At 36.4% G+C, this 144,179-nt stretch overlaps 1 long non-coding RNA gene across 1 annotated transcript; it reads right to left on the minus strand.

Moving 5' to 3' along the window:
• Positions 1-7,873: 7,873 nt before the first annotated feature.
• LOC311435560 lies at positions 7,874-74,675 on the minus strand. The gene is made up of 4 exons (XR_014692213.1): positions 74,564-74,675; positions 58,499-58,567; positions 11,311-11,516; positions 7,874-8,281 (listed from the first exon to the last, which is right to left on the minus strand). It is a non-coding gene; the product is annotated as an uncharacterized lncRNA (long non-coding RNA).
• Positions 74,676-144,179: the final 69,504 nt, after the last annotated feature.

Consider the following 144,179-nt stretch of genomic DNA (forward strand, 5'->3'; position numbering starts at 1 on the left):
CTAGTCGGTTGAGGGAAGTGATTGTCCTGCGCTGTTGCGGCCTCACCTCGAGTTCTGTGTGCAGTTTTGAATGCCTCAGTATAAAAAAAGACATAAAAATGTTAAAGAGTATCAAAAGGAGGGCTATGAAGATGGTGAAGGGTCTGGAGGGGAAGACATATGAGAAGCACCTGAGGTCACTTGGTTTGCTTAGCCTGGAGAAGATTGAGCAGAGACTTCATCATGGTCTACAACTTCTTCATGAGGGGAGAGGAGGGGAAAGCACTGATCTCTGCTCTCTGGTGACCAGAGACAGGACCCAAGGAAATGGTCTGAAGCTGCAGCAGGGGCTGGATAAGGTTTTTCACCAAGAGGATGGTCAGACACTGGAACAGGCTCCCTAGGGCAGTGGTCATGGCACCGAGCCTGCTGGAATTCAAGAAGTGTTTGGACAATGCTCTCAGACACATGGTCTTATTTTTTGGGTGTTTCTTTTGGGACCCAGGGGTTGGACTTGATGATCCTTGAGAGTCTCTTCCAACTCAGGATATTCCATGATTCTATGACACTATGTATAGATGTCCTTTTCCAAATGAAGGTATGTCACTACAGTTCATTTTTCTCTATCAGAGTTATCTGCAAAATTTATATCTCCCAGGTACTAAAATTTTAGATAATTTTAGGTTATCTTCATGAAATGCTAATAAACAAAAAAATTATATCATCTTAATAAAATTTTGTATGTATGTTGACATTAAATTAGGAAAACCACAGTTGCACAACTATACTGAAATAACATATTTTGAAGGTTAGATTAGGCTGAAAAAATAGCCTATATTTGGGTCAGATTTTTTTAATCTCCAGAGTTAGAATAAATCGACAAAATGTCCTATCAAACTAAGACACTTTAAAAATGTTCACAGAACTTAGATAATTATTTTCGCTATAGTTTAACACATATAATTGTAGAAAAAAATACAGCTTGAGTAATTGAAATTCTCTTCCTGAGACTCAGCATCCAGTAATATAATCGCAGCAAATCAAAATATTTATTAAATGTAATATTTTTGTCTTCCTTTGGACATCTCTGTGAACCTTAGATTCTTGTATTCCTAACACAGCTGACTTTCTGACAAAAAAAAAGGGTTTGTTTGTTTGCTTGCTCTTAATGGGAAGATTACAGATAAGAAGTCCTTTTCATATGTATTTTAAAATGTAGACTTGGGGAACTCATCTCAAGAAGATAAAGATATTCAAGTGGTGGTACCACAAAGTGTATGCCTCATTGACAGTACTTTTGGCTAGCCCTTCTCCATCAGTTTTCCCTTTTTCCTGTTCTAATCTTTTCTTTGTGAACAGAAAGAGAAAGAAATAGCTGATCAATTTTTTTTGTTGTTGTTTTGTTTTGATTTTTTTTTTTTTTCTCTGTGTTCATTGTCCTTAGTACTTAATTTGGAGAATGTTTAGGAAATAAGGTATATGCTGAACTGACATTACCTAGATGTCAAAAGCTAGAATATTTCATTGGATATGGAAAATATTTGCAGCAGACGCATAAGCCAACAATTTGCTGATGGAGCATATAGAATACTTTTAGCAGTTTTGAGACCATAAGCAGCTGGTAAGGATTTAAGGGTGATGACTATATTAGTACTGCATTCACTGATGACTTTGGATTTCACTGTTGTCGTGATTCATTTTATTCAATTTCTCAGAGTGAATAATATCATTAACACTGAATTTCTTCCAAAGGGAACAACACAAACATATTAACTAAATTCATTTTGAATCCATTTCCCTTCCCTCTTTCAGCCGGCACTCTTGGTCAGACACTTTGGAAGATTATTTCCTGGACAGAAAAAGAATGAGAACTGCTATTCTGACTAAAATTATGTTGCATATAATATTTCTGGAGGATTATAAAAGTCGTGTTCACAATAGTGGCTGATTGCTCCCTGTATTTTCATTACTTTTCCCTATTTTGATCTATTCATGGTGGCATTGGAAGGACAATCAAGAATTTCATTGCTGTGTGTCTCTGGGTAAGATAACTTACTTTTTCAGCTTGTCGAAAACTGTTTCCTCATTCTGTAGTCTTCATAAATTGGAAATATCAATTCACACACAACTGTTTTGCCCATGGAAAAAAAAATTTGAGCAAGACTCGTGAGATTAAAGGTTTCACAGCACAGTCATGTGTCACTTTCTAGCTGTAGCTGAATTAGGTGAAGAAGTTACTACTTTATCCCCAGCTGCTTTTACTGTCACAAGAATAAGCATTTAATCTCTTCCAGTTTTCCAGCATAACAATTTCTGTGAAGTCTCCCTAGGCATGTTCAATCCACATAATCATGAAGATATATATGCTTTCAATACAGAAGTTTTCTAATTTGTCTTTCATCTAACCAGTGTACAGAGTTACTACTTGTGTAACTCACACATGTGATGCTGGCACATCTTAAGGGTCAAATCTTTGGAGAAAGAAGGAGAAGAGGTTGATGAGTCATATGAAGCAAGACATATCTGTGATCAGAGCCTCCATTTAAAACAGCAAAACATGACAGCTTGGTATAAGGCATTCCAGTTTCTCCCATAAGAGAAAATATAAGCAACAGAGGTGGAAAAATGTGCTGAAAAAAGTGCTGAAAGATGAGCCACAAGAAAATACTAAGAGTTCTGTATATGAGTTTGGTAGATGGAAGATAATGAATACCTACTCCTGTCAGGTTCAAAGCCTCCCTTTGTGGGTGGCAGATACCTTTTCCTTTTGTTGTTCCATCAGATAACTTAAGACGATTCATTAATTTTCAAGGAAAATGATGATGAAATTCTTCTGCAGAAGACAGAATGAGTTTTTAAGCATCCAGAGGTCATTCAAACCTGTTGTATTCTAAAGAAAGAACAGGCTACAGGAAGACTTTCTCTTGCTGCTATGCTGTTATACAGGAAACAATATGACAGTTTCAAAGCAGCTTCAGGAAGGTTTTGGATCTTGGGAAAGAAGGAGGGGCAGAAAGAAAAGGCACATCACACAGCATATGAGCAGAGAGGGTACACATTAGGAAGTGAAGAAAAGGAAAGCAAGAAGCAAATTCTGTTCCTATTATCACTTGTACTTTTTTTTTTTTTTTTTTTTTTTTTTTTTTTTCTTAAATAGACTTTAAAGAATAGACTTAGAAAAACAACTAGCAGAAGTCAGGACTTACTCTGTATCACTCTGATAATATTTTAGTTTGTGAACTAGAGATTAATGGCCTCTGTTACACACAGATTAACCTTGCGTTTCTTTTCACACGATGATGTTTAATACCAAGCAGGTTATAGCTTTCCTCAACTTAACTTCCTAGGTGAGTGTCTCAGTACTGGGACTATCATATGAAGGAGTTGTTAAATTATAAATTGTTTTTCATGCTACCATTCACGAAGTATATCTGTAATTACATTTTAATAACATTTGTTAAATGAAGATGAAAGCAAATATTTTAACTACTTTTCTATTTTTTATTAAATTAATGTTATGTAAGGAGCAAGTTTATATGTCTTCATCTCAAGGGGGAAAATAAAGTTGAAGTACATGTTACATTTAGAGATATAACAATGGGACACCATTATATACGCAGTTCTATGAAAATTATATGAAAAAGAAAATAAAAAGGGATTAGTGTGGAACCCTTTAATTAGTTTGTAGGGGGGTTAAGGACTTAAATATAGGTTTAAACAGTTGCTGCATTCGATTGCTCACAGAATTTTTGAACACCTGGGTAACACATTGCTCTCCATAGGACTGTATACAACTCCAGTCCAAAGAGAAGCAAAGGGGTTGGAGGAGTCTAAAGACCCATAGGATTAGCTTCTAAACCTATGCCTACATTTCCGTTGGCTTTGCAGATGTAGCTCTAGGTGTCTCTGAAGGATTTTCTGGAAGCTTGTACTGATCTTTGTCTTGTAAAGTTTTGAGCTATTAGATAAAAGTAAATAGTATCTTTGACTGTCATAGGAAAAGACATTAGCTAGCTTGTACTAAATTTTGTTTCTGAAAAGCAGATCCTTATATTTGTACATATAAGTAGTCTCACCATAGTTAGCACTTTTCAAAGGCACACATAGAGAACAAAATTGGGATGTGTGGTGTAAGTGATTAAACGGAAAAGAAGTGATGAGAATTCATAACATGAATACATTTTCCCTTTGATATTTACCAATTCAATTTTAACTTTGGATTTGCTATATTTTCTGGGAAAAGCAGGTTATAAAACAGTTGCTTTTCCTAACAGCCATTCTCTGTATTCATTTTTCTAGGTGAATTATTTGTAGACTGTTTTTGGTGACTGCAGAATATTCACAACATCTACTGAAGAAAAGTAAGAAATGCAGATGGTCAAAAACTATGAAAAATAGCATGAGTGATCTTCAGCATTTGAATTAATTACACAGGTATCTTCAGTTACATCTCCCCAGGACTCCTGATTTTTGGCACTACAAACCTGTTATTTGTAAAACATCTTTATTTATTTTATTTTATTTTATTTTATTTTATTTTATTTTATTTTATTTTATTTTATTTTATTTTATTTTATTTTATTTTTCCAACACCAAACAATATTAACAAGTTAAAAATACTGCTTCAAAACAGATTTGGACTTTTCCAGATGTGAATTTGATGGTGCAGTTGTTAATATAAACATTGATACAGATGTTCTCTCCACTGTGAGAGCCAATACTCATGCAGTCATATTAGTGTCTACTTATTGTATTGTGAGTGGATGTATGCATACTGGTTTTCTGAGCAACTAAAACTATGTGAGCAGATGGGTAAAACACCAAGCTTAGGTTAAGGAGCTTGGTGTCTTACATACTCAGCATTCATCCATACATGCATAGCATACATACTCAGAGGAAATACATGTGTAAGCCACATTTCAGACTCAATATAACTCAAAAATCCACACAACTTTTTGACTGAGGTCACCTCTAGTCTCAACATTTTGGAGCGCTAACAAAATCAGATCACATCTTTCTACCATTGCAATTGTGGACAAAGTCATTGCAAGTGCAGGTACACTCTTCCAATACGAGGGTGAAGCCTAGAAGTAAACATAACAGTATGCTTCATCAGTGTATTATAGCACTTTCGTACTTATAAGACTGTTTGAGAAAAAATGATCATTGATGAAAGATCTTTATTTACTTGTTTATTTATTGATTTTCTGTGTAATATATCATCAAGGCATGGTGTATCTACCAAATCATTTTTTAATTGGTTTAGAAAATCAGCTAAGACATTTTCATTGTCAGGTGTTTATTTTCAGTATATTCTTTGTGTGTGTGTATGTTACAGACAACACATCAAGTAAAGAGATGCAATGAAACCTAAGCTACAAAGAAACAAGACAGGCCTTCAGAGACACTACTTGATATTTAGACAGTGGAGAGAGATCTGTAGTCTATAGAAGGACAAATTGCTAGTTTTTCCTACGTACTGTATACTACCCTGAAATTGTTTCAGTGTTTGCTGTAGAAAATTAAATAATATTTTCTCATTATTAGATTCTGAAATATAGTCCATTAAAAATGAATTCACTTGTCTATAGCTAAGAAATCTAGTTATGGCATTGCACTGAATAAAGATTCTACCAATAGCTAATTAAGTAACAGTGAAACAACTTTCTCCAGTTACTGCTAAAAATTGATAAGCATTTAAGGATGACCACATGGAAAAGTCACGAATGCACCATTTCTTCTTTCAAGAAAAAACTGGTATGAATTTGTACAAATTTTTTAGTGTGTTAAGTCTAAACTGTCATGCTCTGGTTAGAAAATTAAAATAAAATGATCTCCTTTTGTTAGGTCAGAACATCAAATCAGGTGCTTTTCAGATTTAGAAGCAGTATTAAAGAAAGGTATTCTTTATTTTCTATCTATATTTATGAATACTCTTTTAAATGGAACTGGAATATTCTGTGGATTTATTGATGATCTTATAGAAGAATTCACAGAAATATTTTGAACTTATAGCTCTACACAATGACCACAAATTGAAGGCTGTATTTTCAATATTCTATAATCTACTATGATTTATTCATTGATCATTTTTCTGTAGCCAAAATATATCTGTTATTAGATATATGCATATTACTATAAGTTTAAGCAATTTTCCTTTACAAATGTAATTCGTTCCTCTTTGCTGTTGCTGTTTTTGTTTATTTGTTTGTTTTCAGTTGTTTCAGCTTTATTGTTCAAAAATAAAACTTTATGGATTAAAGGACGGCTTCCAGTGATCGATGCATATGTATTTATTTGGAATAGAGTATCCACCTGCTGCTCTTTTGGAATAGCATTCAGGTAAACTAAACATTAAATGATGACAATTAAGTAGTTAGCAGTTTATGCAGGACTGCAATGAAAGTGGTAGCCACTTTCCACAAGAAAAAGTAGAGATTTCAAGATGACAGATTTTCTTAAACTGGCTTGCAAATTTACAAGAATAGGTAATCAAATCCTCTATGACTTTCTGGAAAGTCATTAAGTTAATGGGTGACAGTGGCAAAAAATAGTCTGTCTCTTCTAGAATGAAGCAATCATTAGGCTATAACCTCAAAATGTAAGCAAAAGTCACTGCAAAAGTAAAACACAGGTGAGAATGCTCTGAGTGTAAAACTGGGCACATGAAATGGTGAAGAGTTGCCTCGTTCAGGAACTAGTAGTAGGTATCTGATATGTCAAAGACTAAGATTGCTTTCAAGCCATGAAAATTCAAAAAACTTTCAGACAGGAGTTAAAACTTGATTCTAGCTTGCAATCCAAAACTAATAATAATATAGAAATTAGAACAAGTGTAATAAGAAAAAGAGAAAAAAATTTTGGTCAAAGTTTATTCCAAAATATATAGTTATGTATTTCTTACCTTTGCAAAATGCAATTTTTCGGTAACTACAGAAGTATATTAACAGAAAGTGCCATCACACATGGCACCTCCTACTTGGTAGGAGAGGTGGGTTTCTGACAGACTATAAGCAACATCAGCAGAGAAGCACAATATGCTCTGCAGATGCTATCAGGTTGATAAAGGTATGAAAAATTATGACAGTGATAGAAAATCAGCATCATCAGATCATAGGAGACTGATGATTTTAAATCTCTCAGATCAGTCAGTCACTCCTATTTCATGAGGTTTTGGAAAGTTATCATTTCTTTCAATCTGTACGAATCATAGGTTAAAACAAATTTTGGAATCCAAGTTTCTGTATTAGTACTGTAAAAACATGACACGTCATCCAGATGTCAAAGTGATCTCTTGAAATGAGACTTAGTACTCTATTATCTTAATAACAATTTTAGAAAATTACATCTTCATACTTTTTTCATACTTTTTTTTTTCTCATAAGTAATTTCTGTGATAATATAAAGGATTCAATTGCAGCCTATCAAAATTCCATTTTTATGCTGTTAAACTGAGAATGTGCACTGTGTACCTTGGGATGGAAAGAGGGCATGCAGCATATTTGCTTAAGTGAGTGGGATAATGTTAGACTGCCTAGATCATAAGTAGTCGCACTTAGTGCAGTCTTAACCCTGATGGTTCTTGGGAGGAATAATCTTCAGAACTGCCTACACAATTTGTTCTGTTTTATGCTGCAAGGAAAGAGTTAAATTTTATGTCATATAAATGATGAAAACACCAGTATCCACCTCTCATAAATTCTTAACCTGGTGGTGTAACCATATTTCTTTATAGAGACCAGGCCTTCCACACGTACCTTAGTTTGCAGAAGATATTATTATCCTAAAGAAAATAACTCGAAACTCTTGCTTAATAAGGTTAGATGAGCAAAACTACCACATTGAAGTGAAAAGGAATTGTCATAATGAAGGCCATCAGGGACAGAATCCTATTTTTACATTTAATGTCAAGTGTCTTTCTCAAATTCTTTTCCCTTGAGTGGGGACACTCTGTCTCTAGGACAGACCCATTTCACAATTATTTTCAAAGCCACTTTTTTTTTTCTTCTTCTTTTTATAGGCTTAGAAAACAACAACCTGCTTCAGTCTCTTCAGTCTCATTGTTTTTACAGTTATTACTGGACAATCATAAAGCAAATATTAATCATATTAATGACAGCGTACATCACTGAAATGTTAACCTTCAAACAAATAACTCCAATTCTATGGATCATTTCAGTACAGACTTCTGAATTTGAAATGACCTTTCCCTGTCTGAAAAAAATTGATGCTGTCCCATTTAAGTCACAGTTGTCAGCCCCGGTGGTCATACACAATCAGTCGATGCAATTTGGACTGGCATCTGTGAAGGAAAAAAACAATGTCCCACATGAGCTCAAACAAAGCACAAAATGTAATCAGAGTCATGTGTGGGAAAACATAACATCTTAAAGAGAATCATACAGCTGAAATGAAGATAACCTACACAAACAGCCAGAATTTTGTTGATGAAACTTTTAATTTTTTTTAATGTCATAAAGATAAAAAAATATAAATAAAATAAAATAAAATTACTCCCATCTTCACTAGGACCTAGTTCACGAGTATGGAGATAATGAGGCTGGACATATGCTAAGCAATCTTTGAATACTATTTTTCCCCTAAACCAAGAAAGAGGAACAAAACAGAAGGAAGCTTATGCCATTTTGTATTGTCTGTTTTTTGTTTTCTTTTTCACTTTTATTTGTCACTTCTTCTAACAACTTTGGATTTGGGAATCGGGGATGGAGAGTGCACGGCATTCCTGAGATCCTAACAATGTCAGTGATAAACTTGTTTCTGAGAAGCCACAAGAGAAATGTATGTTTGAATATCACTGGAAGCATATAACAAACCAAATTTTTACTTTGATAACTTGTGATCTTCCTAGCATCCAGGACATTAGCTGTATTACTAAGAAGTTTAAAATTGTTGGTTTGGACTTGGATTTTGGGGTATACTCTTGCAGAGACTTTCATTGTTTGTGACAGAGAACAACAAAAACTCAGGAAGAATATTTTTTGTACAGTTACCATATCCTTGGCCTTGCAGATATCTTGTGACTCACTGATGAAGAAAAGCAGTCATTTTTTCAGATTACATACTTAGCAAGAACTGTCTGAGCAACAAACCTTGAATAATCAAAAACAAACTAACAAACAAAACAAAACAAAACAAAAAAAAAAAAAAAAAAAAAAAAAAAAACAGAAGAAAACAGTTTTACAGTAAAATTTACAAGGAAAAGGAGACAGCTCAGATGAATTTTTATTTCTTATTGCAAGAAAAAAAAAGAAAAAAAAAGAATAAAATCATGACTTTATAGTCGTAAATGCAATTCATTATCTCTGTTTTCACCATTGGACCAGTTGAACTATTTTGATCTGAACTGTACAAAAGCAAAAATTTCTGAGGTGGATTCTGAAAAACTTCAATCAAGTCTTAAGGCAATTTCCTGCATTTCGTATATGAATTTCAGATATGGGTGCATATGTGATTATCATTTGAAAAAAGAGAAGACAGTGATATAGACTGTCTCCCTGTCATATAGACAAACTATGTATCGGATCAGGAGGTGATAGAATGAGACTACAATCCTCTAAGACACTTTTTCATCCCTGGGAAATTATGGATGCTGTGGCCAGACTTAACACCCTTTTTCAATTGCAGCTCTAATTCACTTCAAATAAGCTTTTCGTCCTGATCTGGCTTAAAGTATCAGGTAGAGATACAAGTTCATCTTAAATTCTGTTGTTTGGTTTTATAGATTGCATTTTAGCACGAATAATTTTATTATCATTTAAACAAAAGATATAATACTTTTCATTTATACAAACATCTGTTCTGACTTTTGAAAGGAAAAAAAAAAAAAAAAGGAGAGGATGTAACCATTTGCAATATTAGTATAGCATGTTGGTTCCACACCTGATGTTTTTTAAGCACTGCATCTTTCTGGCACTGTTATGTTAATGGTATTATAGTGTTGGTGATAGTTTCATTTACGACTTTGTTTGCCAATTGTTCCTGGTGACCCTAGGAGATCAGGTTGAACACCTCAGCCAGACTCTATCAGACCCTTATTTCTGTGAAAGGAAAATTATCTACCAAGATGTATTTATTTCAAACCTAGCAGCAATCCAAGTGTTCACTTCAGAGTCTGCTGTACTATAAAACGCAAATAATTCCATTACATGTTACGGTTCAAATGAAACTTTTTTCTCTTGTGCCTCTTCTCAGAAGTTCAGCGATAAACAAGGGACTAGTTTTGTTGTTGTTGTTGTTTGTTTGTTTGTTTTGTTCTGAGACAATTATTTTCTGTAAAAAAAAAAAATAAGAATAGAAACTTGCTCAAAAAATGTCTTGGGATATCAATTTATCAATTGCTTTCATTAGGCTAGTAAAAGAAGAGAAAAAAAATGTTAAAAGGGAAAAAAGAAACCCTTCCCAATTTGTAATCCCTATTTTCTACTAGCATTACACTGGAAAAAATGATTGTAGTATACTGTTTCTTATGGTGTTAGCTCTACTTTTGGTGTAAAGAAAAGAACCTGAAACTTCTTTGGGAAAGCTAGTGCCTTCTTCTGTTGCTCATTTTACCCAAAGAAATAGTCAATTTGAAAGGAAAAAAGACTCAACCAACAAGCTAGTTCTGCATCTCTGTTGTCTGTGTTTTTCTTAAGATTTGCAAATATTATCTACTTCATGTGCATTCCATATAACCACCCATAGGGGTTGTAGCAAGGTGAAGGTGAGGAGAAAATTACATATCTTACTATAGTTAAAGTCAATGATTTCTTCTCAAAGCCAATAAAAGCAAAGCAAAGGAAGATGTAGAGCTATGAGTCTATGAAAGTGCAAAGTTCACATAAAGAAAAAGACCTTGCGCTAAACAACTCTCTACACTCCTAAAGCACATTTAAACTAAATGATGAACTGGTTTCAGGGAGGAAAACTGACAATAGATAACATGTTCTATTAAATGTGGCAGAATGCCAACAACCTTCAAATAATTTCCTAAAGAAAAGGGAGGATTAGATTATAGTTTACATTAACTTAGATCACAGGGGTTACTCTTCATTTATGATCTAATAAGATAGAGAAGTCTCAGGCTTTTTTTTTTTTTTTTTTTTTTTTTTTTTTATATATATATATATATATAAAACTTTCATTAGATCAAAGGAAAAAAAAATTAATTTATCATTTTACACAGAAATATAATTTGCTATAATAGTTTTGACCTTTGAATCCCAATACATTTTTTCCTGTGTTATGTTCTCAGTTGTTCTGCAGAAATCAGTAAGAAAACAAGGATGTAATCAAAATTTTTGCTGTTGTGATATATAATACAAGTTCTACCTTTAAATTTTGGAGCCAAAATATGAAGCTGTCAGATTCCAAATTCAATCCAGCATTTGAGCTTAATCTATTTTATAATCACTTGCAGAAAAAAAGCAGTTCCTCTGAGAATTCTGATCTTCTAAGGTCCAAAATTTGGGGATGATCAGTTTTGTGTTAGAACACTCTCACCTTCATTTGGAAGATTGCATGGGGTTCCTTTGATCCTGTAAATTTAAAGAGAGAGAGAGAGAAAAAAAAAAAAAAAAGTAAAAAAGTAAAAACAACCAATCATACAACCATTAATAATACGTTTTCTCTACATTCTGATGGGAAAAAAAAATCTCTTTAAACAGTTTGTGTTTGTTTGTTTTTCTACAACATTGCAAACACAATTCATAAACAATCTAACAACCCACTGAGATACCATTGTCTCAACGGAGGCTATGATCACCCTAATTGCTAAAAACATGGAAGATGTATGTAAGGAAGTACTTTTCCTGGAAGTGAAATAAGCCAGGAAGTTCACTTCTTTTGGCTAGGTTTTAGAAGGTATTTATTTAAATCAATCTGTGATTATTTTATATCTGTCACTTTTTAGATCTTTCACACAAGGTATAGTTCTTGTGCTGTGATCTCAAACAGCTTCCATGAAGGGGCAGAAAAATGCACATAATTATTGCTTAGAGGAATTTATTTTAGTTAACCTGTATTACTTGTGAATCTTGACTCCTTCCACAACCAATTGAGACAAAAATATATATGGAGAAAGCAAGTCATCTCTTCTTAAAAAAAAAAAATAAAATAATAATAATTAAAAAAATAATAATAAAAATTTTATGTAATTCAATATATTCCAATAAACTCTCGGAAAACTAATTTATTTATCATGAGTACAATAATAACCTCCAAAAATGATGATGCTGATTCTGCTGTTTGTTTATTTTTCTGAGCAGTCCAGGACTATTACTCTGGCAACCAGTGTTTGTCAGCTATCCATTTCACTGCATCATCTACAGCATCAGAAATGCAAGTCTGCTCAGGTTCTCTTTGAACTCAATGGTCAAACCCTTTCTTGGTTACCCTGTCTGGCCCACATTCTCTTATATGAACTAGGAATATAAAAGTTGCATTATACTATTTAAGGTGAAAGGACAGATGCTCATTAAAAAAAAAGGAAATGTAATCCACTGGTCATATGCTGCAGTGGAGAGCAATTTACTACAATCAACAAACAAATGTGACACAGTCTTCATCTGAGAAACAAATGGCTGATATGACACTGTTCGGGCCATTTACAAACATCACACAATACCCAAGAAGAGTTTTTCTTTTCCTGGGAGCATAATAAGTGAGAGCTTGTGGGAGTCAATCTCCTCAACACTTATGCTGTGATAGTGCCCTTTATCTATTCCAAAAAAAATATTCTAAGAGACATCTTGTCAGCATGGATTGTGAAGAGCAATCCTCAAACCACAGCAAATGGTGGTGCACAAAACCAATGAGGCATTTAAGATATAAAAATCTGACCTTGAGGTCTTAGTAGCTGAAAAGTTTCCAGTGCTGATCTGCTTGTTTTTTCCACTATGAAAGTCATCTTTTTGTCTGACCTCATTAGGACTGAGCCATGATTATAAGCCTCAAAGCAAGGGGACAATCTTTCAGTTGTCCTAAGATATTATCTAAGTCCTTAAATATTATGATCAGTACAACAATCCCTAAAACATAGATATAGAACTGTTTAATGGAGTTTTCAGGACCACAAACTCCCTATAGTCGATGATTTGTATAATACAGAGACTGGGAACTTGAAAATGCATAATGTACTTAAATATTTCAGATGAACAGAAGTTAATGAAATGTTCTCACGACCAAAGAAGCTTCTCCACTGACCATACTATCAATTATTCTAGTTTTCTCATCTGCTGAGGCTATGCACCAAGAAATGAAAAACTGGAAAAAAATAAAAATTAAAAAAAAAATAATAAAAAAATAAAAAACACGTTAAAAGGGAGTCAACCACAAATAGAAGTGCAAAAAGGAACTTTACTTAAAACATGAGTCTCCACTCCTGTTCACTCAGCTTTTAAAACAGTTTATATTAATTTAGTCATTAGCTAAAAAACAGAAGCAATCTAAGAACCAGAATTCCAGTCCCCTCACCTGCAACTAATTGCTGGCATTGCCACATTTGAAACCAGCTCCCTCTTGTGTGTTGTTCTTCTAAATTCTTTAGTCTGAACACCAGGCTATGCAGTGACTGTTCCTATTTACTCCTTTACTCCGACTTAGCAGGAGGAATGTGGAGTGTTCCCATGAAGATTAGCTTCTCAATTTTGGATTAAGGTGCTTTGGATTCATATTGCATGAGAAGGGCAAGATCCAGACATCCTAGCCTTAGAGCCAATGTTCCAGTCACTAGTTTCTTATGAAAGGGACTCCCAGAAGCAGTTTTTTAAACTCATATTTACTGCAAGTGAATTAGGCATGGTCTATATCTTTCTAGCAAATTAGGCTTGCTTGGGATACTTAGGCAAACAGAAATGCGTCTTTTTTCACCACTAACAGAAATTACAAGGGAAAAATATACATATGTATCCAGTTTAGTAAGAGTGGCAATTTAGGAAATCCAAGAAATTTCACCCAAAAATAGAAGTGTTAACAGTGTCTTAGATGTTAGCTTAAACGTCAATAGTGAAAATAGTAGTTAGCCAGATTTTTTCTGAATCATTCTTTCAGGTACACAAGTGCTTTGCTTGATGTACAGCGGACCATTCAGATAAGAAGCCACCATTTGCTACCAGATGGTTCTCATGACTCACAGACTTTTCAGGCAGACACAGTGATAAAGAAGGTGAAAAGAGAATGTTCATTCTCTAGCTTTTATATAAGCTCTTCACAAATCAAGACATACACAAAGATGCTTCCACACTTTTCCAGAGATGGGAGGCAGAAAAGTGCATCCATCACCTAGAGAAGTTCCACAGGAGGCATGAGTCTTCTTGGTTTACAAGCAGACTAACACTGAATTTGTACAGGATGTTGTCTACAAACCCAGGAGTATGTTTATAAGTTTAGGCATGGTAAGTCAGGCTGTTTATTCAGGTAGATAAAGCAGCAATGACCAATGACTTTCAGACTGTGAATTACATTGTAAAAAGGATACATGGTAGAAGGCATCTTAGAGATATCTATTGCCTCACTGCAATAGAAAGATCACTTATGCATAATCATAAGGAGGATATGTAAACCAAATGCTTTGTTAACTTGCAATAAATTCTGTGTTTGTTATTAAGCAAGAAATACTTAAATTCCACTTCATTACAAACATCCTGGCAACTCCTAAGAGCTTTCAGAAACAGAATTTAGATATTTACATACTCTGAGTCCAGACCTTTAAAAATAGTGAATTACTTCATTTCCTTTGAAACATAAATAACTTGGAACAAGGTGGCATTGAGTATCCAGTCCTGAGGTCTTGATTTCATGTGATATCTCCTTCCTTGCAGGTTCTCAAAACTTGTCTAGACAAAATTCTAAAAACCTGATGTTCACATATGTATACTAATATATATATGTTAATATATAAATACATATAAAATTTCAAGTACATTTTGAAACTTCCCAACATCATAGATACCTGCTACAAGGGATATGACACTAGCCTTAGAAGGGAATGACACTACAAATTTTTATTAGATGGATCAGAAATATTTTCATGCTGTGGGCAGTGACAGTTTATAAGAAGTACAGATTACTATCTACTATAACAAGGAGCATTAACTATGGATAATGACTTAACTTTGAAAGTCACACCAACTGGTCGACTAACCTTTTATCATTTAAGACAATTTTATAGAAACTCTTAAATATTTAAATAGCTAAGCTGCCTACTGAAGCTGGTGATGTCTGAATGTTTGGCAATTGCTTTTTAGTCTTAAATTAAAATAAATAAATTTCATTACATTATGGGAACAGAAACATAATTTGATTGTTAATATAATTATATATGGGGAAAACTGTTTCAGTAAAAAGAGTTGTGGTGTTATTAACTGTATTCGACCTGATATGTAACTGAGGAAATGTTGGTTTGTTCACCTTTTTAACCTTTTTACTGATGAAAAGGAGAGCGTCACAGTGTATATTTAATAAATGAATAAATGAATAAATAAATAAATAAATATTGACCTTGTGATTAAGGCATAATCCAAAGATCAAGCCAACATGGAAGGAACTGCACTACTCATAAATGCTGCCAAAGTTGTTATCCTACCAGCACATGCTAAAATATCAGGTTTCTTACTAACCAGGACCATAAGGTTAGCTGAGCTTGTGTAGCTTGATTTCAAAATGGACTGATAAGAGAGGGTCAATCGTGTGTTTGATTTGGGGTTTATAATGCCATTTTCAAAAGTGCCTTTTGACACTTAGATGTAGCTCCTGAAAACATTCCAACAGTTACTCTCCCTGAGAAATCTGAAGTAAATAGCCATTGTGTTAAACAGTCATTGGTTTATAGTACTTTGCATTAAACTGTCTCTGGATAAAATACATGAGCAGTTCCCATAATGGTGGTTAGAACATAGTTATCCTTACCTGAATTGTAGACATCCAAACAGGTAAATCACAGATTCCTCTCACATGCAATATTCTTATAGCAAGATGGGACAAATAATCCAAATATACTGTACATTCAGTGACGGTTTTAATGTTATAATTATTATATATGAATACATATATAAATTAAATAGAGAAGGACAGGTACAAATATGGAAGCTAATTCTTTTAGCCATTATAGAAGAAGGAGATACTTCTGTAAATATGTACTACTCAAGTTGAAATAATTTGGGTTAAGTCCTCCAGGGTATCCAATGAAATCTGATCCATGTTCTATTCTGACAGTGCATCAAATGTTTTGTGAGCTCATCTACTATGTACTTCCTTATCTGTTGTCCAGAAATCCTAAAATCGGTGGGCTAAATTTGCTGACATGAGGTGATTGTCATGCATTTTAAGCTCTTGGTGAACTCTACTTGGTTCTGCATTTTAGGTCCAGACAGATAATCATAAACGTGCATCTTATTAGAGACTTTAAAAAAAAAAAAAAATCATGGTTTGTCTTCTATGTACAGTGTGCTATGAAGGTGCACAGAAACCATTATATTATCCAATTAAGGTAGGTTCTGAGTAATACCTAGCTAAACTGTGGACCCTAAATTGCTTGCACTTATGTGTTGGCTCACACAGTCAAATCATTGCCTTCAATCTCACTGTAAGAAAATAATTAATTAAATCATTACAGCATGGCCCACAGGGTCATACAAGCATACAAAACAGTAGGGTTTATTCTTTATCTCTGAAAATGTACTGGAGTTTTACTGGGTGCTATTAAACTGCTGCTGCTCGTCACCATCAGGAAGGCAGACTTTTTTTGATCAATCCAGGCAACACAGCGGATGTTTTTACAGTCAAGGATTTGGCCTATATCATAATTTTAATAAGCAAAATGTTTCCTTGCATCTTTCTTGTAAATGTGAGTGACTGTAGTTACCAGTTTACAGTTCCTTACATCCATTTTGTCAACTTAGTCAGTTCCTGCTGAAGTGCCTAGTCTGGGGAACTCTTGTTCAGCCATTCTATTTTGCAAATGGGAGTTAAACAGAAGAAAGACTATCAAGTACCTTTGACATTATACATTCATCAAAGGAGCAGAAAAACAAGGGTGGCCACAATTGGAAATGTGCATATCCCTATGTTTTATTTCCTCAAACTTTTATTTAGTTTTTAAATGAAAACCAACAAATGATAGCAAAATGCAATCCACTATATGACTTATATTGTCAATAAAAGCCTATGGGATTTACATTGCCATGCGAGGCAGGCCATTTACATGTTAAGAAGCCATTTATGATACCAATAAAAGTCTACGGGATTTACTTTACAATGTGTAGAAAGCCATTTATGATGTTAAGAGTCAATTTACAATGTCAACAATTGTGTTAGCAGTAAAAATGCAAAATGGGTATATCATGTTGATTTTTTTTCCCCTTTTATTGTTGATATTTCCTTGGCAGTAATCCATTCTTCAACCACATAGATTTCCTGGTTTATGTTTAAATGAAAGAGGGAGATGTATAAATTGTTGTTTTCCCTGAGTTTTTCTCAGATAAAAGCTATTTATACAGATGTATATTGGATACCTCACAGTGTAACAAGGCAAAGATTTCTGACTGTGCTAGTCTGTCTATATAATTTGGATACGGCATGAACAATTTTTCCAGTCTTACCATTTCCATTTACTTTTGGACATTCTTGATTCAACAGCTATCCTTGAGCATTTGTTCTAATCTTATTTCTAGTTTTTCCTCTTTCTTGGGGAAGATGAAATACTGAAGAGTTATAGGCCACATTCTTTTGCTGCCACCTTTACTGGTATACTGTCTCCAGATGAAGAAAAATGTAATTTCTTAAATTAACCTAAAATGGTCCAAGTCAACATTTCCCCCCACTTGTTTTTTTCAGAAAACATTTTAATCAAAACTTTTCCTCACATACATAACCCTATACATAACCCCATAACTATATTAACTCACTGCCTAAGTTTACGTAATTGAGATGCCAGCTATTGGTGCTTACCATGAGGCCCATCGCAACTGTCTACTCTTGGATTCATCTGATCAAATGTGGGATAAGGATTCAGTTGCCTAAACTGAATGTTTCAGGCTGGTTTAGATGCCCTGGGTATTCTGCAATGTCTGTATAGGACTTACAGAGATGACACACCACTTGAGACCTATGTTCTTCTGAAACACCTGGCTGGGGCTAGGCAGGTTGTCCCCAGGGCATGGCACATGGCTTTTGACATCTGTGTATGAGCAAATGAATCACTTTGGAGGAAAAAAAAAAAAAAAGTAATTTATTCTAATCTCAAGAGTAGACTTCTAGATGAAAACAGCTGAAGACAGTAGTATTAAGATGCCTTCAAATGGAAATTGAATCCTAACTTGCATGTTTTATTTTTCTTTAAAAAGCTGAATTTAGTGTTTTTCACTCTAACTCATTTCATACACTGATACCCATTTTAAGGGTTTAGGAAGTTATTTTCTTCTAACTTTCAAGAAAACAGAGTATATTTCTTGCAGTGTTGAACTCAGTTGAAATTTGTCTTTGATTTGAGCTAATGAAAAACCAAACATTACATTTATAACACTATAATTTTCTTAGTTTTCTATTTTACTGATTTTAATAGAATCCTAGAGTCTCCTAGATTGCATAAGCACTCTAAATGCTGGGTTATTAGAGAAAAAGAAAGAATAGTAATACAGGTTGGGTATTCATTAAGAGAAAAAGTCAAGTAATAATAATAATAGAGTTAAACTTATACGCTTAGTTTTTTTATTATTATTATTATTTTATTTTTTTATTTTTTTATTTTTTATTTAGAAGAGAAAATTCTTCTCTTGGAGTTTTTCTCAGCCGTCTATTGTTCCACTGGGTCTGATGACTGATGTTTCCAATCTGGTTTGGGTGGTGGAGTGACTGGGTGTTCCACTCAGTCAGCATATCTGGAATCTCTTGGTGGCACACATGATGGTCTTCCTGATGTTCTTCCTGAACATCACTTGGGGTCATTCTTATAAGCTTGGGGTCATTCTTATAAGCTTGCTAACATGCATGTACACCTCTTTCTTTCGTCATTGATCTGAAGCTCCAGTCTGCAAACAACTTTAAAATATTCAGGGTTTTTATTACATGTCAGGCACTATATCTTTTGTACCTTTTGTTGCCACTAAAACTACTTTTGTCTAAATCCAGGTATACATTTCTTTAACTGATAAACAACTGATAATAGTTGCTTATAGCCACGGAATCTCCAGTGTGTCTGTGCCCCATCTTTTATCATCCTATGTCTGAAATCCTCTACACCACATTCTGTGTCTCCACTACTCAAAGTCTACTGTCATCACAGGCCTCATCTCTTTGTCATTAAATATCTCATCCTTAAATATCTAATCTTACCTAGGACACCTGTAAAACCCAGACAGAGACATAGCATATCAATTATAGCATATTAGTTCTGTATTACAGAGCTACACAATTACAAGCATAATTATTATTAAACACTTTAACCCAAGAAAAATAATATTACTAAAATGTGTCCATTGCTAGAACTGCTAAAATTGATCCTCCTTTTATTAGATCATTAGAAACTTGTTTGAGCTTTTTATAAATTTTCAGAAAATATTACATTTTTTTTTTTTTTTGGTCTTCATAGTTGGAAACAGAGTAGCAGTGTTTATAATTTTGATTCTTTTTTTCATTTAAAATTAACTATTTCAAACAAAAGCATGTCAATAATTTTCTAATTTCTGACATAATGATTAAATCTGAAAATTTAAAAACACGTAGATGTGAAAATAGATATATGTGCTCATGCTTACTCTGAAATATGTCTTGAGATTTTTGTCTTGCTTAAGTGTTCTTTATGCCCCTCCTCTTAACCAACTTTCCAAGCTTTGTGAAGGAGAAAGAAAAACAATTTCTTTTATGACCATGTTTAAAGATTATAAGATTTAATTAAGATTTTAAAAGTCCATCATGAAGCCTGGAAGACATTTTTTTAAAAATCAAAGTTGTTTGGATTTATTTGAAATAGAATCCCAACTGTGGTGAGACTCAATAGGTAGCTTATGATATTGAATTGCATATTTAAATATTTAAAATTTTAAAAACATAGATTTTCCTGCCATAAAAACATCATGAATTTCAATTTTTCTGATTATACTGGAAGTATACTACATATCTATGAATTTAAAATGTTTCCAGGACCAACTCATAAATTAAGTGAGATGTGGAAATGGGAACTAAAGTTTCTGAAATACACATACGAATGGAAGAGCTGTATTTTTGTATCCCACATTAAGTTGTGAAAACTAAATGTTATGAAATACTTTGAAATATATTGTCAAAAAATAAAAATAAATAAATACATAGGTAGTTGAACTTATCTGGTGGGTTTTCACGGTTAGGTAGGGAAAAACTGTCAAGTCCATTCAGAGTCAACTAATCAACACTCTTTCCTTGTGTTCCCATTAAGAAACAGAAGCAGAAACAAAAACAAAATAATATATATATATATCAAAACCAAAACCAACCAAACAAACAATGACAGCAAAACAACATAGTGACAGAAGTGCTTCCAGAAAAAACAACAGTCCAGTTCAGATGATAGAGATTCTGAAATGTGTTGGCAAAATAAACCTAGAAGTTATGGATTTGTATTTTTTTTGTAATTAATTTTAACAGAATAATAACAATGGTATTGACATTTAAACTTCTACTAGCTTCTTCAGATAAACAGCAAATTTTCTGGCAACTTGAGTTTATGGTCCAAAATGACAAATCATGTTAGTATATTTAGTATATACCAATAAATTTCACAGAATCACAGAGTGTTAGGTATTGGAAGGGACCTTGAAAGATCATCTAGTCCAGTACCCTACCAGAGCAGGAACACCTAGATCAGGTCACATAGGAACATGTCCGGATGTGTTTTTAATGTCTCCAGAGAAGGAGACTCTACACCCCGCCTGGGTGTTCTGTCACCATGAAAAGTTTTCATCTCTTATTTAAGTGGAACCTCCTATGTTCCATCTTGCACCCATTACCCCTTGTCCTACCATTAGATGTCACCAAGGAGAGCCTGGCTCTGACCTCCTGACACTCACCCTTTACATATTTATAAACATTAATAAGGTTTATATTCAGATTCCTCTTCTCCAAGTTAGAGACCAAGCTCCCTCAGCCTTTCCTCATAAGGGAGATATACTCCACCCCCTTAATCATCCTCGTGGTTCTAATTTACTTGTAGAGAGTGCCAAGGGCACTGTGTTAAAAAACAATCAGAAGCTGAGTAAATATGTAATATTCCTTCTACTGCAATTCTTCTGCTTGCACCTGAACTCTCTCATTCTCAGATCAAGAATACTCACTGTTACCTACCTTGCTCAGAAATCTAGAGACATCTGCATGTCATAACTGTTTTATGTGTTCATATCCCACAGAATACAACAAAAAAAGGTTACAAAAAAGTACATATTAGTATTGTCTTTATCTCAAAAATGAAACATTTCTTCATATACCAATTAAATCAGTAATTCTTTTAAAACTGTGTTAATTTTTCCTCTAATCTGATAATGTAATTATTCTTTTTCATTTCTTGATCCTATGGGTTTCATCCTGATTCTGATTATACATGTTACACTTGAACTGTCAAAGGGAATTAAAAGTTCCAGAGAGAAATATCCACTTTCTTTATAAGAAGGAAATGTAACATAATCAATCATGTCTTTCAAAGCTATTTTCTGAATCTGTGGTAAGCATCAAACTCCAACAATGTTAGTAAGGTCATGTTGTCAGCACTATAAATTAATGAAGTTTCACTGAAGAGCTGTACCAGCCTACATTGCTGTAGGTTTGCCTACACTCAAACTTTATTGTGATGGAAGCTATATATGAAAGTTAAGGGAAGATAAAGGGGAAACAAAGATTAATTCAAATTTATATGCTGCTGTTCTATTTTAAATTTTCCTCTGCTGCATTTTGGTAAATCAAATTTAATTGCATTTATATCCTCAGTCTCAGATGCTCCCGGAAAATCTTCATAACAATCCATTGGAGAAATTTGCAGCTATGTAATACTTCGTATCTTTTTATTTTTCTTTTCTCTAGATTGCAAATTTGTGCTCACAAGTGTTTCTACAGAAACGTGAGACTCATTCCTGAACATCTCATCTATTCCTACTTCTTCTCCCTCACCTGAAGTCATAATTCTCTCCACTGCCACTCTTATAAGTGAGATGTCACAAACCCAAATGTTAATCCAGATGATGGAGAAGCAGCAGAAATATGGAGCTCCTAAGACAAAAGCTTCTACTTTAAACCATCAAGTACTAGGAGAGGTGGTAATGTGTCTGTAGGATACTGTATGTGCATCTGCATACAAAGAAAAACATCAAAATAATCATAAAAGCTTTAAAATGCTTTTCATGGGAAGAACTCTTTTAACAATATTTTTTCTCATATTAAATTTGATTATTTGATTTTAATTTGATAATTTGATTATGTTTCAAAAGCTGACAATAAGAACACTTCCACATATTTTTAAACTTAGTTGTGCAGGTTACCCACCATGATGACTCTTTCCCTGCATACCCCTGGATTCTTTCTGAAAATACAGAAGTGTAGTGTTAAGTAAGAACAGAAATCCATGGCCTTGAGATTTCCCAAATAACAATAAATCTTTTTTAGTTTTAGTCCTTTTCATTTTTATTTTTTTTCATTGTCTTAATCTCATCTTGCCTCATGTGAACTTTTTCCCACAGCAAGTCCCAAGTCAGTGCCTGAATCCTATTCCACAGGGATATTTGTTTACTTAGCCTTCAACTCTCACTGTAAAGCATTGTGAAAAAATGCATGAGCAGCAACTCTGTTAAGTGCAGTAATACAATGTGATACATTAGGCACTGCAGAAACATTAAGCTATTCTCCATACAGTCTCAAAATTGTCACTTATGAAGTTACATCAAAGACAAACGAAGCATTACAATTACAATTGCCAAGTAATGAAGTTGCAGTGGAGTGAGATTCTAGTGGACCATATCATGTTCAAGACAATCTGTTGCATATTAGCACAAGGAGTGAAATAATTAAGGAAGAAGTCAGACAATAATGAAAAGGAGACAAAAGTATGTTTAAACCATCATCCTGTCTGCTCATACTCGTTCTTTCCGAAACAAAGAATGGGTGACCAGTGTGGTGGTTTTACAGCTAAAGCAGTAGATTGAATTTGAAGAGCATGAGTTCACTTTTTGGCTTCATCCCAGACTCTCTGTGTGACCCTGGGAAAGTCTCTGAATCTATTACAGACTCTATTCTCAGACTATTGGAGCTGTGAGAGTACTTCCCTCTCTTACAGGGAAAAAATCTATTAGTGACTGCAAAGTGTTTGGCTATTATATTTAAGGAGAATATAAGCAATGGGCACAAAGACAAAGGATTTTGAAGCAGATGTCTGAATATATTTAGGTGTTTAAAAATGCAGAACAATTAAAATGGAAGTTAGGCACCGGAGAGCTTTTGAAAGTCCCAGCATATAAAAAGCCTTAATTCTGCCTTTTCACTTGAGAAAACACAAACAAAGAATCATGCAGGTGATCCTGGAATTTACTATGATAGGATTTGTGGGAGTCTATACCATATTAGGTGATTTATGGGTAGTAATCTACCTTTCTTCGAGCTATTGTTTTTTAATTGATTTTAAATTCTCTCTCACATGCTTATGTATGGCAGTGAAAATTTTTGATGTCACACTTCTTTTGGAAAATAAGATTCAAGGTTTAAGGTTCAGTTGCATTAGCAGACCTATTCATTGCAAGACTAGCCACCCCAACCAAATTGTTGTTAACAGACTCTGGCCTGTTCCTTACAAATTCAATCTATTTCCCAAGTGAGGGGCACCAACTATATATATATTTTTTTTATTTGATTTATAACACAAAGTCTACATTAACTTATTTAAAGAAACAAAATATAAAACTAGGGAAAAGCATATATTTTGATTTATGTGCAGAAGAGGCAATGAGAATCTTAAAGTCATTGGAGAATGAGCACAGAAAATGACAAATTATACTGACCAAAATAATCACAGCCTTAGATTTATTGTTGCTGCTTTATTATAATGTACGATACAATGTACTTCTAGAGTATACATGCTTGGTTGAAATAAGTATATTTTATTCTGTGAATGGAAGTATAATGGGATATTTGGATTCTCATCAATTCATTTATTCATCCGTCCATTTCTATGACATTAAAGTAGATCCAATGGCTAAAGGAAAAAAAAAATATTTTGTTGTAAGTTAAAGGCATAAATTTGTAAGAACATTTTCTAACAACATTCTGATTCAAAACTGCTTACACCTTACACTGTTTTTAGTAGCTTTTTTTTTTTTTTTATATTTAATCAGTAAATTATTTTGTGTCTTTTTTAATAAAACAGTTATGTCATCGTGGTAGACCATACAACATCCACACACATACTAAACTATTATTTTACTGTGGTATTTTAAACTTTGGTACTTACAGATCTTGAACAGTGAGAAAACAATCAAACTCTTCACCTTTAAAAGTATTAGCTCATTTTCCAGATCTTGACTGGTGTTTTGTATCTCTGCATTAGCTCATATAATAGAAAATTTAGTATATAGGGAAGTCCAAACCTTTTTATTTAATTCAGATATACATTGGTGAAATGAAGAACCTAATTTAATCCTAAATTGAATTAGAAGAAAAGCAATGAATTAGATAAAATTATGCTGCTTACTATAAACTGGAAAAATCACATCTAATCTTCTTATATAATTGTTCCTTTCCCCGGGAATCATTCTTCAAACTGCTGAAGGTCTTGTTCAATCTTTTGGCATAGGAAATTTCATTTAGTTTTTGTCTACAAAGTATTTAATTTCTACCTTGACTTTTTAGTTTTCACATGAAAACTTCCTCTTACTAACTTTTGTGGTTTTACTCCAGCAGGAAGCTGAGCACCACACAGACTCTCACGCATTCTCTCCAGGTGGGATGGGGGAGAGAATCAGAAAGGTGGAAATGTGAGAATTCATGGGTTGAGAAAAAGACAGTTCACTAGGTAAAGCAAAATCCTTGCTTATGAGCAAAACAAAACAAGGAAGTCATTTGCTACTTTTCATCAGCTGGAAGGTGTTCAGCCACTTTCAGGAAAACAGGGTTCATTTCATGCAATGGTTTCTTGGGAAGGCATACACCAAAACGCCAACTATCCCCTCCTCTTTCTCCTTCCTTTCACCATTCTTTATTGCTGAGCATGTTATGGGTCAGCCTTTGGTTAGTCTGGGTCAGCTGTCCTGGCTCTGTCCCCTGCCAACTCCATGTACACCCCCAGCCTCCTCACAGGCAGGGCAGAACAAGAAACTGAAAAGTCCTTGGCTCTCTGTGCACTTTGTCTGCAACAACTTAAAAAATAACACTGTGTTATCACCACTATTTTAATCAAAAATCCAAAACATAGCATCGTGTAAGTTTATACAAAGAAAAGTAACTATCACAGCCCAAACCTTGCCAACTTGTTTTAAAAATGCAAACTAAGAACATAATTTTGATATAATTAAATTTGGAAGAAAATAATTTGGAAGATATTTTCAGGTCTTAATTAGCATGCATGTTTTCTCACAACAGACAACAATGAAAAAGGAAGGGAAGGGAAGGGAAGGGAAGGGAAGGGAAGGGAAGGGAAGGGAAGGGAAGGGAAGGGAAGGGAAGGGAAGGGAAGGGAAGGGAAGGGAAGGGAAGGGAAGGGAAGGGAAGGGAAGGGAAGGGAAGGGAAGGGAAGGGAAGGGAAGGGAAGGGAAGATTTGAAATTATTTAAAATATCCCTCACCTTTATTTATTTACTTTTTTTTTTTTTCCATAGAAAACATACTGTGTTCAGTCTTTCTGTGTCCTCTGTTCAGTTCCATCCCTGAACACCATTTATCAGTGAACTACTCCTATGCCCACTGTATGACCTAAGTGAGGATACACAAGCACAAAAGGGACAAAAAAAAAATCTAAAAATGAAAAAAAGAAAATTAAAAACTTTTTGAAAAAAAAAAAGGAAGAAAAAAAAAAGAAATATTTATTTTCATTTGTAAATCTCATTCATCTTATATTCTTCATATTCTTAAATATGCTGATAAATAAGTAATTAACAAATCATCTTCCATTGAATGGAATATTTTGTCACACATCACACACACATTTAGGTTTTTCACTTTCATGCAATCTGTCTATTTCAGACTGTTTGGCTACATAGTTCAATTATTCATGCAGTCTAACTATGAACATTTCATAGTGTAGAAGTAATTAACAGCTGGGAAGGACTGCCAGCGGAAGTGATCACATGCAGTCTCTACTGCAGTGATCCATGGTCCTTCATGAAATCCTGCAGCAAAATGGTTTAAATTTCTGAGAAAAATCTGTGATTCCTGAAAAAAATAAAAATAAAATAAAAAAAGAGTGGAAAATATTACCCACTGTTTATTTGTAAAGTTAGCTTCAAAAATTAGATTATTTTAATGTGAAGTTGCAAAGATAATCTCATTATTTTGGGCCTTTTTAAACAGCTTTAATTCCGCTTCCTTTCACCATCCTAGAAAAAAATATAAAGATCTTAAAAAGTGTAAGTGCCCCAAATTCTCCAAGTCATTAGAATCTAGGGCATTTTAAAAGTTTCCTTATTTATTCTGCTTTTCTACAAATATTCTCAGTGGGACTACCCACAGAGAGTACAGCAAGATCTTCACATGTACTGCTAATGCCTACAGCTCATTATTAATGCAACATATCTCCTTTGAGATTTGCTGAACTAATCAAAAGTAATGTTAATAATTGGCAAACTGGGATCACCTCTAGACAAAGAACATTGCATACAAATTAGCATTTATTTAACTTTTGAGGCCATCAGATAAGGAGTTTTTTGCTTTGTATTGTTTTGTTTTTGGTTTGTTTGTTTTGAGATCTTCATGCAAAAGCATAGTGATACTTAGCAAACCAATGCACAAAGCTAGATTATGAGATACTTTCAGAAACTCTAATGCTGCTAAAATACAACTGCTGGCCATTTAATGATGAATAGTTTGTGTTGTTAGGTGATACCTGCCTCCCTCAGTGGAAGAGTGAGATGGCCTCATTCAGATTATATCGAGATACAAGAAGCTGAGATTTTACCTCACATAATCTTTTAGTTTGTGACGGGGCAGGCAGACAGAGCCAGTAGTTGGGTCCACTAGCCAGTCTATGCATACATAGCCATACCTTCAGTTCGTATGAATACAGTAATACCTCTAGTAATTATAATGTATACCGTGTATTATGTATTATGCATCCAACTTGTACGAGTCTCCCGATGCTTTTTATTCAAAAAAAAATAGTGCCAGAAAAGTTTATGAATAGTAACAGTCATGGAGTGTCATTTCTTTTTCCTTTGTGTCTTGGAAATAAATGTAAATTTCTGGATTTCATAAAAGTGAATAGTCCATAAAATCTGAAAAGCAAAAATTTTTAATGTGATGCTTTTCATTTAATGCACTGGTATTTCATTCTCTTAAGTGCCTGCTATCTAGAAGCATTCTTGCCATACATTAAAAAGCTGGCCTGGGATTCAGGAAACCTGATTTGTGTTCATAGCTTTTCCGTTGCTTTGTGGAGTGACCTTGAACACACTATTTTCTTTATTTCTTGGATTCACTATCCATTTAAAAAGCCACAGAGATAATAATAGTGACATTTATATAAAATGCTGTAAACTATAACATTGCTAAGTACAATGTGATATTATTGATACTGTCATCATCATCATCATTTTCATAAAATTGTTATAATTTTCCATCATTATTGTTATTACATATATTTTATATTGATATGTCACCTGGAAATGAACTGAAACTAAGATGCAAGACTAGGAAGATTGCCAGTTATGTCAAAACAGCAAATCAGTAATTATTTCAGTATTCTCTTTTCCCACCATCCTCTTCTGTAGTGTTTTATCTGAGTACTTCAGACTGATGGAGTGAGAAAGAGTGTGAGCAGACAGGATAGGCATTTTCGGCTGCAAGGAGAGCTTTATATACTGCAAAATGCAACCAGAGGAAAAAAAAAATAATAATAAATAAAAAAAAAAAAAAGTCAAATCCAGTGAATCCTCTTCCAATCTCTCAAGCTCTTACTGATAACAACAACAACAATAACAACAACAAAAAAGAGACGTAATCACTGCCTCAGTATTACTAGTCTTAAAAGCAAATTGACTAAGTGTCAATTTGTGTCAGCCTAGGATCTCTCTTCTGTTTCCCACTCCTAACCCTAAGGTTGAGTGAGTAAGCAAGTAGTGGAAGAAAGATATTTTGAATCTAAACTGAGAAATAACTGTAAAGCAAGCCATAGTTATACATTTTTAAAACAACAGCTTAAATGATTCCCAAAAAAGCATTTGAGTGATTACAAGCAGCTATAAATATTTCAGAGCTGCAAGACTAGAAAGCTTTAAAACTCTAGGAGAAATGCATACAATTTATGAACAAACACCGTTTCTCTAGAGAGGTATCCAATGAGCTACTGTAAAGACCCTACAGAAATGAATAGGACTAATTGTGTTCATGGTTGATAAAACACTGTGGTAAGAATATACCCACTTAAACAGTTGAGAAATTGCTCTAACATTAACATTTAACAAAGTGATAGTATTTATCTTCCATAAATTCAGACACTGAATTTCCTAACTAAGATGACCAGTCACCCTAGGTTCCTTCTTCATTAATGCATTCCCAAAGAATCACTCAGTTTTTGTCTGATTAGATCACCAACCATAACTGGTGGTGGTGGTATTTCTCCACTGAGTATGAAGGGAGATTATAGGGTTATGGAGTCTTTCATGTTGTATGGTTGATGCACATCCATGTTCCTGAATTGTTTTGGACTTTCTCTTTTCCAGATCAGTATGCTGATCCAAATGCTCTGCAGGCCCTCCTTGTCCTCATAAAACAGAAGTCAAACTCTGGGACAGGTGAGATGAATTAATTCAGGGGTGCATCAGGGTGCACCCTGGCCTGAGAAAACTAACACATGGAAAACATCATGTTAACATGACTCTGGGCCTGAGGTACCTACTGGGACATGACTGTCAGCAAATAACCATCAAGCAGAAATAATACCTCAATCTTCACTGACTAGATTTGTGGAGAGGTAGAAGAATTGGGAATGAAGTTGAGACTGGGAAGAAGTGGTAGTAAGGGGGCGGGGGTGAAGGGGAGAAGCTGTTAGTTTTATCTTTTTTTTCTCTCTATTCTACTATATTTTTCAAATTGGCAGTAAATTAAATTAATCTCCCCCAAATTGAGTGTCTTGCCCATGACAGTAGTTGGTAAATGATCTCCTTATCTCTACTTTGACCCGTGAGTTTTTCATCTTACTTTGTCTTCCTGTCCTGTTGAGGAGGAAGAGTGAGAGAACAGCTTGATGGGCAACTGGCAACCAGTCAAGGTTAACCCACCATAGATATTAATATTTCTATTGCACAATGGGAGAAATGCAGAAGTTTAGGTGTACTAATTCAGTCATGAGACAGTCAAAAAATTCAGGTATCTAGATGCCAATAACATTAACATTTCCAGGAAGGTTAACCAACCACCCAAGGAGGTCAAAGCCTTTATCAAATCACAGATCACAGAATTTCTAGGTTGGAAGAGACCTCAAGATCATTGAGTCCAACCTCTGACCTAACGCTAACAGTCCCCACTAAACCATATCCCTAAGCTCTACATCTAAACATCTTTTAAAGACCTCCAGGGATGGTGACTCCACCACTTCCCTGGGCAGCCTGTTCCAGTGTCTAACAACCCTTTCAGTAAAGAAGTTCTTCCTAACATCCAACCTAAAACTCCCCTGGCGCAACTTAAGCCCATTCCCCCTCGTCCTGTCACCAGGCACATGGGAGAACAGACCAACCCCCAACTTGCTACAGCCTCCTTTAAGGTACCTGTAGAGAGTAATAAGGTCGCCCCTGAGCCTCCTTTTCTCCAGGCTGAACAAGCCCAGCTCCCTCAGCCGCTCCTCGTAGGACTTGTTCTCCAATGGATATCAAAAGTTTAAATGAAATGGGAGACTTCTTAACAGCACAAATCTTTCAGCTGATATTTTAGGGAAATCTGATGTAGATGCTGTTTAAAATATTATATTCCTATAATCAGTGCTTCCCAGTTGTAACAAGAGTACATTAAAAAAAAAAAATCCATTTAGTTACAGTAGTAACACATGAAGCTAAGTTCATATGCACACCCCCAGTGCAGTAGTATAATACTGCAGTAGCATCACTAAGATCACTGTATTCACACTGAGTTTACAAGGGAATAGATGAAAGGAGGATTTACCACATATAGGTCAATGTAACCTAGTTTAACTTTTGCATAATTCTATGGACTTCAGCAGAGTTGATCTGTCTTAGCTCAGGCAGGAGCACACTGCTCTCATCTTGACATAAAACTGCTTTGGGAAAAGAGATGTCTTCTGATGACAGGCCGCATTTGTGTCTAGCAGCAGTGATTGATATGGTACTGGCCAGTATGTAACATCAGTAAGCTGCAAATGTCACATCTTTTAAACTCACTAATCACCTGAGGTAAGGCCACACAGATGGATGCATCAGAAATATGAAATACCTCGGCTGGTAATAGCAGTTGGAGTCAGGAGCACCTGCTCTCACTTTTTATCTCTCTCTCTTTTTTTTTTTTTTTCTTTTAAATCTACAGCGGATAAACTTCACTACTAAAAGCATCACTTGCAATGGAGAGTTCTGAATTTTAGCTGCAAAGAATGCCGAGTGTCATGAAAATAAGACAATATTGTATGACTGAAGGCAAGAAAAATCATTTTCCGTTAATTCTGTTTTATGATTAAATATTTTCACTTCCTTTCCTGAAACTTGTGGATTACTCAAGTTACTGACAAGAGAAGAGATCATCTATGTACACTTAATTAGCCCAAGAAAGCTAGATATAGAATCATAGAATCACATAGGTTGGAAAAGACCTTGAAAATCAGTAATAGGCTTAGTGTTGAAAAACTGTAGGTGACTAGCTTGGAGAAATAAAACCAAATAAACTCAGCTAACCTTCCTGTGCACTGACCAGGGGGTTGCTAGTGATGTAAAATTGTGAAGCCTGAAGTGGTCACAAAGATAGAGCCATCTCAGTCTAAAGAATCTGTAAAGTGAAAGCTCTGAATATTCTCTGCTTTTGCACGCCTCCTTTGAATACTCTTTCCAAGATCTTCTTATTCTTTGTGCTTTTTTGAATGGGAAATGCATCGGTCTCTTTGGTTACTGGTGACGTGTACAAGGCTGGAAGATAATTTCCAGACTCTGGACTCTGAACTTCTCTTCACCTGAACTAAGCATAAACACTAATCCTAGGGACAGATGAAATTTGTTATGGCTGAAACATTACAGACCCATTCAGAGAGAGATTTCAAGAGGGGAAAAAAATAATTGTTACAGACATGGACACTCAGTTCTTGGGAGAAAAGTGTGAATGTGTGCATTGTTGGACTATACAAATTCCCAAAGCTTCCCACCCCATGGCTTGCAAGGTCCCTCTTGGCTACCACAGGTCTACAGTTATGTAGGGGCTATCCACTGACTGAAGACCATGAAGCATACAATGGCCCCTGTCTTATTTTTATCTGTCATTTGTATTTATTAAGCCCATACAGATCATCCTTTGTGTATTACATAAGGAGTTTGGAAGGATCAATACATTGTGTCTGAATGAAATCACAGTGAAGTCCAGGAGACCCTTCTCACTCCTTGGTGTCATGTCCAGAAGGCCAACAGGAATGGTAGGTCCTGTAGACCTACTGTTTCGATGTGCAAGTTTCCATGTGCATGTATCTGGAGGGGGTAGGGATGGACTGCTTGGTTTGCTTTTCCTTATTTTTTACCCTACAGCAGATGTGAAGGATAAGTGTGTTAGAAAAGACATCAGGAATTTTGGCTCAGAGCTAGTCCAGATGTCTGAATCTTTATTTACTTTGCTTCTAATTGCATCTTTAAAATGAAGAAACAATGCCCCATCTACTCTGGGGACACTTTAGATGTGAGAAAAGAAAAAAGAAAAAAGAAAAAAGTAAAAAGAAAAAAAAAAAAAAGAGAGAGAGAAAACAAACTATTTGCTAGCACAGAGTGATTCTAGCATCAAGCCAAATGTTTTTTAAAAGCCTCTGAGACCATGAGTTCTATTTTGCTGTGCAGCTCCAAATCCAATATAGTTATCATTGGAATCACATTTTTGAAGGCAATTGTCTCAGGATGACTGGATAGACATTTTGCCTTTCAAGCATATGTCTCTGAAATTGTGGTTGCCACCTGGCAGACTGTTAAGTTTCAGCAAGGGAAAGGAGAATTATGATTATTTTTCTTGGATCAGAAATGGGGAAGCCATATTTCACACTTAACATGATTTTACTGTTAGTATGCAGATTTCCTATCAGTTGAGGAGGTCCTGGATCAGAGTTCTTAAGTATGAAATAAAAATCAGACCAAAGGAGACTCTTGAATGATAAACTATGTGGATAGCATCAGAGAGACATACAATGGATGTCCTAAACACCTGAATTAATTATTAAATTGGCTTTCATGACACTTAGCTACTGTAAGATTACGAGCTGCTACCAAATGGTGTGGTTGAAGATGATTTTGGTATCATATAGTTTCTTTCAGTCAAATGCATGAGAATCAGATCTTTGAAAACTAAAAAGGCTTAACTTCTGGATGTTCAGCATAAAGTCAGTAGAAGACAGCCTGTTTGGCTTTTCTCCCATATTCTGTCATTTCTAGAGTTCAAGTGCTACCTGACAGTTATAGTCACTTAAAGTAAAATATTGCTAGGTATCAACACCAGGCTTTCCAGCAAAGACAACTGTAACATCTATGAGGAGGTCACGTAAACCTAAACCGTCAAAACAAACTGTACTTTGACTGAATGTACTGGGTCTGGCTGGAATGTTAACTTTCCCGGCAGCAGCCCATATAGTGCTGTACTCTGTACTTGTAGCTGGAACAGCAGTGTTATCACACCAGTGTTGTGTCTACTGCTGAGCAGCAGTGGCACAGCATTGGGTCTTTCTCTAACCCTCCTAGGGGGTGGGCAAAAAGTGAGAAGAGAAACATCACTAGGGCAGCTGACCTAAACCAATCAAAGGGATATTCCATACCATGTGATGTCACACTCAGCAATAAAAGGTGGAAACAGGAAGAAGAGGGGAGGGGTGGGCTCTCGTTGGGAAAACGTCGGTCCTCCTGTCGAACACCGGCTGCGTGCGTTGAGGCCTTGCTTCAAGGACGTGGTCAATCATCGCTCATTTGTGGGGAGTAGAGAGTAATTTCTTTCCTCTGCACTTCCATATAGCCTTCATTTATTTTGTTTGTTTGTTTTCCTCCCTTCTTTTTATTTTTCCTTTTCCCCTCCCTTTTCCCCTTTCCCTTTTTATTTCCCCTTAGTTAAATTGTTTAGTTCATGGTAGACTTTATTTAATTATTATTATTATTTCCCTTTAATTAAATTATCCTTATCTCAACCTGTGAGTTGTTCTTTGCTTTACTTCTCCCCCTCCTCATCTAAAGGAGGGGGAATGAGAGAGCGGTTGTGGGGTTTAGCTGCCCAGCATGGTAAAACCACCACACTGAAGTACAGTATCAGCTACCTGGCTTGAGTAGATTTGAATGCAGGCTTATCACAAATAGGCCCAAATGCTGAAACTGTAACATAACATTCTTTGGAAAAAAAGTGTTTGCAGTAAGGTGCCGAATCTGATTTTGACAAATTTCAGATTAGTGCCATACTTCTTCACTGTTTCCAGTGATAACTTCTTCCAGCTCTTTTTAGGATCAAACTGGATCATAATGGACCAAACTGTCATAGACATTGCTTACTTAAAATTTAATGTTTCCATTAGCTTTGATTGAACTTTTTCACTAACATATTATTCTTTTCTTGTCTGTAAAAGAGGCCATCAATGTCACTTGGAATTTCCCGAGTTCTTATAACTCAAATATTTGCAATAGTTTTTAATACATACATTTCATATTAAAACAGAGAAAATGTGAAAATGAAAGTCATTACCATGTCATTATACATAAAGTTTGTCTTCATAGTTTTCATTGCTTCAAATACGGGGGAATGAATTTTAGAAGATGATGTATTATTATTTTTTTCTTTATTATGATTATGACAATTGTTCTCATTTGAATTCCAAAGACTCAATAAAATTTGTCATTACCCTTTTGTATTAGAAGCTCTAGTCAATTTGATGGAAATAGCAATCAGGTTGACCACATCTAAAAGAGCAATGCTGTAAATAATCTCACTGTGTGTTGTTAACAGTTGAGATATAGAGTCAAACAAAGTTCATAAAGTCAATTGAAAGATACAGAGCAGAAGGATACAGAAGCATTATACATATACATACATTATATATATATACACATTATACATATACATACAGATACATGAGATACAGAAGTTGTGCTAGACTATTTCAGGTTGTGGTAAATCATATGGTAGAATGTAGATATCCTCATTTCATGAGATGAATCCCATTCCTTTTTTCAATCTATAAATAAATAAGATATTTGGACAGGTCATTCAGCCTCCTTATGTTAAACATCTTTTGGGGATGAGATGACTTGCTCTCTGAAAATACCTCTCTGTTACCACTAATTGTAGCAGGAAAATTAATTGCTCCATTGGTCTATTTCTGCTGTGATAATACTCTGGTTTCAACTGAAATAGAGTTAATTTTCTCCCTAGTAGCTGGCATGATGCTGTGTTTTGGATTTAGGATGAGAATAATGCTCATAACACACTGATGTTTTAGTTACTGCTAAGCAGTGTTTACACTTAGTCAGGGACTTTTCAGCTTCTCACGTTACCCTGCCAGTGAAAAGGCTGGGGTTGCCCAAGGAGCTGGTAGGGGACAACCAGGACAGCTGAGCCAGACTGGCCAAGGGGATATCCCATACCATGTGGCATCATCTGGAACAATAAGACTGGTGGGAGTTGGCCAGGGTGGGGCTGCCACTGCTTGGGGACAGGCTGGGCATCAGCCAATGGATGGTGAGCAATTGCATTGTGCATCACTTGTTTTGTATATTCTATTACTACTACTACTACTACTACTGTTACTACTATCATCTATTCATTTTCTGTCCTACTAATCTGTCTTTATCTCAATCCAGGAGTATTTTACCCTTTTTGTCAACTCTCTCCCCGATCCCACTTGGGGAAGAGGGGAGGGGAAAGGCAGGTGGAGTAACCCAATGGCATGTGGTTCTTAGCTGACTGCTGGATTAAACCACAACAATTCCCTCCCCAGATTTGCTCTGAATATCATAGTTTTCACCAAGCCTGTATATTTTTAGAAAAACAAATTGAACTAAGAAGAGTGCTTGGTTAACAGCTTGGCATGTTTATCATATTGCTGTTTCTCATATTTGAAATTATGCTTTTTCTTTACCTGAAGTAACAACAACCTTATTATTTCCTCCCCATCAATTGCTTCCTTTGAAAAGAGTATCAAAACTATTAAAAAAATGAAATATCTTGCTGACAATGTATGTCAGCAAGACACAAAGTGATTGATCAAACACCTTCAAAATGAAAAAATCATTTAAAATATACTTTATTTGTATGATATCTTCCAAAGGTTAGGTTATTTATCACCTTTTATTCAAAGACATTTTATGGAACCAATCAATTCTAATCTAGTTAAGCAGCAGATCTTCCACTTCTGTTTCCACCTTCAAGGTTAACTAGCATAGTTAAAGATTGGTTGCTAAGCAAAATGCTGATTACTTCTTTCATGGGTGGAAAGCTCCATCTGGACACTTCATAACTTTTATGCATTTTATGCAACAGATTTATTTACCTTTAAATAATATAAATTTGTCTGAGGAATTCAGTCAAACCAATTTCTATGGTGGATTTTTTAATGTATTATATATATATTAAAAAAAAAAAAGGGGTTGGAAGAAAGTGAACCACAAGGTCCATGCTATGAAAGAAAACAAAGTCAGCTATGAAAGAAAACAAAGTCAGTTATAAAATTTAGAGAAAGAATCGTGTAGGAATATCAAGTCAATGTTAGGATTTTTACTGCTGGACTAAATGGAGAATTTCAGTTAATAAAAATCATCTCACTCCAAGGATTCTAGTTTTGGGTACTTCTCCTATTTTTGGCTGGGATAATTTTCTTCCTATTAGTTGGCGCGATGCTGTGTTTTGGATTTAGGACAAGAATAATGCTGATAACATGCTGATGTTTTAGTTATTTCTGAGCTGTGCTTACACTGAGTCAAGGACTTTTCAGCTTCTTGTGCTGCCCTGCCAGCGAGGAAACTGGGGGTGCAGAAGAAGCTGGGAGAGGACAGAACCAGGACATCTGACCCAGACTGGCCTAAGGATATTCCATACCATATAGTGTCATGCAGAGTAATAACACTGAGTTGGAGTCAGGGTGGTGAGCAGCCACTAGTTTGTTTGGCGGGTGGTGAGCAATTATGTTGTACATCACTTGCTTTGTATATTCTTTTATCATTATTATTGTTATTATTATCCTTTCATTTTCTGCCATATTGAATTGTCTTTATCTCAAGCTGTGAGTTTTTACCCCTTTTTTTTTTGTTGTTGTTTTTTGTTTTGTTTTGTTTGTTTGTTTGTTTGTTTTTTGTTCAATTCTCCCCCCCCATCCCACTGCAGGAGTAAGTAGAGGGAGGGAGGGAGCAAATGGTTGTGTGGTGCTTAGCTGCCTTTTGTAAGAATGAAAAGTTCTTGTACTACTGAAATAAATGGAAGTCTTGATATTAGCTTACAGGTAGCATAAGGACTGAAAATAAATTGTTATTGGGCAATGACATTTTGGCTTTTTACTCTTATTTTGGGGAACAATGAGATAGGAAATAAAATTTCCTAGATGATGGGAATCCCTTTTTCAGGCACTTCTTTCTACAATACAATGCATTGATTTAAAGTACTTGTAAGACATTTTAAACTAGAAATGAAGACAGATTCTCATGTTTGCAGTAAGCTCGTTATCTTGATCTGAGTTAAGACAAAACAAATAGCGTTTACCAGGTGGAATGAGTGACAACATTTTGCCCCTACTCTTAATGATAAAACAACAGTTTCATTAACAATAAGAATAATCATGCATCTATTTGCAATGCTGTAGTATCCTTGGAGTCACAGTGCACTACCAGCTGGACAAACAAAAAATTATTTACCCAAAAATTCTTGTAACTTGCAACTTCGCTGTTGCAATATTGTCTCTAATTACAATGCCAGTCTATGAAAGATTAAGTTTTAAGTCTATGTTCTAACCCAGCCCTTGACAAATATATCACAATAAAAATTCAGCAAGCACATTCCTCTTGTCCTGAACTCTTCCATCATTCTATTAAAATCCTCCTGGGCAGTGTGTTTTAACATGTCATACAATAAATTACAAAAAAAAAAAAAAAAAAAAAGTATCAATAATTCATCTCTTCCCATTATGTATATATATTAAAAATAGAAATAATATAAAATATATAAATGTAAAAGCTAAATATGAAGTCTTGCACCCAGGATGGTACAACCTTGTTAGTCAGTACAGGCTGGGAAATGACAGAGCAGGTGACACAGTCCCCTAGAAAACCACCTGGGGTCAGGGAGGAAAGTCGTACCTGAGCTAGCACTGTGCCCTCAGGACAACAAAGGCAGGCTCTTCTCAGATACGTATGGTGAAAAGAGAAGACAGTTACAAGCTGCTATAAGGAATATTCTGCTTGTTAAAAGAAAAAATTATTTACAGTGCTACTTATGAAACACAGGTCCAGAGACGTGGGCCCATCTCCCTCCTTGATGGTTTTAAGAACTCCACTGAATAATTTCCTCATAAACAGGCCTTAGCTTTGATCTTAGTCCTAATTAGAAATGAAGGTTGAACTAGAGACAGTGATAAAATACCTTTTAATCCCTATGTTTTTAAAAAGTGTAATCATAAACAGTAAACTTACATAAGGTAAGAGAGGGTGTCTTTCTCCTCACATCACAAACTTTCATCACAACCTCACAACATCCATGTTGCCCAGTTATATCTGGTTGCCTTGCACATGACTTCTGCAGATAAAACCAAATTTCTTTTCCTCATATTTAATGTGTCTGGTTCTCCTTGCCAGCCAAAGGCTACCAAAAAATTCGAAGCCAAGACTTTACTGTTTCCTTATAGAACAGTTTTGTTAACTTCCTTGGGTTTACTCCTAATCCATAATCACTTATGGATGAAAGATTACATTTTCTATACAAAGCCTGTTGGCAATACAGTCACCTGGTGGAATTGTATTCTCATGGGCACAGGGAAAATCCCTAAAGGGTGACTCCTTCCTACAGACATGCATTCATGGAGGCATTGCTAGTTGGTTGAGGGAGGTGATTGTCCCATTCTACTCCCCACTGGTGTGGCCTCACCTCGAGTACTGTGTGCAGTTCTGGGCACCACAGTATAAAAAGGACATTAAACTGTTGGAGAGTGTCCAGAGGAGGGTGATGAAGATGGTGAAGGGCATAGAGAGGAAGACGTATGAGGAGCAGCTGAGGTAACTGGACCTGTTCAGCCTGGAGAAGAGGAGGCTGAGAGGGAACCTCATCGCAGTCTTCATATTGCTCGTGAGGGGGAATGGAGAGGCAGGTGACCTATTCTCTGTAAACACCAGTGATAGGCCCCACAGGAATGGTGTTAAGCTGAGGCAGGGGAAGTTTAGGCTTGACATCAGGAAGAGGTTCTTCACCGAGAGGGTGGTTGCACACCGGAACAGGCTCCCCAGCGAAGTAGTCACTGCACCAAACCTGTCTGAATTTAAAAAGTGATTGGACTGTGCACTTAGTCACATGGTCTAAACTTTTCGGTAGACCTGTGTGGTGCCAGGAGTTGGACTTGATGATCCTTATGGGTCCCTCCCAACTCGGGATATTCTATGATTCTATGATTCATCCGTGTGCCTTAAAGCACAAATAACTCATGCATCATCAGGGCTCAGATATATGGTTGCCTTCATGCTAATAATAGAAAACAATTGAGCTTATGAATAAAAGGGAATAACAGGTACCACAGGTACCATCTCAGCTCTCCCTCCTCTCTCTTCCCCCCCCCCCCCCTTTCTTTTTTTTAGTTTATATTTGCGTTTTTTGTTTGTAATGCTGAGTTACCTTTTTTTTCTTGGCCAGCATTTCCATACTACCTTGTTACATATGTGGAAGACTAATTAACAGTTAGGAATAATGTATTTTACTGCAGTCTTCCTGCGTTGCATCAAGTTATCATGATGACAAATTTCTCACTCCCATCATTGTTCTTACAGGTCTATTACCAAATCTACTGTCACTCTTCAAACAAAAGCAAGATACATCTATGTTTCATAGGACAAATGAAATGAGAAGGAAAATGAGAGTATTTTAAACCAATGTTTTTTTATATGTTTAATTAGAATTTATTTTTCCCAAGGAAGATCTGATGATTGTTTAACTGGAAGCAGATTCCAGGAAACATATCCATCCTTAGGAACACATAAATATGGTAATGTAAAACAAGTTTTATAGAGAGATTTTACAAAGCCAATAATGGGAATTAGGCATTAAATTGCCATTGAATGTCAATGGGAATGTGTGCTAGATTGTCCTCTTGTTCTTTAAAATACCTCCATTAGTGATCTGAGTAGACTTGAACAGACATCTTGTCTCCTGCTTTAGGAGAAACATGAAGGTGAATCCCCAGATGACATAAATCAACACAGCTCTGACAGATCTCTTTTGATTTATATCAGCTGAGAAGTTGGGCCTCTACAAAGACATCTATCTTTCAGCTGTTGAATGATTAATATTCACATCCTTATTTAGTTTTCTACCTTTATCTTGTTGATATTTCACATCCAACAGATGATTACTGAAAAGGTAGCTTGTACTAATTTATTTCCCCTATGTGCAGATTGTATAAAAATGCAGTGATTGTTTCCTGAGACTGATAGAGCTGAAAAGGTTTAGAAAACAAACAAAAATATTTTATATTCTGAGCTTTTTTTCTTCAGTTAGTGCAGACTATACATATTCATTGGAAGCAGGGGAATATATTGCCTGCCAACAGAGAAGGAAAACATTTATTGCTAATAGAACCTTAATGTGTCCATATTACTATATTTCTCTAATTTATATTAAAGGGACCATATTTACATTCATTACAGGGAAAATTGTCTCTTGTATGTGATGAGCTACATGAAAAAGGATGGTGTAATTATTAGCTTATTGTCATAGAACTCTAAAAATGGGGACAGGATGAAACTGGAGGAGGAATAGAGTAATTGAGAAATTTTGTAATAAAGAAGAGCATGAGTCAGAACCTTGTAATAAACTTTTACCACAAATATGTTTCTTATCCATACACCTGTATATAAAGGACTTAGATGTGTTTCGTAAGGCATTGTCAACATAATTATCTTGTCTTCTGTTGCCTACAAAAATTAAATTTTCCTTAATCTGTTAGTCTTGAAGTCTGCCAAGACTTTTGAATCAATAGTATGTTTTAAATATTGACCTTCATCTCAGATCTATCTTCATTTGTTTGTAGAGTAGTTTTGCAACTGCAAGACACAGATGTTGTTCCCTTGCTGTGTATTTGACTGTATTTATTTATTTATTTATTTATTTGTTATCTTAACCAAGTGTTTGCATCTGTTGTACAGGAAATTGTCAGCATTGGACTGAGATGCTACAAGAGTAGTACATTATTAAGGGAGTATGAGGAGTGATTCAATTAGAAATTACAAACTCTCTAATATGTAATAAATAAATAAAAGATAGAGCTGGTGGCATTCAGAGATGTTCCTAAACAGGAAAGCCGGAAAAAAAGTGGTGATGACATGGTACCAAAACCATAGGCCCAACCTGGCACATGGGGAAGCTGACATGCACCATCAAAGACTATAAAAGATTAATAATTAGTTAAGTTCCTTTTGGGAAGGAGCTTCAATAAAATGTCTGCCTGTGTGGTCCCAGGGGGAATTTGCATCCCACAATTTCATATAGATCTACTTACTTAAATATAAATTAGATCAAATATTGTACGTATTTCTACTAAAATCAAATGCAAGGTACTGATTACTTTCTTGGTTTCTTGCTTCATTTTCTTCAGCTTCCCTCCAATGAGTGATTTATAAAGGAAAGTCTCTGAAAAGCAACAGTAATTCCTTTGGGCATAAATACAACATCTGTAGACCAACCTGATTGATAGCATGGTGGTAGAGATTTAATGTTTATTTATGTCCATGTGATATTCAATTTAATATTGGCTAGATTTTTTGTCACTGTTTGCTTGCATACTGAAACGTAGGTAATTTCAGAACATGCATAAATTCTTCTAAATGAACTAAAGGAGAGATCTGATATCTTTCATTGCATGTATTTTTGCTGGGATGATTAAACTTTTTTCTTTCTTTTCCTTTTTTTTTTTTTTTATGCCTTCCATTACAATTTTTCTTAGATTTTGTTGACTCAAAGACAACCAATAAACAAAAAGCTTGCATAAATTGAAACTTACTCCTTTGCTCATGCTTATTCACTCTCACAAGGGCCTTATTTCAGAATTCTTTATTAGTGTTCAGGTATCATTTTGGTCCTTTTTTGGGGGGAAATTTCAGAAAACCTTGAAACCCATTTTAGCCATTACCACTTTCATTCCTGTACAAGTGAGGTGTAGAACCATGTAAAAATAGCAGTACATATACAAGGTCTCCTTCAAGAAACCTGGGAGAAACCTGGGTATGGCTTCCTTTTGCCTCTTAAATATCTGCACACAAGTATTCCTTTGCCACCGTGTAATCAACAAGTCCAGCTGTTATGACTGATACGATCAAGTTGCTTCCCTTATCAGGAAGGTAAACATGATCTCAGTAGAACAGAGCAAACTCAGACTATGAGCACGTGTTTTTGCTGTTTAATAATCTGGCTCTTAAAATGTAGATAAATATCTGATGCAATATTATATAATTCATCATGTTTGATCACCTGGTAGAAGGAAAACATGCTGAAAGATATCTTCAGAGTACTTCTAAGCAGATCATCAGTAAAAAGATGGTTGATGGAAAGCTATATCAAGCAAACTTCGCCAGCTGCTCATTCAGATTTGCAATTTAAATTGAATTGTGCTCTTAGTCATATGGGCTGAATTTTTGGTTAGACCTGTGTGGTGCACACCACAATGAGTTGGACTTGATGATCCTTATGGGTCCCTTCCAACTCAAGATATTCTATGATTCTCTGAGAGAAGTGTTGCAAAGAGGGGAATACAAGAGCTGTTGTTATTAAGATAAAAACAAACAAACAAAAAAACTTGTAATGGGGTACCCTCTCACTTTTCAGGACAAAAGGATCACCCATGCAAAGCATTTGAAGATTGATACTGTACTGAAAAACCTAAGAGCTGGAATGATTCAAGGACCACCAGCAATGAGGGAATATTGAGTGAAAGCATGTTAACTGACTTCAAGTTTGGGCTGTGCAAACAAAGTCAGAATTTGGCTGAAAGCTATGTGATTTCTGCCAGAAAAAAAAAAAAAAAAACCAACATTTGAAGCTATCGCTTCTAACAAAATAGTTGGGGAAAGGATGAAAGAAAAGGAAGAGGATGAAAAAATATATTATTGAAATCTTTATTACTCAACAACAGTGAATTACTGAACAACTGCGGATTATTTTGAAAATTTTCAGCATAGTCACACATTCTAACGTATTATATAAGATTATTTCTGTTTCTGTCCTGTACTGCCTTTTTACTGCCTTTTTAGTATCTATAAAAGACAAAGCTGAAAAGTGTTTCTCGTGTTACTCTAGTCCTCACTAGGATATTTGATAACTTACATAGCAGCTTGAAGAGTCTGTAGTTAGTCTGTTGTTCAAACACAGCAGTCTGATTTTTATGTTCTCTGAAGGTGGAGGGAAAAAAAAAAAAAAAAGAAAAAAAAAAAAAAAGATCTTCCCATTTATTTCAAATGACATTTTTGCTATCTTCAGTATTCTCTCAAATTTTCAAAATGTTTTCCTGTTAGAAGGTTGCAAAGTTTGCTGGTCTCTGCAAGTTGTTAATAAGGACTACATTAAACCAATCCATCAGCCCTGGCACTCAATCACAGTAAGTGAAATAGATATTCTACCTGCAATGTCTCCCTAGAAACAACTGCAAAGAAGCATATTTTCTTTAACTTTTAGCACTTCCATGCTTATCTGTTCTCCCTTGTGTCTTTTTTTGTACTTCTTGATTACTGATTAGCCACAATATATTTGGAAAACTAAAAGCTTCTAAATTAACCATTAGGAAAAGAGCAAGCTGTCCATCTAAAATACTGACATATTCAGAAAGAACCAGAGCTTTTGATGCCTCCCTTTAGGCCACACCTATAATTTAAAAGTCCTAATCGTGTGGGTTTTTGTTGCTGTTGTTGTTGTTTGTTTGTTTTAAGTGATTTTCTATTTCAGAAATAAGGGTCTTTCAGAAATGACGGCATGTATAAATGTTAATCCAGTAATAAGAAAGATTTTTTAAAGCCCACTGATTAAGTTTCTAATTAATGGTACCATAAACAAACAATATTTCTTGGTTTTGGTTTTGTGCATGCCTAACCACATCTGATATTGACTCATTCCATGATCCCAGCCCTGCAAAACACAATTATCTCTTGGTGCAGTCCTGAAACAAATTTTTAATCGTTGAAAGATGGGGATGATGACAGAAATATCTTAATTCAAGAAGTAACCCCTAATTCTGTCCACATCACTGGTAACTTTAAAATAAATACATAAATAATAAAACAAACAAACAAATAAACTTCACAGACCCAACACCTCCTTCATTAACATCTTATATCTTTAAACATAGCTGCTGGCAAAAAAACTTTGAAGCTTTCTGAGGTCTTTATATATTTTTTTTTTTTTTGCCTTAGTTTTAGTCAAAAAAATAGGTATATTTACATAATGAAGACAATTTCCTGGACTTTAAATAGTTGTGAGATTGATTTCCACAGAATCAAGGAATAGTTGAAGCTGAAGGAACTGCTGGAAATCATCCGCTCCAACTAAAAGCCCGCCCTGCTCAAAGAAGGGTCAACAAGAACAGTTTGCTGAGGACTTTGTCCTGTCTTTTTCTTTTGAACTGGCACTGAAATAGCCAGATCAGGTGGGCTGCAAGTATATGCAGTGCTAAATACGAGCTGCTTAAAAGTTAGGGAGATCACTTTTAACATTGTTTCTCATCACTATTTGGAAATGTCAGTGAATACTTATATCTTTCCAACTGACTGACATTATTAGCTCCAAGTAATGTATACTTTCATTGGATAATTTGGCTTTCTTGTCACATCAGTACAGCACTATAATGTTGATTGTGGACTAAAAATCTGATACAGCTTGATTTTCTGACGAAAACAAAATATTTTTGAGCCCAGTCTTAGGCTACACAGATCACCAAAAAAAAAAAAAAAAAAAAAAGGCAAAATAAAATTTCCTGGGGGAAAATAGTGCATCTTCAAGAAAATAGTAATGTTTCATAGCAAATTATTGTACTAGAATTCCCCCAAAATCTGAAATTGGGATTTCAACCCATAATTAGACTTTTCTGCAGCAAACTGTCTACTGTAGGTTTCAAGGCACTTTGTAAAATTGTTGTCTCCCTATCAAAGAATCATAGAACACTTTGGGTTGGAAGGGACGTTAAAAATTAGTTCCAATCCCCTAACATGGGCAGAAACACCTCCCACTAGATCAGGTTACCCAGGGCCCCATCCAACCTGGTCTTGAATACCTCCAGGGATGGAGCATCCACAGCTTCTCCAGGCAGCCTGTTCCAATGCCTCACCACCCTTGGAGTAAAGATTTCTGTATAACTAGTCTAAATCTTCTAGTTTAAAGCCATTACTCCTTCTCCTGTTAACTACACACCCTGACAAAGAGTCCTTCCCCAGTTTTCCTGTAGACCCCCTTCAGGTACTGTAAGGGCACTGTAAGGTCTCCCTGGAGCCTTCTCTTCTCCAGCCTGAACAACTCCAACTCCCTCAGCATTTCTTCATGGGAGAGGTGCTTCAGCCCTCTGATAATCCTTATGGCCCTCCTCTGGCCTCTCTAACAGGTCTATGTTCTTCTGATGAGGGCCAGCTCTGAACAGAACTATGTTACAATTGTGGAAAGATCAACTAAAAGAAACGGGTGATTCTGGCTCGGAACTCAGGTAGAAGTTTTAGTTGCTCAGTAAAAATGGCTGGACTTGCAGAAAGACTGAGAAACCTGAAGAAGGTTTGTTGTAGGCAGTACAGCTTCCAACTCCTGTCTAGGCAAAAGTGATGCAGATCTTAGCCTAAATTTCACTGCCACAGATAACAGTCTGGGTCTATACCAGGGAATAAGAGAGAAATTTGTTAGAGATGATATGGCTAATAGAAAAATGGTAACTATGCTTTTAAATGATAAAAATGTTTTTGGGGAGGGCTATAGCTGCAATCATACCTGCCATTAGCTCATTCACAGTGGCAAGAGTCTTTTTTTTTTTTTTTTTACTAGGCACTCCCAACAGCAAGTTAGGCTTAGACTTATTAGATTAGCCTTATGGTTTTCTTGCTTCCAACTGCCTACTGTAGCACACAGTTGTCTATTTTGCTTGCCTCAGGAGTTAACCCTCTCAGAAGTCAATGAAAGAAAAGAACACCTGTCAGTCAGGCCTGTCTTCTGCAAAGTGGACCACTCTGCTATCCATCTACTATACCCACTCTTTTCCAGGTCTTGGAGATCAAACCTGGTGTAGAGTAAATCAAATAGATCCAGTTTATGCCAATTAGGCCAATAGGGCCCATTCCATCTGTCTAAAAATTGAAAACCATAAACAATTACAAACACTTAAAGACTTGAGTGTCCTACCTTTTAACAAGCTCTAAAGTTTGTCTGGGTTGATAACCATTATAATATCCTGTGGTGGTTTTACCGTGCTGGGCAGCTAAACCCCACAACCACTCTCTCACTCCCCCTCCTTTAGATGAGGAGGGGGAGAAGTAAAGCAAAGAACAACTCACAGGTTGAGATAAGGATAATTTAATTAAAGGGAAATAATTATAATAATTAAATAAAGACTACCATGAACTAAACAACTTAACTAAGGGGAAATAAAAGGGAAAGGGGAAAAAGGGAGGAAAACAAACAAACAAAATAAATGAAAGCTATATGGAAGTGCAGAGGAAAGAAATTACTCTCTACCTCCCACAAATGAGCGATGATTGACCACATCCTTGAAGCAAGGCCTCAACGCACGCAGCCGGTGTTCGAGAGGAGGACCGACGTCTTCTCAACGAGAGCCCACCCCTCCCCTCTTCTTCCTGTTTCCACCTTTTATTGCTGAGTGTGACATCACATGGTATGGAATATCCCTTTGATTGGTTTAGGTCAGCTGCCCTAGTGATGTTTCTCTCCTCACTTTTTGCCCACCCCCTAGGAGGGTTAGAGAAAGGCCCAATGCTGTGCCACTGCTGCTCAGCAGTAGACACAACACTGGTGTGATAACGCTGCTGTTCCAGCTACAAGTACAGAGTACAGCACTGTATGGGCTGCTGCCGGGAAAGTTAACATTCCAGCCAGACCCAGTACGTACCCTCCCTCCCCTGGCTTTGCTTGGTTGACCTACTTTTCCAACACTTTCCCTAAAGGTAACACAAAACCTTTCTGAGTTGCTCATACAACGTTTTGATCATGTTTAATAACTAAGACCTCTTTTTGAAGGCTGTGTATAGCTAGTCACACTGTGCAAAATCCCAATAGCCCTTCGTCATCCAAGGAATTATTTGCATACTAGGTCAAGCAACAAATTTCAGTAGTTCTCTCTCTTTCAGTTAAATATACAGAACTTAGACAAAAAGATGCTGTTTTTGTGTGATGCTATTTTTCCATCATCAATAATAGTCAGTCCTATAAACTCAGGGAACTATGGATAACTAATACTCTACGGGGTATCTAATAAATGCTAAAAGGGCTGACAGATATGACAGGGTCTAAGGAAGATTCACGTACTTTTGGAATACATCTGGAGACCAGAAAGTTAATTTATGACATCTGTGACAGTAATACACACTTGTGTTTAGGCAGCTGAACCATACACTCTGATTTTCAATCCTTTTTTTTTTTTCTTTTTTTTTTTTTTTTTTTTCTGGAAAAGGCAAAAAATCATTCCTGTTTAAAAACACAGATGCCAACCCATTTTTTCTCCACTGTGTTTCCAGTGACCTTACATTTCTTAATCCCAATTTGTTGCTGCAGAACAAAGTAAACTGCTGTTTCTTGTATTAAGATAAAAGACCCTGCTTCCAACTCTACAGCACAGAAACTGTGTTGAGCAGCAGAAACATCAAAGGAGACAAAAGCAAGATGGGGGAGTCTAAGAGTGTTTTCCTGAGGAACGTCATATATATGACACCGTATACATTAACTTGCTTTCAGATTTTATTACAAACATAAAACAGACTATCTTCACTGACAGATATGCAAATTTACATTCATATACTTTTACAGAAAGCCCAGGTTTTCTTTACTATATGCCAGATTTGAAAACAAGTCAGCTGAGCTAAGTCATGCTCTGTTACTGATGATATAAAAACATTAAAATTTTGCACTAAGAAATCTAACAGCAAATATGTTAAGTAGTGTGATTTGTACATTTTTGGTAAGGTTCTGCTGCATTTAAAACATAAAGAAAAAATGTAAAGTCATGTAGATGTTCACTATGTTAAAAATGATCACAAAATCACAGAATTATTTAGGTTAGAAGGGATCTCTGGAAGTCATGTTGTGTAAACTGCCTGCTCAAACATGGTCACATAGAGCAGGTTGCCCAGGACCACACACTCCTCACCCCCAATATTCTTCCCCCTCATCCATCAGGCTAAAGTTCGCTATAGAAGCTTATCAGGTTGGTCATTTGCCTTGGTGAATCCATGCCGATTATTCCTGACAATTTTCTTCTCATTCATGTGCCTGGAAATGGTTTCCAGGGTTTGCTGCTTCTTCACCATCCCAGGGGACAAGGTGTGGTTGACCAGCCTGTATTTCCTCAGGGTCTCCTTCTTGCCTCTCTTGAAGATCAGAGTAATATTTCATTTCCTCCATTCTTCAGACACTTCTTCCATTTGCCACGATCAAGCAAAGATTGTAGAGTGCTCTCTCAGTCACATTTGCCAGCTCTCTCAACACTCATGGGAGATCCAATGGCCCATGAGCACTCATTGGCCCATCCCATCTGGGCTAAAGGACTTAGAAATGTCCAGTTTTCCCTGACCTGTTCCTTTTCCACCAAAGTGGAAATCACTCCCAAGTTTGGAGAAGGTGATCATTTAATATTAACCAATTTAAATGATGCTAACAGTTTTCCTTATGTTTCCCTTCCCAACTTTAATACTGAATATATGAAATTACTTTTTTTTTTTAGCATGCCACTTTTCTAATATCCCATTAAATATACAAAAAAATGCTATTCCTTTAAAACGATGTAACATTGACATTTTGGTTGGAATTCATCTCACTTAATATTAGGTATTTCAGAGTGAAATGTCTAGATATTCTCTGTTCATCCTACAGTCAATGGAGAAAAGTATGATCTATCTTAGCATTATAAACTGCCCTCTGAAGTTATTTGTTCCCTTCCATTACCTGTAGGGGGAGCATAAAATTGACTAGTTCAGATAAATTAAATATTTCTATTTTAGAAATTTAAACTGGAGCTGTCTTTGTGTCACAAAATGATTTTGAATCCCAATTTGTGTAATTATGTGACTGATCATTAATATGTAAGAAATGTTGATAATGTACTGTTATATTTTTATATATGTAAATGTTATGACTTTGTCCTGACAACTCACTGCTATATTAAAGTTATGAATTGGTGACTGATATGGAAAAACAAAGCAAAAAGTCGGCAAACTGTATTAGGAAATGTAACTTAGAAAGAAACCAAAGGAGGGCAAGGAAAGATTGTGTTTAAAAAGATTTTAATGAGTGCAGATGTTGTCACCTGTTGTGAATAAAAATTAAATTTATTAACTTTGTTAATGTAGTTTGTATCTACAAAGTTATTACCTGAAGACAGTGCATTTTTCTGGAGAGAATTTAAACATTGAGTTTCACCTGGAACAAGGCCAGGAGTTGTTTGTTTGTTTGTTTGTTTTTAATTAGTTTGTTTTTCTTAAATGAAGTAAAGTGCAATAAATACTGGAAGTTGGAGTTTTTGTTAGGTTTTGGTTGCATTCAACAAAAGGAATATAGGTACTGTATTTTGAAAGGAATCAGCAATTCCATTAGCCCACTGACTTTCAGGTTTAGCAGTAGAAGACAATTCATAACATAAATTCATGGCACTGCCCCCAGAACTTGTGGATGCCCCATCCTTGGAAGTGCTTAAGGCCTGGTTGGATGGGGTTTTGAATAACCTGGTCTAGTGAAAGGTGTCCCAGCCCATGGCAGGGTAGTTGGCATTGGATCTTTAAGGTCCCTTCCAACCCAAAGCATTCTACGATTCTATAAAAACATTGTCTTCATTTGAACTGAGGGTTAATAACAGATGAAGTTTTTGCCATCCAGATTCTTTCAATGCACTGAATGATGCACAGAATTGGTTTAATGCATCCAGCAAAAATAAATGGACATTTTGCAATGCCTGAATTAATTGCAGGATGTATTTTTGTTCCCTTCTCCTGAGGGAAACTTCAGTGGCTCTCATTAAATGGATGATTGATGGTGCAGCAATCAAACATAGGCAATACATTTTCCATTGTTCCTAAGCGTATTTCTCTAATAAGAATCAGAAATATAGTAATAATAATCAAACTTGGTAAACCCATCCTTATTTGCCATTCAGGGTGAAATTCATCCCTGTGAATATGCATAGCAAACTCCCTTCCGCCTTTCTCCTTCCTCCTCACAAAGAAAACACTTGTATTCATTAACAAGTTTTTGACATTTGCAATCAGGACAGATTTTCAAAAGTGTTTACTTTTAGAACTGAAAAATAAGTAATCACATTTTCCAAAGAGCTTGTTCATGTTGGTCATTCATAGCAAATGCCAACCTCTTCTGAAAAACTAGCCCAGCTGCCCACTCATGCTAAGAGTAACTTCCTGGAATCAACAATAGGAGGAAATAAAAGAATAATTTCATTATCCTCCTTCAAACCCTTCCTTAAAATCAGAGATGTAAAAATGAGTAGATAAAAATAGTGGATAAATTTGTCTGCTTGATAACCAGAAAAAGGCTAAGTCTGTGTACGTTGTGTCCTAATAAGGTTCAGTAGTGGCAAGCAGGAGCAATTCATATAGAACATACCAACAGTAAGTCAAGGCTGTTTACTTGTATTCACCACTGAGTGCAGCACTGTTTGAGAAGTTCTTTACCATTTAGTGAAAACAGAAGAAAACTTCTAGAAAGGGGAGGTAATTGATAGGTTGGGAGTATACTGTCATCATGGTTAGTATGTATTGTCTCATAGTCTGATTCCTTGTTGGTCTATATACCCATCTTTTACCTTACACCTGAAGGGTTATTTTCACAAACCAAAACCCATTTCTGATCTTGTTTGTGCACTGCAATGAGTCAGAGGAGTCACAATTGATTAATTAATTCTCTTCAGCCTAATTATGGCATCAATAAATCTGTTACTGACTAGATTTTGCATCCTGGGACATCTTCAAGTGCTCAGACCAGGGTTCAGTTGAAAATTTTGTAATGGGAAGCTGCTGAAACTGCCATTTTGACTTCAAATAGGCTTCTCTTAACAAAAGCCTTACTTCCTCCCAACAGTTCCCCCCTTCTCCTTTATAATCAGCTGCTATCATGCTTCTCTAAGGACACAGAGTGTATACAGTCCCAGAAAAGGTCTTCAACCTGCCTGAATGTTTTACATTTATGGCCTTTAAAAAAAAACAGTAGATATTCTGTATTTCTATCTCTGGGCTAGTAGTCTTGATTTACTTAATTTAAATTTTTCTTTTTAATTCTTTTGTATTATCCAAGTCAAATCCTGTAATTGGTCATGTGATCTTCTGTCATTCAGAAGAAATACAGCTATGTGAGAGAGTACAAATAGAATTGTTTTGACCCTGTTCACTCTAAATTATGCATACATTGTTTTATTCACATTTTAAATACAGATTTCCAGAGCATAACACATAGATGTAGCATCAGCTCAGGTCATGATTCTGTTTTAGTACAGCAGTGTAAACAAGAAATAACTCTACTTCATCAGACTGTTATAAACCTAATGTTTATAACATTAGGAGTAGCAACATAACAAACAATTATTTTTTCAGAAGTTAGACCTAAAAAGCTTCAACCCCAATATACTAGGCTGCTTAGTCATTTATGCATTGAATTGAATAGCCAAAACATTTCTTTTGAATGTCATTTATGCTTAAATTAGTTAATTCTATTTCATCCCTTTCTGAACTGATCCTGAATATCTTTAAACACATGGGTGGTTTATAAAAATCCATTGAATAATTTGGATATTTAACAAGCTTATATATTTTTCAGCTGTTGCATTGGGATTTTTAAGATGTTTTCTTTTGCTTTTCATTTACATTTTCTAAGGCTGTTTTCACTTCATACTATGTTTCTTTTTGATGACCAACAAAAAATTGTTTTTTCTTTTTTTTTTTTTTTTTTTTTTTTTGAGACTAAATATTATCATGGAAATCCTTTTGAACATAGTCATCTTGAACACAGATTTAATCAAGTGCTGGTTGTACTTAAAAATCTGTGAAACATTCAGTATAGATGAACACACCTCCTGACTTTCAATAACCACCATGCCCAGACTAATTACTACAAAACAAACTCAGCATCAGATTTCCCCAACTGCCAAATAACAACATGTGTTTTACAGTTCAACTGTCTGTGTTTGGATGCAAACACAGTGATAATAAGGTATTATAGTTCCTTTTCTGTCATGTAACAGGACAGGAGGAGGAGTACAGCCCTGTGGCCCTGTCTGGTAAATCTGTGACTATCGTTGCTGAGAGAAAACAAAAGCCAAGTTTTAACTGCACCTGCCTGGGACAGCTAAGTGTGGACTCTAGTGCCAGGAATTAATTGGATCCTAAACATAAGGGCATCAGCTTGTGTCTTCATATAAGTGCAGCCATATGAAGGGTTTATTTGTGTTTCAGCTACTCCCACATGCAATATGAGCAGGTGACTGAAGCTGAAATCTGTGCTATATCTGCACAAAAATAGAACATGTTTGACACGTGGTTGTGGTAGCTCATCTGGCCACACCAGAAATCCTGTTATCTGCCATTATTTCCCATATTATTATGCAACCAGATAAAATACAATCAGCTTTATTTTAAAATATAACCAAAACCTTATTTTAACTAAAAGACAATAACATTTCTTGTAGATTAAGAAGGCAACCAGTCATCTGAAATACAAAAGCTGTGGAGAAAAAAGAAAAAAAAAGTCTGTGTATGAGAGTTACACTTGGGAAGTTGAAGGCAGAGAGAAATCAGTAGTTTTAAAACATCAATCTAGAGACCCACCCACATCCTACACCTCAGACTTTGTCTTTTGCACTCTCTGCTCTATCAAATACCAGCGGTGCATTTTCCATTTCTAGTTAACAGATAACTTTCTTGACAACAGAAAGGAACAATATTATCTTTAGTTCAGAAATGCCAATCTTTAAAACTAAAAGAATACTTGTTCCACAGAGGTGCTGTACAAATCATGCTTTTTAAAGTCATTAAAGGCTGGTCACTGTAGAGAAAGACTCTGATTTGAGTCAGGCTGAATCATGCCCAGGTGCTGCCTGTTTTTCTCCATATCATGAGCATTGAGTAGACAGTTTAGGTAGACAACTCATCAAAATTAGGTAAATATAAATAGGAGAAAGCTGTTGGGACTTTTGTTTGTTTGTTGTTTTTTAAAGTGAACAAAGAAAAACAATTACAACAATGCAACTATGCTTAATTTCTGGGCTTGCTTTGGAAAGATACAGGAAAAAGAAACAAACAGCTACAACAGGCTAGAAAGGAGCCTTTTTTTCAACTTAGTTCTACTTCTGACAAAAACAACATTAGTGTGTGAAAAGGCTGAAGTAGATATTGACTTGATCCACTAAGGTTTGTTTACAAAAAACATCCTCCAGTGATCAATGACTGTGCCCTCTAGAAGTGCATTGTCAATTTTGACCTTGAATCATGGATCAAACTGCCTTGGTTTTTATCAGGAAATAAAGAAAGGAATGAATTCATGACAGCTGGTAGCATTTTTCTCATTGACATGTAAACATAACACATTGCTAATGCAGGGATTGGTAGTTGCAGTATTTTATCATCTTTTATTTGGAAAATATTACAAGAGAAAGAAAAGTGGGCCTAGGACGTAGAAATGCCAAATATCTCCATTGTAATTTGTATATACAGTCTCTCTATTTATTTACTGCCTTTAGCACTCTCAAAGAACAAAAATTCTTCACACCTCTTACCACCTCCACTCCTTCAACTATTTAGTTCCAACTCATGTTCTTTTTTTCAGCCATTGATTACCTGAGCCTACTATTCACACTGCAGTACTGTGTTTGAATGGAGAATGGTCTATGTGCTGCATACCTAATATATGGTCATCAAGCATATTCAAAACCATTCCTGACACACCCATGTCCCTCCTTCAGTTCCTTTTTAATGCTAACAATGGGAATTAGTGTGTGATCATATCAGCTGGTTTTCTAAGACCATATCTAAGTTATATTATACACGGCAATAATATAGTTGCAATATGGAATTGCAACAAATATATGCTAGCTAGTTTTGCACTGTTGAGCAAGATTTTGTTAATGTTTGTATTAAACAATATATTAGTGATGAAGAGGGCATTTTTTTACTGAAATAATCGGCCAACCATAGAAACATCTGCATGAAAATTTCAAGTTCCTACAAAACTTCATGTCGACTTCTAATACGAATCTGTATCTCTCTAATACTGGAAACAAATGCATTATTAACCAGCTTCATGTGGAGACATGAAGAAATTAACTGCAAGGCCCTTGATAATTATTCAGAATTTATCATAAATGCACCTGTGAATCTGGTATTTGGTAATTTACCTTTTGTATGATTCAGTGCTTGCCTTACTTCTTATCTCGTGTCAAGGCAGAACCTGGTCTTTGCATGCGATGGGCACAAAACCAACCCACATCCACTAAGGGACGGAAGGTGAAACGTTAAAAAAGGAAAACACAGAACAGGCCATGATGTTAGGAGATAAATGCTGTGGGAAAAAATAGACAAAAACAGAGTTGTGATAGGTAAAGAAGAAGCAGAAGCTTAATTTTGGCAGGTCAAAAATCTCCCTAGATTTATCTAGTTTGAACCAGTAGGACATACACATCACGCTAGAGAATATATCCTGTGGAAGACTCAGTGCTACTAAGTTTACAACAAGGAGTGAGTAAACAAAGATTCAATCTCTATCACTGTAAACCTGAATAGAATTTCTGATAACCAAAAAAAAAATAATCATCTCTGAATATATTTCATTGCTATATATATTATTTCCACGCCCCAGCAAAACATTGCTATTTTACCTCCTGTGGGATATATAAGAGGTGCATTGCTAGATTCAACCAGTGAATTAGCTGCAGATCTTACATATCTTCCCTTTTGGTCCCACCTTGACTCTTGTATGCCTGATTGCTCCTCTGCAGGGAAGTCTGATGATCCTGTTTCCTTGAAGAACATTAATGCATGGAGTGCTACTGAGTATACCTACCCTGCAGAGTGCACTGCTGCGTAAAGGCATTCCCACTGGTTATAAACTAGGTAGCATGTATGCCACTGCTTAGTGTTCAGCCTGGTACACAGCATGGTCTGAGATACGGTAAATCTTCCTGTGCTGAGCTACGTGTTCAAGCACAGGAATCAAGAGGAACAATGGAGCATCATCTCTCCAAATGACCTCTTGCCTCTAACTGACCTGAATATGTGTGTCCCCTTTCCTGAAGTGTCCTAAGGCATTCACATGTATACTTAGGTGTCTCACTGTATTTTCAGGTATATTTTAGGTACCTGGTAGCTGTGAAAGCACATTTTCTGCTTTTTTTTTTTTTTTTTTTTTTTCCTACAGTTTCCAGGGTGCTATTTTCTCTGCTTGCTTGAGTTTAGTTGGGATTTGTTTCCCATCAGAGCTGTAAGTCATCTCAGCAAATTTATGTGCCTAAAAGTTGAACATTTTGTTCAAGTTATTTTCTGGATTCCCTCTGCATTTAATATAGAGAGCTAATCAGGACATGATTTATCACACCTATCTTGGATATTATGTTAGGGTTAGGATAAATCAATCTCTACAGGTTTTTGTCTCAATTAACTACTGTTTGGCATACTCTAAACATTCAGCCTGTAGATAGCAAAAGTTCATATGTGTGTAACAAACAATCAGAATATTTCTGACATTTATCTCCATGAAACCATGCTCATGTCAACAGAATTTGCAAGTTCAAAGGAGAACAGTAGCTTACGTTTTTCTGAGTTATCACTTTGCTAAGGGGTTTCTGTCTTGCCTCCTTCTCCTGTCAACAACCCTTGATTGATTTGAACACTTTAAAAAAAAAAAAAAAAAAAAAGCTTCAACATAATTTAACTGGACATAGGTAGACAAACACAGATGTATCCCTGCGTATAATTAGCCATTTTCCCTGGCTGATATGCATAAATAGAAAGTCATTGTGTTCAGTCCAAAAGATGTGTGTAAATTGCTGTACTGAACTCATACAGACTGGCACAATCCTAGAGATATGTGTGGAAAATTTCCTTGTCAGTTAAGGATCCTTTCTATACAGTATTTTTATTTCTAAATGGTCTTCAGTCCAGTAACTCAGTTGGTACAAATCTCTGAAGAGATACAGAACTACTTAACTCCATCACTTTGTATTAGCTAACATATTAGCCAATGAGTTGTGTTCTTAAACAAACTGAAAATGCCTATGGAAATTGTTGCAATGCTACTTTCTACAACTACATTCAGCATTTCTCAGTATTTGAGTTACAAAAAAAAAAAAAAAAAAAAAAAAACACAACAAAACAAAACAAAAACAAAAAAAAAAAACACCAGACATAACTTTTCCAGTATCTTATTATTATATATATAATATATATTTATATTTATATATATTATTTATATATATATAATTTTTTCTGCTGTGATAATTTCTCTTGGTTAGATGTCCAGTTCAAAATACATGTCTTCTAAAAAGGTATGATTGCAAATGCATTTGCTGTTCATCTAAGACAATGTTCTATAATGTTCATGTAAAATGGATTTCAAACACTAACAAACAAGAAAGTGAAAAGCTCTCCCCCCCCCCCTTTTTTTTTTTCTAAGATATCACATGTTACTATCTGATATCTTTGGGAATTACATAGAAAATTTTTGCTAATCATTTTGTTTACAAAATTCATGTATTTTGTTAGCAGAATACAATTTGTTATCACTAGGATAGTATTTAGTTTGGGAACTGATAGATAATGTTTTCAGAAACATTATGCTTTTGCAAAGGAGAGACCATTATTTATTTTTTTTTTATTTCAAATGACAATGATAAATACCAGATTTTTATCTTTATAAACCATATTGACAATTGGCTCTTGCAAGCAAATGTGTATGTATGAATTAACTCTGTTTAGCGGTCACTGGGCATTAGATATATTATCCAATGTTTCAAACTTTGAAGGCATACATAGACATCATAAGCCTGCACATTGAAAATTTAATTGGTAAAGTCGCTTCACTTTATGGTAAACTGGTTTCCATAGCAACTTAAATTCACATTATCATTTGATCAGCTCCTGGTAAGAAAGCAATAAACTATTTTTTTAATATTTTAGTCCAGAAAATAAAATAAATAAATAAATAAGGTTTTGAATAACCAGTAAAATCTATGGCATCTTTGGTAACACAGCCATCAAAACTAGAAAAAACAGTCATGCCACTGTAGATTTGAAATAGGTAAGAGGGAAGAAAAAGTGGGATAAGAACTGGAAAATTGGCTTTTATAAAAAATAGCAAGATGAACTGAGGAGTCAGGACCAACTGTAAGAGAGACAGATACAGCTGCATCCCCAGGTGCTATTAAAGAAAACATGAGATTAAGATAAGAGTGGGAGGGATAATATGGAAGATCAGACATGCACTGTTCCAGAAATAGCTTCTGTTTCCAGTTTTCAGCTGAGCTAATTGTCCCTTTTTTGAACTGAAAGCTTTTGGATCAGGTCTATTAAAAATAAGGCAGTATATTTACATGTCTCTTGTATACTAAGGAAATGGACTTCTTTTATATGTAAATTTAAAATTAAACCAATGAAGATAAAGTTAAAACACATTATAAAATTATATTTTCTTCTCTTATTGCCTACTCATTTTTGATCATCTCTCGAGAGTCAGCTTTATTTGATACAAAGTACAATTTCAGAAAAATCTTTTCCCTTGGAAAGCCTTACTCTGAGTGAGGTCCTGTAAATATTCCTTCCAAGTGAGACTGCTGAGCAAACTTTGTAGTAAAAAGTACAATTTAAATTCAGAAAGCAGTTTCAACAGAAATTAGATAATTGCACAGGACACCTTGTTAACATGTTTCTACTTTCCAAACCTTCACTTGAAATACAGCAGCCCCAGAACTCTAAAGTATTTCAGCCAGGACAATCTGGACAGAGTGCAAAATCTTTATCTTCAAAACAGTCCAGACAATGAAACTGATTTTATGGCACCAGAAATTATCATTATGCTAGGTCATAATTTTATCTATATTTTTCTACCGTCTGTCAATGAAGGAAAATTCCCAGAAAATCACTACTGCTCTCTCTCTCTCCCTCTTTGCCCATCTCTTTTTCTCCTAAATGCTGACAAGGCCTAATTCATGAAACAGATAATTGTTGAAGCTCTGCTAAATGCATGACAGTTGTAATGGTTATTTACAACATTTTACTTTTGAATTCAGATGAGTAGTTCTAGAGCTAATCTCTGATTCTTTTTATATTCATCATGAACTGCTGTTTCCTAAGTATTCACTTGTGGTGTGATCTACATACAGACTGATTTTCTATAAATGTTGAACTTCTGTGAGTGTCACTGGAATCCTTTCTCTGAAATTGAGAATAGGCAAAACATACTTAAAAAGAGTGATTCAAAATCTAAAATCAACAGCAGCCATTAAATATAATCAATTTTTCCATATTCAGAGAATATCTATAAATATACTCATTTTGGCTTGATTGTGCTTTTAGACAGAGTATTGAGGAAGGGGTTCTTGTCTATCTACTGAACAAATATCAGTCATTCAAATACTTATTTTCTTCCAAGACTGGCCAGTTAAACTTCTTTCTCTTTTTTTTTTTTTTTTTCAGAATACAGATTCTATATGTATATATTTATATGCACTTATATATACACACACCTGGCTCATTTCACTTGCAAGACAGCCTCAAAATACATATTACCTCTTGTAGACCATAGAGATGGACAAAGCCATGTGTAGGGCTTCTCTCTTTCATCTCCCATTGACTGATCTTGGGATTGAGCCCAGGGGGACAATATGGCCTCAAGCCAAATTTATTTCCATCTTTTCCTTCCCCATCTCCTTCCCACTCTGCTTTGCAGGAGTATGGCTTTATTCACTTGCCACTGAAAGCATTAACCCTAGACATGAAAGGAATAAGACAATACCATACTATATAAAAATTCGGCTAATTTTAGTACACTTACAGTCCATCTTTCACAGCAATTCTTTCTTCCTTTAGATCACAAAAAAGACAGACCTGAGTACCAGACCAAAGCACATTTTGTTCCTCTACCCTTTCTCTCAGCTTCTTTCAAACGTCTTGAAACTCAGCTAATGCCACAGAAGAAGTCCTTAGCTCTTACCTTGGCCATTTCTTTACAAAACTGATGAAACGTGTTAATCAAACCAATATCTAGCCTACTGTTAATGCATCCAATTACCAAGCTGACCTTTTAATCAGTGTTTAAGTAATGAAAAACCTCAGCATCTACACACAGCCACAAGGCCTCTTCATGTGCTGAGTAAACAAAACTGATAACAATCATATTGTCTTCAGCATTATTGAGAGATAACGCATCACTCAGACTTTAATAAATGGGTTAAAGCAACCCTTTTTGCCAGTTTATAGAAGCTGAAGCTATTAAGAATAAATTACTTTTTTAATTAAAGATTTTTTTATTACCTAATGAAGGAATTTAAAATGTAAACTGCTGATTGAAAGAGGAAAATGGACTTCAGCCAAGACAGTGAAGAATTCCAGCATATAAGAAAAAAATAATGAGATCCAGCCACACATTGCATCAACCTACTACAATTCGAACAGGTAGTTAGCATGTATAAAGAGAACAGTACATTAACATAATCTGAATTATCATTATTAAAATGCTGCTCCAGGTGTAATTAGTATTTTATTATCATTAGTGTTATGGCTTAATTTCATCCTGGACAGATTTCAACTAGTGTTGCTTCTCTCCTGCCTCTGTGAAATTCAAGTTCTGTGGTAAATAACAGAGACAGTCTTCACAGTTTCCTCATAAATTAATAACCCTTAAAGTCAGAGGGAGCATTCCTAATACTATGCTTTTTGGCTGCCCTGCTCTGTGGTCCTGAGCAGACCCATGTCAACAGCTTCCACAGCAGTTACAATCATCTCTAGCCAGCCGTACTCAAGTAACTCAAATACTCACATCCTTGGAAACACAGAAAGCAACAGATAAAATATCAGTCATAAGATTCCACCTTCCTGCACCCCACAGTCTTCACTGACTAATGATTTGCCTTATAAACAATAAATCTGGTTTTATGGCTTGGTTTTGTTCATCATTTGGTTTCCATCAAGTACCCCGTAGCTGGTTGTACTTTTTAATTACACGTTTGTCATGCTATCTTGATTCAAGTATTATACTTGGAAGACTCCTAAGGACATAGATACACATATCAAAATCGTGTAAATGGGTCAGCCTTATGCCCATCATGTGTTATATCACTCATAGCCAGCCAACGTTTGATACCATGAATCTCTTCTCTTTTACTTTTACTGATAATCAAAGCCATTACTTTCTTGGGGATTTATTTTCATTTTTGTTTACCTGTCAACCCTTCTCAAATCTTTAATAATAACCAGCAGTCATATTACTGTCTAACTTCAGCTTAGCCTTGGTTTATAAGCACTGAGCTGCCTGATGAGCTAAGGGTGAGATGCCCCAGGAGGCATCAGTGAATGCCCGCTTTAACCTCTTGTTTGCCTCACCTAGAAAAATAAATAAATAAATAATAAAATAAAATAATAAAATAAAAAATAATCACACTTATTTAGAAAACCATCCTTTTCTCATTTAAAAATTTTACCATGTGTCAAGGCAAACTATTTCCATGATTAATTTTCTTCTCCATTTAACTTTTGCCCCTTAGTTCTAAGATAAAACTGTTTAGCTTTTGCTTCCAACCACTGAATGCTCTGACTGGATTATTCTATGTGCTGGGTGCTTTTGTTAGATTAAAAATCTTTCTTTCTGTTGGAGTCACTGGTAGACTGTGACTTTATCATTTCTTTATCTTCTCATAAATGGTATATAAGTTGAGTTTAATAAACTAAAAGGGAAAAAACAAACAAAAAAAAAAAAAAAAACATAGACTCTCAGTTCTTGGTGATATTTCAAATTCTGCCTTTCTTTCTTGAACCTTTTCCATTTATTATCTTCTCTTTTGTGTTATCTTACTGATAGAATTTACGAAGAATGGCACTTCCTTATGTACCTGGCACATCTTTATTTGCTTATAGTTTCCTAAGGCATTTTGAACAAGGCATTACTTGAACCTGTTCCCTGAGCTCTAGAGAATGTGTTCAAACCACTGAGGTTATAGCTTGTGATGCGCAGTCATTAAAAAAACATAGTTTTCTATAATAATCTCTAGGTTAGGATCTTTCGGAAACTTTCCATTTTTTTTCCCATGTTTAATCTCAGCTGTTTAATCTTTGTTTTTCTCCATATAATTTTTGAGCAAACAAAATTATTTCTCTCTCCTTGATCAAAAGCAACTAAGAGAGAGAATTCTTTCCTGCCTAAAAAATGTCATTAGAATTTGTTTTGAAGACCTATATCTGCAAAATTGTTGGTGTTTAAATAAATAAATAAATAAATCATAAAGAAATTTTAAAAGCTTCGTTCTTCCAGAATAGGCTCACTGCTGTTTCTTATCCTAGAACTTATAAAGCTGAAGTGAAAGTTTTGCATTACCTTTTTTGACTTTTTCCCTTCTTTTGATTCATTTCTGTCTGTGAGCACTTTTACATCAATCTGAAGTTCCTGTAAAAATCAAACTAATAAATTGCATAGAAAAGCACCATGGAAGTACTTGAGATGCTGACTTTTAAAAGTCAGCTGTCATCTTGAGTACCTGAGTGCATTAAAAAGCCAGAATTTAGAAATCAAGACTGTGTGATCTACTTGGTTTTGTGGTGAGAACTGATGGATGTAACAGTCCCATCAGCATTCAATATATAAGGAAAGATTCACAAACATTTCTTTATGGAGTCTTACTTCCCCATGGCTTTTGGTGCCGAGGCTCCAAAAACTCCTGTAAAGGGCAATTCACAGACTTGCTCTAGACTCCATGCCAGAAGGGCTCCTCTCTCTGCCTCATCTCCAGAGGAAGCATGGGAAGAGATGGGAAACAGGAAAAGGCAGGCTGGATCAGAACAAGGTCTGTCCACCAAAAAAAAATAAAAATAAAAAATGCAGGTACAGAAGTACTTCTGCAAAACACACTCTTAACCTTTGTCTGCCTTCCTTTTAGGGACATCCTAGGTAACTGGTGTTCTTTATCTAATTATAAAACTAATTATAAAAAAATATCTTCAGTAATTTTCTTCCATTACATTGTCCAATCATTTCTAGATACAATTATAGACTTTCGTGACAGAGATTTCTACAGTTTTTTTACCACATGAAGAATCAATCAGCTGCTCTATGCTTCCAGGGGCCTTTGCTTACCTTCCTCTTTCCTTTGACATTCAGCCCATGTTCCTAGCTTTCTGCCCACATGTAGCACCACACATATAGTTGCTTACGAATTGACTGCAGAAACCTGTGTTAACAACCTGTGACTTTCAGGCCACAGCAGTCATAGTTTATGTCTTTCTGTCAAGAAGCCAGGATTTTAGTTTTAGCAGCAACCCAACCAAACACTTGATTGATGAGGCCTGCACTCATGCCAGGAACCGGTGGTGTAAGTCGGAAATTCAGAGATGTCTTTGGACCTGCTCAGTGTCCCTGTACCTCAGTGCCATAGTTTTACTCAACAACACTAGGTAAACCTTTGCCCCTGCATTGAAAAGACATTTCATTAAATTCCCATACTATTAAAATTTGATTTATTCTCATGATCCAGTGCAACCTCAGTTTTGTAGTATTCAGAGCATCTTGCAGAATAGCTCATCTATTTCTGCATAACTGTGGGAGATACTGACCATCCTAATTGTTTTACATAGTGAGACACAGTGATCAAACTTTCTTTTAATTTTGGGTGCTTTTTGTTGTTTTTTTTTTTGTTGTTGTTGTTGTTGTTTGTTTTGTTTTTTCCTGGGAGGAGCAAGAACTTGCCTATTTCTATGTGAATCTATTTTTAATTTACAACAAAATCTTATAGAGCTCAGGAGATGTACTTTCTTATATAAGTATTATAAATCAAAGCAATAATAGATAAATATTGCATATACCAAGGAGGCAGCAAGTCTGCAAATCACTTTTGTAAGTGCACCATAAACCTTACCTTGGCAAGGTTGCACAGGTGAAGTGCCACAAAGATTTGCAGGAAAAAAAGTATGCTGGTGTACACAGAATTTTAGATTTAAATTTCTATGTTACAGAGGTCTCATCATTCAGTGTTGCAGTGCACTCTCATTGTGAATAAGGCAAACTGTTCCCTGTTCTACATTATGAGGAGTAGGACCTTCAGATCAGGGGTAGTGTTTCTCTCTACTGGTGCTGTTGAAGCCGTACTTGACATAACAGGTCCATTTTGGGGTTCCTAGATTTAAGAGAGGTGTAAAGGGAGAAGTTCAAACAGATGGTGAGGGGTCTTGGGCATTTCACCTACCTAGAGAGGCTGGGAGAGCTGAGGTCATGTAGTCTGGCAAAGAGACACTGAAGGCATATTCTTATATCACACTGAACTACTTAGAAAAGCAGTTACTAAGACAAAAATAAATAAATAAATAAATGTCCATGATGTCTTAGCTGGGTCAGTTATGTTGGCATGCATGTACAGTGCATTTAGTATGGAGCTGCTACTTCTGCATAGTATTTTGTTGTATTATGCATGAAAGCAGAGGATTGTGAAAAACCAGTACAAATGTATTTTTATCACACTTCGCTTTAGTGGAAATATAAAGTGAAAAATCATACTTTTTCTGTCTTCAGATTCAGATGATTCCTGAGAACCACTAGACGGATCTGCCTCTCAGTTCTTTGGAAATTGCCTTACATAGGACGTAGACACTTCTGCAAACAAATAATATGCAGCACTCTCCTTTGGGGAATATAACAGTTATTGCTAATATTTACCTTATAAACAGTTGAGTGAAGAGCCACATAAAATGCATGCAATTTATCAGGGAAAATAAATAGAATTTGCAGGTGTAGTTTAATTTACTGACGGTAAGTAAAACATTACAATCAAATAATTCATTTCATAGAAAGAAAATGAAAGTTAAAAAGTGTGAGACAAGGTTACATTGCCATTTGGCTATTTCTCTTCATATCTCTTCAGCTTGGAGCAGGGGGGATGCATTTTTGTTTTTGCTGTTAGAATTGATTGCCTAAAGAGCAGGAGATAGGCATAGAATCATAGAATCATAGAATGGTTTGGGTTGTAAGGGACCTTAAAAATCATCTTATTCCACACCTCTTCCATGGGCAGGGACACTGCTCAACAGCCCAGGCTGCCCAAAGCCCCATCCAGCCTGGCCTTAAACACTTCCTGGGATGGGGCAAGCTTCTCTTGGCAGCATGATCTCTTTTGATGAGACAGTGGAGAACTAATGACTTGATTCTACAGAAACTAATGGTATAAGAGGAAAGCCTGGGGGAAAAAAAAAAAAAAAAAAAAAAAAAAGATACAAAAAGATACAGCATACTCTGGAAGCTTTTTAATTTTTCCTGATTATCGGCAAAACACAAGTTGGCAGTGTCATTGACAACCCCCTACTTTAAACCATGATAAAGTAGTGTTCACGGAAATGCCCCCTTAATGACTTGCCTTGTGCTTCTTCCAGACTTGTCTATCAAACATCAGTGTTTAGAAAGCCTCTATGGGGCACTATTTCAAACATTAATAAATTAATCAGTGAGGAACCTCTGGATATTGCAGCTGGTATTTTCTTTTCAAGCCAGGGGACTTGTATAATCAGTCCACAAATTCCTCTGGCCAGACAAGCTGAACTGACTAACGCCAGATGATACAAGGTTGCCTAAGTTATTATAAAAACTAAGATGTCCCATTTGCATCTTTTTATTCTCCTATTATAAAGAACTTTTTATTCTCCTATTATAAAGAACTACCAGTACATCCATTCATCTTTGTAATATACTCTTAGGGCTATGAAACAGAGAATGTATCTGAACTAAATAAACCAGAGTGAGAACACTTGATTTTATTAAACAAAAATTTCTGTGAGGCTCTTTTTCTATATCTCTTCTATTTTTTGTTTGTTTTTGTTTGTTTGTTTCTTCTTTAAGAAGACACCTTCAAGATCCATGCCAGTTGAATATTCTTAAACTCTTACAGACAAATTGCTGGAATAGAAGAAGTGCACACGTCAGTAAATTCAAGTCAGTATTTGCTAACAGACAGAAAACTACCTAGGCCTTATTAAATTAGTTTGAACTTTAAGTTACTGCAATACCCAACAATTCTGACTGAAACAAACATCAACAAAAAAATCAGCCAATGTCTCTGCATATCGGTACAGTGATCTGTATAAATGTACATGAGATTAAAACATTGTTTATTAATCTATATACATATTTTTTCCAATGCTCAATTTCCATCTCGTTTTAATCTGAAAGGTACAAATAAAATACTATAATGCCCAACAAGTGGACTATATAACCACTGAACTTGTAGTGATAAAGGGAGTTTTTTTCTCCTCATGAAGGTAACATGCAAAAAACCATACAATGATGTTAACAATAAAGCCAGGATGATTTTCCAATTTTTCAACAATTAGACTAGTATGTAATCACAAGATAACAAGGCATGCTGCAAATTTGAAATAGTCTTTAGACATAACTGAATTTAAGGTGCTTAGTCCATGAGATGTCCATGAGAAGGATGCTTAGTGCCTGTGGTCCAAGGCATCTAATCCAGAGAAGCAGGGGAGGTTAATCATAGAATCATAGAATCATAGAATATCCCAAGTTGTAAGGGACCCATAAGGATCATCAAGTCCAACTCCTGGCATCGCACAGGTCTGCCCAAAAGTTTAGACCATGTGACTAAGTGCATAGTCCAATCACTTTTTAAATCTTAATTTAATCTTTTTATTTTTTTTAATCTATTTTTTACTCTTAATTTATTACATAGATGTGCTGTATAGATATTTGTAGCTGACCATGTTGCCTAAATTCCTAATATGGTATAATTTCAGGTTGATGTTAAAAAGGAGTCCTTGAGTCTCCCTCCTAATTGTCTCAGTTGTCTCCCTTGAAGTGACCCTAAGGGTCATACAGCCTCAGTTCAGCAAATCAGTTCACTAGAGCCAGAGCTGATCCATGAGTGATGTTGGTTGGGCCTCTGGGAGAGAGAAAAAAAAAAAAAAAAAAAGAAAAGAAAAAAAAAAAAAGAGAGAGAAAAAACTTCTGCACAACAGTAGTGGGAAGAGAGGAGTGAGAAAATGCAGAAACAAGCCATGAGCCTTTTTATTTTCTCCCCCTCTTCCTTTCAGGAGGAGGAGTAAGAAAGCAGTGAGATAGAATGTAGTTGGCCTTCAGTGTGAAACCACTACAACATACATCCATGTATGTTCTTTGACTTCACTGGAACAGATATGGCTGGCTATATCTGCAAACTTTGATATCACTATGTCAAAGAAAGGTTTCAAAAGACCAGGGAGCAGTTTAAGGGAATTAAGATTTGACTAGCATCATGAGTCTCATGTTTTGCTCTTCCAGATCAGTCAGGCTATTCACTTCATTAGTCATTCAGCCAAGAGAATGGAAGGGCATGTGCTACACTGACATGTTCTCACGTTTGGTGTTTCAGCCATCTAATCATCCCTTTCCTATATCTAGTAATGAAAGACAGAAAAGGTATTATCCTTTTATGATAAGTGGTCATGTCACTCTTCTGATGTCTCTTGCCAGAATGGAGATTGTCTTCTCTGAAACAGATGGGCTTTTTTGTTGTGGCCTGACTTTAATATACAGTGGCTCTTCACTCCACCCCTCCTGAATGTAAGAAGACCTCACTTTGCTTTACCAGAAACCAATAATTGAGAATTTCAGGCAGACTGGAGATGAACAGTAAGTAGAAAAGCATGACCCTGAACAAGTAATTTTCAAGGGCACAAATTCTTTCCTTCTGGCTCATTGGACATTACCTATGATTTCTCTCTTTTAAACAGAATTGCTGTTTCAGAACAGACCAATGGTCCATCCAATGCATCCTCATAATCCCAATACTAACCAACACTGAATGCTTCAAGAGGGCATAAAAAAAATAAAATAAAAAAAAATATAATTGGACAATAACACACCATGGGGCATGGGAGGAAGTTACTAACTGACTTCAGCCGCTGTTCAGGTAATTATCTTAAATACAACAATTGACAACCCTTATAATTTTTCATTGCAGTTAGTGTTACTGCAGCTGCTCTTCTTAGTCATGGAAATATCTGTTATTGCTTTCAGTGGGACAAAGTATGTTTCCTCTTCTGCATTCATGCTTTAAAAATAACTATCTAACATGGCATTAAGTTTCTTTTTAGGTCCCTTCCAACCCAAGCTATTCTATGATTCTGTGATTCTGTGATTCTGTGATTCTATGATTCTATGATTCCCATTATGCCTGATTCTGTGATTCTATGATTTCCATTCCTATTATGCTGTTTCCTGTTGTGTTCCATGATCATCTGAAATGCAGGGTTAAAGATTTGTGCTGATGATAGTCTAAGCAGTGTGTTACCTTCAGAATTGTCCCAAGTAAGAAAAAAATTCTTTCTTCATGACAAAGAAAAGAGACAGTAAAAGCAAAAGAAACAGATAAATGAAAAAGAAAAAAAAAAAAAAGTCTTAAAGAAATGCAAAATTTTTCACACATAATTCTAAAGGAAAACATTCAATAAAACACTTGTACATTGCTCACAACAAAGTGTAGAAATATAGACTCATTTCAGTTGGAGTCAGGTTTGCATGTCATCTGCTCCGTCCTACGCATTAGATTGGAACTGATGTCACCATCTTTTTCACCATGCTAACAGATGCCTGTCTAATCTGAATTTGACTGCTTCCACTTTCAATTTCATAAACTCTATGGGGAACCTCTCAGTCCCTAAACATTTCTTCAACTAAAGGCATAACATAACCACAAACCAATGCATTTTCCTTGATTTAGAAGGTTTTCAATCAGACTCAAGACTAAATTTTTGCAAACAGCTACCTCAGAGACAAGAGACATCAGTGATGCTACTGTATCAAGAAGGAATTCATACATTCTGTATATGCATAGTTTCCTTCTGGAACATCAGCTCATCCCCACCTTGAGTCCAACAGTTATGAAAATAAACATAAGATTTCATAAAATGTTTTTCACTTTCAATGGATTCTTTCACAAATATTGTTTGAACCTTCCAGTGCTACGAAAACTGTGCTTATGGAAAGCAAAATAGAAATAGTTAAAGAGTATAGTATCATAGAATCATAGAATCATTTAAGATTGAAAAGACCTATAAGACCATCAAGTCCAGTCATTACCGAATATTACCAAGTCTACCACTGTACCATGTTCCTAAGCCACATCCACACATCCCTTAACATCTCCAGGGATCGTAAATTCACTACTTCCCTGTGCAATGCCCAGCCACCATTTCTGTGAAGAAATTCTTCCTAGCATCTAGTCTAACACACTCCTGACATAACTGGAGAACTTTTCCTTACATCCTATTACTTTTTACATGAGAAAAGAGACCAACATCCTCCATGTTTCAACCTCCATTCAGGTAGAGAGCAATAACATCTCCCCTGACCCTCCTCTTCTCTAGACTAAACAACCCCAGTTCCCTCAGCTGCTCCCCATTTCTTGTTTCCTAGTCCCTTCACCAGCTTCATTGTTCTTTGCACAGGTTCCAGCAACTCAATATTCTTTTTGTAGTGAGGGGCCCAAAACAGAACATAGTATTCAAGGTGTGGTGCAATGTTGTTATTTTCTGTCAACACCAAACCCCCAGGAATGAGCATCACTTACACCCTTTAATCTTTGCAAGATTCCCTGTGTACACAGCTACATCAGACAGGAGCTATATCAGTAATTGGATGACCCCAGTGAGCGACAAAGAATCAGGGTACACATTTCAGTGTCTGGTCATGCAAGTGTGTCATTTCTGAGGTGTGAGAGCTGGAGGAGACAATACCAAAAATCTGGTCTAACATTATAGAGAAAATCACACATCCCCCTCTATTTGGCCATTGTTGTTGTAAGCAAGTTTTGCTTGAGCTAGAACAGAAAGCTAGAAATTGCTTCTTTTAAAAGTCATGGCCAAAATGCTTTAAACACAGTAGCATCCTAAATTTAACAGGAAACATTTTCAGATTTGTATATTCAAGTATTCGTTTGCATATTTTTCTTCACAGTAATAATCTTGCTCAAGAAGGATTGGAAATAATCTAGGTATGAAAGTATCTGCTCCCTCATTGGAGCTCACAGAGACTCATGGGATTTGATGAATTCAGCACTCCACAGATTCCTTAATTCTAAGTGATTTTTAAATAAATGATCTCTTTTGGAATTACGGAACCATTCCCATTGCAACAGCACAGGAAAGCACTCAAAAGGCTGCCATGTCTCAAAGAAATTTATGTTGTGAAAAGGATTACTCGGTGGGAATAGCTGGGCTAATAAAGATGTTGATTAATTCTTTTCTCTAAAATATCATTTTACATATTTTTTCCGCTATTTGTATTTATTAAAAAAAAAATAGCAATAAAAGCAACAAAAACTACATTTTCACTTTGCAGGACTGGCTGCAGAGTGACTTTACAAACCAGTCTAAGTATGATAATGGTGTGATTAAAGCCAATGCCACTACAAAATAGTAATAAAACTTGAAAACTTAGCTCATATGCAGAATTTCACAGTTAAAAAAAAATAAAATAATAATCCTCAAAGATATAGAGGTGCCATGTCTGAAGCCTTTCAATACTTAAAGGAAGTTTATAAAAAAGACGGAAAGCAACTTTTTCTATAGGCAGATAATTATAGGACAAATGGGAATGGTTTTAAACTAGAAGATGGGGAGATTTAGATTAGATGTCAGGAGGAAATTCTTCACTCGTGAGACACTAGAACAGGTTGCTCAGGGAAGCTGTGAGTGCCCCATCCCAAGAGGTGTCCAAGAACAGGTTGGATGGGGCTTTGAGTAACATGGTTTGGTGGGAGATGTCCCTGCCCATGGCAGAAGGGTTGGAACTAGATGATCTTTAAGGTTCCTTCCAACCCAAGCTGTTCTATGATTTTATGTCCCTTTGATTTCAGTGATGTTAATTGTCAAAATAATTCTGGGCACTGAACCTGAGTAACCCAGGAGGTTCCATTGCTACTAGTAGAATTTGTTCCCTTCAGTTAGGTATTTTCTTAAAGTAATTCTGTCTCACATCATCCAGAAACATACCATGTGACCTACTTTGATACTGATATGCATATGCATATTTCAATTTATAAAGTACCAAATTTGACACACCACTTTCAGCAGGACTGTGCTCTTGCCTAGCAGATAATCCACTGCTCACCCTACTGATGCTGCCCTCAGTTTATCCAAAAGGCCATTTCTAATAAGTGACCATTTATCACTAGATAGTGGAGACAATTTTAGTCTACAACATACTAATTTAATTCTGGTTGCTTTCACTCCCACTATAAGCTGTTTCCAAAACAATAGAAAAACTTTTAAAGTAACTGTTGAAATACAGACTCTTTCTATGTCTTTACAGTTTCTTTATGAATTTTAGTATATCCTAGAAGTCAATACTCAAACACTTAAAAATAAATACATAAATAAATAAACAAACAACTCTTTGGATCACCTAGCTAATCTTTAACACCATCATTAATCGTTCTGGATAAAACAGATGTTTTTCTGAAGATCTTAAAGCAGTTTCTTATGTACCTCACAGCTTCCTGTTGTACTATGTCTCTGAAAAAAAACGTCCAACTTCACAGTGGTTCTTACTTAATATGTTGGTTTAGATTGTCCTGGATTCAGCTGGGATAGAGTTAATTTTCTTGATACTAGCTGATATGGTGCTGTGTTTTGGATTTAGGATGAGAATAATGTTGAGAATAAAACACCCCATGTTTTAGTTGTTGCAGAGAAGTGCTTACATGGAGCCAAGCACGTTTCAACTTCTCACACTGCCCTGCCAGCAAAGAGGCTGGGGGTGTCCAAGGAACTGAGAGGGGACAGAACCAGGACAGCTGACCCAAACTGGCCACAGGGGTGTCCCATACCATGTGGTGTCATGCAGAACAATAAATCTGTGTAGAGTTGGCCAGGGTGGAGCTGCCACTGCTCAGGGACAGGCTGGGAATCAGCCAGTGGGTGGTGAGCAGCCAGTGGGTGGTGAGCAATTGCATTGTGCATCACTTGCTATGTTTCTTCTTTTAGTTGTTATTGTTCTTCTCCTACTTATTTATTTATTTATTTATTTATTTATTTATTTATTTATTTATTTATTTTCTTATTAAACTGTCCTTATCTCAACCCAAAAGTTCTTGCTTTTTTCTTTTCAATTCTCTCCCCCCATCCCCCTGTGGGGGTGAGGTGAGTGAGTGAACTGCTGTGTAGTTTTAGCTGCCTGCTGGGTTAAACCACAACAAGATGAATTCTCTTTCATTTTTCCTTAGACTCCTACCCACCACTTTAACTGTAAAGTTCCCATTTTATAGACAAGGATATGAGCCACAGAAAAATCTAAGTTTATTTTGAAGGACTGTGACAAGACAGGGAATTGAGCTCCCTTCTTCTGAGATTTAAACTATGGGGATGAATTAATTTCAGAAGAAGAAGAGGGCAGCTGAGAAGCAGACCTATCCACTAAGAGATAAGACAAAATATCTCTGACTGAAGGGGAGGTACAAGAGGTTTTGTTTGGCTTGAAATCAAAGATTCTCAGGAAGCCATTAATCTTCTGCAGAGCTCATTAAAGGATGTACCACCCCACATTAGCAACTGCAGATGGTTTTTAAAATACATTCCTGAAGAACAGAAGTGAAAGAAGGGATGCATAGACTTCATTTCAGTTAGTACCATTTTCATTAGCTTTATAACTCTTAAAGGTGGATGGTAGAATGGTGAATACTGATTTGTTTGACTGAGAAAGTGTCTGGCAATGGCAAAAAAAAAAAAAAAAAAAAAAAAAAACCATGAAGAAAGAACACAAAATGTACCTATTGTCTGGAAATATTTGCTTACAATCATTTTGTAGAATAAAGTCACTTTGACCATTAAAATAATCATACCAATCTCTATTTATTGTATATGCTATGCAATAGAGCCAAATAACAAGGCCATATTTCTCTATGTAAAAAATATTGAGACTTGATGTTGTCATTCAAATTTCAAGTTGATGCTTCTAAAAGTTGTCACTATTAATATCTAATTATCAGCATTCTTTCACAGAACTAAAATTAGCCTGAAATACTGTTATTGTTATAACAATGTTTCAGTGTTATTTTTATTTCTGAACATCCTTATAACTCAGTAAGTACATGCTAATTAATTGCAGAGATTTACTTTGATACTTGTATGCAAATTTACTGTGCTTATATTCAGTGCTGCCCTCCTGTTTTGGTAGACCTATTGCAGATGTTTACATTACAGATCTTTGACTATCTTATTTTGAATGAAGCTTGTATTGGATTTGACAAAAAAAAATAAAATATTCTGTATCCAGTTTTAATGAGCTATTTGTTAATGTTTCATCTGAAAGATTCAACAAAAAAAATGACAGAAAATGCCTGGTCAGCTTTTCTTGACATTTTCTATTACTGGGTGAGGCAGGTTAACATGGCGGCTTTGTAGGGTTCATAGTATCTTAGTTTAATTATTGGATCTCTGGCTTTTGATACTCATTGTAATTTCACAAAAATGGGTACACTTCCACACCATACCATTTCTGTATGCAGCAAAGAAGAGTGTACAGCTCACTAGAGGCAGCATGAAATTCATTGCAAAACAAGAATTAAGAAATCAACACAAGTATTATTTAGTAATTAAAATATATTAATATATTCATAGAAATGTATGAAAAGAACACCATAGATTTATATTAGCAATAGGAAATGTACATCTCTTCGTGGAATTTATCTTTCCTTAAGGGACTGTGTCTAGCTTAACTCAGTCCCAAGTTGGTTGGCTTAATATTGTACACAGACTTTTAGATTTAAAGCAGAGCCACGAGAAGTAGAACAGTTTTCACTTGAATTCTTTAGAAGTGAGTCTGCGCTTTCTTTATCTAAATGCTTTGTTTCATGTGTGAAAAAGATAGGCATATCAGATCTGCAAAGAGTAGAAGAAACTAATGTGGCATCTATGTGAAAACTTATTTACATATAACTGAATCCAATTCATGGTATCTTGAGGTGAAGAGAATAAAAGTGACATCTGAAAGAACCATGTCCATGGGCAGACACCCATCCACCTGCGGAACCTGTGTAGTTGCCAAAAAAGAGGGCAGCCAGTTTTATGCCAACAAAACTGTATATCAATCAAGGGCCAGATATTGCTGAGTGTGAAATCTCTTTCTGACACGGGACTGGTTTACATGAAATGACATGGCCAGGTTGATAGTTATAGCTGGCAGCCTCATGTCAGAGAGAGTAAATTTCACATGTAGCAAACGTGAATACTCCTTCTGGTGTCCTTTTTACCTTTCTGCCTGGTTCATGCTGGTTCTGCCATGCAACTAATCTTAAAACAAGAACGGTCATTATTCATTTCTTCTTGCACCTTCACATTCTTACACAGATGGTTTCTTTCATAAGCCACGACTTCACCTGGGAGGAAGACTTTTATGAGCTAACTGAGACTACAGACATAAAACAGCCATCAGTGAATCACTGATATTGCATGTGATTGTTGGAGATGACCCAATACAGTTTTAATATACAACATAATAAAGACTGGAGCCTTGATTTATCTTTGAGTGATTTGTGTGGTATTGCTGGTACTGAGTCCTATATGAGATTGAAGACAGTATGAGGTGCTCTGCATACAGTCAAAACCAAGAATATTGCAACACCTTCTGATGTTATGTCATGAGAAAATTTCTTTCATTGTCACCACTTTTGTAAGAGATTGGTACAAATAATTTTACATTAATAAGGTGCAAGCAATTCAGTAAATCAAAATTTTATACATTTCCAAATAGAAGCTAGTCATTCTTTTTCTGTATGTCTGTTCATAAACTCTTGAGTTTTATGCAAATACACGTGAACATACACATGCATACATAAATGTGCTTATACATGTATTATGGAATTTATATGCATAAATTTATATGCATATTTAAATGTATATTTATATATATACAACATATTTTGATATGTATGCCATAAAACATGCTATATGAACTGTGCAATTATTCATTAGCATAGAAAACACCCCAAAATTTTGACAGCTTAATTGCTAGTATAATAAATAATTTGGACATGAAACAGTTAATAAATTTTCCAGAAACATCCTTGCTAAAGTCAAAATCAAAAACTACTTCTGCAAATGCTGATTAAAAAAAAAAAAAAAAAGAGAGAGATGGGGAGGGAATGGGGGGGGGGGGCAAGAAAATGACTTCTGGAATGGCTGCTTAAGTTTAAAATACTTAAATAAAGGTTAGAGTATTTGAACTTATTTGAACTTGAATGTTCACACTCACAACAAAAAATAAACGTCTATCTCAAAAGTAACCTGGCTTAACAGAGAAGCTAGATCTCCACCTCTAAAACGTCTCCAGGATGACTTATGACAAAGTCAAAAAAAGGCAGGAAAAGTATGAGCCTAGGGAGGAGAAATTCTCAAACTCTCATCAATTCAATGCTGGTGCAAAAGCACAGCATGTCGTAGAAAAAATAAAAAAAAAAAAATAAAAAAAAATAAAATAAAATAAAATAAGATAAAATAAAATACTGGAAGAAGCAGGGCCTTTCTCAGTGTAAGCCTGCATTTGCTCAGGAGCTGCATGCCATGAATGTATTGAGCTATCATAATGGCGAAGCCTGCTGATCTCAGACCCACCTGAATATGCAAGAATTGTGTTGTTACACTCTCCAGGGAAAGGGCTTATAGCACCTTCTGCTTTCCATGGTACTTCAGCTTCATAGCCCTCAGCATAGTTCATCCTCTCCACTCCAGCAAGCAAGCGGCAGATAGCAAAGAAGAGGAGTAAAGGCCAAAAGATGCTAGAAACAATATTAATAAGAAATGGCTATTAGTTCTGTGTTCATTCAGCACTCAATATGACAGCACCACTGAGACCAGCTCAGTGTGATCTCAACAGAGAGGATGTTATAAAGCACACACACAAAAAAAAAAACAAAAACAAACAAACAAAAAAAAAAAAAACAAACAAAAAAAGGATTAAATTATTATTTTTATTGTTTTCACTAGGATATTAAAATCCTTTTGTAATTTGAGACATTAAGAGCTTCTCCTATTAAACATGGTATTAATGAGACCAAGAATTTCTCATGAGAATACCAAAGTAAATGGTGAGATATACTGGGATTTAAATTAGATTTCTAATTCCTCCTATTCATTGATTTTCATGTTTCAAGAGAAATACGTTTAAGTAAATGTTGCCTAGGTTTTCATAGTACTTAGAGCACAATTTCATAAGCAACAGTGCTTTATCAGGTTATAGCAGACAATGAGAGCCGCAGAAGCTACCCATACCTTGTCCATTCTTAGCCCTTCACACATAAGGTGGTGGGACTGATTTCAGTTTGGGGGTAAGCTAAGTCCAGTTATCTCACATTTGCAGTAGCTGAAAGCATGGAGTGAGAGGTTATCACTGCCCCTCTGATAATGCACTGCTGTGACAGGAAGACCAAGCCTTTATTCATCAATTTCTTCCATTTTCTCACTTACAAAACGATTATCCAAGATTAATCAAGTAGCATTCACAAACACTCAAATGTAGTTATAATGCTTATTTACAAACTCTTTTAATTTCCTAGTGTGTGACAGAACTGGATTCATGCCTGGACTGGAGTCAGGATACAGCAGGGCCAGCGGTTCTCTGGGGGCTGGGAGTGATGGGAGCTACCCATGGGGACTAACAGGACTGGGACAGGGAACAGGACAGGCTGGAGTGGGTGAAGAAACTCCCCCATCCCAGGGAAATAATTTCTGGAAAGAGACAGGACCCACCTAAGTGGTGCAAAAAAGTCTTTGCCAACAGGATGGCCAACCTGTTGTGGATATCCTTGAACTATGAATGACCACAGAAGTAGATAATGACACATAGGATTAGTGAGGGTGTCTTCTACAGACCACCTGATCACACAAGCCTCACATTTGCAGACCCTAGTCTTCATAGGGCACTCAATCACCCTGATATCTGTTGGAGGGAAAACAGACTAGAGCACAGGCAGGCCAAGAGGTTTCTTGAGTGCACAGATGAAAACTTCTTGACCCAGATGATCAAGGAAAAAAAGAGGGAGAAGCTTTGCTGGATCTGACACAAACACGGGAGAACTGACTGAGGATGTGAATGTCAGGGGCAGCCTTTGTTGCATTGTATGTGCGATGGTGGAGTTTAGGATCCTGACATGAGGAGCAAGGCAAAAAGCAGGATCATAACCATTATTTCCATAAGGCCAGACATTGACCTCTTCATAGATCTGCTTAGAATAATCCCATGGAATAAGACTACTGGAGACAAAGAAGGGTAGAGGAGATCTGGGTGATTTTCAAGGATCACCTTGAAGCTCAAGAACTGTCCATTCTGATGAGCAGAAAATCAAGTGAAGGTGGCACAAGGCCTGCACAGATGAATATGGAGCTCCTGACAAAAATCAGACATAAAAAGGGAGATGTACAAGAGGTAGAAGCTGGACCAGGTGACTTAGGAAGAATATAGAGACATTGAATGTGTACGGATAGGGTTAGAAAAGCCAAAACCCATCTGGAGTGGAATCTCACAAGGTACTTGAAGTGAAATGAGAAAGCCTAAGTCTAGCTTGAAGTACATTCACAATAGGCCACTACTGTGGGCAGTAAAAGAGCTAAGACTCTACAGGTTACTTTTCTTCAGCCAGTGCCCTGGAGTTTCTTCCTGACAACTGTTGTTGCTGTTCCTGACCCTGAGAGAGAAGTTATAATAGATTGAGAAGTCCTTTTATGCAGATATGCTCCACCAAGAAGTCTGTTTTCATCCCTCTTCCAACAACCACAGGAGCACAAGCCTGGTTCCTCAACGTTTTTCCCTCTTTTGCTTCTCTGCTCTTTTGATGTTTTCTGGCACTTTTCTCTTGCTGCCACAAAACCACATGGTAGCCTTCATCTGGCTTTGGAAGAAAGGATGATTTTCTTTTCTGTTATACTTCAGCTCACTGAAAAATAAATTCAGTGTGGGTATAGCTACACTAGCCTGGCTGAAATGCCCAATATTGGACAAAATATTGGAAGGCCAATATTTTCCTTCCCTGAGACTTTAATTTCAGTCTAGCATGAATTTTAATTTTCTGAAGAAATTTCAGCCATCTTGTTTTGGAATGAGAAGGATTTTGAGATTTTCCAGAAAATCTGCATGCCATTTTTTTTTTGGCATTTCTGATTGTAATTATGCTATATATGGTACATCTTTTTACCACGTGACTACAACCCACTTTGTATGTGTATATTTTATATTTTAAGAGACACTCAGACCCTTTTTTTCCTGTTTCCTAGGAAACAATCATCTAATCCCTTTCAGTTAAACTGTGAACAGCTTAGTTTCCATTATACTGTTCATTATTTCAGAGAGCTAAAATCATCACCATAATTCAAATAGACCTCCATGGAAGAGTTATAGCACTTTCAGAAAACAATACATTGAAAAGTATAATGATAATTGCCTTTTTTTGATTATTTTTTTTTTCACTAGCCTGGGGGTAGAACTGTCCATAGCATTTTCAGCAAACCATGTTGGTCTGTCAAAAATAACATGTTTCACTGGCATCTGTTAGCTATGATGAAATTTTCAGGGGGAGAAGTATAAAGGAAGCTTCCAATGTGTCACAACCTTTTCAGGGCAACAGATATTGTGCTAGGTACAAAGTTATCAGTAAGTATCAGTAAATGTGGCTACTGCAGATTTTCACTCATCACTACGAGATTTAAAATCAAATTGCAATCTATGCTTCTATGGGAAAAAAAAAAAAAAAAAAAATGGACCACCTGTACTATGAAGACAGGCTGAGACACCTGGGGTTGGCCAGCCTGGAGGAGAGAAGGCTCCAGGAGACCTCAGAATGGCCTTCCAATACCTAAAGAGGGCCTACAGGAAAGCTGGGGAGGGACACTTTGTCTGGGCTGTAGAGATATGTCAAGCGGTAATGGATTTAATCTAAAAGATTTAGGAAGATTTAATCTAAAAAGATTTAGGTTTAGGAAGGAATGAGAAAGAATTTCTTTACTTAGAGGGTGGTGAGGTACTGGAAGAGGTTGCCAAGAGATGTTGGAGATGACCCATCCCTGGAAGGATGGGTCAATTGGCTAAATTGGCTGGGGTTAGGGCAACTTGGTTCAATATATGTTGGAACTAGATGATCTTTAATATCCTTTTCAACTCAAGCCATTCTATGATTCTATAAAACTAGTGTTAGAAGAGGAAAGAAAAAAACACACAACAACAACAAGAACAAAACAACCATAGATTAGATTCCAACTGGAAATCAATCTTACCAATATAGTCACAAATAGGATGGAAATCATTCTAAATACTTTAGTCTTCTGAAAAAAAAAAAAAAAAAAAAAGTGCTCATTATGGGTTTCATGACTTGAAAGTATAGGTACCATGAAAAAAGAGAGACTGGTAGTGTAAATTCAGCTCTGCCCTCACTCCCAAGTACAGCATCTTCCACTGAAGACACAGCTTATCTTTGCCCTATTTACATGCTTTCACTTGGAGCTATTTCTGTCTTAAGTATCTTGTGATGACATAAAATTCCCAGTTCTCCATGAATGTATGTAAAATGAAAGTAATACCCTGTATTTTATAGCTCTCCTATTCCCAGCTAGGGTATAACAAATATCCAGAAAACCAATATACTGAATAACCTTTGCTCCACAAAGAGTGATAAATGATATATTAAACAAGCATATATGAGAGTGAGAGAAAGAGATAAATATTTGTTGTATGCTTTCCTGTAACAGTTCTGAAAGAACTTAAGATTGCATTTTTTTTTTTTCCCATTATTAGTCATCATTTCTTCCTGTTTCTTTCTGTGTTTCTGGTTCAGCAGACTAAACTTGATTTAATTTACCTATGGTTAACTTTTTGCCACGCTGTCACCTACACACAGAAAATGACCTTCTCCTTATTTAGGGTCTTTATCAATATTGACTTTTACCACTTAAAGGATTAGCCTGAAGATAGTTGATTCTTTCAGAATGAGACGTCCTCCCACACCCTTTATTGTTGTTAATTTAATTTGCATAGTGATCAAGGAATTACAAAGGCCATCAGAGTACATGTTGATATCAAAACCTCCTCAATAAATCTCAATAAATAGCAGTCTGGATAAATTGCTAGTGATAATTAAGATGTTCAGGGTGTATTTATATAGTGTCCTCTAACTGTATAAATATGGCTTCCTTTACTTCTTCTGATAAGTGCTCCTTATGGCTCTGAATTGTCAGAAAAATTTGCAAAGAAAAAAATATGGCTAAAGTCTTGCGAGGCAGTAGCTAATGGACAGAACTTACGCAGCGTGTAGGGTTAAGATTTAATATTACAGAAATTGCAGTATCTTAACTGTGACAGTTCTTTATAAGTGGGTAATATCATCTACATTTGAAACATTCACCAGCTGACTTAACAAAGCCCATTAAAAGAAATAAGGGAGAAAATAGCTTTATTTCTTTGCTCATCAATGTCATTTTTATTCACTAGTCCATGTGATTTTTTAAATATTAAATTACTCCCTTTTATTTCAAGACAGAAAGTCAGCATTAATAATGATAAGACATCACTCTGTAAAGGCTGGAAACCCTGCCTGGCTATGAGTACAAATAAAATTTCTCCTGGAACAGGCCACTTACTCCATTAGAATGTCATCAAACTAACCCAAGGACAAGGGGGATACATTACAATTAGGCTGGAATAGCAATTATGGAAGTAACACCTCTGTGAAGCAAAACAAGAGGTGTTTATTGGCTTAATGCAGAAATGAGGGAAAATTTTTGGAGAATTATGTTTTAATAAATTGCATGTGAATCAACCTACCTAGGAAATTGTCACTGCACTAGCAAAAGACAAAGTAGAAGTATTTGAACAGAGAAATGAAGTGAACAAGAAGGGAGAGGAGAGGAGAGGAGAGGAGAGGAGAGGAGAGGAGAGGAGAGGAGAGGAGAGGAGAGGAGAGGAGAGGAGAGGAGAGGAGAGGAGAGGAGAGGAGAGGAGAGGAGAGGAGAGGAGAGGAGAGGAGAGGAGAGGAGAGGAGAGGAGAGGAGAGGAGAGGAGAGGAGAGGAGAGGAGAGGAGAGGAGAGGAGAGGAGAGGAGAGGAGAGGAGAGGAGAGGAGAGGAAAACACAAGTTTTTATTACTGTTAGATTAAGTCAAACTACTTTGGTAAACAGTTTGCTGTGTTCCAGCTAAAAGTGTGATTCTCTATAGTGCAAAGTGATTAAGTCTATCCTGGGGCCTCAAAAAACTACCATGGGCTGATGAATCAAATTTCACTGTGAGGGCCAAGAAGAATTAAAAGGAAAAACACAAACACACAAAACAGGTTTTCAGCAAGCTATTTGCTACTTTTTGCATTGTGCAAAGTCCAGGCACCTCTGTTAACACAGTTCCCAAACAACATGCTACAGGTGAGAAATAATCCACAAGCTGAGTGGATTCAGAATTGGCCAGCACTGGCAGGATGTATCTGCCAGCAATGCTTTTAGGAATACTTTTAAAAAACTATCAGGATAAAAGGTCGCTTTCTCTCTGACATTCTCTTTTACATACATAAATCACCATAACTGCAGAATTTATGTCAATCCTAGGTCTTCTTGTTGAACAGAGCCACAGGAGCATTGACAGATTAAGATGTAAATGGTATGTGGGAGAAAATTAGTAAGTGGTGTACTCAAAAATAATCTATCCTGTAAACCAGTCAGGTCAAACATGGATGGTGTCAGAGTCTTTAAGGCACTGGTTCACTTTGCAAGGCCCTCAGGAAACAACAGGCTGGAAAATATCTTTTAGCACAGTGAGTTTGGTGGTTCACAAGTAACTGTGCCATACAGAGCCATTCGTCAGTTTCTCATGTCCAGTCTTCAGGTAAGGATTATATTTTTCAGTTCATTATTTCCACTAGCAGGCTTTGTAACAGTCTCATTTCATATGACATTTGGAAACTCTCTTCTGTTCTCCAGCTTAATGCAATTCTCTGTTGAGTTTGTATCCATTTTGTGAAATTTCAATGCTATCCATTTCATAACATGATGTTTATTCACATAAAATGCAAAATATCTATGCCACTTAACTGCTGATGTGTTTATATCTCTTTCCGGCCAAAATTCAGAGTAGCAAAGATAAGAATATACTTAAAACTGAGCTCATGCTTACATGCTTTCCCCAAAAAAGGCTTTGCATTTCTAATAGCAAGTGAAAAAGTTATCAGAATTAGTATTGACTTTTGTGTCTACCATGGTCTGTTGGATTAAGGTCATTTCCATGTATTATTTCAGTGGCACAAGAGAAATGGATTTGTGAGCAATCTGGCCCTTACACAAATAAACACAAATGACACATACAAATTAAAATAAATTTTATGAGTTTCCTACTGCAATTATTTCAGGTGTTTTGTTTCCATATGTGAATTCAACTACTAGTCAGCCACCCATTAATCTTAACAATCTCTGTATGTCATCTCTGTGCATCTTAAACAGATGAATAAACAAGCTAAATTGAAATGTAATGGATTTAGGTTATCTGTTTCTTGTAAAATTAAATACAAATTTAATCTATCATGCCAGTTTACACATCCTCTATAAATGAGTATAGAGGACAAGAAGCTTACATGAAACTGGTGTAGCTAAACCCACTCAATAGCTGCCCAAATTTTGAATATGTCTAAAGTTACATATTTGTTGTGCTTGTCAGTCAGCTCCAAGATTTCTCTAATTGTTGATGTAACTATGAAAGATGATGTCTTTCTCTGAATGAAAGAGGACGGTACAAGAGTTTTAGGACATTATGACCTTCTTCACAATTAAAAAATAAAATAAAATAGATAACTCTTAAAGCTTAGTAACTGGTGCTTTATCAATTTCATTACTTTTGCATCAGCCAAGTCTATCTGTGGATATGAAGTGGCTTTGTCCCATCAGGAATTTTTGTAGCCTCTGGATTCAGACCTGGAGAGCTCTCGCTTTGTTTTTGGGACAGTCATAAAGCAAAGTGCAAAATCATTCATGTCCCTGCTCCCTCTTGTGGCACCAGCATTACAGCTCATAAGGGGAAAACTATAATAATGGAGCTACAGCAATAATTTTAAAGGGTTTCTTTATCAGTAAAGGCCATGATGTATCATTCCCTGATCCTTTGCTTCTCTGGTGTCTTAGGCTGGAACTGTTTATTTTTTTCCTCTCTGCAATCTTTTCTATACACATTCACGTGTCCCAGGTTTACAAGATATTCAGCAATGTTTTTTGCAAAATTCTCTGTGAATCACAGGGGCATGACAGTGCTGGCAATTGAAGGATTATATTTAAGACAGAAGCAAATACAGCTGTAATGTACAGCCAGTGGAAGAAAATCAAGGAGATATTACACTGGTTTAAAATGAGGGAGGAAAAAAAAAAAAAAAGAAAGAAAGAAAAAATGCATTTAAAATTAGAAATGTGAATTAGAAAATCCATCTGGACTTAAATCTCTGGAAGTCTAAGCACAGGTGCTCCTCTTCACAACAGAACTTTACAAAACTGTTGTACAATATCCACTGAGCTTGTGTTGTCAGAAGGCTTATTTCTCTTCCCTTGCAACATGGGATCCCAGCCTTCCATCCACGTGTATGTACAGAGGAAAGGTTTTTTCTTTCACCACTGACAGCTACTATCTTCATATATTCACTCTTCACATATACTAGTATAAAAATTGTCTCTGTGCTTTATTTGTATTAAATCAGCAAAGTCACAGTGGTATCAGCTGGTTATATAGAGAAGCTAGCCAATCCGTTCACAAAGCCAGAAGGGACTGAAATGATCATCTCATCCAGCCTCCTAATTGTAGCTGTCAATCTTCCCGTGGAGTACATTATAAACAGACCACCTGGAAACACACTTTGAAAGCAAAAACAGACATTAAAATTCAGACGTAATCCCCTTGAGTGAGAATATCAAAAGGATTTAAATTATATCCATTTTAGATGGTAACTTTTGATATAGTACCTTTGGGAAATATATGTAAACGTGTTAATATTTTAAAAGTTAAACATGGTATGTTGTAATACTTGAAGGTTTTTTTCTTTTCTTTCTCTCTTTTTTTTTTTTTTTTCCAAATCACACCTGCAGTAGCAATCTGTATTTTTTATCGGTTACTTATTTCTTGCAAGAAAAGGAAATGCTGAAAGTATCTAACATGATTGGCCTTGTGATAATTAAAAAAGCTTTTAGATATGAAATTGCAGGATGGTGGCTTGGTAAGGAGATTGTTTTGCTGTTTTTGAAAAACAGATGAAAAAAAAAAAATAGAAGAATCCAGTAAAGGGAGTGAAAAAAATGTTTATTTTCCAGAGGAAAGAAAGAAAACAAGTCATTATTAATAAACTGATTAGCTCAAACACCTTAAAATGGAGCTTTTCTGATCTTTCTGCTGCACAAGTGCTATATCACTGAGGTTAGCAAGAATAAGGAAGTGGCTTTCTGATTGAATTAAAGAAAATTACCTCTGTATTACAGCAGTAAACCACTTAAGCAAATGATTTTACAATTTTCTAATGCATTCAATTTTCTCTGACACACAAGATCAGATTGCTTTTTTAATGAAATATGGCACATGAAAATGTCTTTAGCTACAATACTTACACATTTAGGGTGGATTTTCTCCCTGCCACGTGAGTGCACATATTACTCTGGCTATATTCTTAACTTAACATTTAAGTCCATATATTAAAGGCAGAAAACCAAGCCTGCTTCATGTGAAAGAAAAAGACTTTCTCAGGGAAGTCTTCTAAAATTTGTAACCTCAGAGTAATGCTATTTTCTTGGAGCCAACAGGAGTCATACTGTTCACTTCAGTAAAAGGAAAGCTACAGCAGCTTTAGATATGCCTAGACTTTCTTTTCACTCCAGATTATGCTGGATGGCTGTGCAGTCATTAAATCTGTTAGGTGCCAGCCTCATGAGCACATGAAATGCCATTGGCTTGTATACATCTCGACACTCAGTCCTTTAAAATCACAGCCAGAGGTAGACGATATATTGCTGGGCACAGCCAACCCCACACATGGCAGCTCAGTCTCCAAGCCATCTGTGGAGACTTGTTGAGGCAGGACTGTGAGCAACCAGTAGAACATGCTCAAGGGCATGTCCCAAAGACTGTGCAGGCACTGTTAAGCAGAACCAAAAATGAGCTTCCTGTTTGTTGGTGCAACAATCATCATACGGATCTTTGTCTTTTTATTGCTATGTGTGAACACAGTGGGGTTTGCCTGGCATTTTCTTTCAAGGCACAAACATACGCTCATTTTTTACAGCTGGAAAAGTAAATAGATATCTTTTTAATGTACCACATTTAACCTGGAAAAATCTATTTCCCCTTTTTAATTCTTTCTTATTTCTTCTCCTAAAGGTTTCTAAAAAATATTGGTGAAAACCATAAACTTTTCAAACAAATAATTTGTCATTCAGGGAAAAGAGATTTTTCATGATTAGAATATATTGACTACATTTATTTGGTAATGTGGTCTTGTATTAATAGTAATAATGCTTTACTATAACATTATTAACCAAATTTAAAACACTCATCATTTTTCAGATTTGACAAATTCTATTCAACATTATGTTTCTTATGTTTACTATCACAGTATATGGTTCTATGTCATTTCCATTCACCTAAAGGAAGACTTTCTCATTCATAGCCTATGCTTACACTGGTGTATCAGAGAAGAAAAAAAAAAAGAAAAAAAAAAAAAGAAAAAAAAAAAAAAAAAGAAAAAAAAAAAAAGAGCTGATGACCTAAGTGTTGGAAGAAGCAAATTCCCAACAAAGTTTTTTTGATTTTCAATGAAAAAAATGATTAAGGATGTGGATATCAAAATTCTCATTTGGATCTGCATATTCACATTTTGGTCCATATATAACAGCTGAGTTTTCATTTATAGTGTGGTAATGCTGATCAGGATGGGGGGGCGGGGGGAGAACAGGGAGAAATCACATATACGAAGTATGAAGATATATGAAAATGTATAGCAATCCTGCTTATCTAAGAAAATAACAGAAAGGGGTGTATAACACTTTCTTTCATCCGATTTTATATTGCTTCCAGATCAGAAAGTTTTTTTTTAAATTATACAATAATTCTTGAGTAACCCGTTCCCCATATCATACTCTATGGGGAAGAAGGAGGCCAACTGGGAGTTGATCCCAAACTAATTCTGTGCGCAAAATTAACACAGAAGTATGTGTAAGCAATTCTCTGTGAAGAACTGACATTACTTACATGTACATTGTATCTAATAGTTTTTTATTTTCCAGCCAGTTCATGGAATAACCCATTGGCCAGCTGGGTAACCAGAATTCAGCACAAAGTTTGATCTTATATTTCCCCAGCCATACTGAAATAAGTTTTTTACCCACTCATTCTTACTGCTAGCAATCTCTAAAATCTCAGGAGAATAAACTCCTCTGTCCCCTTAGAGAATCCCATCTTTGCTTATCTCCATTTTCATCTCCAAGGATGGAGAATTGGCTTTCATAATCTTGGTTTGTGACTGGAACAGGGAATGAGAAACATTCTCAGGTGTTCCCCTAAAGAGCCACTTGCTAAGTTAATAGAAATCACATGAGAAGTAGATGTGTTAGATGAGAGTCACAGTAAGAGTAACAGAAATACACTAAATTACACAACTTGTGTCCAGACGTTTTCAAAAGGATGACAGTCCAGCCTTAAACACCCTAAGTACCTGGAGAATGGTACATAGTATCACCATATCACTCCAAGTGAAAATCACAAGCTGGAAGCAAAGTTTTCGACTAAGTCTTGTATTAAGTTAAATATTACAGGGAAAAAAAAAAAATCCACACTCAACCGAACTGACAAATTGTCAGAAATTATCATAGCTTTCACCCTAGGTGATGGAAAAGTACAGAGTTGTACTCTGTAGAACTCCTCCCCAGCACTCAGTAAGTACTTGGAAACATTCTGGAAGTATTCAAGCAATGACATTTGCACAGACCATTGGGATCAGGCACCCTTTAACAGAGAGAAACTTTATCTCTAAAAGCTCCCTTATTTAAGAACATTCAGGACTATAGGGCATGACTTGATAGATAACAGATTGCTTTCTCCACTGGTTTTCTCTATAAACCAGAGTCTTAAAATCTATGTCAGTATTTGGTCTAACAGTAAACACATGAAATGTAGGTAGAAAAATTGCTGACAAAAGTCAAAGAAAGCTTATTATGGTTTACTTTCTGCTTTACTTATGGACAAATTGACTTTTTAACAACAGTGAAAACGCCTTGGAAATTTCTAAGGTTTTATAAAATTACAATTGAATTTTAAGTTTGTATTCTTGGTTTAAAACAGGTTTTTATGGTTTGTTTCTTGTTTTCTACATATACATTTAAATAAAGTAATGTAATTCTAAAAGACAAAAAAAAAAAAAAAAGAAACTATTTATTGGGAAAAAAAGAACAAACACAAGGTGTTGGAGAAAAAGCTTAAACAATTCAAGCTGTTCCTTTTTCTTTGAAATTATTCAAAGTGATTAGCATATGTCTTGAATTTCCTCTAATCAGAATATCACAGAAATAACAGGAGAAAAAGCTGTGTTATCGTGTTCTCCTCAAGTACTTATGTTCCTATCACATTTATGCACTTATCACAGAATTAAAAAAATAAAACAAAAACTCACAATTGAAATAACAAGTATTTTCAGTGCCAAAAAGGACAAAGACCATTATGATGACATATATTTAACCAAGTTGCTTTAGTGTTGACAAATGTAAGTCCCCATATGTTGGTCTGGGAAACAATAACAGCGAATGTTTTTAAATGGTAAGTATTATTCTAAAGCCTTTGAAGCTTCAAATTGATTGTCTGATGTGCAGTCATACCATGCATCAGCTTAGTGGTGTATGCCTGCACTTTTATATCCTACGATGGATTGCAAAGTTAAGAAATTCTGGAAATGGAAAGGACATAGAGTATTATCAGCTTGAAAGGGATTGCTTTGTTTCATTTTCCTGTCCATGGCTGGACACCAGCAACCAGGAGGGAAGCATACTATATCTCCTCTGTTTCTTGGACCAGTTAGTCAAATTGCTGATTGCTAAGTGAAACCATCATAAGACAATGTTCTCCAGCCCATCCTATACTCTCTCTATGCCAAAATACACATCCATGTTTATAATTTGGAAGAAATGCAGAACCCACTGGTTTTTATCCCATTTTGGAAAAGCAGAAGCTGTTCAACCTGCTTGCCATACTATTCCAGAAATATTGATCCACTGTCTCCTGGGACCAAGCTAAGCTACAGCTAACAATAAAAATTCTGCTCATAGAAAATATTTATTTATTAGACCTTCTGGAAGGCCTTAAGGAAACCTTTCATCTCTGGGTATTTCTTCCTGTTTAGCTGCCCTTTCTTATTTCCTTCCTAACTAACCAGAACAGCCAAGAATTGTTTCTACAAGCTACTTTTGTTTAAGATATTGACTGGTACCTTTGGGAGCTCTTTTTTGAACTTTTAAAACCTGCTAACTGTAGGATGTGTAATGTCCCTGATCTGTGTTAGATCCACATAAATCAAGGTGAAGAAGAGACTGATAGATTAACCAAATGCCATAAGCTAATAGCACAAGCCATTGCTAAATATGCTGTCTCAAGAGTTTTATTTGAAAGCAAACTATAAGAAGAAAAAGATTATTTATGTATGAAACAATGCTAAAGAGTCAAATCCAAGGAAGTCATCTCAACAAGGAAGTCAAGTTCAAACTGGATCAGTCCTAAAATAAATAACAGTAAGGAATAGCAATGTCTCGTTGATTTTCTTCTCTAAACAAACCTTCTGTTAGCAGGCAACACATTTTATCATGTTGATAAACAATGCAAAACATTTTATCGCGTTGTTAATCAATAAGAAACATTCATCATCAATGTGATCCTGGTTCATATTGCAATAGATTCATATTGCTCAGGTTTTGCTTATATTTGTGTTTCTCTCAGTCTATATGTCATATTCCAAGAACAGATGTTCTATCATCTGTTTTTAAAGAGTTAAAAATGAAAGTACATTTCATTGGTGAAAAAGCAAACTGTATATAGCATATAATACTGATGTTTCTTATTCTTATCTTCTTCAAGAGAGATTAAAAACTGCAATCTACATAAATGACATAACATTTTTTGAACTACCAAAAATGTTCCTAGAGAATGGCTGCATAAGCATTTCACTCTGAGGTGTTTACCGTCTTACAGAAGTAATCTCAAACTAAACTGATGATATGTGTTTATGAAAATTATTGTTCATATGCAGAAGTCAGAAGAAAAAAACAAACATTATCCTTAAAAATAATAATAATAATAATAAAGCCTTTATCACCCTATTTTGATGATGGCTGGCCAATGGAATGATTTCTTTATGAGGTGATCTTTGCCATGCAAAGCGTATGATTTAAATGTGTTGCTCTGTCACTTAGGCCATTCAGAGAACTTTCAGTGGTAGTTTTCAAGAGTTTTCTATTAAATAACTGTATCATTAGCAAACAAAATGTATGGAAGTCATGAATCAGGCAGAGAAAGTGAAAGATGAATCATTAGTCAAGTTGTCCAAGCCTAGGTCTTTGTTCGTAAGCCTAAGAAATTTAACAAATAATTTCAAACAGGTATAGATTTATGAGGATGAATAAAAACGTAGGAGCATCTTCATTTCTTTCATTCCCTTTTCTCTTCCTCTGCCCACCAGCACTGAATATTAGGTGAATACAGCCCTCTTACAGGCCAACAAACTCAGCTGAGCTAGGTGCTGTTATCACTGTTACTCCAAAGATGATCTCAATAAAAGTACTCTCCACCATAGTCTCTGAAAAAACTTGGAGTTTAGCAGCATATTTACTCAGATTTGTCGTGGTTTAACCCGGCTGGCAGCTAAACACCACGCAGCCGTTCGCTCACCCTCCCCCCACCCTCTCTGGGACGGGGGAGAGAAATGGAAAGTGAAGCCCGTGAGTTGAGATAAAGACAGTTTAATAAGACAGGAAAATAATAATAATAATAATAATAATAATAATAATAATAATAATAATAATAATAATAATAATACAATGATGATAATAGTACTACTAATAATAATATGTACAAACAAGTGATGCACAATGCAATTGCTCACCACCCGCTGACCGATGCCCAGCCTAACCCCGAGCAGTCCGGCCCCCTCCCCCCGGCTAGCCACCCCTATATATTGTTTAGCATGACGTCAGATGGTATGGAATACCCCTTTGGCTAGTTCGGGTCACCTGTCCTGGGTCTGTCCCCTCCCAGCTCTTACTGCACCCCCAGCCTGCCTGTTGGCAGGACAGAGCAAAAGGCTGAGATGTCCTTGGCTTGGTATAAGCACTGCTCTGCAACAATTAAAACATCGGGGTGTTATCAGCACTCTTCTCATCCTAAGCCAAAACACAGCATTCCACCAGCTACTAGGAAGAAAATTAATTCTGTTCTAACTGAAACTAGGACAAGATTTTATGTCAGTTTTGCTGTATGGGCCACATAGTTATATACCCATGATGGTGTTACACAAAGCATTGGTACAAGCCAGGCAGGGTTTGCTCAGAGGAACAAACATGTTCAGAGGAACAATACTGTACAAACATATACACAGGAGCTCCAAATAAGCTAATTTAGGTGGCAGAGGAGACATTACCTACATTGCAGTGATCCTGGCTAATATATCTTGATCCTCTATTTCAGCTTTGCCAGGGTTTACAGTGTATTGATCTTTTTAGTGTGAATGATTGATTTGTTCTGTGCACATTCACAGCATAACTTCACCTTTGCATTCAGCTCAGCTTTTCTAAACCATGTTCCCTTCTCTGATTGTTTTTCATTCTGTGGTTTTGAGTGCTTTCTTAGAACTGTACCCAGAACACTTGGTTATTGTCAGTTATTGTCACGTTATTATTTTTTTTCCCTTCTGTTTATATGAACAGTTTACTAACATTTCTGGGGAAACTTTATCTATCTATCTATTTATTTATTTCATATACAGTTTTATCTAACACAAAATTATGTTTTTCATTATGGCACTTTTAAGCAAGATATATCTGAAAACTAAGGCAAATAATGGTGTTTTGTGACCCAGTGAATTGTTATATTTTGCTATGTTGTACTATTTTAAGCATGCATTCTGAATAGAATTAGTAATGCTTGACTTTTAGATTATTTCAAGTGCAAAAGAATAACTTTTATTCAATTAACAGTGAATAATTTGCTATACAGTAACATTGTCCATCATCTTCTGATGAATTCAGGGCTATTTCCCTGAAACTGAATGTTCTCTTAATATTCAGATCAACAAACTTCAGATTTTAATTCTAGCATTCTGAAAACTCAATTTTAGAAATATCAGTTTTAGATACACTGACAAACTATCCTTTTCACAATACAATATGAATGTATTTTCTATGAATTATCAATTTTATTTTAATTTTATTTTTGAGGTTATTGTGGGAGCTAAGTTTTTTATATATTATCTCTCTGTTTGAAGTTGGAATCTCTTTGGTTAATTTTTGGTGGTTTTCAATGACATGCACAAAAAAATATATACTGATGTAATGCACGAAACCTTCTCTTGTTACTCCTCTGAATAATGATAGCTGATGATAACTATATGTCTTGACTCTATGATATGGAATTACAGTTAATTAACAATTCCACTTACTTCCCCTCGTTTTCAGGCCTGAGAATTGCATGGGCTTTCTTAGGACAAATGGTATCCCCCATCATGAACAGCATTCTTTCACTGAATGGTATAATTTCAATGATATAACTTCCTACTCCACATGAATAATCAATCACCAGTTTCTAAATAAAAAAGTCCCTGTTTCCAGTTTCTTTCCAGTTCCTGATAGTCTTCACAAAGGAAGAAGGATTCATACGTTGACAAGGTAGGTAATATTGACATGTTACTATTAAGTCCTAGTTGATGCCATGCTGAGGAAGCCTGTGTTATGCTGTGGGCTGGACCTGGTGAGCCTTCTCCTAATTCCAGCAAGAAATGTATTGCTGAATTCAGTAGAGATAAAGTTCACACTTTTCAGGTTTGTTCTCATTAACTATCCAACTCCCTTCATCCTCCCACAGAAGAGCTTTTGTGAAAGTCTGTGCAGAGGTGGTACCCCTTAATCAACCTTGTGTAAATGTTGATTAACATCCTTACTTCTGGATGTGCTCTGCAGGGTGGATCCTTGCTCTTTTTCTTACTAATAAGGTACATCCCAAGTGATGTCTGTGGGAAAACTGCTGTGTTGGTTTGTGCCTTTGGCAGTGTTTTTTAAGTTTCTGGCTCATACAGTGGCAGGCTGCTTGAGTTCTGCAGACAGAGCTTTGATGCATGTTTTGCTGCAGTTTCCCTCTAACAGAAAAGTAAATAATTAAGAAAAGTAAATAATTATGAAAAACCCTGTAAACACAGCATTCTGCACCTTCAACTATCAGAGCACCTATTCTTTTTCTATTTTTTATGTAATATCTGAAGCTGACGGCTTCTAAAATTCTCAAGTACCTTTAAAACTGAAAATTAATTTATCTGAAAGAAAAAGTGAGGGAAAAAAAAAAAAAAAAAAAAAAAAAAACAGGAAGAAGAGAAGGCAGCATGATTCTGAAATCTGACAAAGCTGTAAGTGTGCAATGGTAATTAACCAGCATTTTTATTAGACTCAAGCCTACAATTCTATTGACAGTTTTTTTGTTGTTGTTGCTGTTGTTTGTTTGTTTGTAGTTTTTTTTTTTCTTAAAGAAAATAAATAAATAAGCAAACTTTCTTAAAGAAACAAGGTTTAAGTGGTTTGCCTATTCACCTATCACTTTCTACCAAAGTAGATCAAAGCCAAGATGTTATAAAGAAGCTGAATCTAGAACAAAGCTGTAAAAACCAGTATCTAGGTGGAAGAGAGGAATATATATTGAAGTAAAAGCTGGAGAATATAGTCAGCGTGCTCACGGTGGCTGTACAACATGTACAAGAATTGCTTGGAAATACTGTCAGTGCTGCTGTCATTTGCCTAACCGGTTACTAAGAAGCATGGAAGTACTATGGTAGGCTTATGAAAGAAAACTGAAAACAAAGCAGCTAGAGAGCATAAAATGCCCTGGAGTTCCAAGTGAACAACAACATGACCACCAGCAATTGCTAACAGCATGCTGGGCTGCATTAAAAGGAGTGATGACAGCAGGGTGTTCAGCATGGGTGAGACACAACAGGAGTGCTGGGTCCTGTTCTGGGTATAGACTTACTGAATCAAATCCAGTGAATAGCCACAAAGATGAAGGGCTCAGTGTATGTGTCATATGCCATTTGAATCCTTGCTGCTCAGAGCACCAGAGCTATTCAGCCTGGAGAAGACAAGGGTAGGTTTTGTCAATATGTATAAAGTCCCAATGGTAAAGACCAGAGACCCAGTCTCTTTTCAGTGGAGCTCAGTGAAAGGAGAAGTAGAAATGTACACAAATTTAAATAGAAGCAATGTTGTTGAAACATATAAAACGCTTTTTTTACTGTGAAGGTGATTGAAAGTCTAAGTTTGGCTAGAGAGGTTGTGGAATTTTCAGTCTCAGAGGTATTCAAAATGCAATTGGATATGATGTTTTCCTAGCTGATACTATTTACAGCAGGAGGATATGGCTAGAAAATGTGCTGAAGTCCCTTTTGAACTGAATGATTCTTTGATTCTCTGTGTTTTGTTTATAGGGGAATTCTCAAGGTGTGAATTAGGAAATAAAGAATGTATTTATTTATTTATTTATTTATTTCAAACAGGTGGTCTTAAGAATAGTGTAATAGTTCCCTAGGAAACAAGATTTCAACAGTTCGCAGGTTAAAGATCTGTTAGAAACTGATAGAAACAGTTAGATACTGTTAGAAAAGTAAATGGATTTTGGCTAGACATCACCATCTCATTGTGTTTTACACTTTTAGTTCAGCAATGAAGGTTGCAAAGGAAAGGAGTTTTAGTCCAGGAATGACTCAGCTGAAAAGAAGAATGGTTCCTGTATAATTCACTACTCATTCATGCCTCCTGGGATTTTGGTATCAGAGGTGGCACAGATTAGCTGAAGTGTCGTTACTCTTTGAACACAAACTGTCTCCCAAACAGTTTCTATGACTTGTTAGAATTTGAAGTATTTCTAAAAACATTCTTTGTTCTTCTTGTCTTCTTGCTCTAGAAGAGCAGCTATGTGTCTTAAATGAGTAAAAGACCTCTAGACCCTGAACATTTCTGAAGTCTTATGGGTTCAAAACAGATTTTTCACGAGCATTTGCCCTTCTAAAAAGTAGCAGCAATAATGTATCCCTTTCAAAAATAATTAGCTATTGGGGGAATTGATGGTTTCTATATTTATGTTGTTGAATCAAATCCATTGTGTTTTGCAGAGAGCAGAACATTACACGTTCTGGTAGCTAGATAATAGGATCAGTACACTTGGGACTTTTTTGTCTGTCCCCATGCACAGATGTTCTCATGACAGAAATCACAGGGGGATAAAAATCATCTGTTTCACAGGGACACCAAGAAATGAATAGGCACAAAGACCTGAAAAACAATGTTCCTAGATCAAGATAATGAGTCGTTGACAGGACCACATTTGGGAAGAAAAAAAAAAAAAAAAAGTGATAACTTGGAGTATTTCTGTTCAGGGATTAGAATGTCCTTGGTTCTGTTCCCAGGGCTGACACTAGCCTTGTGGATGCTGTCAGTCACGCCACAGCTATATGTCCCAGTTTCCTATTTTACAAATTATTCCAACTCTTTGTAGCACACTCATTGAGATCTGCTGATAAAGTCCTTTTATTCTTACTAATAATTGCAGAGCTCATATTAACATCATGTGCATGCTCAAAATTGCTATACCTCACTGAATGACAAGTTTTTATCTAGCAGTGTGTGTAGTAACTTTGCTTGAATTCATTCTATGTCTCCCTGGTGATCTACCTCTGACACTATCTCACTGTTTTAATAAGTGTAGACCTAACTCTGAAAGCTTTTATTTCAGTTTATAAGGAGAAGAATTGTTTTCTCCAATGGTGCAGAACCTACAATTTTTCACCTTTCAATCTCAGTACTTTGAGGATCATCTTGGTCTTTAAAGAGTCTTATATTAGAGAAATGCCAACATTATTATTATTATTATTTTTCTAGTAAGATCTTCTGTACCTTTCAAAATCACAAACTAGGCTCTTATGACAGTCTGGCTCTTGAGATATCTTATTTTTCCTGCCTTCAGCAAGGCTAAAACCTGATGATCAGACCGAGACCAAAGATGTAGACTAAGAACCTTTGAGCAACCTGGTCCAGTGGATGGTGTCTCTGTCCATGGCAGAGGGGTTGAAATTAGGTGATCTTTAAGGTCTCTTCCAACCCAAACCATTTTATGACTGAATTCCTTAAGACACAAAATAAAATCTCAAAGCAAAATGTCTTTTCAACCAGAAGAAGCTGCTGCTGTGCTCAGGATGTCTTCTAGACTTGTCCTCAGCCAGCAGTGCTGAGATTGATGACCATCTGGTCATGCTGGCTACTACTGCGGGAACTGCTGTAGAAACAGTGGCAGCAAGAAACATGAGGAAAGGGGTGAAACCTCATGAAATGTAGCCCTTGACGACAGCAGAATAACGTGAGTTCTGACCACTCAAATTCCATGGCAGTTTATTAAGTAACTGAAAAATGATAAATTGCTTTGGAGATGCACAGAGTGGATCAGCATGGATCCAGCACTTTTCATTACAGCGAAAGTAATTACAAAATCGCAGAGCTCTAGTTTTGTTAAAGCCTGTTTGTTGTTTGTTGTTGTTGTTGTTGTTGTTTGGGGGGGCAGTTCTTTTAAATCAATACGTACACTGAAGGTAAAATTCATTAAACCTCAAGGAGCTGATAACAGAGGCTACTACTGATGTGTTTCTAATATACAAACTAAAGAGGTTTCACACTGTACAACTATCATGTAGTTTTTATTTTCCACAATACCATTTTGACCTAAAAAGTAGGTGAAGTAACATAATCACTCTGGATTTTTTCTTTCCTAGATTCTCTTCAAAACTGATGTTTGTTTTGTTGCTGTTGTTGTTATTGTTGTTGTTTTTTTCAGAAAAAAAAAATAGCAGCATGTACAGAAAAATAAGGTATGTGTTTACTCTATGTAATGTGACTAAGAGGAACAAAATTCTATATTTTATATAAATTTCCATTAAATGGGTCAGGGAGTCTGGATTCTGTAAGAATCCCCAAGCAGCTAAACCATATAAAATCTTGTAGATCTCTCATCAAACGCACAATTTCCACCAATTTCCCCATTTAATGCATGATAGTGGAAACTATGTCATTGATATCATGCACAGTTTATAAGTCCTGAACTATAAAGCAACATCCACATGCAAGTCTTCCAAGAATGTCTTTTCATTGCTCTTGTTTTGCAGGGCAGATTTTTTAGCCTATCCTATCAGGAAAAGTTCTATAGCTTTAAAATTTTGCTGAACATTTGCTCAAGACTTGACACAGTAAACATCACAGCCAGAGCTTACCTCCATACACTTATGAAAACAAGATGGTAAAGACCATTTTTAATTTTCCCATCTGGCTAACCTGCCTATATTTCAATTTTGCTATGTATTGTATTTGCATTACTTTAGCCAGTCAGCTAAGGATTATACACGTATGCATCAGTGCAAGACATTTTAATTTCTTTATATCTAACTAGGGTGGGTATTGATACTATGAATCAGAGTTGTTCCATTAGCAGAAAACTGACCCCCCAAGCCCCTAATGATGAAATATGTCTGCAGAGAGTGCATGGCTGCTTACAAATGTGTTTTCTTATGCTGTTAGATCCTCTTTCCTCTCTCTAGAAGACCATTTTCACATAGGTAATTTACTTAAATCAGCTATGTCCTTCTAGGAATGGGATTTATTTATCCAGCTGGTGCCTCTGGAAGATAAGTTATCTGGCCTCCATCCATAACTGGTGGAGACACAGGAGCAGTGAGAGAGGCTCTTAAGGCTAAATCATCTGATTTGTTTTAAATTAATTGAATCAATATATGAATTTATCCCTCTTTGAGAAAAATTCTTCCTGAATCTCCTAAGGGAACATTTAACTCTTTCATAACCCAGGGCAACACATTTAAGACAATTGTGTGTCCTTTTTTTTTATGTCCAAGTGGCAGCTGGAGGCAACAGGCTGCAAGAGGAACAGGGAGAGCAGAGGTTAATCCCATATCAGCCATGCAGAATTTGTAAGGGGACATAATTAATTTCTCTTATTTTATATGCTCATGTCTGGGAAAAACAGACAAGTGTTCAGACAGGCCAGCCCTTCTTCATATGTGTGTGGAGATGTCTGACTGTTCTGTTATGCAAATGTATCAGTGCATCTAACACATGATATTGCTATATCTTGCAAGTCTGCTTGTTTATTCTACAGACCCTCAGACTGCAAAATATGTCTGTTGTGGCAAATCTGGTATAATTTTATCCAAGTTACTCTATCAGATAGTTCCTGCCTTCATAAAACTCCTTAAGTACAGATGGAGGGCAGGGGCAGACATTAAAATATTCAGTAAAGTAGTGTGACCAAGTCTCTTCAGTTTGAATCATGGGATAACCTGATTTTTGTGTTCGGCTTTGTGGCCTTAGCACTTTATGTCCCTATTGATCTATTAAAGCTATTTTTAACAATTAAGAGAGAAAGACATTTCTTACAAGTGTTGTAATGTAAAAATGTGTAACAAGGTGAAGAAAAAATCAAATACCTGACAGGTTTTAGAAGCTGTTCTAAAACTTAATCTATTAAGTTTGCCTTTTATTTCTATTGCCATAACTATCTCTGCTTCTGATGGAAATGGTCCAAGCTTCCTTTAAAAATTTTCCAGAGTGCATATTATTTTATTTTTCCATAAATTGTTATAGCAGCTCTCAGTCTCTTACAAGAGGCTCAGTTTCAAAGCTACCATCTACCAAACTTAACAACCTGTGCTAATGGTTACTTGAAACCATGTTCGTGACTTTCTGAAAAATGATATAGGAAAGAGGCAAGAAAGGGATTCCATTTTCTTTAAAATGGCCATAAAACATATATGTGAGATAGACAAGCAGTCAAATTCAGTTACTGAGAGGAAGAAAGTGCCACCCTTTTCTGAACTCGTGCAATTTTTTTCTATCACAGCTCATCAATACCAAAGCAAATTTGCACATTTACGGTGGAATTTGGATCCTCAGATGCAGCCGCAATGTTGAGGGTTGTGTGAGGACTGGCACACCTGACCTCAAGATACATAATCTGAGGAGTTGTTATGGTGTGGGCATCCCACCATAATGCCCACTCATTCCCATGGTGTTTGTCATGCTACACATGAAGATTTACTCAGTACGTTAGGAAATCATCATCAGTGCCCTTGCAAAGAGCATACCATGGATAAAAAATCCTGTTTGTTAGTATCTTAACTGGTAACAGTAGGCATTTGATGTCCAATTTTGCCTTTTGTATGTCTAAATAAATACAGTGAAATGAAGTACAAGACAATAAGTCATCTATTCCATGGTACATCTACAAAGCCAGAGGCTGATATCTGAGATTCTTCATTAACTTATATATATATATATTTTCCTGCTTTGTAGAACCCAAGTAAATGTACTCCAGTTTGTAGAAAACAGATTTATTGCTCTGCATTAAACTGTACACATTTATCTTCTTTATAACTTTTAATTTTTATTTCAAGATTTTAAAATAAGATAGAAAAAAAAAATAAATAAAAAAACAACTTTCACTAAAAACCAGCAAATTTCTATGAAAAGACATGTCTCAAAGTGGTTTTGCTAAAAAAAAAAAAAAAAAAAGAGAGAGAGATTGAGAGCATCTTTTGCATCTTTTGATAGGGGGAGTTTATCCAAACCTAAGAGTTTCTAAACATGGTAACTTCCACAGCCACTCTGTGGAAACAAACAATCTGGAAACAAACTCAAAACATTTCTCATTCCTCTGTTAATATTAAGCAAGGATTTCAGTGTCCAGCCCAAAGAAAATTCAAATTGGAAAAGAAAACTTATTACTCATCCCTACCTTATGCATAAATCCTTATAAAGCAACTTATCAAGTCATATAAAGCAACTTATCTGCAACTCTGTCCTGTCTCACACGTTTTTCATATTGTATCTCGTTTTGTTTTCACTATTTGTCATATTCTATATACCCACATTCAAAGTGTGTGCTGTGAGTTTTGGCAAGCCAACATAACAGGTGACTGAGCAGGCAAGCAGCTTAAGAGGTGTCTTTCTTTTACCATCAGTCCAATAATGAACTTCATTTTCTCCTTCTGTACTTAATTTTAATGTTGTGTTTCACACATACACACACACAAATGTTCACAAAATAGTGTTTGAAATACAGCTAAGCACTAGTAAATTGCTTTATTCTGGGGAATGACAAAGAAAGCATATTCATATGACGTTTGAAAAATAACGGTACAAGTTTCCCAATAATATCTGACAACCATTACAACTGTTCTCAAACACTGAAAAATACGTAGGTATGCCACTGCCACTGTTCTTGTAATCCTTTATTTTATGTTCTTGTTGTCTGAAAAGCCCTAGAAGCAATAAGGGTCTTTCTCACTACTCCCCCATTCTGCTCAGTAAAACAGTGGTACATTATAGAACAATACTTTGGCTTAAATATCACCACAGATCTGTATTACAAAAAGGCATCTGGTTAAGAGCTCTTGAATCGGTATTTAATCAGCCAAGAAAGGTAATGAAGGTAATGAGGGGGAGAAAAGAAATATCATTACCTCCATTTTAGATGGGGGTCTAGGAAAAAGAAATTTAGTGCCTACACTTTGCATGCAGAGTCACCAGCAGCATTTTGATGTCCTGTGGATCAGACCAGCACCTCCGTTAGAAAATCCTTTCTTTGGCTGTGATGAAAGAGTATAGAAAAAACTATTTTCTTCATCGGGATTTTCTGGAAATGATCTTATGTAAATTTAATTTTTATGAAGAACCTTTTCATTTTAATTGGCTACATGGGGTTAGTGAGCAAAATATAAAACATGTGCCAGGTAGTCTGAAGCATTCATTTAATCTTGTTGTTCCTTTTTTTCCTTTTTTTTTTTTTTTTTTTTTTTTCTTTTTAATTATTTTTTTGGTGTGATTTTTTATTTCCTGAAGAAAATATAATTTGGGGGGACAGATGACAGTTTATTTGCTTGGCATTAAGGAAAGAACAGGGTTGGGTTTTTTGTTTGTTTGCTTAAGTTTTCATTACTTCTACTATATTTTATTACTATTATCAATTCTAAAAATGAAGGAATTTCCCTTCAAAGGAAAAAAATAGAAAACCCTCTGTTTGTTTTCTTTTTTTTTTTTTTATTATTTCTTTTTTTTTTTTTTTTTACCCAAAATCAAATCCTCCTTTTTTTTTTTTCTTTTTTTTTCTCTGTTACAAAGCAAATACATTTTTAAAAAGTACTTTATCTTTTGACCAAATTATGATCGAGTGTTAAATGACCTCCTCAAAAGATAGCTTTAATATGATCATTTTAAGACTGATGAGTTCAAACTATGAGAAAATTTCTGTAGCACTTAATCTATCTTTTTGTCATACTTCATATATCCCACAGATCATACATAGTTGTTGTGGTTTTGTTTCTTTTTTCTTTTTTTTTTTTACAATGCAGTACATTTGTCTGAACAAGGCAGAAGTACACTCCATGTTCATTTGAAATAATTAAGAAATGTAAATTGAACGTTAGGTCGTTAAATTGTATTTTTAATTATCATCACTTCTACAAAATTGTTCCTTTTTTGTAAGCTTATGCTGTATTTATAATTTCAGTGTACAAGCTTTAATTGCCATTTCTGGTTCCTGTTTACATCTTTCTTTGCTGTATCTGAAAAGAACTAGAAAAAAAAAAAATTAAGGAAAACCCTTTCAGAGCATTTCCCTATTATACAGATATTTAATTATACATTATAATCAATTCACCCCTTGATCCTTTATAAGCTAAACAAATTGAAATCTAAATCTTCTAGTTTAAGATCCATTTCTTAGCATTAATTCATTTTAATTCTTTTTTTTTTCTTCTTCTTCTTCTACACCTGTTAAGACTTTTCAAATTATTTAAACTGTGACAGACATCCAGGTTCATATCTGTGTCAGCAGTGTACATAGAGAAGAAATCGACTGAAAGTTATTGATTACTTTGGTAATATATTCCCCAAATGTAACAGCAAAGTAATTCAGAAATACGTGCTAAACAGAGCACAAATGCTACTGGATTTGTACTGAAAGCTCTGTTAAGTGGCTTTCACAGACAAAGTGGTATGTGCCCCAGGGTCTAAGCCTGATTGCAGTTTGTTAATTTAACAATTAATAATGGATATCCACTTCATCTTGCTAAATGGATAGCATATGTCTCAATTATTAACTCAGAATACATTAATATATGCACAGCACCGATAGCAGAGACATATGTGTGTAGGTAAGCTAAACCTCTCTGCTTTTTTTTTTCCCCATTTTAAATTCACAGCTTTAGAAGCCTTTCTTGCTGCACAGACAGATCTGTGCTTTTGTTAGACTCTTTGGTTCTAAAGATTTCTTTTTTCTAAAGACCATTGTAGAGTAAAAGTAGTGTTTCTCTGGAAAGCAGGAGAGTCTCTCAAGCTGTCAGAGGCTAGGCCAAGGCTTTTAGAAACTCTCTACACTGGACAAATTCTGCTCCAAGTCAAGTCAAAGTGTCATCAGCTGTACAATACCTATGCAAACACTGAGTCCTCTTGGAACAACTGTTTTGTGTCTTGAAGTCTCTTTCCCATCCTTGGAAACAAAGAAGCCCTTGAAAAGACAACAAGAACAACAGTGCTGCATCAGACGAAGGATCAGCCTAATCCAACGTGCTCCTTCTAGCAGCAGCCAACAGCAGATGCCTGCAGAATAATTTTAGAGAAGGGCAAGCATCTGATGATGATTGCACAGAAAATTCTCTCAGACATGCAATGATTTGCTTCCCAAAACTTCCCAAATTAAACTGTTTGAAGGCTTTAATTGCACTGCTTGCAGGGGCAAGAAACAGACACAGCAGGGAATGTGTTAAAAGTGGTAGTACACAGAGAATACAACTGTCTTCTAAGCACACAAAGGACTTTTGCCCTCAACTACTAAACTAAACCTGTAACTACTAAACCAAACCGGGATATTGCTGCACACCAAATATAGCAACAGGCCTGAAGAGCAGGGAGAGGAAATGCACCTTACCAAGTCCAGCACATTGTCCTTTGCAGTTCATGACACACTGTTATTTACTTAACATGTTCCTGCTGTGTTGATCATACAACTGGGAGAGCAGTCAACATCCTGGAGGATGAGGTTGGTTTTCAGAATGACTTCAAAAAGCTTGAAAAATGAGCTGAGAAGGAATCATGTGAGGCTTGAAAAGGCAAATACAAAGACCTGCATCTGGGACAGAATAATTCCTTGCAATGATCCAGGCTGGGGGTTGGAAAAGACCTTGTGGTCCTGATGGAGGACAAGTGGAACAAGAGTCAGCAGTTTTCCCTTGCAGCAAAGAAGGCCAATTGCATGTTGGGCTGTGTTAGCAAGATCGCAGCCAGCTCTCCACGGAAGTCATCTCTTCCTTCTGTCTGGCAGTTATGAGACCACATCTGGAGTTTGTGGCTGGGAATGTGCCTTTTGGGGCTCACAGTACAAGGAAGACATTGACATACTAGCTTGAGAGCAGCAAAAACTTACCAGCCTTGTCAGATGTCTTGAGCTCAGGACAGATGATATCCTCTTCTAAGAGGCTGAAAGCAATGTTTGTTCAGCATGGAGGAGAAAAGTTACAAGGCTGCTCTTAATGCCGTCTACAGCTGCCTTATAGGAGGTTGTAGAGAAGACAGAGCCAGTGGTGCACAGTGGAACAATGAGAAGCAATGGACACCATCCAAAACACAGGATATTAGGAAAATAGATACTAGGAAAATTCTTTCACTATAACAATGGTCATACAGTAGCAAGAACACCCACAGAGGCTGTGGTATCTCCATCCCATATTTGAGATATTCAAAACTGAGCAAACTGCCTTGGGTGGGGTTTGGACTTCCTTTTTCTTTCTAGATGTCTGATACATGTGGAATTTCAAGATTTTCACCAAGTATGACTGGCTGCAAATGTCCAAAGACCCTGGACAAGATATTTCTAGGCCTGTGTAGACTGGATTTGGAGCACATTTAGGAGCATGAGGTGATGATAAATTAATACTGTGTGACTTGTAAGGTTTACACACAGATAGGCAGATCCTATGAGGGCTGGGACACCTCTCCTATGAAAAAAGGGTGGGAGACCTGGGAATGTTCAGCCCGAAGAAGAGAAGGCTCTGGGAAGACCTCATTGCAGCATTTTGATACTTAAAGAGGGCTTATAAAAAAGATGGAGAGCCTCTTTTTACTTGAACATATAATGACATGACAAAGGGGAATAGTTTTAAACTAAAAAAGGAGAAATTTAGATTAGATGTGAGAAGGATATTCTTCACTCAGAGGGTGGTGAGGAACTGGAACAGGTTGCTCGGAGAAACTGTCGATACCCCTCCAGTTCAAGACCAGGCTAGATGAGGCCCTGGTCAATCTGATGTAGATGGCATCCCTGCCCATGGCAGGTGATTGGAACTAAATGATCTTTAAGGTCCCTTCCAACCCAAGCTATTCTATGATGATTCTATGATGATTCTATACCCAAATGTGGAAGGACTACCTCTTTTTCCCTCCCATAAGGCAGAAAACACAGAAGATGGTTCAAGGATCACTATCCAGCTATACATTCTAATTAAGGGGCTTTTGAAAGGAAAATGTTTCCACATTTCAGTTTTACTTTGAAACATTCCTTGCTTCATTCTCAGTCTTCATGTTGCAGTCCACCAAACTCTGCTGATGGCTGCATCTCCAAGGGAGACTAAATCCAAGAGGTGAGAACTGATGGACTCCTTTCTGTTCAGGGCTTCCAATGCTGCTTCCAAGGATCCTGACTAATCCTAGTGACTAAGCTTTGATAATGCTGCATCCATTCAATCACTTTTCCTTATCATCCTGTTGTCACTGAATGGTGCTTGTTAAATGGAAGATTCTATCAAGTAAGAGCTGGATTAGCAAATTTGTATGCTTTTCTGATACTTAAGGATTTATCTGCTCTTGGAATATCAAAGCATTCATATACTTAATGTAGTCATTTATTTTTATTTGACTTTGTCTTCATGAAAAGTGTTCTGATATTCAGATTTAATGATTTGCAGTCACTTACTTAGATTTCACACAAGGTTCCTAAAGGGGAAAAGCAACTATATGACACTTTGCAGTAGTAAGTGTACCTTCAAGTGATGTAATTTACCTAGACTAGGTTCTGCATGAAAATATCAAAAGGAAAAAGTAGTAGCCTTTCAGCGTCATCATTCCCTGAGACAGAAAGAGGTCACAGATATTCTTGTTGTCCTCTGAATAAGATATATGTATCAATAACTTCCCTGTAGACTGAAAAGTGGATGTTAGGGAAGAGATTTTGGTTCTATATATCTAGAAGAATGATTGTGTAAAAATGCTAATAGATGCTGTAAAACCAGTAGGAAATGTGAGCAATGTGTCAGAATACAACCTATTAAAACCTCCAAGGGAGTAAAGTATGTTTTAGCTGTTGCACCCTTTGAATATTTGATAAAGATGCTTCTATTTTCACTGAAATTGATAAACATCCCCCCTGCTAAAATAGGATAGTTAATAAAATATTTACTAGACCTATCTTTGAAAAGAAGATATTTCATTTTTTCACACACACACACAAATATTTTTGAATAACAACTAAATGGAATCAATAGAAATGAGCACATTTCACAGCCAATCCAAAACAAAGATCTCAGAAAACATAATTTTGAGTTGCAAGCCTACTGTGGCAGCCATCTCCAACATATTTGAGCAGAAGTTGAGCATGTGTGGAAACCAGCCTGAGAATGAATGAGATCACACTTTACACTTGAGAACTGTTATGAATCCTGCCAATTTTCATGGACTGGAACTTGATGAAAGCAAAAATCAAGAGCAGATTTTAATACTGATTACCATGATAAAATACCTCAGTGGTAGAGTTTACAAACCAGACAAATCTCTGCAGAAACTGCTAATCCTTTTGAAACAAATGGCACATTTTTAGCATTAGGTCTCATACACTATTAATAAAGAAGGGAAACAATTAAATGGGTAAAGGGGACTATTAAAACAACACTTAATTCTGACAACATGATTAAGTATCCCACCAGCTAATCAATACAGCTTCTGGGAGTTTAATAGGCCTTACCAATGTTAGTGATGTCTGTATGTTTGTTAGTTTTAAATTTGTATGCTACATCAACAGAGTGCCTGGGGAGAAATTTTGTCTTGTAAATAAGTTGAGAGAAAGGAGAACACAGTGGACAGAGTTTTTCTAAGGATATATATTTTTTTTAAAAACGTTTGTATCACTCTGCTTTTGTTCCCAGTAAGGTTCTACTTTTATTTATTTATTTATTTATTTATTTATTTATTTATTGTCTCTCAGGGAAAAAAAAAGAAAAGGTGGATCAAAGCTAAGTGAATGATTTACTCTGTCATTTACTCTTTTGTTACCAAAATGGTGCCATTAAGTAAAGAAAACCACCACAAACAAAACTGCTGTTGGCCACATAGATTTGCAGAAGATAAGTACAAAACTCATGGTATGCAAGGAAATCCCATGCTGGATTTCAGTTTACTTTGACACTTTCACTATGTCAAATCAGCTCACACTTCTGCCTCTTATTTCCATATTGCCAAAGACACTGAAGTTGCCATTTAGAATTAAAAAGTAATTACTTAATTAAGCCATGCTTAGTTGTACTATATTAGATTTGGATCTTCATCAGTCCTTCATTATTCTGTCTGTGTGAACAGACATTAATGGTAAAAATGTTTTGTATAGGTGAGCACTGCATATAGTTAATAAAATAGAAAGTGATGCAAGCTCCAATTAAGCCCACAGCAAGACTTAGGTGGACATTACACCAAACCTATAAACATTTCATATTTGCTTGTATATGAGATGTTATAGCAGGACAAGAATAACAAGCAGACTTTTGTGCTTCAGTAACATTTTATCCAAGTTTTCTGAAAAATAAAGAGGAAACACTCCTGCAACTATTTGCAGATTCTTTCTTTTCTGGAAAGTTGTAGGAATGGTTATGAAGCTCATTAGGCATGATTTTACTACCATATCAATGACAGACACACAGTTTCAGTATCAACTTTACATATTATTTTACAATACTGGGGTCAAACTGTAAGAGTCAAATTACACAAATATATATATTTTTTCTGAAATCATTTCCTAACAAGTCTTAAACTGACTTCAAGATGAGAGACTTGAAGAAGAATTTTGAGAATTTTCCAACAAGGTTTTGTACTGGGTGTCCAAATGTAAATATAAATGTTCAACTTGATGGTAGAGTTAGGAGAAGGAAATAATCTAGGTCTGGTCCATAAATGACAGATGTTATTTTTCTCCAGTTTTCACTAAAAGAGATATTGGTGATGTCAAAATAACTTCCATAGAATAACTTCTTTAAACTCTGATTTTATTTTTTTCTCACACTGACATCTGAGTAGATACATGTATTTCTATATGCTAAATTGCATTCCCCTTCTGTTGCACAGGTGTTGAATAATCCCTGTCCCATGGGACCTAACAACACGAGCACCTCTCACATTGTTAATATCTTCCCTGCCCCACAGCAGGGAAATTATCTCAAAATGTCTAAGCATGTTAATTAAGTTAAACAAGAACAATTGTTCCCTACTTGTAGCTAGTTTGACATTTGCTTCTGTCTGCAGGCAGAAAAAAAAAGCAAAAAAAAAAAAAAAGCAAAAAAAAAAAAAAAGCTTGCATAATCAAAAGTGTTTTTTTTTTGTTGTTGTTGTTTTGTTTTTGCCTTTTTTTTTTTTCCAGTTTTATGAAAAAATATGACATCTCTTTACAACTCTTCATGTTCCTAATTTAACTTTAATGGAAAACAAGACTTCATGGATCCAAAATCCATGAGGGAACTGAAATTAGTGGAATGTGGACATGCAGATACCTCAGACATTTTGAAATGCTCAGCCATATTATTTTTTATGTATAATTGTTTTGCTGGCTTTTAGTCTATTTAGTTTATTTAGTTTAGTTTAGTCTATTTCAGTTTATTTTATTTCAGATGTTGGTAAATTGGAAGCAGATAGCTTTATCAATACCTGTATGAAAATTACAGTCACAGCTCCAACTGACCACGCTTTCTAAGCAGCACACAGTCATACAATGTGTCAGTTAGAGAGACTGAGGCAAGAATTTCCCATTCTGGGGAAAAAAATGGTCAGAAAGGAAGCAGGCACAAACAAACCCTTGTGGATGTCATTTATATCCTGCTCAGCAGCCTCTAGAACAGCAGAGCCCAGCGGCTGCCCCATGTCAGATCAGGGACAGCTCCAAAACAGACCCACTGCTGGCCAGAGCCAAGCCATGAATGATGTTGGTTGGGCCTCTGGGACAGCAGATTGAAGAAGGGTGGAGAGAGGGGGTGGGGGTGGGCGCCAGGGGGGAGTGGGGTGGAGGGGGGCAAAACTGCTGTGCTACAGCAGCTGGGAGAGAGGTGTAAGAAAATGTTAAAGAAGCAGCCCTGCAGCTCCCATGGTGAGCGCAGCTGGAGGGGCTCCAGGCACACAGCAGCAGTTCCCCTGAGGCCTGTGGAGAGGCCCCTGGTGGAGCAGGCTGTCCCCCTGCAGCCCATGAGTCCCACATGGAGCGGATCTCCACGCTGCAGCCTGTGGAGGGGCCCCCGGTGGAGCAGGTGGATGTGGCCTGGAGAAGGCTGCGGCCCATGGAGAGCCCCCGCAGGAGCAGGCCCTGGGCCGGAGCTGCAGCCCATGAAGAGGAGCCCACGCAGGAGCAGGGGGCCTGGGGGGAGCTGCCGCCTGTGAGGGACCCGTGCTGGAGCAGTTTGCTCCTGGGGGATGGACCCCGTGGTACGGAGCCATGTGGGAGCAGTTCTTGAAGAGCTCCTCCATGCAAACCCACACTGAACTTACTCAATTCAGCAACCAATTTGTTTATTTCAATTAGAATATGGTACAAATGAATAAAAATAAAGAGTGAGAAAAGTCTGTTTAATATTTTTGCTATCAGTACCCACATATCTGCTAAAATTAAGTCACATATCAGCACTTGCATAACCTGTGCTCAGTTTGAAAACAAATACAGGAAGGGAATGGAAATGTCTTCTGAACACTCATTATGGGTTCAAATATCAGAAAAGAAATCATATGTGTGAGCTTTAAACTTGGAAGGATGCCTATGTTCACTTGCAGAGCGGCCTGAGTAAATGTCATTTCCAACCAGGTGAGATAAAAGAAAGAAGACCTAGCATGCTTATTCTTAAAAAGAAATGTCACCTAAGCGCAATTTCTCATACAGTTCCTGATATGTTCACTAAGATGCTGGAAGTGTATGGGTTCAGGAAGGGAAGGCAAGAAGTCTGATTTGCAATGTAGCATTTAATAAGAAACACAAATAAGGTTAAAATGATTTATATATTTATTTTTGCTACTAGCCTAGCCATATTTTCCATCGATGCTTGAGTAATATGGTGGTTTTTTTTCTGTTTTGTTTTGATGTTGTTGTTCTTTTTCTGAAGAAAATAAATTATAGCCCAGAATAGGAAAGAACAGGGTTTTGTATGTGTGTGTTTCTTAGTTGGCTGGTTAGAAGTATACATTATTAAACAAGCAGTGAAAACCTATTTGACAATACCTATTTTTCATGGCAGCATGCTGACAAGCATTACATATATCCTGTTTTCTGACTGTGAAATCCTTTCTGTTTGCTCCAAACTGACCTTCTTAGTTCACTGACCTCCCTCATTCCACCCCCACTGGATTTTCAGGATTATGTATTTCTGAAATGAGTGGTTAAATTGAATCAGCTATTTTTACAGCACTTGTGGGCACATGTTACCTCAAACGATTGATTTAAGAAACATAAAGCTTTATTCTATGCCGACTTGCATCTTCTGTAGTTCCAATAGAAAAATGTCTATTCAATTTATCACACGGATTTAAAGTGTCTTTTGACTTTGCTCTAAGTAGTGAACAGAAATGTGCCTTCAATGTTTTGCCTTTCCTTTTCCATTCATTCTACTTTTCCCCTTTAATAAAGCAGGGTGTTCGGGTCTGTAACACAGACTTTTTCTATAGTCTTATATGTTCAAACAATTCTTTTAACTTTCCTCATTCACTACTGATATGGGTAAGGTTGTAATTTATATTCACTTTTGCTAACTTTGTCTTTTCCTTTTTCATTAAATTTCACATATAAACATGCAATAAAGTGCAGATGTTCACACACACATGTGCTCACATACTTCTCTTATTTCCTTCTTATCTCTTATTAGCCAAGGTGGGGTTTTGGCTGGATTTCGTGGGAGATTTCCTTTGGGAATCCACCTGGTTGAAGTGTTTGTTGGCTCTTAACACTTTCCCTTCTAACCTGCCAGGCTAGCAATTGTTTTGAGCTTTGGGAAATGGCCCTTTTCAAGCTTCAAGCACACATGAGGCCAGTGGGGATGCTATAGCTTATTTTCACTGACACAACCAAGTGGCACCATCTAGATAGATAAAGGAATTATTTTATTTTCTATTAGGAGCTCAGAACAGGTATTTTCCTTCAAGAATTTATTCCCCAAAGGTAAAATAGAGTTTTATTGTCTATTAGGAGGTGAGCTATGTCTATTCTCTCCAGCTAACCACTTGCTCCAGACCATCTGTTTTTTTCCAAAGTTTCATTAGAAAAAAATGCTTTCATTTGTTCAGTTTCCAAAGTGCTCTGCTCTGCTCTGTTCTTGTGCCACAGGAGCTCCAAGGAAGGAAAGACCACAGCACACACCAGGACTCCACAGGCCATTAAGCTATTTTGATAATTTCTCTTCTGGAGCCCTGAGTCTGTGTGGTTACATCAAAAGCTTTCAGTGGCGCAGGGCCAAAGGCACAATTTTAATTTCAACCCCTTAATTCCTATAGGAAATGCCTGATAAAACCAGGTACGAAAGGGGCCAGAGGTTATCTCTAGCAGTAAGAGCAAGGCTACATCATCCTGGGAGAGGGCAGTGAGCAGGAGATGTGCCTTGACACTTGGCTTTAGGAAAAGAGAGCAAGTCTTGCACTATTTTACTTTCCAATACAGATGTAGTCTCTGATTCTGCAGGCATGGATTTCTCTCCCCCTTTCAATTTTCATTTCAGTAGCTAATGTCCCAGGCAGAAACTCACCGCTACCCATGATGTTATAAACAGTGCAGGCAGGCTGGTCTGTGTAATTTTCAGCCTCACGTTCAAAGCCGTAACTTGAGTCTGAGCTGAATCCTAACAGAGCTTCCCATGTACATTTCTAATAAAATCACTAACTGATCAGTTAAAAGCCTGTAATAAGGTGAGAGTCCCTGCAGGTTTCTGCTCTTCCCCTCATGGACACTTTTTGAAAGCTCACATCAGACACTTTGATTGAAAAATCAGTTCTCCATAAATAAAGTAAAAGACTGTATTAAGTCAAGTAGCTCCCCCGATGCTGCTTACTTCATTAACAATCTTCCCTGGTCTCCAGTGGATGTTCAAGTTCTCCCTGGGGAAAATAAACACATCTCTAATCTGTTTTTCCCTCTCCGTTTATTTATTTATTTACTAATTTCTGATGAGCCTTAAAACATGTTATCAAGTTTTAGAAGCTTTTATGTTACATTTAATTTCCTCCTCAGCTATTCTTCTCTGCTGGATCCTCTGAAACACTGTAAGGATTTTGTTTTGAGATTGGTATTGGTAGTTTCTTAGCTAAAAAGGTTCCTTTTGGGGGTAAAATAAACTGCATGTTTGCCTGTCTTCTGAACACTGGGGGTCTAGCAGAGCTCTGTCTTCTATGGAACAGCTTTACATCTGTGGTGAAAGTGTTCATAGCTCAGTTACTCATCCATAGTGGGATTCAGTTGCTGAAGTTGGATGTCTAATGCTCCATGAGTTTCCCCTTAATTGCCTACAGAAAAAGGCTGCCCTTTTGGGACAGCTGCCAAAATTCACAAAGAAGCCCAGAGAATAAGAAAAACGGCACTAAGCAGTTATCTGTGTTATCTGTGGGCAACTGAATGTGCCCTAAGCAGCTCCGTGGAAATTTAATAAATACAGGCATGTAGAGAGGCTGATCTAGTGATGAAATGAAGTTCTCTTCGTCAGGGGGAGCTGACTATTTCCTCAATTAGCTGCATTGACAAGAGTATGTGAAATGTTTTCTCAAAACTGCAGACATAATACAGAGCATAGAGGAGAAGCCCATTTTTCCAGAGAATATGGGGAGGCTATGTAGAATGTTCTGAGGTACAAAAGCTGTCATCAGACACCATTAATTGAGAAAATAAATTTTTGCATCCTTGGCATACTTAAAAAAATCCTCACTGCAACTTCAGTCAACACTTTAACACCCTTGAAAACTCTATATTTACATGAAGTGGCCCATTTTTTTCAGCATAGAACCAACAATGTGTTCTTTCAGATAGCTTTCTTCATCAATGACTTCAAAGCACTTAAAGAAAACATATTGTGTGTGTTTACATTATGTGGAGGATCACGATACAGACATGCTTGAATTTAATGACAGTTAGACTGAGAGAGTCACAAAATTAAACATCTTGCTTTGGGCTTATTAACCCAAATATATCATATCTGTTTCCAAGTTAACATGAGTCTGGGTCTGTCTGCACCCACTTTTGGAAGATGAAGACAAAGAAATAGTAGAATGCTACAAACATCACAAAAGTAGCTTGCTAAACAGGAAAATGATAGATTGTTGAAATTTATAAGTTTAGTCATATCCAAAACAGAGAATAAAGCAGAATGAATTCTGATACCTGAATCATTTTTATTCTTTTTTTTTTTTACCATTTTTAGCAAGTTTTCCCTTAAGAATATTTATATGAGATAGTCAATGCTTAATTCATGCATTCTGGTTACAGATAACATACTTGGAAGAAGATCCTATATTGCACTTTTTTTTTTTTTTTTTTTTTCTCAAGTCTTTTTGTCAGTTTGGTTGGATTCAGCTCACAGGTTAAGACATATGAATTTAGCTGTGTAGACATAATCACCTGTAATGCCCCTCACTAAGCTGTAAAATGCAGAGAAGATTTTGCTGGGATTCAGCTTCTTATGCATGGATGTCTAATCACATTTGACATTCCCCAGGGTATCCAACGCATCCACAAAAGACCTGCACATTTGACACAGGATCTGTAGGAGATGCCAAACAGTGCATTACTCTGACAAATTTTTCAGCTTCGGAGTTATAGCTGTTACAGGCAATGACAGGTAATTTTATCTCACTTGCCACAGCAGTTTGGATACAAATTTTGCCCTCTGCAGGCATATAAGTATACATGAGCACAGACACTTGTATGCAGGGTGAGAAACACCTCTACCAATGACAGTCATTAATGATATGTTTTGTGACAAAAAGACTGGATATAAAACTATTACAAAAGCAATTTTGCTTTTTTCCTCCTTCATTCTCAAATCTGCTCCCCATTAGGAAGTTCAATGTCATCACCATAAAAATTTTGGAGGTGAAAAAGGGAAAGATGATTTGCCCACGATTTATTCCCAGCCTTGGCACTGCGTGGGGTCAGCTCGATGCACCTCAGTGTCATACAATCACAGAATCATAGAATGGCTCAGGTTGGAAGGGACCTTAAAGATATCTAACTCCAACCTCCCTGCCATAGACAGGGATGCCACCCACTACAACAGGTTGGTCAAGGCCCCATCCAGCCTGGCCTTGAACACCTCCAGGGATGGGGCATCCACAACCTCTCTGGGCAACCTGTTCTAGTACCTCACCACCGTTACAGTGAATAATTTCCTCCTAATATCCAGTCTAATTGTTTCCTCTTTTAGTTAAAGATAATTCTCCTGTTATCTACCAGAGTAAAGAGTCCTTCTCCATCCTTTTTATAAGTTCCCCTTAAGTATTGAAAGACCACAAGAAGGTCTCCCTGGAGCCTTCTCTTCTTCAGGCTGAACAGCCCCAAGTCTCTCAGTCTTTCTTCATAGGAGAGATGCCCTAGCCCTATGACCATTCTTGTGACTTTCCTCTGGACTCGCTCTAACAGGTCCACATCTTTTGTGTGCTGGATTCCCCAAACCTGGATGCAGTACTCCAGGCGTCCTCCTGGTTCTACGGGTTGCAGTGTTTATGTTTTGTTTTGCTTGTGGTGGAGAGGATTCATAAGAGATTGCCACTTTTTAATTTCAACATGTTTAAAATCTAATTTTTTGATCTTTTGAATTAAATAAACTCAGCCATCTCCTTATAGCTTTGGCTGCTGTAGCTGAAATGTCACATTTACTATTGGGAGCAACAGCACTTCTTATATGAGAGTAAATACTGAGTGATACTTTTGACTTGGAAATAAGCCCTCAACACTCCACTAGAATTATTTTAAGTGATTCAGGTCTCCAGAAATCTTCTGTACAAAATGCTGCTTTGCTAGAGAAACTTCATTCTTAAGTTTCCTCATTCACAGCCCAAAGCCTACATTTATATGAAAATGAAATCTGGCCTTTCCCCCTTTGAATCACATGTACTGTGATCATTTGTTGTAATAATATAATTCAGAATAAAACAAGGTGAGAGAGATACATTTTCATTGACTATTAAATTGAACAATGTGCATACTTGTTTGATTTTAGATTTCATTACCAAAAAAAATTGAATTGCAAGAGACTGCCATTTGATTTTCTATAGATTTATCTGCCACATAAGCATCTAAGAATAGGTTTGAATGTGTTCATCCCTTCTTTATGTGTTTATATCCATATATTCGTAGATATATATGCATACACATACACATAGAGGAATGTGCTATAATTACAAGGAAAAGACACATGCTCTTTCATTTACTGGAAAGATGCATGCACTTAGTTTGTGTGTGTGTTTTCTTCAGGTTTTTAATTTTTCACTATATTCTAGTCAGATACTTGTGGGTAGGGAGGGGAGGGAAAGAGAGGAAGGGAATAAATGAAAATATACACTCAGTGTCTTAATTAAGATTTATTTAATCCAGCTACAAAACTGTATTTAGCATCCTGATGGGAGCAGATTGCTTTCACATTTTATATAATTTCCCATTTTTAAATGAGAAAAGTGGCACTGTATTAAACCTGAATTATTGCTTGGGTGCTGAGACATTTGAGCTTTCAAAGCATGTACTTTCTTCAATGGCAGGTTTGCCACAAATCCACAGGAAACAAACCAGCAAAGCTTGCCCTTTGCTGCAGAGCTCCCTGTGCTAAGCTCAGAAGAAGAACCTGCAGAACAGAAAATGCAGTTACCAAAGACTGCTTTCACTTGTTGCATGATTTTTTTAATTTTTTTTTTACTAGCATGACCTCGATGGCTTGTGGTACTCAATAAGTCAAGTAGTACTTACTGCTTTGGGCCATTTGTTCAAAAAATCCGACCTGTGTAAATAAGAGTCAGGTGGTATTTTCTATAAGTCCAACTCCCATTGATGTGGATGTCACTTTTCTCTTAAAATATTTTCAAAACTATTCATATTTGGCTGTAGATACATAAAAACTATTGAATATCTGGTCCTCAATACCAACAAAGAATCAGAGAAGTAATATATCACCTACAACACTATAGCTGTAACTATACCAGTAAATGAAAATGGAACAAATCATAGACGTTAACAATGGCTTGGGCCAGACTTTCTAAAAGTGGGTGTCTCCCCCTGCATGTTTTTCTCTTATGTGAGGTATTTTGGAGGCCGGTTCAAAGAGACTTCAAGCCATATAAGTCTGAGCTTTTGTGTGACATTTGTCCTCAGGTCCAGGGAATACCCAGGTCCAATTGGATGTCTTACCTTGGATTTATTAGTATAGTCATTGTGGGGCTAAATGCAGTGTGGGGCTAAGCTGCAGTCATCTAATATGTTTCTTCCTTCTTTCCTACTACCACCAAAAAACCTTTGTGCAGGATTGTTGGACTGAATTGTAGATGTTGCTGTTACTCAGTTTTTAAACTTCAGACCAACAAGAAGGGTTACAACACAAGGAAGAAATTTGGTGTGAAAGCAGATTTGATGTTTGGTCACTGGTTATATAATCATCATAGAATGGTTTGGGTTGGAAAAGACATTAAAGATTACCTAGTTCTAAACCTCTGCCATAGGCAGGGACACCTTCCATAAGGTCATGCTGCCCAAAGCCTCATCCAGCCTGGCCTTAAACACTTCCAGGGATGGGTCATCCATAGCCTCTCCTGGCAACCTGTTTTAGTGCCTCACCATTCCCATTGTAAAGAATTTCTTCTTCATATCTAACCCAAACCTTCTGTCTTTTAATTTAAAGCCACTACTCCTTCTCTTATCACTGCACTCCCAGACAAAGAGTCTCTCCCCAGCTTTCCTGCAGCCCCCTTTAGGTACTGGAAAGCTGCTGTAAGGTCTCCCTGGGGTCTTCTCTTCTCCAGGCTGAACAATCCCAACTCCCCCAGCCTTTCTTCATAGTTGTTTCAGACCTCTAATCATCCTTGTGGCCCTTCCCTGGGCTTGCTCCAGCAGGCCCAAGTATGTCCTTCTTATGTTGATGGCCCCAGAGCTGAACACAGTACTGTAGTTCTCTGTTCTTCCTCATATGGTGAAACCTCCTGTGGTTCAATTGATTCAATTATCCCTTGTTCTATTACCCCTTGTCCTATCACTGTTCACCACTGAGAAGAGTTCAGCCCCATTCTCTTTACGTTATCTCCTCTGGTATTTACAGAGATTGATAAGATCCCCTCTCAATCTCCTCTTCTCTAGGCTAACCAGGTCTAGCTCACTTAGAATCTAATGTAATCCTATTAACATAATAATCCAGGAGTGTTGAGAGTAGAATATCTTCCTAGGACAGGAGTTTTAGATGTAGTGTATAACTTTGCAAATAACTGACTTAACAGTTGTCTTAAGTAACTCAAAGTACTAAAATAATTTGTAGAATTCCTAATAAAAATTGGTAATGATGAAAATCTTGTTTTTATTATCCTTAAGTAGCAATCACAGAATCACAGAATGGCTCAGGTTGGAAGGGACCTTAAAGATATCTAACTCCAACCTCCTTGCCAAGGGCAGGGATGTCCCCCACTACAACAGGTTGCCTTGAACACCTCCAGGGATGGGGCATCCACAACCTCTCTGGGCAACCTGTTCCAGTGCCTCACCACCCTTACAGTGAAGAATTTCCTCCTAATGTCTAGTTTAAATCTATCCTCTTTTAGTTTAAGATCATTTCCCCTTGTCCTATTATTATCTACCAGAGTAAAGTGTCCATCTCCACCCTTTTTATAAGTCCCCTTTAAGTATTAAAAGGCTACAAGGAGATCTCCCCAGAGCCTTCTCTTCTTCAGGCTGAACAGCCCCAGCCCTCTCAGGCTCATAGGAGAGATGCCCCAGCCCTATGACCATTCTTATGACTCTCTCCTGGACTTGCTCTTACAGGTCCTCATCTTTTGTGTGCTGGGTTCCCCAAACGTGGATGCAGTACTCCAGGTGGGGCCTCATGAGGGCAGAGTAGAGGTGGACAATCATATCCCTCAACCTGCTGGTTACACCTCTTTTGATGTAGCTCAGGAATGTAAGTACTTACATAGTTGACATAAATTCATACATTGCTCCTGAATGATTATATATAAAAAAAATTTAAATGTACTTTTCCCCCTAACTCTATTTTTTAAGAAACTGCTGTTTTTCAAGGACATGTAGATCATGGGTGACTATTTACAGTCATCTGCCTCCCTAGTTTTCAGTACTAATAACTGGAAACTTCTGAAGAAAAGACAAAACTTATTATTATTCTTTCTTCCAGTCCATGTTAATGATAAAGGTCCAAAACATAGATACTACTTAGCTCGTAAGTGATTTACACGTCCTTGCTGTTAAGTGGTTGACTTAAACATTGCTAAATAATGTTTAACTAGCACATATTTTCTATAGCTGCAGTTGTTTCCAAAGTGCCCATGTTTTACCTGCATTTTTGCTCTAATTTCTAAACATTTTTAAACAGCTGGTAGTTCTCTTTTCAATAGCTCTTGCTTTATAATCAACCCTAATGAGCCAGTGAGATTCCCACTGCATTCCCTCAAGCTATAAAACATAAGGAGGCAGAGTTTTCAAAGTTATTTTTATTTAACCAACATTTCAAGCACAAAGCTTGATAAGTTTTTCAATGACATTTATGCTCAGAAAAGGGAACAGCTTGTTGCTCTATCCAAATGAGGTGAAAACCCTGTCCATTCCTCACCTACAAATGATACCTCAGGTGAGCTGGATTTTTGTCCTTTGTATCCAATGATAATATATTAGCCAGCTATTAAAGGATCCTGCAATATGAGGGGTGGAATACAAAATGTTTTATGCATGACAGGGGATGTTAAACTTTATCATGATTTATTCAAATGTTTCAAAGCCACATTTAGTGCCATGGAAAATTCAAAGGTCTTGTACTTCTACTCCTGGACTATGCTATTTTGCAAGTAGGTCCATGGAAATTAATAGCAATAGTAAAGTCCACATCTATTTTCAATGCCAGAATTGTAAAATTAGACTCAAAAGAAGTCAGTCAAGTCTGTACCTGGAAAGATCTGACACATCTACGCACACTTAGCAACCCTGAGTTCTCAGGGCTGAAGAATATGGCTCTGTTCAACGTCACACAAGGCACAGAAATGTGACCCCGCGTGAGTGACATAAAGCACTAAAGAGTACAGAAAAGAGAATACTTTTGGAGAACAGAAAAGTACATGTTATTTTTGGTTCACAGTTTATGACAGCAGCAAAGTAAGTGTTGCAATTGACCTTTTCTCTTCCAGGGGGTGTAGCTGTAGGAATGATGGGCAAACATCAGAGGTTTCTCGGATAAAATTCCGACCTCCAAAAGTTAGAAGTGTAATCAAATCCTCCAAATTGCTTCTGATATGTGAGAGTATTTAGTTCTGTGCTTATTACAGCTGCCGGATCCTTCCTATTAGGCTGCAGGACTCTCTTCAGCACAATTTAAAAAGCACCAGACTTGACTGTATGGAAGGATGTCGGTGCAATAGCAGCATATGCAAGTTCAAAAGCTCTTGAGTTAATGCTTATATGCTATTATGCAGCTTCTTCACCTGGCACTCTGGAATGCCATGTCCCTTTTCCATCTCAGAAGACTCTGGTCCTCTCAGTGCCAGAAAGCACAAATACTATGCTATAGGGTATAAACCACAGCTGGCTAGAATCATTGACAGCCACCCTCCATCCCACTGCATTTCCCTTTTGGGATCCCCCAGTGGAGAGTTCAGGCAATCTTGTGGCTTTATTCACACAAATCCCATTTTGGGATTAGTACTGTGAAATGAGATTAAAAACAATGTGCATAACGAGTTAGAATTACTAGAACTGCAGGATCTGATATACCCTTTGTGATACTTTACATAGCCTATGGGTAAAAAAAAAAAAAAAAAGAAAAAAAAATAAAAAAGAAGAAAAAAAAATAAAAAGCACTCCGATATTTTAAGTGTTCTGTGCTGGAATAAGCCCATCACTTATAGATATTATGCTGCAAATGTGATTTTATTATGTGATAGAACTTGAAGGATTTGGAAGATAGGATGTAGACTGCATGAACATTTGCCAACTTCAAAGTAAGTTATTCCCAATAGTCTTTATTCCTTCTGACTAAAGGTCAACCATATCAATGTCTCTCTTTATAGTCAAATTACTTCAGTCTTGTTCCTGGAGACACCAATCTGTCTCCTGCTTACCAAAAAAAAAAAAAAAATAGCAAAAAAGCTAAGCCAGGTCCTACTGAGTTACACATCAGGGAGGAAAAAGGGGGAAAAAATCTATATTCTGAACCACAAATCTCACAGTCAAAATTCTGAACTTTACAAGTCTGTATTTACCTCAATATTTTAAAAGGTCATGCAAAAGATTGTAGCTCATTATCATAAACCATCAACCAAGAAAAGAAAGCCTTAGCTATTACAAGGAGTTGGTGAAACATTTGCAAAGCTGTGGTAATGACTCAAAGAATAGATTCACTTTTTTTTATTTTATTTTATCTTTCATAACTATTATATTTATATTAGTGTTTTTTTTTTTGTTTTGTTTTGTTGTTTTTTTTTTTTTCCTAATTAAATGACAGAACAGAACAAATTAAATGTTATTTGTAGTAGTTTATATATAATATTAATAGCCCAAGATACTGCACAACATTTGCAAGAACAAGCTGACTATCTTGGTCTGTTAGTATATGTAACACTCAAGTTCAAATAAATATGTTAAGGGGGAATGCCAGTTAAATAATATGCAATTGCCTCCTGAATCCTGAATTATGAAGACATGGTTATTTCAATAAAACAATGGTATCCATGCCTTTGGTCCAGATGGCAGCTACATCAATATAAACCAATCTTTCACTTGGTAACTGTAACATACTCTTTATGAAAGAAAAATTTATAAAGCACTGAAAAGTGCTACCCACTTCGGGTTACTTTCTGACATGCTAGCAGTTTTCTGCTAAATAACTTTGATGCATAGTATGTGAAACTGTAATTTGAACAAAATTCTCTGACAGCTACAGGGATGATGGCATGTACATAGAGGGAAGTTAGCAATGGGTTCAGCCTGTATTTCCTTTGCAAGAAAAAGCACTGCAGCACCCAGGAACAACAACGAACTCATTTTCTGTCTTTTATGGGAAAAATTCCACAAAAAAGAATTTTCTGAAAAAAGGGAAAATCTGTGTTCTAGAAAACAAGTGACAGAGATGATGTGAGATGACACCAGAGACTGTATTTGAGTGTCAGATTGTGTTTGAATATTAAATAAAGGTTAGCTATCTAACTTAGTTTTGATAATTCATTTTCCATGTACATGCTGATTATTAATAATATAATAATCTATACCTTCAAAAATTTTCAATTATTGGGTCATTATTACCTGTGGCCTACAATATATCTTGTCCTCTTTTTTTCACATTCCTTTAAAACTAAAAGACAAGCAAAGATGTTTTCTTAATAGATTTTATTCTATACAATGTAGGTAATTACATATCACAATTTGCTGGTATTTCTGAAATGTATTTTTTGAGAGTTTCTGACTTTTTGATTAAGCCATGTACATAAAAACTGTGATCATTTGGCACAATAACAAAATAAATAAATAAATAAATAAATAAATAAATAAATAAATAAATAAAGAGCACAGGTTTAATTCAATGTTAAAAAAAACATTGAATTAAAATTAAAAGTTAAATTAAAAACATTTTTTTTTTCCTCCCTAAAAGGTTAGGGTCTACCTTGGATTTAAAAGCTCTGGTAGAAATAACTGGTCATTACCTGTTCCTAATGTCTCATTGAGGTCACAGAATCAAAGAGTAGCCTCAGTTGGAAGGGACCCACAAAGATCAATGAGTCTAACTTCTGGCTCCACACAGGACCACCCAACAATCCCAACAATCAGCCCATGTGTCTAAGAGCACTGTGCAAACACTTCTCAACTCCAGCAGGCTCGGTGTCATGACCACGTTCCTGGGGAGGCTGTCCCAGTGCTCAACCACCCCCTCAGTGAAGAACCTTTCCCTAACATCCAGCTTGACCCTCCCCTGTCCCAGATCCCTCCATGCTGTTCCCTCAGGTCCTGGCACTGTCCCCAGAGAGCAGAGCTCAGCGCCTGCCCCTCCAATCCCCTCGTGAGGGAGCTGCAGGCTGCCATGAGGCCTCCCCTTGTCCTGCTTTGCTTTGGGCTAAACAAACCAAGGGACCTCAGCTGCTCCCCATACGTCTTGCCTTCTAGACCCTTCACCACTTTCATAGCCCTCTTTTGAGCACTCTCTAATAGTTTTATGTCCTTATTCTGTGGTGCCGAAACCTGCACACAATTCTCAAGGTAAGTCTGCACCAGCACAGAGCACAGCAAGACAATCCCTTCCTTCAGCCAGCTAGCCATGCTATGCCTGGTGCCTCAGGGTACGGTTGGCCCTCCTGGCCACCTGGTCACCTTTTATGCCATTTTCCAAAATCCCCACATCCCTTTTTGTGGGGCTGCTTTCCAGCCTCTTGTCCCCAGGTCTATACATAAGGCTGGGGTAACCCCTTCCCAGGTGCAGAATCAGTCACTTGGTCTTGTAGAACTTAATGTAAAACTTACATCCAAGTCATTTTTGCAAACATTAAAGAGAACTGGCCGTAAAATGGAGCGCTGAGGAACCCCACTAGTGACAGGCAGTTAGCCTGATGTAACCCCACTTTTCCATAAGCCTTTGAACCTGACCCATCATCGTAGAATGCAATTGTCTAGCTTTATGCTGGAAATTTTGTTCAGAAGGATGCTGTGAGAAACTGCATTGAAAGCCTTACTGAAATCCAAAAAAAAAAACAGATTGCATTGACTCTCTTCCTTTGGTCAACTAGATGGGTAACCTTGTCATAAAAGGAAATTAAGTTTGTTAAGCAGGACCTTCCCCTCATGAACCGGTGTTGGCTATGACCAGTGACTGCATTGTCCTTCAGGCATTTTTTAATAACTCTCAGAATAATTATTTGCATATTTTTTCCCAGGCAATGAAGTGAGACTGACAGGCCTGTAATTATGAGGGTCTTCTTTCATGCCCTTCTTGAAAGTTGGAACAACATTTGCCAGCTTCCATTCAGCTGGGACCTGTCCAGATTCCCAAGACCATTGAAAAATAATTGAGAGAGGTCTCACAATGACATCAGCTAGCTCTCAAGTACCCTCCCATGAATCCTATCGGGCCCCATGCATTTATATGCATTCAGGTATAGCCGCAAATTCCACACAATGTTAGGGTTAGCTATGAGTTTATCATTACTTCAGTCACAGTCCTGCCACTCAGGGGTCCCAGAGCTCATCATCAGTCTGATCTAGCATACAACAGAATCAGAATAAATTTTAGGTTTGTTCTGGATTTGATTTTTTTTTTTTTTCCCTCTGTTAGTTGGTCTAAGTTTGGCGGCTAAAAATATCTACTGCTGGAAACTTGTTTGGAAAATTAACAGAAATTCTCACTGAAGTTATTTTAATCCATCCAAGGATATTTTCCTCACAGTGAACATCTGGAAAGTGTTGCAACATATACTTTCCTTGATAGTAAATTATCCCACAAATCTCAAGGAAGGGAGGAATTATTAAAATTTTCCTTTTTTTTTTTTTTTTTCCTTTCACCATGTTTTGCATACTTCACTACAGTATATTCTTCATACAGAACAACTATAACCTCTTTTCTGAAGTAGCATCTCTTAAACATATGGTGTAATTCAATGAGCAACTCCATCCCTTGGTTTTGTTCCATTACACTGTTAGTAGAAATATTATCTTTTTCACAGCAGGGCAGTGTTTGGCTCTTAGGCCTCCCTGTTTTTACAATACTTGTGTGCAACTTTCATATACAGTCATTACCACACCTAGACATTGATTGTGTTTTATATTACAGGTGGATTTTCGTAGACACAAATTACAAATTTGGATTGAATCTCTAATGTGACAATTCACTGGTTCTCAAAATTGTACGTGTTTATGACTGTCTTAAAATTCTTGCTATCTGCTGTTGTATGGATTTCTGCTGACCTCAGTTTGGACCTCCTAAAGAAAAACATCCCACAGAGCACAGTGGAGTACATTGGTATTCACTGTGTTCTGTTTTCTCTAGGCAGTTCAATCTCTTGCTGACAGACAACTGCAGCATGACTCCCATTCAAAGGAAATTTGGAGACTAGCGTCTCTTCTAGCAGTAGAAAAGGTTTCAGTCTGAATGTTAACCTCCACTAAACCAATTCTCATTCAGAGTAATTTCATTTCCACTGGTGAAATCAGGAGCAGTATTATGCCTGGATTGTCTAGTAAAGAACAGGATGCAATGAAGGAGGATGGATTTACTTTTTCAAATCCTCTTATGGTATTGCCTCAGAAATGATAAGAAAAATAATTTAATTTCATGAACAGTTCAGCAGTTGTAAAATCCCATGCCAGGAAACAGAAAGGAGACTTTTGGAAAAAGTTTTCCTCAGAATAGCCAGCAGCCAGGATGCCTCAGAGCATCTCACTGAAGTCCCACACAACCAATCCAGACATATCTCAGACTAGTGCCGCAGCTACTATGCTATTTTGAAATGCTCTTTGGACAAAAATACCACCTTTACTTGAGAAATTACTCTTTTTTTTTTTTTTTTTTCCCATCACAATGATATACTATTTTCATTTCAAAGAAAGCAGATTATTTCCCATTTTCCTTCAGCATCTAAAACTTGCAGATAAATAATATCATTTTTGCTTTTTATTTTTTCTCACATATCTTTTTTGAAGAATATATTAAATTTCTAAAACAAAGTTTACTGCCATTTCAAGACTCTTTTTGTATTCTTGGACCTACTCAATTAATTTTCTGCTTTAAGGTATTTTAAATGCCTTTTAAAATTAGACAAAAGACAATGAATATGAACCCCAAATGCCTAATTTAAAAACAATTTCAGCTAGTACAATGAGCATAAATCATTCTAATAGAGCAATTTTACATCAATTATGACACCATTATTTTTGAGCTCATTACTGATTTTATAAATAAAACAGTAACCTTTCATCACTATACCATGTACATAACTACACTGCATTGTGTCATGACACAAAATGGGTGCTGTCTTGCACTCACAAGGCTGCACAATTATTCCCCACATTATTTAAGTGCTTGACAGTCTTCTGCTAAGTGAAACGCAGAATAGCAGAATAACACCGTGTGAAGTTCTCAGACCTCTTAGGGAAGAGGAAAGTTTTCCAACCACTCTCTGTTAAGTCAACTTTCTCTCTAATTAATGAGACACTCATTTTTTTATGTTATTCTTTTCTCTATTTTCCAGTTAGATCTTTTTATATCATTTGATTGACATAGTTGACTCTGCATAGGAAAATTTAGTTGTGGAATAATTTGTCCAATCTGAACTGTTCCTGTTTATTTATTGATTAAATTTTTGTTTCATTTAAATCAGGATCTTGTTGTGCAGAACAATGAATACATGCATGTATATGGCTAGTGAGCAATGACCCTTCCCAAAGATGCAGAAAAAGCAGAGAAAGTGGTGAAAGACCACTTCAGTGTTAGAATATGGATTAGAACCAGAGATTAAATTTGAAGACCTGACTTCTCAGGTTAGTACCCTGCTAATCTGCATTCCCTCCTAACTGTCCTTGGGGAAAATAAAATAAAAATAAAATATAAATATACAAATAAAATAAAAGAATTACCAGGCAAATTTTAATAACATTACAGTAATTGTCTTCAAATGTCCTTTTTATATTAATTTCAAAATATCACTTTTTCTATCCCTATTTATGTAAAATGCTGATCTTGAAAACAGCTATTCAGATTACCTATGGGTTATTAAAATATACTGTTTATATACACTAAAATAAGGGTTCAGGCTGATAGAAGACTGATGATGCAGACTAGCAAGGGCAAGGAAAGGCTAGAGATGAGGAGACAGAATGACAAAGCAAGATCCTATCTGATAGAAAAGATGAGTAGCCTGTCATGCAAGGGGAAATTTCCTCCAGGGGCCCCTCTCACTCCTGAGATGGCTGCAGATGTGGTGACCCTAGCATATCCACCTCATATTACCTACACAGCATGTAACCACACTGCTGTTCAAAGCAGATTACAAAAGAAATAGTCAACTCAGTAGGCTGTAAGCATGACAGTGCAGCATTCCCAGACCTCTGCAGTACTTGGCTGAAGCTCCGTCTATGCTTTTAAATAAACCAGCCTATTCACTCTCCTTGAAGCCCAGTAGCATATGATGATGTCCTCCTAGGGCTAAATTGTCATCCTTCCTTTGAAAACAGAGTTGCTTCATATGTAGTAATGTTTACTAATAAACATTTCCAGCCTATGCTATCCTGCAAAGCATGTTTGGGCACTGTCTGAGAGAAAACATAGTGACAAAAGCCAATCGTCCTAATAGTGACAAAAGCCAAATCATGCTAATCATTGCAAGCAATGAAGCAGTATGAGCCATCATGAGCTGGTTTTGGAGGCAGCTCCCTACCCTTGATTATTTCAGTAATAAGAGCACAATGATTGTTAAAAGTCTAAGGAGAAACTCATAAGAAGTCATGTTTAAACACCAGACCATAAATAACAATTGAGCTGGAGGCTTCTGTCTGGCCCCATTTCAACAACCGTCAGAAGGCAGCAAAAAGAAGTGGTTGTTTATAAAAACACCGGGGGAAAACAAAGTGCAAAGTGGTGGAGTGTGGGCTGGAGACCTTCAGGCACCTCTCACCAGACCAACACATCCACAGTGGCATGTTGCTGGCCTAGGAAAAGACCAGGCTTTCATTAAAATGGTGTTTACAGCACTGCTGAGACAGCTACCTCTTTCTACATTTTCTACCAGTGAGAACAATGTCAAGACACTGGCTGTGCATTTGTCCTGCTTATGCTTTGAGGCATGCAGACAGAGCCAGCTCTGCCTCAGAAATGACCTGGTGGTGGAGTACATTCACCTGGGGTTGTGCCACGTTAACACTGTAGTGCATCTGCCTTCTCTGCTCAATGTTTCTCTTTACAGTGGTCTAAAATAGAAGGAGCAGAACTCCCATAACAGGGATTTTGCACTCATAAGATTTTAGATTTAAGTCATGGAAGCAATTGGAGTCCTGCCTCTTTTTTATGTTTTTAGAAGAGGTGTTTAGCTGAACTGAATCTGATTTTCAGACCCTTTCAAACTCTTCTAACAGGATTCTAATGGAGTATCTGTCTCCTATTACAGATTAACCCTGACTGAGGCCAAGAGGTGGGGGTCAGGTCAGGAGAGTGAATTTCTTTCCAGAATTGTGATTTACCACCTCTTTATTACACTATTGCTGCACTCTACTAAGCTGGAGGCATGAGGCTCAATAGGGATTTTGATTATGCTCTTGCACGAGGATCACATATAAAACACTGCATTGCCACCACACTGCTAGTTTTCTTAGTGGTAGACTTATCTTCCTATTGCCCTTTTATTCTGAAACATAATAATTTATTACTTGCTGTGCAGCACTTCTCTTTCGCCATTTTCAATGCCAGACATAATATTAGCCTCCTGGCACGGGGAATCTCAATTGCCAGGTGTTTGCCAAAGTACTATGACACTGAATATCAGTGGTGAGACTATTTAGATTGATAGAAGGGCTTAATTGATAGACTGGCATGAGCAGGTAGGAGACTTGCACTCTATAAAGGGAAATAATTGCTCAGAAACTGTATCTAACAGGAAATAATAGAGACCACAGACTGCTTTCAAGTTTCAAATCAAGGTTAGAAACCTTGAAATTTCTGCCCTGTGTGGCTACCATATAATAAAAGAAGAGAGATCAAAAGCAGAGGATGTGCTACTTGAATGATATTACATGAGTAATGTGAAGGGTTGGGGAAAAAGTGGGCCCTCTATAGTAACTTGCATGACTTGGCACAAGCTAGGGGCCCCTTCTTATCACCTGTCTTGCCACCTGTCAGTGGATGGGTAACTTCCATCCAAAGCAGTGGCTTTCTAGAGGAAAACAAAGACATAGTCACTAATTAAAGCAGCTCCATGTTCCAAATAATATATCTGAAGGCTGTTTTCAGATTAGTAGGGTTTATCTCCGCCTTGGGCCCATCCTGAATGCACCACTGTGTGATATCCACAGAGATACTCCCCTGTCTGGCTTTTTCCAAAGGAATATCACCATACCTTTACCATATTTGCATAACAATTCAAAGATAAAATAGGGAATCACAAAGAATATTTGCAGGTAAGGCTAATAAAATTAATACACTTCTAAGAAGATACAAACCATGAACCATGTTTATATCCCTTCACTGTTTTGTGTACACTTGGAACCAGTTATGGGGACATAGGGAAAGCAGGATTTATGGTGTCTGCAGGCAAGACCTGTACTTTTGAGCAAATAAATTGTTAAGCCTTACCCTGTCTGGAGACATATTCTCATCAAGACATCCTTTCAATATTCCATGAACAGTGTTGCAAGTAGCTCAAAAAAAATATACTGCTCTTTGATGGATATTTTTGGCAAACTCTCCACCAAACTCATATTTAGAAAATATTGCTAATCTTTATTTTCTGTAACTCATTCCCTAAGCAGGGTTTACTTTCAAGGTTATAGCTTGGGGAGTGTTAACTTTTAGAAGTTAACTTTTAGAAGTTTTACTTTTAGAAGTATACTTAATGACTTAGACCTGCTTTTAATGCTCTCCTCAACCATTTGCATATGTGATATTGTGCTCCATCCCTTTCCATACCACAAAAAGTAGATTGGTAATATAGGCATCATGATTACTTCTCCTCTGTGAGTTTATTGAAATCTAGGATTTAGTAGATTACATCTTAGATTACAGTATTACAGTAGATTAGTTGATTACAGCTGGTCTCAACTATCCATTGACCTCTTGTTCAAAGATGTCAGAGAAATCATATGATAGGCACAGAAGGCATAGATAGTCACATTGTGTTTGATGTCTGTTTCTATAAAACAAGGTTTTCCTGCTTTACTACGCTACAGGGAGAATAATCATACATTATAGGCATGGTGGTTTTACCCTGCTGGGTGGGCAGCTAACTCCACAACAACTGCCCTTTCACTTCCCCTCCTCCACAGAAGAGGGGGAGAAGAAATTATGGTGGGGAAAAAAAAAAAAAAAATCACAAGCAAAGGCTACATAGAAGCACAGAGAGAAAAAAAATAAATAAAATAAAAGTAGATAAAAATCTCTACTTCCCACCAACAAGCAATGTAGCAGTTGTTTGGGAGGACTGAAGTCTGCATAACAAGAACCTCCCAGCCCCCTTCCCCTTTCCCACCTTTCATTGCTGAGTGTGACATCATATGGTATGGAATAATCGGTTTAGGTCAGCTGCCCTTGTGATGTCCCCTCCCCACCTCTTGCTCACCCCCAGTCTACTTGGTGGGGGGCTCTTGGGGGAGTTTGGAGGGAGTCTTGGTGCTGTGACAGCACTGCTCAGCAATAGACAAAATACTGGTGGGATACCAACCCTGTTCTAGCTACAAGTGCAGAGCACAGCACTGTATGGGCTTCTGCAGGGGAAGTTACCTCCAGCCCAGCCAGACCCAGTGCAACAGGGCTAGTTCTCAATCTCAAGTACATTTTCTTGCTTTAAATTCGAAATTAATTCATATAATTAATTCATAATTAATTAATTGTGAGATGTGGAGATCTTAACAGTAGCAATAGACATGAAAGTACCTAAGATCCTTAGCAAAAAGAAATATACCTTCTCCCATTCTACAGAAATCACTATCTAGCCACAATAGATCTCTGATAAAACCTTTTGCAAGTTTTTAGAGGCTAATTAGAAGAGTTTGGTCTTAATTCTACCATTGGATGAATTTTCTAGTGATTTTCTTTTTTATAGATTAGATAAAAATACCTCAGAAAAGATATGCAATCTAATTAAAACTGGAAACCTGGACAGTAATTGCTAACGAATCAAGGCTGAGCTCAGAAGCAAATGTCAAACCAAGACCTTTCAGGAGATTTCTAATACAAGATTCAGTAGCATGAGATATTGTCATCAGACTTTGAGAAGATGGAGTGGCCCTAATGAAATTCATGGTCAATCTAGGGCTGAGAGGGCATGTGAACTATTCTACAGAGTGAAGAATTAAATAACTGTGTTTGTATGTACAATTAAGAAAATGTGTTGGCAGTCAAATCCCAGCAATAGACAAAACATGTAGGTTTTGCACAGGCTGAGTTGATCAAATGTATGGGTTTGGAAAAGACAGCTGTCTAAGCAATATTATAATATGCAGTGTCTGAAGATAATGGTTATTTGAAGAAGGATTGTTCATACTTCTCTCTCTCAAGTAATCTTCATCTACATGTATGAGGCTGAATCCAAGAGAATTTAGGATTCCTAAATTAGTGTCTGAGTTAATATCTTTTACCAAATGATACAACACAAGCTGCAATTCTACTAAAGGTCCATCTCCATCTCCACATCTTTTCACTTCATATAAAAATCTTCCATTTTTTGATTCATTTTTTCATTTTTGTTTAGAATTTATTATAATTACAGAATGTCCATATCTGTCTTAATTCATGTGTGTAGAAAATGCAATATATATATCTGAAGTACCCATATGTTCTAACATCACATATGAATCTTTTCGAACTACTCTGTGTATGTGTTTAATAGCCTCGTGGGGATGGAAAGATCACAATTTATACTGAGTGCTCCAGCTCTGTGCTGTGCCTTATAGTCTAAGAAATTTTCAGACACACAAGAATTATGACATACAAGGCATGAAATTGAAAACAAAAAGCCACAGCTAAATTATTTGTAAAGTTACTACTCCAGTGATATAGATCCAAATCTTCTGCAGGCATAAACTGATGGAGCTCTTATGACTTCAGTGGAGCAATAATCTTACCCGCATGCAGCAAATTATCCTTTCCCCATTTCAAGGGTAGTGCAGTAGAGAATAATCTAGGCAGCCAAGGCTGCCTAAAATATGGGATCCTTGTTCAAGGTGAAGTCAGAGAGTTTCTGAGCCTGGCTGCATATGGAGTGTCCTAACCTCCCTCACAAAACTATCTAAGTCGTCTGCAGCTCTACAGTGGGTGTAAAGAAACCAACTGAAAGGACTGAAGCTAGTAAGTGCAGGAAAAAGAATTTTTTTTTTTTTTTTTTTTTAACTCTCATCTATAGCTCCTTAGTGACTTCCTAAGGGACAAAGCACTTTCATGTCTTAAATTTCTTCATCTTTGTCTCCTCCCCATCCTTCTCCTTTTATGAACATGGCAGGGTCTGACTCTGAGGTACAATGTCAAACACTTTTCAGTGCTTTGTAACCAAAGGCAGGAGAAGGAAGTTTTTCCTCAGCCTTCTGCTATACTCAAAACCTTCTCAAACTGTCCTATTTCTTTTTAAGACTTTTAATAATCAAAAAAGGAGCATTTCTGTGTTTGATTTGGGTTTAAAATGGGATGTTTCAATAGCACGAAGGTACACTTCACTTGAAGGCTGACTTCAAAAGGCACAGAGCTTTCTGTGAATACCTTGAGCTCAACATGCATATGGAGACATTCAGTGTGTTTTTGATTACACATTTGATAGTTGTTTTACTATAACTACTTGAAGAGGTTTTTAATTAAATATTTTGTGCACTTCATAAAATATTATTACAACGGACTGATTACTAGTTATGTGTTGGTTGTACCAGTGAAGTTCCCATACATGTATACCAAGATCAAGTAGGGGATCAATTCCATCTCCTGCACGCAGCTTGACCGTAAACCTAAATAAAGACCCCATTGGCAGTAAGTAGTTTAACTGTAACAACAATCTGTGGTTCTCTGATCATACCCCCTTCCCATTTCCTTTAGGAAAGAAATATCTAAAGGGAACAAAAAAATATATGAAATCAAGTGTTTGAGGGAAAAATAAATCAGTCAGTCAAAACACCCAATCTATCGGCACGGATGTCCTTAACCCACTTCCATTGCCCATCCATGAGGGGCTGCTTGGCAGTGATCAGAATCTTCACGAGTGGCTGACATGATTGCAGTGAGCACCAGAGACCCCACTGCTCCCCTCCTGGATGGCTCAGGGGTCTCTGGGGGCTCTGTCTGGTGCCAAAACATCAGTAAGAGCCCTGTAACAATTTCACTAGTGAATCTGCATGCTGTTGTATGCCAAAGCCCAGGCCTTAGTCCTTTTGCTTTATGATACTTGATCTTCTAATCATAATCATAGAAAAATAATTCTAGTCTTACCTGACTACACTGAAATCAGTCTGTGGATTTGGTACAAATAGGACATACCCAACTGGCTTCTGGACCGTGAACGCAACTGAGTTGAAATCATGGTTTTAAAGGCTGTCTTCACAGAGATTTACTTAGAGACCTGAGAGGTTTTAAACAATTTGTACTAAATACTTATTTTTTGGTCATGTTTACACTGTGGCAGCTATGTCAAAGGCAACATGAGGAGCTCAGTACAGATGGCCGTCGCATCTGTGAATGGAGTGGAAGCAAATCCACAGAAGACAGATATTTAATTAGAGCAAATGGTGGGATTATTATGTTGCTGATATACAGACTCCCTGTGCAATAGCCTTGGCACAGACTGTGATCGTTGTGAAAAGAGAGGGCTAAAGGTAGAGTGGGGAAAACTTCTGAGCTTAAATAATAAAAAATGAAAATTAAAGTAAGGGAACAACTGAGAAACATTTCAGGTGAAGCTTTTATCACAGAATTTTAAAATGACAGATGAAGGAGGAAAAAATAGGTAAATAATTTCAAAATGTATTTCACTTTTTTTTTTTGCATGGCCACTTAGCCTCTAATTAGCTAATTAAAGCTATAATATTCAACTCCAGCCACAGAGGCATTCTGTCACCCTAATAATAATAATAAATAAATAAATAAAATTCCAAAGGCAATAAAAAAGAATAATAAAAAGTCAAAGATACCAAAGAAGTGAATTAAACATTGAAATCACTTGAACTAACAAAGATTTCTTTTGCTACTGTAATTGAGTGGGCCAAACCTATGCTACAAGTAGGATATTGGTACTAGACTCACACTGCCTACATGGAGCAATGTGTTGTACGAACACACAAAAGGGAAATTGCCATTTATAGTCTAGACAAAGAGGGAAAAATATTTATGGAAAGGGAGTGATTTGTGTAACACTACTCAGTGGCAAATCCAGGAGAAGAACTCAAATCTCACGTGCTCAGATTTTCCAGATAATAAACATCCTAGTCCTGTGTTGACCCTACTACAGCTTGTCTTAAAACTCACAAATTGTCACCTTCATTTTTAGTTGTCCTTTTACATTTATTCCAAATGCCTTCATTACATATCCTACACTTAATTCTGTTATTTTCTACTTTTCTAAACACCCTCATAATCTTTATATCCAACAAGGCTCTTGTGAGGGGATGAGCTTTGCAAAATAAATGTGAGTTCCTTCACTTAACAATTGTCCCAACTAATACACTTTGTCAGTGTATTAGTCAATGCAGCAGCTTTAGGGACAGCAGCATTTGAAAGCTATTTATTTACAAGATTTATAACTGGCTTCATCCTTCACTTACTTCTTACTACATGAAAAGATGCATTACAGCGAGCATTTTCTCACTGTAAGGTCTCATGTACCCAGGACAATTGAAGTACATACATTAATGCAATCTATTCCTCAGCGACTATTTTTGTTCTTATTTCCTTTTCCTTTCTCTTTCCTCCTTTGCTGCTGTTTGACCACCTAGAAAAGCATCATCCCACAGTACCCGCATGTGTCAGAAGGAGGTAACTGAAACACAACAAAATCAAAATCCTGTTTTTAAAGATCTGTTCTGGAGAAATGGGGGAGGTGGGGAAGTTTACCTACTTTACTGATTTGATACTGATTTGCATATCTGTGTAATTCAAGTACAAAGATGTGAAGTACTGACTGGATACTAGACAGATAAAATTGTCTCAGGCAGTAAACTAGAATCTCAGATTAGATCTTAAAACAGTTTGGAAAAAAGAATTTGGACACTTTCTACCTGCATTTCTCTTGGGCAAAAGTTTTACATGAATTCTCTTCTTATTATTAATACCTTGAAAATAAAGTGAGGGAGAGGGAAGGAAGGAGACAGAGAAAGGAGCGGGAAGAATAAAATTGCAACCACCTCAGTGGTGCAGCAGCAGCAAGCTGTGCTGCAATGCAGGCTGTTTGAGCCAGCTCTGCTAAGAACCTCTTGCTTCCTGAGCCCTGAGCCACTGAAGGTTGAATATATTCAGCTGTTCAAATTCCTTTTGTGTTGAGTAGACCCAATGTGGAGAACTTTAATCCACACAAGTGCTAATTTAGGTCAATTATTAATTTATAGGTCACATGTAGAATGTTCTTTAATATTCCTACAAACAGATTGTTTCATCCTTTTATTTCAGATGATGAAAAGCTGAATATCAAAATGAAAGGGGTGGATTGTCAGATACTTAATATTTTTCAGGTAGCTCTAACTGTTTTGATAGAGCTAGGATGATTTATAACAGCATGAAATCTATTTCCTTTCATACTACAATGTCCTGACAGATGTGTTTAGCAGTTCATATACTGTCTGTATAGGTAGATTATCATTGAAGATCCAGAACTATCTGCAATGTTGATTTCCTGATAGCTTTATCAGAACTGTAAACATCATTTTGCATGAAAAAAAAAAAAAAAAAAAAAAAAAAAAAAAAAAAAAAAAGAGAGAGAGAGAGAGAGACTGGAAATCCTGGTGTTAAAAATATATTACTTTCACATGTGGCAATTACAATTCTATTGAGATGCTATTTAAACAGTTTAAATTCAGGCATTTGAACTTCTTAAATTCTTAAAAAAAAACATACAATTACAAGATTAATTTTGTAACTGCTTTTTCTATATTCCTTTTTCTTACCCAAATTGTGGTAAATTTTAAGTTATTCAAACTGTTTTCATGCCCCCTTTGCATCAGAAAATTCAGTGTCTATTCCCAGGATGAACATAGAGTCTAAACTGTATTGTGCAACTCAGCTGAAGGTCTGTCACTAACAGAGAACTCATTTTCCAAAAATTCCTGAAGTATCTTGACTCTTCTGATGCTAGAAACTCAAGACTGCATCTTCAGTGGCCACAAATTGACAGTATGACTGAAGCCAGATAGCAGAAGTCTAGCCTCACTTTTCTTGAGCTGTAGTCTAAAACTGAATTAAAAGAGAATATAGGATAGCTAAATTTCTATTAAAAGACAGATTTTAATTTTAAGACAACACTTGTGCAGGAACACATTGTCTGTACTTAACCAAAGACAGGAAATGAGATTGCAAAAGCATCAAGAGCTTACATTCGGCAGGACTGGTGTAGTTAAATTATTTAAGTTCTTTTTACTTATTTGCTTTAGCCTGATTTTATTTCACAAATTGTAATACATAACTGATGTTCCCAGCGAGACTGTTCAAGTGTTTTGCAGGTATGGTCACTCATTGATGCCTTCATGAGGACATGCCTGAAAATTGTCCAGAGAATTCACTTGCTCAAGGCCCTAAGAAGTGCAACTAAGGTAATCTGCTTTCAGTGGTGGATTTGGAGACAGTTGCTTATACATGAAGAAAATCAAGATTGAAGTGACAGTGTAGTTTCAAAGTGCAACTACTATAAAAGGCTGGAGATCAAATGCAGTCAGGTTGTCATGTGAATTTATCAAGGCTAAAGCAGAAAGGGATTTGTGTTATGTCTTTATAGTTCTTCACTTTTGTTCCTCTAAAACTGAAATGAAAAGTGTACAAAGGGGGAGGCTTTATCATATTGCAGTTGCCAGGTTCCTTTCATCAGGGTCCCAGGATTCTACTCGAATCAAGGAATATGAAGATACATCAGAGAACAGTTTCCATGCAGGGTGCCCATACTTCTTTACAAGAGCTAACATTATATATCTCTGCTAGAAACCCTCTTACACTCCAGGAATGGGTTGGATGAGATACAACAAGAGAGAGTAAGTAAATTAGTATGGACAAAGCCATGGCGAAGCTTATGGCTGGTCCTCTACCTCTTACAGCCAGTTAAGGCTGTTTGTGAATACAGTGAAATTAAAAAAAATCTTTAATCCACCCTGGGCAGCACTTGAATCTCTGGATACATGATATGCATTTTCTTCAAGAAGTACAGGAAGTACTTCCTAGTACTTTCCTCTAGGAAAAAAAATCTGAAGGACATTTTTCAATCAATAAAGGACCTCTACTGCCATCCTGTTTCCCATCTCATCATTGTAGCATGGGAGAAATTCTAGTAAACATCTGTAAGGTTAACTTGCACTCTGTACACATTTCTGCCACATGGACTGCCATGCACTGGACTCCATCTGGATCTTTGTGTACTTGCTGGTTGTTCAGGTCACTATAAATCACCTCTAGCATGGGTAAATCCCTCAGGTAGTGGATACCTCCTTTCGTGGTGGTCCACTTGCTTCAGAAATTGAAAATATCTTCAACTTTTCCTTCACACTCAACAGGAGTACCCTTTAGAGTCTGAGGACTTGTACCCCATTTCCAACCACTTTGTCAATGACTTTTTCCTTAGGAAGGGATCCCAGGTCTTTGTCTTGCTTGCCCTTCAGTTCCAGACCATTGGCTCTGGCATCCCAGCACTGGAGCAACCAGGTGATGATGTGCTTGCCTGGGTGACGGCTGAAATCTTTTCACATCTCACAGCTCACTCAGAGATAGGGATCGTGCAATTTTAGACTCATTTATGATTTCTGTCTCTTCCCTCTCCCATTCTGACTGCTCTACAACAGTCATGCACTCCTTCTCACTTGTGTGCAGTAAGCAATTCCTTCTCTGTAGTCTGGCTGCTGTGCACTTGCATGAGTCAGACTGAAGCTTACCTCGTTTGCATGGGAGAGAACCCCTACATCACTGAAAGCAATTCAGCTCTTTTCATTAAAATTCATTGAGTTTTCAGTGGAGGGAGAAACAAAATTATATCATCCTTCTCATCTAATGTTCTCTGCTTAGAATAACCTGTTTATTGTAATCAAATGCCTAGTAACAAATGCTGGATTAAAAAAGGAATAAAAGCCATTCCTGTTGAATTAAAAGAAGGCAAAATCCTAAGTTCTGAAAGGAAGTATTACTTCTTTGTATCAGACACTCTAACTCTGAAAAGGATGATCTTTCCAGTGCTATCTGATCAGAGGTCTGATCTGTAATTAGGTACCTGGAAATCAGGATTTGCCATGGGTTGTCTCTCAGTTGTTAAATAAATTAATAGAACAGTAAAAATGCATTATTAAATTATTATTTCACTTCAAAATCTACTTCTGGGGAGCTAGAGGAGGAATTAAAAAATAAATAAATAAAAAAAATAAGGAAACTTTTTCAAATATTGTCCATGGAAATTATTTAGAGGAAGAAAGAATTATATTTCCTTCTTGTAAAAATTTGATTACTATCTTTCATACTTTATAAACTCCACTGGGAAAAAAAATCTATTATTTCACAGACACATTTCAGTTCTCCATATGAACATTTGGCATGAGAATTGAGATTGACTGGGTATATAACTACATGTCTTTATTTATATGTCATCTACAAGAAAGAATAACAAAGTATTTTGGCTGACTTCTTGAACTAATGTGATGACTAACAACTACAGAAAACAAGGTTGAGTTGCAACAGGATATAAATAAATGAGAGAACTGGATGAATCCAATCAAAACAGAATGAGGTTAATTCAGATAAATTTGGAGTATTTTGCTTGTAACACAAAAGACACAGAAAATTACTGCGTCATTACAAAAAGATTGGCTATATAATAAAGAATTTACAGCATTTTAGCTAGACTAAAAATGACTAAGTAGGATAGATGACTAAGGCTAGGATGAAAATTCCATTTTTTTTTGGAGTCCTTAAATGTCTTCCTAAGTTCCATCTCTTTCATGAGTGGACAAATTTCAGTGAACTGAAAAGGTGCACTGGGAAAGAGCTAGTGCTCATTACTTAATCTTGAAAAAAATCTAAGGATCCCTCAATGCTGTGCTCCAGTAAGAATTTGTCATTGCTGAGATGCACAAAATGCACAGCGACATGGTGTCCTAGAACATGAAAGAGCTATTATTCACCACTCAGAATGTACCTGGAGACAGCGATGGTATCTCTTCTGTTAAAATTCACTTGCAATCAATTTGTCTCAGTACAATAAGGTATTGTTGTCCTTTGAGTGGCAGTAATTATCTGTCTGCTCTCCTAAGCCCTCCAAATAGGTGAGGCAATATAATTTAGCTGACACTGTAATGAAAGATAGCTGTGCTAAATCATGGGACTTGGCTTTTGTGTCCACATTGAAAAGTCCATACAGATACAGTTGCTCAGATAACCCAGAAGATAAGTATAACAGCTTATCTTAAGAAAATGTTAAAAATGTGTTTCTGTATCAGACCAATGGTCCATCTGGTCCAGGGCCATGCAATATGATAAACATTTAAATAGATGTTTAACCAGAGTATGGTCCAGTTACTTCCTCTTCCAAAGGGGATGTTAGAAAGTACATCTACTTTCAGCTTCTGTTTATGGCCCTGTTTGTGCAATTATATCATACTGGTTTCACTGAAAGGTGCTTTGTCTTCACACTGTATGATTTGCTGAATAACAACAATCTGACTACCCCAAAAAGCTCAGTGTCATCTGCAAACCTGAGGATATCCCTGTGTAATTACTTCCCTACATCACTTATGCTGGGTAAAATGGTATCAACTGCATTCCCTGGGTAACCCCAGCACTGACCTTTCCACATCCATGTTCCTTTGCTTCCTATCCTTCTACTAATTTCCAGCCTTGGAAGCATTGTTATCGCAGTCTAGCAGCAAGCTAATTTACTTAAAATCTTTTGGTGTGGTATCTTGTGTAGACAAGGTTTCACACCTTGGTAAAAGTTCTGCAATTGCACACTTATGTTCCTTCTGAACATTTCAGTTAAGGTTTGGTCTAAGTGATCTGTTAAAATTGAACTTACGGATTTGGTCATTGCTTTGTTTCTCGTTAATTTAAACTGATCTGACAGACCTTGAACCAATTTGGTGTGGTGGTCTCCCCAGCATCCTCTTCAGAAAAAAAAAAAAAAAAAAAAGAAAAAAATACTTATTTGAGCTGCTCTGCTACAACCTTATTTGAGTGATCCTTTCACAGCTTTGTCATCAAGAACATCTACTGATTTGCCATCTGGATTTGTTTTTGATCTACAAAATAAATTATTATCAAAAAGTACTGAAATTATTTTAGCCCTTATTAATCTTTGATGATTTGATTAGGAGCTTGGGCTTTTCTCTTTTTCATGCCACTAAAATTCATGCACTAAAATAGCCTAAAAATTGGTTGGTTGCTAAAAGTTTCGGGATTTCTTATTTGCTCTGTCAGCTGTGACATAACAAATATGAATATTGACTGAAGGGAATAATCTATTCAGTATACTCAGCCTTTTTGTTAGAACTATTTTTGAAGCTGCCTAGTAAATCTGGATATAAACTAAACTCCATCAATACAAGAGTTTTATAAATGCATGGAAATTGAAATATTGAATCTGATAATTAGAGTACAGCCATCATCCAGAGTCAAAAGTATTTTAACATTCTGATAATCTCATAGAATAAAATTTCATACATTTGGGGATTATGAGACTAGTTGCATAATGACATTTCAAAAATCCAGTTTAGTTTAGCCACAAACTTATTCAAGCAAGTTTGGAAACAAGATGAGACACAAGTATATGCTGAAACTAATAGCCTGGATATTGTTATTAAGCGTAGACATTTTCATCTAATATGGAGAAAGGAAATGTCAAGACGTTTGTGTTCACTTCAGAGTACTTTGGTGTGAGGAAGGCTTACCAGAAAAAAAAAATGGTTGAGGCCACTTATATAATGCTGTTAACCACTACAACAGCAGTGGTGCAAGGAATATGTTTTTACTCTGCTGTTCTCTGACTGTCCTGAGGTCTGATCACCTACACTCAGAGTCAGAGAGCAGAGGTTTGGGCAGGGAATTTTATTTGATGCTGAGCCCTCTCCTGAAACAATATCTGCAGATTATTAAAATACTTAAACTGGAATTTCACAGTACTCTGAGCTTAATTTTCTGCTGCCTGATTTGGTAAATCAGCAACTGATTTTCAGAAGAGTTGTGCAATATAAGTCATGATTTGAGAAAAAAATAAAAGCTTTAAATCCCAAAACAACTAATATTTTTTAAACTCTGATTCTTAAATTAGGCATTTCAAATCAGTAGATAGCATTACTTTCACCTCATTGTCTCTTAGTTCTTTTTCACTGTGATGGGAAAATAGCCCATTGTACACTTCATGAAGGCACCTTCTTTCATGTTTGAGAAACATAGATGGATGATGGATGAAAAAGAAAAAGAGAAAGAAAAAGAGAAAGAAAAAGAAAAAGAGAAAGAAAAAGAGAAAGAAAAAGAAAAAGAAAAAAGAAAAAGAAAAAGGAGAAAAGAAAAAGGAGAAAAGAAAAGAAAAAAGAAAAGAAAGGAAAAGAAAGGAAAAGAAAAGAAAAGAAAAGAAAAGAAAAGAAAAGAAAAGAAAAGAAAAGAAAAGAAAAGAAAAGAAAAGAAAAGAAAAGAAAAGAAAAGAAAAGAAAAGAAAAGAAAAGAAAAGAAAAGAAAAGAAAAGAAAAGAAAAGAAAAAGAAAAGGCTAGCAAGTAATTAATGGTTCTGCCTTGGAAACCAGGCAAGAAGATAATGAGGCACAGAAATACACCTGAACAATGAAGAAAGAAGACGCATCTGAAATAGCTGGTTTCCACTTTGCACCCTCAAAGAGGCAGGGATTCTAAGGGAAAAAGTTAAAAAGTAAAACAACCAACAATCAGAAACCCAAACAGAATTAGTGTGTGATCATATTGAAAGGCTGCTTCATAATGTAGTTTTTTATTTTGAATGATTGATTTAGCAATAGAGCTGGTGTGAAATTCGTTGACAGAACCATTTGCTTTTTGAAACTGCAATTCCATCAAAATGGAAATGATCACAAAAAAAAAAAAAAAAAAAAAAAAAAAAGTGTTAATTTTCCTGACATTTTTGGGTTGGAGAGGGGAGGGAAAATATTTCATGTGATTTTTGCTTTTTAAAAGTTAAACTATTCATGTAATTTTTTATCATGTACAATAACATACAAGACAAAGTATGAATGACAAAACCAATGAAACAATATGCTTTCCTGACAATTTCAAAATTATAGAGAATATCATTTAAAAATCAGTAGGTCATTCACAAAACAAAATGTATATCCTTTCCACTACTTCTAAATTTCTATACATGTATATATTTCTGTATATAAATGTGGTAGGAAAATAATTTAATTATAGCACAATAAGAAGATTCATAAAACAACTTGATGATAGCTTCTTGGTACTAAGTCGGAACTAAGGGCTCCGACTAGGAAAGGTGACTTCCTAGATCTGTTGCTAATGAACAGAGGGTCTAATAGGTGAAGTGGTGATTGGCAGCTGTCTTGGCCACAGTGACCATAAAGTTGTCAAGTTCAAAATCTTTGATGATAGGGGGAAAACTGCCACCAAAACTTCAATCCTGCATATGGCAAAAGCAGATTTCAGGCTGCTCAGGAAAATAGTTAATAAGGACCCCTGGGACTTTGGGAACTGGGGTCCATCATTGCTAGTCAGTTTTAAAGTACCACCTCTTAAGAGCACAGGAACAGTCAATTTCAAAATGTTGGAGGTAGGTGCAGTCTACAGAGACACTGTTCACCTTTGTAGGGAGAAAATTAATGTGGCCAAAGTTCAATTAGAGTTGAAGCTGGCTAGTACCTTTGGGGACAATAAAAGTATATATATATATAATATATATATAAAAAAATATATATATATATATAAAAATATATATATATATTTTTAATTATGTTAAGAGAAAAAGGAGGACCAGTCTGGTCTGTTATTTGTGTCCACCTCACAAATAGAGACAAAGACACAGCAGACATGCCTTCAACACCAAGGATGGATTCTGGGACCCCAGATGCCCCAAGAGGTCTGCTTGAATAATTTAAATTATTTTTCAATAGTCTTGATGATCTGGAAAGGTCCCAGCTGAATGGAAGTTGGCAAACATTGTACCAACTTTCAAGAAGGGCATGAAAGAAGACCCTCATAATTACAGGCCTGTCAGTCTCACTTCAATTCCTGGTAAATTATGGAGAAAAATATTTTGGGAGTTATTAAAAAATGCCTGAAGGACAATGCGGTCATTAGGAAGGTCCTGCTTAACAAACTTAATATTCTTTTATGACAAGGTCACCCATCTAGTTGATCAAAGGACAGTCAATGTAATCCTTTTTTGTATTTCAGTAAGGCTTTCAATACGGTTTCTCACAGCATCCTTCTGAACAAAATTTCCAGCATAAAGCTAGACAATTGCATTCTACGATGATGGGTCAGGTTCAAAGGCTTATGGAAAAGTGGGGTTACATCAGGCTGACCACCTGTCACTAGTGGAGTTCCTCAGAGCTCCATTTTAGGGCCAGTTCTCTTTAATATTTGCAAAAATGACTTGGATGTAGGACTTGAAGCTGTTGTGAGTAAATTTGCAGGTGACACTAAACTGGGAGGAGCTCTTGACTCCATCGAGGGTAGGGAGGCCTTGCAGAGAGTTCTTGACAAATCATAGAGCTGGGCAGTCACCAACGACATGAAGTTTTACGAGACCAAGTGACTGATTATGCACCTGGGAAGGGGTTACCCCAGCCTTATGTGCAGACCTGGGGACAAGAGGCTGGAGAGCAGCCACACAGAAAGGGTTTTGGGGGTTTTGGTTGATGGCATACAAGGTGACCTGGAAGCCAGGAGGGCCAATCATATCCTGGGTCACCAGGCATAGCATGGCTAGCTGGCTGAAGGAAGGGATTGTCCTGCTGTGCTCTGCACTGGTGCAACCTTATTTTGCAAACTGTGTGCAGGTTTTGGCACCACAGTATAAGGACATAAAACTGTTATAGAGCACCTGAAGGAGTGCTATGAAAGTGGTGAAAGGCCTAGAAGGCAAGGCGTATGAGGAGTGGCTGAGGTGTCTTGGTTTGTTCAGCCCAGAGCAGAGCAGGTTGAGGGGAGGCCTCATGGCCACCTGCAGCTCCCTCATGAGGGGAGCAGAGGGGCAGGCTCTGAGCTCTGCTCTCAGGTCAGCGCCAGGACCTGAGGGAACAGCATAGAGGGATCTGGGACATGGGAGGTTTAGGCTGGGAAAGGTTCTTCACTGAGAGGGTGGTAAGGCACTGGTACAGGCTCCCTAGGGATGTGGTGATGGCACCAAGCCTGCTGGAGTTCAAGAAGTGTTTGGACAATGCTCTCAGACATACAGGCTGATTTTGAGGTGGTCCTGTGTGGAGCCAGGAGTTGGTCTTGATAATGCTTGTGGATCCCATCCAACTCACAATATCCTATGATTCTATGATTCTATCACTCAGCGAAATCTATTTCAAGTGTTTATAACCTTAGTACACTCTGACACTAAAGTTAAAGATGACGTGGTTTCTGTTTTGGAGTTTTTAGCAAAGCAGGCTCAGACTCCTGCTAATCCCTGTTTGCTTTGTCTCACACAGCCTGTACCAGCCCTCGTCTGATCTTTTCTCACACATAGGTGAACATTTTGTTTGTTCCTCATCAGAGGTTTTATCTCAGGATACTCTTTTTATTTAAAATGGCAGAATATGGAAAATACATCACCCTGAATGCAAGGGCTTCCATAGGTTGATTCAGTTAATTTATGTTCAACATTACTCTCATGGTGACTGCTGTTGTCTGCAGTATGCGTGAATCGTCAGGATTGCAATAACAGAGGCTACATTGTTGCGCTGGCTGTTCATTGATTTCAGTGCTAATCTTGTTTCATATAAAATGACAAAAGGTTTAGTCTAGCGCTAAAGACTCAGTCATATTTATCACCCACAAGACCACAAGACACAGCCCTAAAATTTATTCCAATACTGCATGAGCACAACTTGTAGCATGGCCTTGCCACTAAGCTACAACCCCAAAGCCAATGTAAACCTTATCTATTTTCTGACTCCCTTTTTATAAAGTGTTCAAAACAATGATGCAAAAAAATAATAAATCTCACCTAATCTATATGGACTTATTCCATCACTGGCACAGAGGCTACAGAAGTATAAATCCACCTCATACTTCGTACACATGCTCGTTTTATTGCTAAAAATAAATAAATAAATAAAAATAAATCTTATACCAGCTACCAGAAATCATTGTCATTTTCTTGCTTGGATGTTTCTGTCAATAATACTTATATGAGATCAACTTTGGCTAATGCTTTAGCAAAGACTTTATTCTAATGAACATACTAACCAAAGCTCCAGATGCACCTTTGGGTACCTGTCTCAAAAGGAGATGACATATCATTTGTAAGTACTTCTTGATCATCAGTGACTCTAAATGAAACTTATGTGACTAGCTTAGAGGTTTGACAATTGTAGAGTACATGTTAACTCAGACTGGACAAAATTAGGGAAGATGAAGCCCAAGCCTCAAGATTTTTAAAGACACTTATTTTAGCCAAATTTGTGTTGTTCTTGGTGAGAAGGAGGAATACAGTGTTAATCAAAACAGTCCTGTGCTCTGATAAACACACTTACATACCTACTCATTAGCTGTCAAACCTCCCTTCCAATTCATCTAAGTGGATAAAGCAGCTAAAGAATCACTGCAATATGTTACATATATTTATGTGTATGTGCGCCTGTGTTATATTTGATTGCTTTGTTTCATTCAGTGGTATCAAACTTCATCACTTTCATCACTTTCTCTGTGTTGCCTGTTTTTTTTTTTTGGCCTGACAGCCAAATTATTTCTCATGATTTTTTTCAAAATAAATATGCAAATATATTTTGCCAGGAATGAAGGAAAGAAGCAACCTTTAACTACTTGATTATAGCCCTTGACATCCGTTAGAAATGAGTGATACTGACTGCTCTATAATACATATAAATGTGTGCTTATCTCTTATTTTAATATTAGTATTTTGTCTCATTAATCTGTCTCAGCTCTATTCTGCATATATCACTGATTTTAATGACAACACACAATGACATGTCTGTAGTGGCCTCTTTCTCTGCTCTCCACTGACCCCATTTCTGCTGCTGAGAAAACTAATTTACTTGTATAGTAGCTTCTGAACCTGCCAGAGTTCAGACATTAAACAAACCTGGGTGCCGGTTTATCCTTATATTTGGTGCAGTAATTTCAAGCAATGGCTTCACAGATAGCTGTCTCATCTCTGCAGGGAAGACAGCTGGAAATGGAAACCATTAGTACCAGAGAAATAAAGGCAAGCTATTCACACTCATGATACAGAGCCCTTTGAATCTCAGCTCTTTGAGAAAGGCCCTGACCATTGCCTTGACCTTTCTTCCTGGGGGACCAGTCCCAGTTGCGTGTGAAAGGAACTAGTAGAAATCCTGAATGTTGATTTTTAATAATTTAAATGTTCCTGATTTATTTCAATTAGTGGGCATTTCTTAAAAGACCATCTTGCTTTTGCCCTGTAAAATGCAATAAATCACACTCAGCAAACAGAATGAGAAGTAGGTCTTTTGGTTTCTCTTTGATTATTTTGCATTAAATCTTGGAGACCAGCAGAACATTTCATGATACAGACAAAAAGAGGAAGAATAGAATAGAAAAGAAGCAAATTGAAGATGCCATAGTTTTAACAGACAAGAATTAACAGCTCATAAAATAAAAAAAATAAATAAATAAATTCATAACAAGATGAAGGTAACCTGTGGAAATAGCATTCTCTTCCATCATTACACATACACAAATTGCACTGTGCCTTTTCGGTTTGCGAAGCCCACCCTGGCAGCCAACTGTGCTTCCTGTACAATACTTGAACTTAGGTCCCTTTCGTCAGTGCCTCTCATACTGCCTCTCAGCCAACACTTCAGGCTCCTGAATGAATCAGTTTGCCAAGCTGTAAATATGTGAGTGGTTTTCTGGGTATGATGGCTCCCAGCTGAAAACACAAAGCCAAAACAGAAAAGAGAGAAAGAAACGAAGAGATGGATTTAAGAATAAAATAAGTTTCAGACTTGCCAGGAGGTATGCTCTTCTTTGTTCAAAAATTAAAAGGAAATACTATTTTTATTTGTTTTGCAGCAATGACACAAAAAATATTCTTTTCTAAATTCTCTAACATTACACTTTCCTGCTTTGATTACATTTAATTATATTCATATCTTCTACTTAAAAAACGCTGTCAACCAAAATTTAAAAATGGCCATTAATTACTATAATTTGCATTATGTTTTTTTCTCTCTTGGATTTGTTGCATATGAAAGTCTGATATAAAGGACCTATACTGTACGTTTTCTTCATATAAGTGTGCATATGTGTAAAAGCATATACAAATTCACATATATGTACACATTATCTAGCTATTGTCTGTGATGTTTTTCTTCGGTTTACATAGAAGGTTCTCAGAGTTGACTGGATTCATTCAAAATGTCTTGAAGGGCTTC

The sequence above is a fragment of the Aythya ferina genome (assembly GCF_964211825.1).
Source record: "Aythya ferina genome assembly, chromosome: 4".
NCBI classification, from domain to species: domain Eukaryota; kingdom Metazoa; phylum Chordata; class Aves; order Anseriformes; family Anatidae; genus Aythya; species Aythya ferina.